Source organism: Haemaphysalis longicornis, unplaced genomic scaffold, assembly GCF_048455015.1.
Source record: "Haemaphysalis longicornis isolate Haplotype H1 unplaced genomic scaffold, Haemaphysalis longicornis Haplotype H1 scaffold_4, whole genome shotgun sequence".
In the NCBI taxonomy this organism is placed as follows: domain Eukaryota; kingdom Metazoa; phylum Arthropoda; class Arachnida; order Ixodida; family Ixodidae; genus Haemaphysalis; species Haemaphysalis longicornis.
The window spans coordinates 5,853,104-5,996,283 of NW_027526361.1; the positions used below are offsets into that span (position 1 = coordinate 5,853,104).

Sequence of the window (143,180 nt, forward strand, 5' to 3'; positions counted from 1 at the left end):
TCCGTCTCCCTCACATTACCCTTTAGAGTCGAGCTGGTCCACACCTTTGGCAGCGTGAATGCTGACACAACTGCCTGCAAATTAGCGAGAAGTCTGAATGTATACACCACCATAATCTTTTCAACAGCGAACAGCCAAATGATCTTAGTTGTCGTTACTGCTGGAGACAAGTCAACATGCTCAGTATAAACACGACTCCCACTGCATGGTGTGGGCCTGTCAAAAATTTCACCATCTTCCTGTAGGGGAACCCTGAGTAGTATGCGAAGCAGCCAAGTTCCCATTAGTTTTCAGTTCGATTGCAGCGTTGCGGGAGAATGAGGGGAGCGGAGCGCGCATCATTTATACCGCGGAGCTACAGTGGCGCCCCCAGTGGAGTATGCAGCGGCTACCGTTGCGTCTCTAAGCTGCTTTGCATTATCGCGCGCGGAGCCGCAGGTTTGCCATTCGTTGCGCAATCCCGGAGAGGAGAGGAGGAATGCCTGACATACTACTCGGAGTTCCCCTATGGGAAGATGACGACGGTGGTTGAACGCAAAGCTATCTCATGAAGGATTCTTTGGTTGGCCAATCCCTAGGGGCATCCTGCCACAATCATTGTCAGTGGTGCCTAGCCAGGCATGCGCAGGGGGGGGGGTGTGGACGCTGCACAACGGCACCCACACAACTGCAGAGGGAACAGGCTCGACCATAAGCTGCTTCGAATCTAAAAACCCCATTGCTCACCCCCTATACCAACCCTACAACCAAGCAGTGGGAGGGCCTGCTCGGCAGCTATCATGCATACCAGATCTTCCCGGAAACCCATGCCAGGGCTACAGCCAAGGTCCAAGGGTACCTGGACCGAGGCGAACTGACTCCACTGAGTGGACGCCTCAACAACCACCATTTGCTCGATTAAATGCTCTTTTCCTCCCACCGTCATCTTTGCCAATTCATGTACACTTGGCAGCATTGTATAGCGGCTACCTCATCAGCTTTGTGCATCGTGCAGGAGACACGTCAGTTCCTCATGCCTAGCTTTGTTCTGGCAACTCCCTGCAAATTCCCAGACGCTCCTGCAGCCACTCAAGTGCGAGAGCATGTGCATGCTCGATGCTGAAGTGGCTGTCGTTGCGGTGTTGGAATGGCGACTCTTCATGTACAAAGCATATGGACCAACAACCCATTCCAAGAAGCATGCTCATTGCGTGGTCATTAGTAGCAAGTGAGCAATGCTAGAAAGGTCACACTGAAAACTGGCTGCCCCTGAAAAGATCTTGAGGTCATCCTTTCGTTCGCCTAGCATCTTTCCAGAAGCAGCAGTCTTTTGTCCATCAGTCCCTTGCATGGACAAAGATGATTGCTCAGGCTGCATTACAACAAATACAGCAGTTTCCGTTTGCAATAAATTTCTTGGCTAACCTCCTGCATAGACAACCACGCTCTCAGGCAAAATAGCAACGGTTATAATCTCAGCCATAATAAACGGGCTTTGCTTTTCTGCACTGGCCCTCGCCGAATTCAATGCATGCAGGTTCAGCTTGGGTGTTCTGGCTGAATATGCAGCTGTGGGGCCAACCTTTGCCACACAATCAAAGTACTCGGTGATTTTACCCACACTTGTACGGACTAGTACATGTTCTAACCACTCAGGTTTGGCATGCAGCTATGGAGCTATGGCATTTTGCAGCCCAGCAAATCTATTTTCCATTTCCACCCAACCCCCTTTTTTAACGCTGCCACTTCGCACATACTTGTAAAGAGTAGGTGTGAGCGAACAAAAAAAAAAGGGGTAAAGTAGCCACATTTTCCAGCACATCCTCTTTCAGACAACTTATGTATAAAGTTCCAAAACTGAGGGATTAGTGTCTTGCATGTTCCAAAAAAGCCTTGCACAGCCTCAGAACCCCACCACAAGTAGACAAGGATTTCAGTCAGTGCCAGTATTAGCACCAGTGGCAGTGAAGCGCATTGCATCATGTATATGCGAAGGGATTCGCCAAAACGGGCGCAGAAAATACACACGTCAGGGATAACTTTTACCCTTTTTATTCACACTGTCCACCACGCACATTAGGCAATGCTGCTTGCATTGGAGGCAATCCTGGGCCACAAGTCTGCACACTCCTTTGCCACTGGTCCTGTGATAGCCGAGCCTGCACAAAAATACACGGACACCGTTCATTGCAGCTCTCCACTCACCAACCAAATTCATTTGTCAAGCCAGTTCACGTGCAGAAGGACTGTGTGCAACAAACTGGACTCGTTGCACATCCAAGAGCCAATGAGAGGGCGTGCGAAGCATGTATCAGACAGGTAGTTGTACAAGGTAGCCTGACCATCTGTAGCAGCAATTCCAGCCTCCTGGAAGGCGCACAAGTGACCCCTGAAAACCTGCAACTGTGGAACCAAAACGGGGAGAGGGCAGCCCTGTCCAGGTGGTGGCCCAATCCAAGCAAGAGTGCCCAGGGAGAAGTTCCAGGATGTCATTTACATCACGTGGACGTTTGTCAAGAATTGATGAACCATCATTGCACACAGCTACAAGTTTCACCTTTCTTGGTTAATTTGGCAATACCATATTCTCGTGTGCATAACCCGCACCCCCACTTTCACCTTGCGTATTGCCTGCACATTTCATACACAGGGTTCGTACAGAATATTTGACTGAAAATTCAAGGACTTTTCAAGGATAAAAATGGGCAAAATTCAAGGCGTGTTAGCAAAATTTTATTTGCTTACAAGAATTATGAAAGCAGTGCAGTTTTCGCATGGATTTCTTTTTCCACAGAAGCTGTTTGCCTTGACTAAGTAGGTGAGGTTGTTTTTCGCTTCAACTTCCTCCGCTCCGAAAAACGGTCCGCGGATTCCAGCAGGCACTTGAGAGTTTTTTGAAGCTTTGACTACCTCCCTTACATCTTATCGAGCTCTTGCTCGAGCTCTTTCCTCTTTGAAGTTGCCTGCCGTGACAGTGCTTGTTTCTTTTGTTTGTCTAGGTATGCAGCATACCTATGCCGGGCTCGGCGCACTGACGCCTTCAACACTTTTGGAATTGGAGCATTCAGCAGGCCACCATGGTTTTTCACAGCCTCGCAGATAACTCGTTGAGAAATATACGACAGCTCTGCCAAATTCTCGACCGCAACCTGCTTGTTGATGCTGAAGCCTCTTTCTACTGAGGCCTGCCCATGGCTCAGGAGGAGAAGTTTCATCACAGCCACGGAGCAAGATAAACAGGAGCGCCGACTTCGCTCTCTCCGGCGGGCTCTTAATGTCCATAACTCGCGGAGCACAATGTAGATGGCGCAGCGAAAGGGACCTTAGCCGGCGGCGGCTAAGCGGCCGGCGTTCCCCGTGCGCCGGCGGCCGAGTTGGCGGAACGCATTCCGTCGGCTCTGTCGTCTGCTTCGGCGACGGTAGTTTTGGGCACGGACTGCTTTGGGCCTGCTTTGGCGCCGCTTCGCGTTCATTGCGCGCCTCCTTCGCACAGTTGATTAACTTGTTCGACAGCACCTTCCGGGTAACCCGGACTTAAGGAATTGAGTGGCCGTACGGCAAAGATACGTTAAGGATTGGTTTCCATGGCGGGAAAACAAAATATAGAGACCACATACAAACATATGGCTGCTATACAAACACTACCTTTTGCGCGGTGCTTGCCGAAAATGTGGCTCCGTTTTGTAAATTTGGAATACCAATTTGGCTCTGTTTTAACAGGTTTTACAAAAGGCGAAAGGAGTAACTGGTTCTGATCACTGGCGATTATAAAAGTTGCCTCAGCTTTCTCGCAGTTCTGCAACTTGCGTCCAAAACAGAGTGCGCCTAGAACACGGGCCGGCACTTACACGCTCATCGGAAAAGAACAGAAATGCCATAACATCACCCGCGACTGCCCGCGACGTAGCAATCTGCTCAAGATCAAGTCCCTGACAGTGCGGTCTTTTCACAAGCCTTCATTTCGCGATAACTCGCCGAAAGAAAAGGTTTAACGAGCCGGTTGTTTTGTTGGTCAGTCGCTTAACTAAAAAAAAAAAAAAAAAACGCCGGGAACCCTGGTAGGCCAAAAAATTGCAGCCATACAAATCGCAGCATTTTATTTGGAGACCGCGGTGTTATCGACGAGATAACACGACCCTAGAGCGAGAGTGAACATCGGGCGGTAAGTTGCGGCATGAGTTAAAATGAACTATGCATTTGATATTCTTGGGTTCCTTATCAAGCTGACAGTGTTTTTGTACAGTTGATACGACAGGGCAGCCGTCCAATTCAGTCATTGGCACAGAAATGTGCCTCATTGCCGTTTGCCGATGGAGACTCCGGGCGACCCTTGTAAGCGTTGTTCGTGCGCAGAAGCAGCATAAATAATTAAGCACGCGGCCGGAGAGCGGGATAACAACAGAGGGTAACCTTTGCGCTGCATCGATTCGTCGTGAGCAGAATCACGCTAGACTATGTTGTGGCGTTCCATATTACTCTTGCTCATTCTTCGGTGCTTCTGAAGTCGTCGTCGTTCAGTTGCGTCTTACATGTGCTGGGTTAGTACAATATTTTTAGTGGATATTCATAATGTCAGACTAAACGTTCCGGGAATAAGCGATCGCCATGTATGCGGCGGCGTGCGCTTATCTGCGCCGTCTATTGCGGCCGCGCACGGGTGTTTAAATTCCGCGCGTGCACGCATGCCTCCTGCATAGTAGGACAGGCATAAGACAGACGTCGCTGCGCAAGAAAAGATGCCTCTGGGGAGAGCGAAGAAGGGAAGAGCCATGTACAGAGGCACAGTGACGAGAGGGCGAACGAAGGAGGAAGAGAGCAAAGGGAAAGCTGGGCGGCCGGCGGCGCGTGGACATTATCTGCCCGAGCAAAAGATTTTTTCTGGGCCACAGTCGGCGCTCCTCTTTATATCTTGCTCCGTGATCACAGCCCATAACTCTCGTAACTCCCGTGCTCCGTATTATTTTTGGACTGAAACTTGCACTTTCCGCCTGGCATCCTGTCAAAGTAAAGTCGGACCGAGTACCGACCGTATGGTGTCTGGAAGACACATATTATCTCTATGGAAGACACATACCGACCGACCGTTGATACAACTTGCGTTGGATTGGATTTCTGGCTCGCATTTGTTGGCAGACGACGCAGGCGCTGCCGGTTTCGAAACCGAAACTTGCTGCTATTGCTCTTCTGTCAAGGCTACTTGTTTTCGCGGTCATTCCTCAGTAAACACGTTTTTGAAATCAGTACAAATTACGGAAATACGTCGTTCATTTGCTTTATTGAAACAAAGTCCACTAAATTTTCAAGGATTACAAGGAGCTCACTTATATTTAAGGAGTTTGAAGGGCCCTTGAAATAATGTCATCAAATTCAAGGATATTCAAGGATTTCAAGGGTCTGTGCGAACCCTGCATACAGGAAAGGCTGGACCAAAGCCACTAAACAAAGACATTTGTTGACACACACACACACACAAAACTTACCTATATATTGCATACTGAATACATATTCTGCACAGCCTAAGCCACAATCACTCATTGTCACTACTCTCGCTAGAGCTATCACTTGGGCTGCAGCCATCACGGTCATACAACACAATATCACCTTCACATTTGTTGATGCTGTTTGTAATGCAGCTTTTTTTTAAGCTCTCGCAGCAACCTGGAATCACCTTCGATGCCTCGACGATCCATTCACAAAACAGCGCAACATCAGCCTACAGATGCGGCCTGTCGGCGTTATGTCTTAAGACCATCAGCCATCCATATAGCGTAAAGACGCTTGGTGTGAGCTTGGAATGGTCTATTCAATGATAGTACACCAAGAGGCGCCACCACCAACTGTTTTTGAATGAATGCAGAATACAATTATTATACAGCAAAAAGGAAAAAGATACAGTTTACATTAAATTAAGCATCTAAAAATGGACCAGTGTGGCGGTAAAAGCCACCGCCCCATTTCCAACAAAATTCAGCTCGTACGTTTCAGAGTATTGTTACACCGTGTGTGAAAAATGAGCACTGGCAGTTGGACGAGAGTGGCATAGTTGCTACTGCCGTTGTTGTAGGGGCCTCATGGCACAATGCGCATTGACGAGAAACTGTGCCGAAGAAAATACCTCGCATACAATTCACACCTCCACTGTTGAAACCCTGAAAATTTGTGCCGGTTATACGCGCAAAGATACAGTGCCCACTGCACATTCACCATAAAATTGCCAAAGGCGAAATGCTGGGAACGGGTGTACCACTCCAGTGTCATCCCCTAAGGCAGAGCAGAGGCCCCACTAGCCTACGCCCACGTAAAAGGGACACTGAGGGCGGCCACACCCTTGGCAGCTCTGGCCTGCAGTTTTCTGGCAAACAATGGAAACGTCAGCAGTTCCGTCTAATACCCCTACCACACGGGCACTTTCAATCCGGATTAAAGCGAAGTGCAAGTAGACTTTTCGAGCGCGCTCGACGCACCGCCGCTGCTACCCGGCACGTTTCAATCCCGATTGAAGTTTCACCGGTTGCACTCACGTATGCCAGATGGCGCCAAAAATGTACTTAGCGGCCAGTGTCTTGCAACTTTGCAGAACCACAGGTATACGTTACTGTATGAATGTTACGCAGGCTTATTTGGGTAAGTTATTTGATACAATCTGTGGCGTTAGTTAAAGTAACCTTCTGTGCCATTACTCAGAGGGGGCCGAGAGCATCACCGCTTTCGTCTGATAGCGCTTGGGGAACCAGGATTGGGCTGGATCGCGATTGAAACTGGAATGTAGCAGTGCCCTATATGGATTGAACTCGATCTGGATCGATGCAATCGCGATTAAAAGAGCCCGTGTGACAGGGGTATAAATGGAACCAGAACTGCCACTGGCGCTCCGAACAGATTAAGGGGGACACTGGTCTTAAAACAACTTCTTTTAATTTTCAAGTGAACTCTGCGAAACTTGTCAGTCTTGCTGCTTTTTTCCCACCGATTTCAAATATGCCAGTATTTTTTCAGTTGGTCAATTAGTTCCCAAGATAATTAGCCATTTTTGGCCCCACAATTAACAAAACAGTGTTGGTCACAAAACTGTAATCTTTATATTTTCCAATACTATGAACCCTGCTGAATGCAATAATGGTAGCAGTTTTTTGATGCACCGCTTGGAACTAATTTTACAGCTCATTAAACTTCGGTGTTTGAAATGGGCACTGAAAATGGTTCCTTGCCACTGGTGCCACCGAAGTTTAATGAGCTGTAAAATTAGTTCCAAGCGGTGCATCAAAAAACTGCTTCCATTATTGCATTCAGCAGGGTTCATAGTATTGGAAAATATAAAGATTACAGATTTGTGACCAACACTGTTTTGTTAATTGTGGGGGCAAAATGGGTAATTATCTTGGGAACTAATTGACCAACTGAAAAAATACTGGCATATTTGAAATCAGTGGGAAAAAAGCAGCAAGGCTGACAAGTTTCACAGAGTTTACTTGAAAATAAAAGAAGTTGTTTTAAGACCAGTGTCCCCCTTAAACTAAATAGGAAGATCTAGAACTGTAGCTCAGAACACCTGGGACCAAGGAGTGCATACAGTGCCCTCCAGGCAATAGTCCGCAAAAATGTCCACATTGCTCAAACGTCCTCACAAAGAAGGCCTTTGGTTAAGTCTTCACTAGCTGACACTGTAGCGGGCTCAACTGCTTACCCCTGGCACGTTCTTTTGTTGCCCCATCACTGGTGCGTACTGGGTAGCAGTCAAGAATGCTATACCATTAATTTTAGTTGGGCTAAATTGGAAAAGCAACCAATCGTGGTTCCAGTTTCACTGGTATTTTCCGGGCCAAAAATTCTTTCGTGTAGTTCGTGAAGCTTCGAACAAGCACAAAGAGTGTGGTCAGCTGTCGCTACTCCAAGATTTACTATGCACAGTGTGCTAGAGCGGCGATCAGCAATGCTAACTGGCAGCTTACGCACGTAGTCAGTTGACTGGTAAGCCCTGCTCATTAGGGGTAACTTTGTGATGCCTGGAGCAAATAAAGGGCCGCAAAGCATGTATCCACAAAACCACAAAAACGTGCAACTTTGCAGGCTCACCCTTCATTTCTCCCTTGTTGTTGACTATCACACCAGCGTTGTCCTCGAAGTAGATGAACACACCATCCTTCCTCCGGTACGGCTTTCGTTGCCGAATGACAACCGCCGGCATGACTGCAGAGAGAGCACCACCAAAGTCAGGCCGCTGACGACACTCCCCGCTCCCTCCCCTTCGACAGAGCTCGTGAACCCCACGCACCCTTCTTTCTCAGTTCAGGCTTGCCCTTCTTGACAGTGGCGACAATCATGTCGCCAGCGCCGGCGGCAGGCAGTCTGTTCAGTCGGCCCTTGATGCCATTGACGGCAATCACGTACAGGTTCTTGGCACCTGCACACACGCACAATGCGCTGTTACACAAAACAGCAGCGGCCGCGTGACACAGAACTCACTGATCAGGTGAAATTATGCGACCTTTTGTGCACAACACGCCGCAGCAGCCTCAAGTCTCCATCAAGATAATCCCTCGTAATACTCAAGATCAAATTTGCGTCTGTACGATGCAGCAACAAGACGTAAAAAACCATGCGTTGGTGCTATGTGTAAAGTGCGGCACACAACACACCTGTGACACGAAACGCCTAATAACGCCGGCGAAACACGGTTTCATGTCTGCCCAACAGACGGCTTCAGCACGAAACATCCAGTTAAAATGAAATCAAATTAGGCACCCACCTGTGTTGTCGGCGCAGTTAATGACTGCTCCAACAGGAAGACCAAGCGAAATGCGGAATTTCGCTCCTGCCGCTCCACCACGTCCTAAAAACAGCGCGCGACATCACAGGTATTTTAAGGCTTTGCAAGGACATTTACTTGTATCTAGCAAAACCACAGCTAAACAACGCACCGCGATCAAGAACACTACAATAATTTAGGCAGCCTTTATTATTTCTGAAATGTAATTTCTTGGTTCATTCATAGCAAACGGCGGCATCCCGAGAGGGACACACACTTCGCACACAAATGGCAAGTAATGCCAGCACTTAAATAAAAAATAAATTGTGAAATTAAAATCTGTACACTTTGGTGGATATTCGCCAAGAGCATAAATAAAATTCAGATCTTCTATACGCCGATTAAATCCGATAAAAAAAGCCCCAAGTGCTACATACCTCGCTTAGACATTTTGACCTGCGGGAAAAGGGCTTATCGCGCATGCGCCAGTTTACAGCAGGCAAAAGAAAACCAGAAGCAGCTCAATAACTATGTAAGTTTTTTTCTTGTTATACTTTACTATTTTACAAAAATTTTAAACTTCAGTTTAAAATTATAAACTGCAATATTTATTTTAAAATTGTTATAGTTAAAACAAACACTACATTTTTTTTCCGTTTCTTCTGTTGGCATTTTTTGGGAACCCTACAGTTTTAACCATTTTGTGTTTTCAGTCAGTTTTTTCGGTTGTGAGTGTGGTTCTGTAAGTCTGTGTTTCTGTACGTGTGTAGGCAAGTTCCAAGAACAAAATCTGGATCACTTGGCCTCTCTGTGATTTAGTACGTCTTTCCGGCGGACAATGAGCTCCAAAAAGTGTGCCCGGTGCGAAAAGACGGTGTATCCGCTCGAGGAGTTGAAATGTTTGGACAAGGTAAGCCCCCTCAACTTTTTCGATAACATCTTAAAAACTACTCCTTTAGAATCGAGGCAAGGCCGTGCATTTTATCCTTCCGCACACGGTTTGTAGCTAGTTACACAGCGGCCTTCTGACGTCCCTTTACACTAGTCCGGATTGAGCGGCTCCGTCTATGACACGACTCCGCAAGTCGTGCGAGGTAGTAGTGTCGGAACGTTTTTAACCTTACTAATCATCTTTATTTGACAGGGATTGCCCACAGGGCTAAGTAAACTATTCCATGTGTGAGGGTGCGTGTCGTGACGTTCTTTCTCTTCGATGAATATTTCCGGAAAGTTGTCACTTCTAAATTAGGGCATTATGACTGGACGCGGTTCACGTTACTGAGGCAAGGTCGATGGGCCGCATCTGACTGGATTCAGTGCGCTCTTCGGCACCCCCCTCATTCTCCCGACTGAAAACAGTTTTCACCCTTACTTGAATCGAGTTTTCGCACCATCCCTTGAAACGTTACGATTAAACTGGGTGAACTGCATCAAAATGGTCGCATGAAGCGCGGGTGTGGTCACCTCCGCCAAACGTGCGTGGTTGCTGCGTTGGTCAGGATGCGACGTGTGACGCGCCTCCGATGTTTCTTGGCAGATATGGCACAAGGGCTGCTTCAAGTGTCAAGAGTGCAACATGACGCTAAATATGAAGACATACAAGGGATTCAACAAGCTTCCGTATTGCAGCGCGTAAGTATGCAGCTATTTTTCACGTGCGACTTGAGTGTCGTTGTTTTCTCCAGCATTCGCTGTCCTATCGTGCACGTAACGCACGTGGACCTGGGAAAAGGTATGCACTTCCGGGACGACCCGCCGTGACCGTTCGGACGTGCAGCGAACGTTCCTGCTCGTTTTGTGCGGCGAACGCTGCGACGAAACTAGCTACCACACGAATTAGTTGGTGTCTGCGAAGTATTGCGGTATTGCCTGCCGTTCGCGCAAATGTTCTCTGTCTTTTGGGACTTCTGAATTCTCATCCCTGAATCAGCAAACTTTTCTCATTGCTTGGACGCTAATTTAATTTACATTCTTGAGTGGCTTTATTACTGTACAGTCCCTGTCCACCGAGGAAAATCGAACTAGTTTGAGGCGAAATGCAGTTTTGAAGGGCTGGCCACGATGGTGGGTTTCAAGACACAGTGGGCAAATTACTACATTTGTTGTGCTAGACAAGGAAAGAAGCCCGGGAACATTAGCAATGGTAGTGAAACTTTTTATTTAGAAGGGAAGTGATCGCTGCAGCCCAGAAACAAGCAAAAATATTTTGCGGCAATATTTTACGCCGTTTTATTAGCTCTAGTAAGATTTGCTAGTACTGTTGCAGAGTATATCAAACAATAAACTTTTTTGTTGTATTTCTTCAGCTGCAGAGCTTCAGTACAGCACTTACTTTGCAGTTGTGAAAGAAGTACCCCTTCATCGTGAAATAAAAGACAAATCAATGCAAATCTACTCTGGTAACGTGTAGCATGTTCTAATTAAATTTGTTTGAACTGAATCTTGACTTTTAAATTTGTGGAAACCAAACAAAACCTGAGCCTCTTATTTGTGGATGCTCATTGCACTCTGGTTTGGGTGTGATGAACATTGATTGTTCAGCAGGATATTTCGAACACATCAATATTATTCTGTAGAGACTGAATGCTCCAACTTGTTTCAGAGAATGCAAAAACTAAAACTTCTGGCCTTCTTGTTTGTCTCTTGCTCAGCTTTGAGCTGGAAATGTCGGTGTTCCTGTAGGAGGGGTAATTTTTAACAGTGAAGCTGTTTAGCAAGTAGTAATTTATAGTGTCCACAGTTAAAAATATCAGGAAATTGAGTAGTGTGTGCATGTGAGCGGGGACCTCGGGCGACCGCCCAGCGTCTTCGGCCCACGTTTCTCAACTCAAGCATACCCACTTAGGAAGATTGGCCGCTTGGCCAAGATTGCGGTGACCGCCTGGCAGTTAACATAACCAAGAAAATGCCGAGCGCTTGTGTGTGCGTGCCTCGTGACAACCACCCAGTGTCCCCGGCGCATGTTTGTCAAGCAAAGCTTATCCACTCAAGGAGATCGGCCAAGATTGTGGGGACTACCCGGTAGTTAAGAAAACCAAGAAAATGTTGAGTGCTCGTGTGTGCGTGCCTCAGGGCGACCGCCCAGCGTCTTCGGCCCATGTTTGTCAAGCAAAGCATACCCACTCGGAGAGATTGCCCTTCTCCCCCCCCCTCTCAAAAAAAAAACTGCTGCTAGAAACGAGAAAGACATAGCGTACGCCCCTCAAGGTGATGTCTGATGATTATCACTTCTAAATGAATGAAATAAGCTCACAAAAATGATGGGGAAAGGTCGTTGCGTCAGCGAAGAAGCAAATTGGCTGCAGTCGTGGACCTAAACCGTTGTGATGGTCGTAAAAGTTGCGTACAGCTTTGCTACCTCCAAATCTTGTGTTTTAGTGTGAGCTTCCTTCATTTTTTTTAATGACACCTTTAAGAGCTGTGTTTGCTGCATTGTACACTCCCCGTTAGATTGAGCATGAAAGCGATGCTTTTATGTACAGTGCATGGGACTAATGGAGACATTGAGCAGAAAATAGGGCTCTGTGGGCATCTGTGAAATCAGCCATCATCAGTCTGGAGACGTGCTGCTGTGTAAAAATATATAAACGGACAGTTACTGCGTAGTAAAAACATCTCAAGAAAAAATTAAGAGGACTATTTTAAGCAATAAATGCCATACATAAATGAAATAGAAACCTATAATTTTTGAGAGTATGCCCACCAAGTTTTTTCCAGTTCAGTTTAAGTGCAACTAGCCTTTCCAATCCTTTTTTTTTTCTCTGACAATCTGACACATCCTGTCAACAACGAATAAGTTCAATGTGAGGCAGTACCTTATCAATTTGAGCGGGCCCCAGATAAAATTGAGGTCATTGTCACAAGCTGTTGCTAGTATGGCTTATCAGGAGAATATAAGGCTCTGTGTCGACTGTGTATTTTGAGATAGCAGGGCTTGTACACTTTCTCTTTTATCACGGTTCGTTGAGGCCAGCCCTTTTGCTCATCCGTTCTCTTGGAACAGTCCTTGCTTTTTGATGGAGGCGAAAAGCAAAAGCACTCGTGTGCATGGGATTTCAGCGCCCATTAAAGATCCCCAGGTGGTCAAAATTAGTCTGGAGCCCTCCACTATGGTGTGCCTCGTCACCTGTGTTTCATCGGCGCGTGAAAACATGCAATCAATTGGAACGGTCCTTCATCATAGCCTGAGGGACGGGTAATCGGTGCAGTCAGCAGTCCTGAGCCACCATGCAGCAGCACTCTAGAATGGGGTTGCATGTTTGTATGTATGGTTTGGGATTTTTATATTTTCTCTTTGCAAGTAAAAAACAAGTAGCCATATTGTAAAAGTGCATTTCTGCAGTTAGACAAGTTTGCTGAAAAATTTCAGTTCCTTGCTTCTCAATTTTGCCATTATTTGTGCCGCCTACAGCTCCTGTGCTCTTGTTTCTTCTTTCCTTTGTGAATGTGATAGGTCAGTGCACCGTTTGAGGGATTAAATAGCATAGTGTGGGAGCACAGCTGCCCATGGAAGTTGACCGTTGCAGCATTGCTTTTGCTGTTGGAAATGCTGGACATCAATTATGGCATAATGTGTGAAACTTGCTACGTTCATTTTGCTGTTAATTTTAAAAGTAAGCCCATGGTGTCTATGTAATAAATAATTGCCAAAAACGAGAGCAAATTTGGGTTTCGAGATGAATGCCGTGAAAAATGCTCCAAATGTGAAGGACTAAAAGCACATGACTATAATCACGAGCCATGAGTGTGTGGCGGGCAGAAAGTTTACTTTCTCAGCCTTGCTCGAGCCTACAAGTAAAATTCCCACATTCATGTAAACTGGGGTGCTATTACACAAGGCCCGAGATTGAGCGAAACTCGGGAAACACGAGCTCTAGCGACGCTGGCGTAACATAATGATAATATTTTGAGGTGGAGTTCAAGCGTATTAATAATGCAATTCATGCTACTTGCCAATTATTGGGGTGACGTAACCGGTCCAGAGCAGCGTGTTCCAAGGAGGTGCGACTAGGACGTGGCGCGTTTTTCATTGCTGTCTCTCGTTCCACTGCTGCACTGGTGGCTACTGGGGGCAAGAAAATCGAACTACATTACTTTATTATGCTTTCGTTTCATTAATCATTGTATTTCACTCCTAATTTTATTAATTCTTTGAAATTCGCCGTCCTAAGAAGCAGTTTCTGCCCATTTCTGCCGTCGGTGGCATACAATGCAGCGTGAACAAAGCCGAGTGGCGAAAAAAGAAAGCGGGTAATTGAAATGCGCCACATTCAAAGTAATTGAGGCTCGGTGTTATCGAAACCCTCCGTCCGCTTTCAGATACGAAATTCCCTAGGGCAACGCCGCCTGTATAATCCTTGCCTAACGCGTGAGCGAAAAATGGCCAAACAGCCACTCTCCTGTTGCTCTCTCCTACCCTTTCCCTCTCCGTAGGCTTCCTACGTGCTTTCATGTCCGCCAGCCAGCGCCGCTTCTCGGAAAGTATGCAAAATAGTTGACAGTTTGTCTAGTGTTCCCCAGGCGGCGCTCCGACGCCTTCGAGGCTAGAGCCACTAAATAAGCTACCTTTATTTAATGACGCTGTTCGAGGCAAGCTGACAGACACACACTGTAGAAGTGGGTGCAGTGTTCGCGACTCGCGAGCAGTGACGTACCGGATGAGTGCCAGAACTAAGCATCCCCACCGCTCCCATTGGAAAGGGGGCGACGGGTTAGGCAATGTTTATACAGGTGGCGTTGCCTAGGGACACGTAAGTCTGCTTGCATGGTTTGAAGGTGAAAGCTTGGCGATTCTTAATAACAACTAATACATTGTACTTGCGATAATTCTTCACTGATGTACTGCACTTGCGTATTTTTCCTCGCTTTTGTTTCTTTGCCTTTCGGCATGAATTTTGGCATCACTTTGACTGGCTTCTTTTCTGCTATACCGTGTTTGCGTCAGTGTCTTCTCTTTCATTTCGTAGTGAACTCGTCAGCAAGAAGACTGGCACACAGCACAGCCTCCCTATAATCGGGGTTCTGCGTGGCTGATGTGCACCTGTCCTTCTCATGTGCCATCACACGGTCACGTGTCATGCATTATTCTAAAACTTTTACAATTCACAGCTTTGTGAATTTTCAAAACCGAGCCCATTCGCTCCTCAAAGCTCTCAAATGCGGTCAAATCAACCAATTGGGCATGTGCTACGAAGATTGATTGAAAAACATTTATTAAGACAGGAAGGCCAGAAGAAAGGAGTAGCAACAACCACAGCTTTACAAATTTGTTTCCTTTATTTCACTTTGCTCTTCACAGCTCTTGTTCGACGAAGCTCTCCACAGTCGGTACTTTTTTATGGACTCCATACTTTTACCCTCCTTGGGGCGTCACGCTGTTTCTTTCTGTCTCAACTCTTTCCTGCACAAGCTTTGCATGATCCGCTTCCTGCCAGACGATAAAGACGCTAGAAAACACCCGTTGAAATGCGTAAAGATCGCCTCCGATAATAGACACACGCTGTTGATTATATACTATCCTGCAAGTAAAGTTTTCGCAAGAATGATGTGACACAAAACGCCTCAATAGTCTGCCGCACTGACGATAAATGAAATGCACGGTCATGCAACGCCACATTGGAAAGTTCTGCTAGCAGACGATAACTGAAGGACTGCCACTCGGTGGAAACCTTCTTTCCTTCGAGCGGTCGCGACTGAAGCGAACACTCTGGCTGCAGACAGATAAATGCATGGTAGAACCTGCGGAAGCCATGTCCGGCTAACCACCTAAAAAAAGGCGAAAAATGTGTCTGCCGTAATCCTATTGCGCACACCCCAGCTGACTCTCGACTGTGGGCGGTCGCTACCAACGCTTCCGTGGAAGGTGTCCGTCGCGCAAAACCGCAGCGCACGCAACACTTGCTCCTCGGAAGTCACGGAGCGAAAGCTGTCGCAAAGGGAGTCGGGTGCCAGATGGCTGCACAGCCAATGCATAGTACTTTTGTGAGATGAAAAAGGGCTTGAAATTCCTCCTCCGCTAAAGAAAAAAACTGTCGTGATAGATATATGCCCACTACAGCGACCGTGAACAATAAACCACGCTGCGGCAGCCGCCAAAACGAGCGTCACGAGTTCAACTCGGCCATGCAATATCTCTCCCGAGTTTCCTCCGACTTCTCGTGCCAATCACACACACTCAGCGCATTCGTGGGCGCGGCATAGCGACCGAAGCCCCACCCATCTATGGCTGCCATGGCGTCCACATCGCCGGTGGTGTAGCGTCGCAGCCACGAAGTCACTTGCATTTGATGCATCAATAGCAAAGCTTAGGAGAAAACAATGAACAAATGAAGTCCCCAGGCCACCATCAGTCAAATGCTGCCACAGTCACAAGGGGGGGGGGTTTCGGTCCGAACGAAGTGCTTGCTCTAGTCCGGACAATAGGAGCGGCCAAGACGAGATTTTCCCACGGCAGCCGTATTCATACACAGTAAGAACACAATCGACAGATGACACACCTTCAATGGCAAAACGCACTTGTAAAAAGGTTGAAACACGCTCATGACACGCTGAATTCGGGCGATGTCTGATACTACACCCGCCGTCCAAACGTAAACAAAGCCGGTCACTTTTGACAGTCGGGTGAAGGGCGCGTTCCTTTCGCTACAGTGAACTGCTTTGCTTACTTAGTTTGGGCTTGCGCCGAGCTGCACTGGAGCTACCCTCAAACCACGTAGCAAACACATTTCAGTCGAAGAACAGAACACCGAGAAAATCGGAGCCGCCCCGCGCCGCTTTTAGAGGGCGGAGCTTTAAAAGAAGGCTGGGGCTAGGCCAGAGTTTTAAAAGGAATAGCAGGATTGTCCACTTTTCATAACGGACTGCATATTGCAACTCGATTCTAGACGGCGCTGCACACGGATGTTCGTACAAGCCGTGCTTTTTCAACGTGAGCGGCCTGAACTGGGCACGCTGATAATGCCAAGCGTGCTCCGCGCGATTGCGCCGGTGTCGCTTGAGGTTTATCGGATGCTGTACTACCACTACTTTGTTAACTCGAGCAGCTGGAAACTTGGGAACTCAAGCAGCTGGAAACTCGGGACCGAGCTATCTCGGTCCTTCTGGAATAGTGCCCCTGGATGAATAATCCCAAGATGCAGTTCTTATGGGGCCTTTTCTAATAATGTTGTACTCAGTCTAATGCTTACAATTGTGGCATGTTTGACCCAGGAGTCACAATGAAAGCTCTCAATTCATGAGCTGAAGGCAGCCCTGACCACATGTAAGCCTTCAGCTCCAGGTGCAGACAAAATGACATACACCATGATACACCTACACTCAGACACCCTTGAAACACTTCTACATCTATACAATAACATATGGCTTTCGGGGCACATTCCTCGCTCTTGGAGGGAGGCCATAGTAGTGGCTTTCCTAAAGGAAGGGGAGGACCCTTCCTCTCCCGCTAGCTATCGGCCCATCGTCCTTACAAGCTGCCTGTGCAAGACCTCGAGAAGATGATAAACAGGAGACTTGTGTACTTTCTTGAGTACAGTGGTCTTCTCGAGGGCTGCCAGGCAGGCTTCAGGGAAGGCCGATCCACGAATGACCAGTTTGTCGCCCTTGAATCATACAGCAAGGACGCTTTCATTCACAAACAGTTTTGCTCAATGGTGTTTTTTGACCTTGAGAAGGCCTATGACACCATTTGGCGTTACGGGATCCTCAGTGACCTAAAGTCATTTGGTGTCTCAGGCAACATGATGAACACTCTTGCTAGTTATTTGTCCGAAAGAACATTTCGTGTGAGAGTTGGTAGCGCACTCTCAAGGGTTCATGTGCAAGAAAACGGCGTCTCACAAGGTGGAGCTCTAAGCTGCACTCTGTTCATAGTTAAGATGAACTCCCTTGGGAAGGCATTGTCACCTACAATTTCTTATTCAATGTATGTAGACGACGTCGAGGTATCTTTTAAATCATGCAATATGTCCATCTGTGAGCGTCAAGTCCAGCTCGGTGTCAAAAAACTTGCCAGTTGGGCAGACAAGAACGGTTTTAAACGTAACCCAGAAAAAAAAATTCCCCCGCATTTCCCCGAGGGGGAGAATGTGAAAGTGCGAATGCACGGTTGTCGGCCCGCTTGCGGCGCTTGCGCTCGGCCCCCGCAGCCCACCGCCTCGCCGCCTTCTCTTCCATCTCTTCCATCGGGTTTGTAGTATCACGTGTACACCACGCAGTTATCAAGCCGCTATAACGCCGCTGAGTCGCCAACGCACGCCGCTGACGACGTAGTTTGAATGTGTTAAAGATATAAGGCGCGTCCTAACACTGATATCAGCGTCGCGTCCGTGGCTTGGTCGGTAGAGCGTCGCGCTGCGGCCGCAAAGTCCTCGGATCGAAACCTGGCGCCGGATGCTGTTTCTTTTTTAAATATAGAGGAGCACTGCGGACGCCGACGCCGCCGCCGACGCCGGCGGTGGATGGTTTGGGGTCGCTTATAAAGTGCATTCGCACTTAAAAAGTGCTTGTGTTGTCTTCTCCAGGAAGCGTGGAATCCATCCGGACCCAGACATTACCCTTAATGGCGTTTAGATTCCTGTGAGGAAGGAACACAAGTTTTTAGGTGTAGTGTTGGATGAAAAACTTACATTCATCCCTCACATTAAACAACTGAAACATAAATGTCTAAAGGCTCTCAACATTCTTAAAATCTTGTCGCACCAGTCCTATGGAACGGACAAGCAACTCCTCTTACGTATTTTCACAAGCCTAGTGGAGTCTCGATTGGACTATGGGAGTGTTGTGTATGGGTCAACCACGAAAACAGCACTTAAAATGCTCGACCCAGTGTTTCACTTGGGGCTTCGCCTCTCTTGTGGTGCATTCCGTACGAGCCCTGTACAGAGCCTTCACGCAGTGTGACAAATGTTGCTTATCACACCAGCGAACTTATGTTGACTTGTTATATGCCTTTAAAATTTCATCAATGGACAACCATCCTTTTAAACCGGTTTTAATGATACATCCACATCACAGCTCTTTTTAAATCGCCCATCCATTTCTGTTCCCTTCTCGCAGAGAGTGAGGGATGAGGTGACTATTCATGAGGTCTCCCTTTTAGACACATTCAAATCATCTCACACTGATCTTGTAGCACCATGGCATCTTCGTCCGGTGTCATGTGACTTGTCTTTCTTAAAATACAATAAGAACAGGACACAAAGAAATGGGATTTTGCAGCATTTCATGTATCTGCAGGATAAATACAGGGCTGCAGAGTTTTTCAGTGATGCATCTAAAACGTTTACTGCGGTGTCTTGTGCTGCGCATGGACCCAATTTTAAAGCAGATAGAACCATGAATGTAAAACAAGTATTTTTACGGCAGAAGCATATGGCATTCTTCTGGTTGTAAGTCACATAGTTGAACATCATATTCCTAATCCATCATCTATGCAGATTCGCTGAGCATTGTCCGTACATTGTCATCCGGAAAGTCATCGAAAAACCATGTCGTTAATCTTGTCAAGAAACTAATAATGCTGGCGTATTCTTCAAACCTTGGGGTGACTGTGTGTTGGGTGCCAGGCCACTCTGGCATCGGCGGAAATGAACTGGCGGATGAAATGGCCGCCAGTGCTGCACTCAGAAACACAATAAACACAACACTACCTTACACAGACCTCAGTCCACACATTAGACAGCAACTCCGTAAAACTTGGCAAGCAGACTGGAGCGAACAGACAGACAACAAACTACACGTAATAAAACCACACTTGGGACAATACACTACTGACTCACACAACAGGCACATTGAAGTTACCTTAGCTATGTTACGAATAGGCCATACACATGTGGCACACTCGCACCTGCTCACGGGATCTCCAAGACCCCTGTGTAGCAGGCGTGGGGAGGGCCTATCTGTGATACACATCCTCATTCAATGCAATGCACTCGACATTACACGACGCAAACACTTCAGAGAACTCTACAGACAACATATTCCATTACATCCGTCATACTTATCAGGACACGATGCCATGTTTTCTGTTCAGCGTATGTTTAAGTTTCTTTCAGAAGTTCACTTCTTACAGCTCATCTCATACCACCCATAGTTTTACACCTGGTCCTATACACCAGCTACTTTATTTACCTTTAACCACTCTTGGTCTTCATCCTGGCCCTTTACACCAGCCGTGCTCATAGTCTTTAATTGGTTTTATTCGTGTTCCCTCTAACCAATTTTAACTGTCACGTATTCATCAAAACACCTTCTTGGCGCTCTTTGCCCCAGCCGGCCTTGCGCCATTAACCTTCAAACATCATCACCACAGTGAAAGCTCATCCAACTATAGTGACTTGGCTTAAAACAAGCCTTAATGCCGTTTCCGAGGTACAGGCGTCCTTGTAACGACACCTAAGCGGTGCTTAACTGGCAATTTGCATCCTGCCAATGGTTTGCAATAATCAAAATCAGGCCTGGACTTCATGTTTTGTGCCGTGCACAGTGTTGATGTGCCCGTGTTGTGTGTCAGTCACTGTCCACAGGCCAAGCACACCGCAGTGGCAGACACACCGGAGGCCAAGCGCCTGGCAGAGAACACACGCATCCAGAGCCAGGTAAGCAGTGCAGCCACAGAAGGGTGGCCTGTTGTTCCCTTGTGTGCGTACTAATGCCTCAACCTGTCTGTCTGTTGGTCAGCTGCTCTGTGGTCGCTGAGTAAGTACAGCTTGCACATGGACGCGGCCACTGTTCAGGCATGCGATGATAGTGCCTCTGTTTTTTCCACTTTGATAAACGGCCGAGCAAAGCGACTTGCTTTACTCACCGCACTTCCTGTTCTGCTTGTTCGAGGTTCTTGCCTTCCTTGGTGTGCGATTGTGGCGTATTGGTTTTCAGTCCTTGTTGTTCTGCTTTGTCTGCCTGGCTGACCTGATTCACAGCGCTTGTCATGCTCCTCAGGCTGTCACAGCATGTGGAGGTAGCTCATCCTGCAGCCTGAGTGCCCATGCTGTGAGTGCTTTGTTTGCCCAGATGTGTTACCGACTTCCCCCATGGGCTGATAGGCAGCCGGTGGGGGGAAGTTGGGGGTGTATTATTTGACCTGGGAAGGGACGGCCTTCTTGAAACCTGCTTTTGTGGATTGTGACACTTGATGTCTTCTAAGTTTCTATCACTAGATAAGGCTGATGCAGTGCATCTTTATTGAATCTGTTATCTCTTTTCCTACCTGTGTGCACTGATGTGTCTCATGTTCTCGGCATGCACTGAGCTGGCATGAACTTTTGTTCGCTGCAGCGTATTCGCACTGTTATGAACCGAAGCCGTGCCGTTGGCCGTGATTGAAATTCAGCAGCAGTCTGTCGGTGCTTGCCCTCCTGCGAGCGCCTCGAGGGTGCGTGCAGTGTGGGGTTGTAATGTTGGTCTTGGGTCGCCCAGGTGAAGTACCACGAGGACTTTGAGAAGTTGAAGGGCAAGGTGACGCAAGTGGCGGACGACCCCGAGACGATGCGCATCCGGCAGACGTCCAAGATCATCAGTAACGTAGCCTACCACGGCGAGCTGGAGCGGAAGAATCTCATGGAGCAGCGCAGGGGCCTGCTGCCACCCGACCGCAACGGCCACAACGACTACCCGGCTGGTCAGTGCCCCCTCCCTCCGCTGCCTGTGTCGCCCAGAAGGGCCTAATTTCGCACGGCATCGGACGAGTGTCACAGTGAGGGACATAAATTTGGAGCTTTTTTGCATTCCACGAGTCAGGTGGGATGTTGCGTTATGCCTTCGCAGCACAGGGCTTCGTAATGCGTCTTGACAGTGCTGTGTTGGGAACACTGGTAGTGTAACCCATGAGGAGTTCTTGGAAAACTGGGTCCCTCACTTGCTTCTGGGATTTAGTTTTGCTAGCATTCTGTTGTTGGGTCAAAGGGGTAGCTTTCAGTCAGTGTTTAATTATCCTAACAATGTCCTTCCAGATGGCATTCTTGCATTACCGAATCGGCATTCATGGTTTTTGCAGTGCCTGCGAAGGGCCACTGGGCAACTGCTGATGGGTGCACTGATAAAATTCCCTTTATATTTTGGTTCCAGTTAGTCAGCTGTCTGATATACAGTAAAATCTCGATGACACGATTCTGGGCGATACGAATTTCGGGATGGTACGAATTTCTGATAAGTCCCGGCAAAATTGCATTGTTTGCAATGGGAAAAATTTCGTCTCTAACGAACGGACCTGCAGGGCCCGGCGGATGATTCAAACGAGCCGGCGAGGCGCCCGACTGCCGAGCGAGCAAGCGACGGAGAAGTACCGGCTCTCTCTCCCCTCTTTGTCACTCTTTTTCCAGGAACAGTCGGGCTGTTTTCTGCTCGCAAAAATGCACCGCGCACTCCACAGGCGCGCTGACGCCGCTGCAAAACCATCCGCACGCTGTGCGGGGCGCGGCCAGCCGCGGCAACATGGCGGAGGCTTCGGTCGCGAAGTGGCGCGGGGCGCTCGAGCGACCGCTTCTAACCGCTCTTTAAAATGTTGCTCAAAGCACACATGAAATTTCCTGTGCGGCAAATGAGCTAATAGGAAGTTTTAGAATAGGGGGCCCCAAGCGCCTTGGGGCGCCGCACTGCGCATGCGCAAAACCCAAGCCGCCCTTGGGGTTTTGGGTTTGCGTTTAGCGCGCACGCTATTTTGGCGAAATAGCGGGCGCCCCCAAAGGTGGAGCTTGCGTTCTTGCATCGCTCTCGCAGCCAGTGAGACTGCGCGTGACCATGGCTGAAGCAAAACCTGCGGCTCGTTTCTCGATCCACCCGATCAACTGCGACGATCGCTGCGCTGAATTGGTAGATTCCGCAAGTCGTTCGCAAGCAATGGATAAAGCAGGCAGTCGTGAAGCGTTTTCTGCCCTCGGAAACAGTCCGCGCACATGCCGGCCGCGCCTGCCCACTCAGCGGCTCAAACCGGCGCAGACCACGGTAGCAACAGCTTGTCGCCACTCTTCCAATCAATCTGATCGCAGAAAAGAAGTCCACATGCGAGAAAGTAGATGTTAGTGTGGTTAAAAGTTGGGCTAGGGATTGTCATAAGCGCTGATTTTAACAGCGGCGATCAGATATCTGCTGCGATGCTAAGCCTATGCTGACCGGCTGCGGAGGTTCGGAGGTCCGACCGGGCCGCTCGGCGCGCGGTGCGACGAGCGGTTGATGGATGGCATTACCTGCGTGGTAGCATCGAAACAGGCTACGGCAGATGTCTTTGTCCCCGATTGCTTGAACCGCTATAATAGCGGAAATAAAGTTCAACATGCGAGAAAGGGGATGATAGTGTGGTGAAAAGTTGTGTTAGGGAGTGTCATTCGCAGTTGCACAGATAGCGGCGATCAAATATCCGGAACAGTGTTAAGCCTAAAGTTCCCATCACCTGAGCTGACCCAAGCAACGCAAGCTGGTTGTGGGTTGTTGGGGTGCCCCTCTTCTAAAACTCGCCGTGCGGGTGCGTTGCGTGTGGGTTCCCCTAACTTCTTGGGGGCCCCCAACGCTGGCTTCCCCTATTCTAAAACTGTCTAATAATGTGGGGGAAAACGGTGCTATAAAACATCATCCGCGCCGCTAGTGAAAGCGCCCATGAAATATCTGCCAAGGTGCTAAGCCTAAACAGCTCTGGCGGAGACAGCCGGCTGTCTCGAGTGCTTTGAAACTGCCGCTATGAGGCGCACGCCTTCCCATTGGCGCAAGTCGTCAGTCTCCTACCAATGCCACGCGCGTCGTTCGTCATTTTCTGACCGAGGCATAGGCGGCCGCGGCCGCGGAATCGCCGACGCAGGCGTGAAACTATCGCGCGCACAACTCCGACGTGCACGAATCGCGAGCAAAAACACTCCTGTAGTGAGCTTGGGCACCGCGAGTGAGGAGACGAAAGTTAAGGAAGGACCGCTCCCGACATGGAGGTTAGAAACATAATAAGAAAATCGTCACGGTTTCTTCACACGAAAGTAAAAATGAAATAAACAAAAACTTTTTTTTTAGTGCTCAGTTATTTGGTCTGTGTTGGGTCATACGAATTTCGGATAATACGAATATATTTCGCGTTCCCGCGTGATTCGTATCATCGAGATTTTACTGTTATCAGTTCTTTATTGACTACTTTATGTAGCCCAGCTGCATTGAGGGTAAAGCCCCCAAATCGGAAATTTCTGGTTTCACTCACTCTGGTTTCAAAAGGATTCACTCTAAAACTACTGAGATTTAGACCTCATAACGTCAGTACAGTAGTGCACAATTTAAAATAATGTTTAGTAGGGTTGGCGATCTTGCATCAGGCATCCATTGTCAGTGCTAAGAATGGCAGTTTTGCAGTCTTTGCTGAGCACCTCAACTTGTTTACCTGAATACTTGTTGAGAATTACATGAGGAAATTAAAAATGACAGCAACCTAGCGCCAACAAAACCTCAAACCTCTGAATAAAATGCGCACCTAAAGTTCTAGACTAGTTTTTCACGTCCAGGCTCTGCCTATTTAGACCTTAAAGGGATCTTGTAGCGCTAATCATCGGCTATTCGGAATGCATTTTGGAGTAGTCTATTGTCCCTCAGTCTCCTTTCGCAAGAATTATATAAAAATCATTTTAGTATCACCAGAGTCCTTCAATGCTTTACTGGTCACGAAACTGCTCCGTAACTCAATGGGAGAGCTTCATATGATGCGTTTGGCCGCCGCGCGGTGGCGCCACCCTCTCATTGAGGTCACTCCTCGGGCGGCGTTGCGCTGGCTCGAACGGCAGAGCCGCGGCGAGTTGTGTTTGTTTTGCGCGGGAAAAAAATTATCGTGCATATCGCGCTCTTGTGATGCGACTTAAGTAGTGCAACGACGATGCCGAACATGTGTTCCGCTCAACTCGCAATCATGGTTGAATCACGCGCCCATACTGCGGAGCCCTTGTACATGAAAAAAGTCTTTCGAAAGTTTCATAGCAGCCTTCCGCTGTTGGCCCGCCGCGCCTAAGCCTACCACTGAATGGACGAAAAGAGGCGTAACTTCGAACGAGCACCTCGGCGGGGTGAAGTTCACGGGACATGGACGCGGGTTCAATTGACTAACAGCGGCATTTAGTAGTGACCGAAATGAAAAAAGAAAAAGTGGAAACCTAGTCTGCTATCATATTTAATGAGGCGTTGCGGAAAAAGCACCGGTTTTACGATGACACATGAACTACCGTCGGCTATCCGAATTCCATTGCCCAAGTGTTGAAACTCTTAATTCACACAATTTTCGCGGCCAGTTTTAGTACAAATTTCGCTTTAATTGGAGAGGTAACTACATAGCAGTTGTTGCCTGGCGAGGGCCAAAGTGTTAAAACCCCAATAACTGGTTAAATGAACTGTAAAATCGAAACCTCGATTTTACGAAATTCTCGATTTAACGAAATTTGCGGCCCCAAGTACGACTTCGTTATATCGAGGTTTAACTGTATTATCGATAGGCCCGCAGCAGTCTGTGACTACACAGCTACCGTATAGTATGTGGTAATTACAACTTTGCTTTAAGAAAAGAAGCAATGTAGATTTAAAAAATCCGTAAAGACGACGGCGCAGCGCTTGTGAGCACACAGAAGCCGTTGCCGTTCGCGGCCGAAGTCTACGGTAATTTACTTCGAAAACTAAAACCCCATTGAAGGCAGGTGGTATACACAATGACTGGACTATTCATCGTTAACTACTACGAAAAAAAAACACTTAATCAGCGCGCAGACACCAAAAGCAGCAAGCGTTTGCACGCCAAGAGCTGGCCAAAACGCCGCACGCGCGGCGGCTGGATGACCTTCGTGCGGTGGTGGCGCCTGTAGTGGCGCGCGCGGTCCCTATATGAACCGAGTGCCGAAGTTTCGTGACGAGTAAAGCATTGAAGGACTCTGGTATCACTGAAGCTACGTGAGATGGAAAATCATACATAATTGGTCCCTGTACACTTTTCCTTGGAATATGCCACGAAGGCTGTGTGCTAGGGAGGGCGGTGGTTGTGGCTTTCTCTTAGGTGGCCTTCAATATATCACAGGTCGACGAGTTTTGTCGTTTTTTCTGCAACGTGGAGCAGTCCATTTTCGGAGTTGGCACTGTTGCCTGCTTGAAAGCGTTGGCTGAGGCTGGTAGGGGGTTTTTAATCAATAAATGTTTGTTGTCGAGTCCTCTGGTTGAAAGGGCAGTACAGTCGAACTGTGCAAAAATGAATTCACTGGAGAAAGCCAAAAACTTCGCATTTGCGGGAATTTTGTTGCTATGTGAATGAAACATAAACAATAGAAAAATCTTTCGCAAACCAAAAATTTATTTCCGAAAGTCGGTTATAACATTTTGCGAGCTTTACTTTGCAGTAACTTCACAGCTCAGCTCTCACGCTACAAGAACTGCTCCATTGCTAGATGTGTGCGCCTAAGGACGGCCGAATCATGTCACAAGCATCCAAAACATCCCGCGGGTTCACCTTCTCCTGGTCCCCGGCACCGAGTATGTTCGAGCTTGCAAGCGAAGTCCAGCTTCTTCTGTTGACAAACTTTGCCAGACAGTGGCGCTACTTTGTTGACATCCAGAAATGCCACAGCCGTCACCGTTTTATTTTGCACATGTGCACCATTACAGAGGGGGGTCCTTGCTTTTCAAAATGGTAGAGCGAGCTCCAGGCGGTTCTTCTCTAACTTTGGCCACTGGCTTGGGCAAGGATGGCTGCCTTATCTCGTAGCGGTAAAAAATTCTGCTTTAGATAGAGAGAAAACATGCCGATTGTCGCACACACAATGAACGCATGTGCGCTGTTTAGCGGCAGCCGGCTAGCGTAGCCCAAGCCAAAGACGTGCCGTGAGTCACCATGTGTCGCCCCCTGGTGGTGTTGCTGCGAGGCTGCCTCCACGACTGCCTGTTGCACAGTCTCTTATGTAAACAAATATGGCGGTGGCCATGCAAGCGCCTTATGGCAGAAGTTTACGCAATTTAAGTCAGAAAAATGAGCACTTCTTGGGCACTGTTAGCTTCAAATAGGGAGATAAAATGTAGACCGGACTTGCAGAGAATTTCGTAAATGCAGGATTGCTTTCCAAAAACGTTTCTTTGCCGCGCGCCATGATATACATGGGCTTCTATGGACGTTCGCCGGGGATCCGAAAATATTTTGTTGCCACAGGAATTTCGTACTTGCGGGATTTCGTTATCAGAGGGTCTGACTGTATTGAGTTTGTCGCTTTATCTCCGTGTGCATTCGAAACACAAAAAAATGCCTGAACTCTACATACAGGTTCAGGCATCGAATGGGTGGGTGTACGGCGCCGACGACGGTGGGTTGTCACCGGAAATGCTAGGAATAAATTGTGACGCTGACCAGCAGCAGCCACCGCTGTAAGCATGTAATTAAAGCGGCGCGTAACGGGGAACATTGAAGAGAGTGCAGTTGGGTTTCCCGCATCTTGCACAGATATTTGCGAGCATACCGCTTCTCGTGTAGTATTTGGCTCAGGAATTCCCGGCAGTGCAATGTAAATGTCGCACAGGTTTATCTGTGCTGCTCAGAGAGTGCTGCAGGGTCCCTTTAAGGGAGAAGCAACTTCTGATTTACGTTGCAAAAGAGCCCTGATTTGTGAAGTAGGCGTGTAATGCAGCTCAAATTTTTGACAAATACAGATACATGGTTGTGGTGTATCCTATACTTCTTTTCTGCCTGTATTTGTCATAGTTCAAGCTGCTCTCCACCATTATTATTTTTTTATTTCTGGATTTAGTGGGCCATAAGAAATTGCTTACTGTCTCATTGAATAGGTCTCCTAACTTGGACTGGGTAGTCAGGGCGCGAGTGAAGGAGGGTTCAGGAGGCAGCAAGGAAGGCTGAAAAACAGGTGGCCGACTGGAGTGGAACTGGCCAATTGACTTGGTTCAAAACTCGTTCTCACCATCACGTGTGAGTGGTCCGTACTGCCAGGGGGGATGGCGGTGCGAGTCCTTGTAACTAAACAACAGGCCACATCACTGAAATGCGTATTGGCTTGTCTACAGTTGTGTGGGCTATAGAGTAACTGAGAAATTCTCTTGCCCTGAACTTTATTGAAGTCCTTTAGAAAAAAAAAGATCGCTCGTTTCATATCCAGCAGCAGCAGCTGGAGACAGTATCAAGCCTTGTGACACTTGTCACACTGTTAGCATAGCTGGTTGCTCAAATCAGCAGTGAACCAGGAATTATTGGCATTGCTGCGGCCAGAGTGTTTCACATGATGCCAAAACTATGCCTTGCCTGTGAGCTGCATCATGGTGGACAAGGCCAGGAAACGCTTTAGACTGCATGGGGACCTTTCTTCACCTGCTGCAAAGTCCCGTACGCGCCAGTGTCTCTGTCTTTTGCCTCCATCAGAAAAACGGCCACCACGGCCAGGAATTGAACCTGTGGCCTCGCCAACCCCAGCAGCGGATCATTTTGCTATTGAGCAACCGCGGCTGGTCGGAGCACATTATGGTAGCTATGAGGCCCAGTCTCTCTTTTTTTTCTCCTCTTCCCCCCCCCCCCCCCCCCCCCCCCCCGAGAGCCTTGTTTATTTTTCCCAAGTGGTTATAAACAGGCACACGAGTGTTGTGGCTAAAAGAAGCTTGCTTGGAGGGCACCTTATACTATCACATTTTTGTTCCCAGTATTGCATTTGGTGGCTGCGCGTATATTTCAAGCAGTCATGGTGTCGAGGGTTGCCATCCAATTTAATCCAGGTGCCTGCCAATTTAATACAAGCACCAGCGAATTTAATCCAGCTGCCAATCGAATTAACCAAGCTGTTTGAAGGTTGCTCAGGAGTGTTTTGTGCAAAATTAGGCGCAGCTTTGCGGATTTTGTTGTGCACAGAGTGGTGAAAGCGAGGTGTTTTTTGATCCATTATGTGCAAAATATCTTATGCGTACAGCTTAAAGGAGCCATGAAGACAAAACACAAGTTCGGTTCATTCAAAAGACGGCCTCGTTAGAATCATACTGACACCAGTTTTAACGTAAACTTCGCTCAAATAAGCTATATAATTAGGAAAAAAGGGAATGGCCGTGTGACCCACGCACTCATTTTTCGCAACAGAACCTATGATGTCATACCAGCCTGCTCTGCGATTGGCGGAGGCCGGCAAAAGCAAACACAAATTATTCTGAGCTTATAAGATTGCAGAACGAGCTACTTGTGCTTAAATTTAGGGCACATTCTGCAATAAGAATGGTGGAACAAACAGTGGAAGTTACGAAAGCACATGTAAACATAGAAGTACTGATGCGTAGTGCTGTTGGTACTGTGCGCACTATGCTTGGTTTAGCTGCTCAGCACAGCGGGGCTTTAGGGTTGTCTCAGACGGCAGTGGCCGATTGACGCAAGCAACGGTGTCTTACATGACCATATTTGTCGAGCGAGCACTATATTTTCTCCCAGAACAAGAACAAGCCAGGTTTAAATTTGATCAAAAACAAACTAAAGGCAGAAAACGGCTTGCCACGGTATGGTGGCGCCATCTAGGTTCAGTAACGTAAACAAACGCACGAGGACCACGATGCCTGGATGCCAGCCCCGCCGTATAGGGTGGAGACAACCTTCGAAACAATCCCATGCCGCTGCAATTGGGTCAATGTGCTCAACGCATTGTTCTTTTCATTTCCCACGAGACCCAGCAACGTGAAACAGATAAGACGATTCAAACTTCGCCAGTAAACTGCGTTGCGGTGATAATTTCAGCGCGGTTTTGATACGACTTGCTTTGGCAGCGAGCGAGTCACCCAAAATGGCGGCGCCAGCGTATACGTGTCTCCACCCTGTACGGCGGATGCGTGAATCAAGGTATCCTAGTGTGGTATTGTGCTAGTTGGTGATTCATCTTAATAATACAGCGCGACAGAAACAAAGACTTAAGCGAGGCACACAGGACGAGCGCTCGTCCTGTGTGCTTCGCTTAAGTCATTGTTTCTGTCGCGCTGTATTATTAAGGTATCCTAGGCTGCAGAGCAGTCGGTTCCTGTGATGTCATTACAGACCACGAAAACACACAATTTAGCGGGAAAATCAAAATTTTAACTTAAATTCATTAATTTCTCAGTGAATAAAGCATCGTTTGTATCTGGAAAAGCACTGGGGGCACTATAAAACACGAAAGCTTTCGAGTAAAACGAACTTGTATTTTGTCTTCATGGCTCCTTTAAAGGAGCCATGAAGAGAAAACACAAGTTTGGTTCATTCAAAAGATTGCCTCGTTAGAATCATACTGACACCACTTTTAACGTAAACTTCGCTGAAATAAGCTAGATATCTAGGAAAAAAGGGAATGGCCATGCGACCCACCAGCTCATTTTCCGCAACAGAACCTATGATGTCATTCGAGCCAGCTCTGCGATTGGCGGAGGCCGGCACAAGCGGACGCAAATTCGGTAGAGCTTAGAAGCTAGCCGAACGAGCGATTTGCGCTTAAATTTAGGGCACATCCTTTACAAAGCAATAAGAATAATGGGACAAACAGTGGAAGTTATGAAAGCACATGTAAGCATAGAAGTACTGATGTGTACTGCTGTTCGTACTGCGCACACCATGCTTGGTTTAGCTGCACAGCACTACGGGGCTTGGGGTTGTCTCAGACGACACTGGCCGATTGACGCAAGCAACGGTGTCTTACGTGACCATATTTGTCGAGCGAGCACTGTTTCAGGGAACGATTATTTTTTCCCAGAATAAAAACAAGCCAGGTTTAAATACAGTCAAAAACAAACCAAAGGCTTGCCACGGTATGGTGGCGCCATCTAGGTTCGGGTAACGTAAAGAAACGCGGGAACACCAGCACCGCTGTACAGGGTGGAGACACCCTTTGGACGGTCACGTGCCGTCGCAGTTGGGCCATTGTGCTCAACGCGTTGTTCTTTTCGTTTCCCACGAGACCTAGCAACGCGAAACAGATAATATGATTCAAACTTCGCCAGTACACCGCGTTGCGGCGATAATTTTAGCGCGGTTTTGACACAGTGACTTGCTTCGGCGGCGAGCGAGCGACCCAAAATGGCGGCGCCAGCGTTTTCGTGTCTCTACCCTGTACGGCGGATGCGTGATTGTAGGTACTCTAGGCTGCAGAGCGGTCGGTTCCTGTGATGTCATTGCAGACCCCGAAAACAAACGATTTGGCGGGAAAAATCAAAATTTTAACCTAAATTGATTAATTTCTCAGTGAATAAAGCACCGTTTGTATCCGGACAAGCGCTGGGGGCACTATAAAACACGAAATCTTTCGAATAAAACAAACTTGCATTTTCTCTTCATGGCTCCTTTAATGGACATCTGCTAGCACGCGCAGACCAGGAGAGTGGTCGGTGACCGTGTGCTGATTGCCAGCGGGATCGCCGGAGGTATCCTCTGGTCGTGTGCCTGCTCGCCAGCAGGCTTGCCAGCGTGTTGTTTGTTAAGCGGGCAGGCGCTATTTCTGACACCGTAGGTAAATCACGTCTGACGCGATATTTCCAAAGCATTCATTGATTGAAAATCAGAGTGCAAAAGGCATTTGAGTAATATGTTTTATCAAAGGGACTTCTGATGGCATTGTAGCGCGAGGAGCAGACGATACTTATGACGTGATTTATCGACGGCGCTCTCGCAGACGGTCAGCTTGTGCGCTCGAAAGCTGTTGGGCGGCTGAATGTGGGAACGTTAGATGCCAGACTGTGGGGTAGGGGCTATAAATGGACCTTATTACCCGACTAGCAGGCTAGAACAGGAGAACCAAAGCCGCAATGCCCACCGTGGTGTCGCGGGGACACCACTGAGGGTTCGTTTGACTTGCCGGGAGGTGCCAAGGACGCTCTCGGAGGCAGGTGATGTCTACCAACCAGGCTTTATTGCTTGGTCATAATAATATGGAGCATATACTGGACAGGCTGTCCCGAGCTTCGGCGGAGGATGGAGTCCCCACGAGCTCTTCAAGCCGTCCGTGGCCGCTGACTCGGTCCGTCTCCTGAGGGTAGACTTGCCCCATCTCGGGGTTGAGGAACACCAGCTCCTTTGTCTGACCCGCGCTGTTCCAGTCCTCCGTAGAAAAGCCCCAAGTGGAGCAATCTCGCTTTCCGATGCCACCTCGGTTTGGGAGAGAAGGGTCTCCAGAGGGGCAGGAGGGTGCCGGCGAGGAAGCTGGCCACTAGGGGGATGGTGCTGCATGTGCCGTGATTGCGGATGGAAAAGCTTTGCTGTCGAGGCAGCAACTGTGTGTCAGCGACGCCGTGCAGTTAGCTTTAACTCTTTCGTTACGGCGGAAAAATGGCCGATTTTGAGTGCTTCCACAAAAATATTTTTTTCTCTTGAGCTAGTGGACACATTTAGCATTGCTATGCATGTAATTGTAGCTTATAGATTGCTCTTACAAACACATACCAGCAGTTTTGTGAAAGGTACAATTACTTACAGTTTATTAGTCAAATAATCAGAAAAAAATGCACAAAAAAGGATACATGCAACGTATATAGGCGATTGTAATGAGCCCAAAATTATTTTAAGAATTTTAAAATATGCAAATTGTTCCTACATTTCTTGGCTATGATTCAATATATATATCAACGCTGTACACCGAGTTTTTTATTTTTGTGGGCCCGTCAACCTAGCGGAACTGACAGCTGTGCCACTCCTCAAAGCCACTCGAGCGTAAGTCGGTCATGCATCCAAGCACACTTTTTTGTGTTCTGACACAAAATCCTTTTCACTTTAGTGGTAAAAAACCAGAAAAAAAATCTAGCGCTCTTGAGAAGTGTCGCACATCGCTCCGTAGCAGTAATCTGACACGATTACCAGGCTATCATGAAGGTGATAACGCGATATGACGCGGCGCATTTGGTAAAATACCCCTACCGTACGTTGTCCAGACCCTTTACATCAATGTGTAAAGCCACAGTCGTCAGCTAGAAAGCCTGTTTTGTTTATAAATACAGCCCAAATACAGCGAATGCCGTTTTCACACAACTCGCCACTACCGCGGGTTCAAATTTCACTCTTGGCGCGGTCTCTGCTTGCGAAATATCAACAAGACATAATAAAATCGAAAAATGAGTAGTCAATAAATACGCCAGACAGCGTTAGTTGTCCACCAGGTGCCGTTTTTAGCTTTCGCGGGACGTTTGAAATCATCGGACACCGGCGTCCGATGGCCTATGGCGCCGTACTGAAAGAGTTAATGGTGCTGTGCGGCCGGCATGGGGACCCACGTGGTCCCCACATCCCCCCTTCCTCAAGACGTCGCTAGATCTTTGTGAAATGGCCAAAAAGGTCAAATACAACACACACCCTACTGGGCTAAACAGGTCCCTAGTCCAAGAAGTCCGCATGATGTTTCACACTTGATGCAGCCTTTCAACGACGCGCACACCCACACCATGGAGACGCAGTCCACAAACCTTACACGACACCGGGGTCAATGAAGGGACGAGGGGCCACCTGGTGTTCCCGCCAAGGCACAAGGGGCAGGACCGGGTCGCGGGGCAGCAGCACACCAAGCGCTGGAGCAACAGGCATGTTCTGGGTTGACCGGGACAACGCCACCAGAGTTGGCGAAAGCATGTGTGCAGTCCAGGTTGCAGAGCGTCGGCCTGGGTTGCACAGGCAGGGTGATGGGCCTGCAGGGTGGCACTGGGGTGAGAGAGCTGTGAGCGGCGGGGCATCTCAGGGAAGCGCCCCTGGTGAGGCGCCGGAGTTTTCCAGCCTGTGGCTCAGGGTGGCCCCTCTGGGGTCGCCCGCAGGTCCAGTGGTGCTGTGGCCGCATGGCAATCTCGCTTGCAACAGGAGGGGGCGTGTGGTGCGGCTGCAGGTGCTGATGAAAGCTGCACTGGGGCCGAGCCAAGGGAGTGTGCTGAAAGGGGGAAGCAACAAAGGACGAAACCCCCAACTGCTCCTGAGTGGAGAGAACAAAGATAGGGGTGCTCAAAACAGGCTGGTGTCTGAAAGGGGGACAGACGAGGCTGGGATGAGGCCGCTCACCCCTCGCCCAGCGATGCGCAAGCCAAAAGTGCCACCCTTTGTGCCACCAACCAGGCAGTGGAAGAGCACAAGACTCCCAAGCCTTTGAAACTTAGTGAGGGTGCGTAGTGCAACAGAGGTTTGGGGTCCCACTAAATCCACTGAATCTCCTTCGAGTCAATCGGTCATTACTTGAGCGTGGATAATTTCATCCGCCACTTGGTACGAGCTCGACTAGTTGGTTGGCAGGGCAGCGGAGATGACTTTTGTAACGTCTCTCAGATGTGAACGCGCCTCAGGACAAGGATACACCTCGTAGCTTGCCTCCCTGCACGGCCGGTCGAAGTGTGTCATTTGTCCATGTGCGCTTTTTCTGGTCACAGGGGGCGAAAGCGCACGTCACTCGTTGCCGGACCGCAGTTGCTCCTCCGTGTACTCAGCGGGAGCCCGTGAGGTGGTGTTTTTGTTGCCGGGGCAAAAAAGAAACGCTTCATTGGGTCAGGCAGCTTGCTCCCATTGTTGAGAAACGCGGGCGTGTACGCTGTTGAGCGGCTAGCATGAGTGCGGAGGAGGAAAAGAGTCGTCTCGCAAAGAGAAGCGTCGCCATCCCTGGATAGTGGGGCGAGGTGTCGCGCTGTCGTTGCCCAGGGCTAATGCCAACGGTGGGACGCGTTGACCGTGGGGGAACTCCGCAGGTGAGCCAGGATATACTTGCCCCCCTCTGCGCTTTCCGTATGCTTTCTCAAAGGGAAAAGCTCTGCGTACTGGCGCACGCGGCATGAGCGAGAATAGGGGAGATCGTCTCACTACATGCCTGGCCAGCTAGGTGCCCAGCTGACCACAAGTCGTGGATGTAGCACTAAGGGCCTTCCTTAGTCTGCGGAGGGTCGCCACCCGCCCCTGTGTGGGGCTCTGCTGTGCGGCCAGCATGAGGACCCACGCGGTCCCCACGAGCTCACAGCACACAGCACGAATGGATCAAACAAGACCGCTCTCCTGGTCTGCGTGTGTTTAAGCTGTGCGTATAAGGTATTTCGCACATAATGGATCAAGGAACACGTCATTTTCACCATACTATGCCCAGCAAGTTCTGCAAAGCTGCCCCTAATTTCGCACAAAACACTCCTGAACAACCTTCTGACAGCTGGATTTATTTGGTTGGCGACGGTATTAAATTTGTTGGCCCTTGGATTAAATTTGTCAGCACCTGGAATAAATTAGATGGCACTTGGATTAAATTGGCTGGTGTCTGGATTAAAATGTATGTCAATTGGATGGGACAACCTGTAGTACTGTTTCTTTGGTATGCACTCTTGTGTGCTATGCTTCAGCTATGCAAGTGCTTGCCTTTGTTTTTGATTTCAGGGCCTGACAGAAGCCAGAACATTAACCCATTGAACGCACGTAGCAGACAATGTTATTTTCTTTGGTAGTGTTGTAGAAATTAAGAGCCAAATTGTTGTTCAAATTCGGTAGGGAAGGGTGTTCAGTTTAGTTGCAGTGGTACTGGTAGACTCGAGCATTCTTTCGAGCTCTCTCATTACGAAGTTCATTTAATGTGCAGAAGAGAGAGGCCTTTTCAGTTCAAGCAAGCACGTGTTTTCCTGAAAATGCTAGAGGGACGAGTGTGGTGCCTTTCGAATGGCCTGGGAGCTGTGAAGTGTGCTCGTCCCAAGCTTTTTCAGTCGGGTGGTGGCCAAAGTGGGCCTTGCCACAGCGATGCGTCCAGCAACTGCACCTAGCCCTTTTCCTTGCTAATATTTGTCTGGTTGCACAGCGTAAGACCACAGCTCATGGAGGGCTCACAGGTCCGCTGCTACTATCAAAACACGAGGAGCGGTTGGAAGCTAAGAGCAAAACAAACTAGTGAGCAGTCTGCTTGCTGGGTTTCCAAAAAAAAAATCCTATGTTTACACTACCCAGTGCAAAGCTGTTGTGCTGTGCATGCTCGCAACCATGGTAGCTGTTTCCCAGTGGCCAAGTAAGGAGTTGTCTGAATGGGGGCACAACAGTCTAATGAGCCAACTTGTACAACTACCTGGCTTTTCTACGGTCGACCAATACAGAATGTCGCCGTTGTATAGCTCGTGCTCATTGTGAAGAACTTGCTATCATGCTGCATCTGGCATTGTCGTTACCGTAATCAGTTGAGATGCCTGTGTGTGCTTTTTTGCACTTGGTCTCGTCCCCCGTGACACTGACCATGGGATACCATTTGCAGGTGCAGACCAGGAGATTGCCTATGACAGTGCTCAATTTCGTAAGTATTGTGAACGCATTGCATTTTTCGGCAATCCTTGATTGTAAATTTTGCAAGAGTGGAGGTGTGAGATTTTTGGCTGACCAGCCTTGACACGATTAGTGAGCATGCCTGTGGACCTTTTCAACTGTGCGTGGGGAGGCACTGCTCATGCTGTGGCTGCATCTCTCACTTCCTGCCTCCTCGGTGCCACTGCATGTGGTTCCTGCTTCTGTGCACTGGGAGCCAGACCTTTTGGGAGATTTTTGCAGCCCCAGGACAGCCATGATGATTGCTGGCTTCCCTAATGGGGTGTGCTGGTTCCTTAAGGCATGCTTTGTTTTCTAATTTGGCATAGCGTTAACTGTAGAAACTTCATTTTGACCAATGCCTTTGTTGTTGTGCCCCTGTGCCAAAAAAAAAGCCAGCGTTTAGGTGCAATATACTTTGCTCTGGTGAAAAGGCAAGTGAGTGATGATGACAGCCATTGGTGCAGTTGTTATAATATCACTCCATTGTGGCCTCCCAAATTGCCAAAAATCGCGGAAGTTTTTTTCTAGCCAACTTGCGTGTCATTGGTAGGCGCAGAAGTTGCTGCTGTATGTATACTGCTGTTAGACTTTGAGAATTCATTGCCAGCGGCACTGGCAGTCGTGCTACGTCTTTGAAGCAGGCAGTTTTGAAGCAGCTTGGGGCATTTTCCTTCCAGCTATTAATTTGTGGCCAAATAAATCACCAATCAAGAGTTGATGTAAAACGCAGAGGGTTGGTACTTGCCCAGCCCAAGAATGGGTAGACCTCAATTATTGTTGATTTCAACGGGGTGGCAAGTTTGGTGCACTATGCAAGTCGCTGTAGTCCTCTGAGTGTACCAAAGCACTGAGTTGGCAGTGGTGTTCAATGCACCTTTCCCTAGGTGGTTTAGAGCAACACATTTTCGTCTGTCATGTCGTGTGTGGTAAACCAGCTGTGCCGAGCATCCTCCTCCCTGCCCCGTGTTAGTGGGTAGCACCCTTGCCTTGCTGCTCCACATGGGCGCATGTCCCGCCTTCTGGGTGCAGTGGTGCTGTCGTCTCCCCTCGTCCCAACAACCATGCACGTGTGTGTGCACCCTTGTTTTCCCTCCCCCTCAGCAGCGGCACCCCCTCCTCCTCCTCCACCCCCTAACGAGGACCGGCCTGGCCGAACACATGCCAGCCGGATGGGGACCGAGTACGATATCCCGGCCAATAACAACTCCCCTTACTCCTCCAAGCTGCAGTCCACCGTGATCTACACATCCGAGGAAGGACCAGGTAGTAGCCACCGGCCCGCCTCTCCCCTGCATGCCCGCACCCTGTGTCGCATTCCTTCCTTGTGATGTGCGGCTCGCATCCTGGGTTGCCCAAAGTTAGCTAGTGCTTGCAGTACGCCTTTTATGCTATGTCTATTGAAACACAGAAGGAGAGGATGGCAGAGTGGGCTGCTGTGCCACAGTCCATGATGTTCACAACAGCACCAGATAGACAAGGACAAAAGAATACACAACAGCGTAGTGCTGGCGTCACCGTAACTGCATGTTTTTTCTTCTCTCGCCCTTGACTCTCCTGCGCTGTTGTGAACATCGTGGGTTCACACCAGCTGGCCCAACTTGCCATTCTTAAGCTGCAGTCGTTTTGTTGGTATCGAGCTCCTGTTTCCACTCATGGTGCAGAAAGGTGCAAACGCTTCAAAAAAGGCTCTGCACACCAGTAGACAATTCATTGCCAAGTTTTACATTGGCACGTATGAGCTTGGCAATAATTATTTGGCACTGCTTTGCCAAGTCGCCCTGGAACCACAAAAATACCACCATGAGCTCCATGCCACGCCCCAATAGCAGCTATATCGCCAGGTCTCTCGCCTCTCCTTCCATCACTGACATCTTGCACTGAGGCACACGCCAAGTCTCATCATTCCAGCAGAAGGGAAAAGCATGTTAATATTGTGGGCTGCATGTTGTTTCTTTTTTCAGCCTTTTACATAGAACATGATAAGCCTGCGTCTTCACCTTCCTGAGCCTCACATTCTTGTGGAAAGCGTGCAACTGAGGGTTGCCGACCGGTCTCACTACTTCTGAGCAGAAGAACTATGCAGATTGGGGTGACACAATCACTCGAGTGGCATGCCCACAGGACACACTGGAAAATTAAGTGCACAAGTGTCAAGCAGAGCACGCTTCACCTGGCATCAGCTCATCAAAATTGTGAAGCTGTGTGCAATAGAAAGGTGGCCTGACATTGAGCATCAAGGGGATCCTTTGAAAGGCTGGGAGTCACTTTAATCTGAACCTTTTCTTTTCTCTCTCTTGCTGGTCAGTTTAGAACGTTCCTAGAATTTGATTTAGGGGAAATATTGAGTTTGCTCTCAGGCTGTGTGGAACTTTCACAAATTCCTGACAACAAAGTTCCTTATTCGGTTATAATTTTAAATTGTCTTTTAAAAACAATAATCGCAGTTTTTGCAGCCGAAGACCACTTTTGAGCTCACTCACGAGCCACGCCAAGTACCGAGGAGACGCTTCTTTGCTGTAAATTACAGCACGCTCGTCGAAGCACGGCCCATCTAAACACTAGTGCCACATTTTCCTTTAGAATATATTAGTCTGCAGCTATGATTCAGTGGCTGATGAGCTGAACCCAGTTTTGTACCAAGGCTGATAATTAATGCTTAATTTGCCTAGTCCATGCCTACGTAGTTGGTGAAAATGGGAACCCGCCAGCAATTTGGGCTAGAAACTATCTTAACGAGCGGTGTGTTGAGCCCAGCGCGTTGTCTGTGCCATGGTGGCTGGCCTGGCCGAGCTGTTATCCAGCTTGGTGCTTACACGCACCCTGTCCTGTGTTTCAGTGCAAACCCAACCAGTGCGCAAGGTTGGATCGATTGCGGACTACGATCCTCTCAATGACAACTATGGGTCGTCAGCCGTTGGTTACAACCCCCCACAGGCGCAGGCCTACTACAGGGGTGAGTAGTGCCCCCTGCCCCCTGATGGTGACTTTAAGGGGACACTAAAGGGTGGAAACAAGTTGGCCTGGGTCGATGGATTACGGTGTCGAGAATCTAAATTCACCATTCTCGCAACTAGAAGTTGTTTAACCCTTCGAGGGTCACATTTTTTTGCCAAATGGGACCCCCCAGGGTTGATTTTTTTTTACTGCTGATTTAAATTCTTCTGACGAATCTATTTCGAGAAAAAATTGTTGCAATTTCTTTAGGGTGATCATCAAGTGACAAAAAAAATCTTGTGTTGTTAACATGCACACGGTTTATTCATGAGTAACACAAGAAAAATTCTTAAAAGGGTCGTGGACGCAAGAAGTGGGAGGCGCCCGGAGGACAAAACTGAAACTAGCCACTGCGCGCCCACGCGTGACTGGATGCGCAAGGGATAGTCGGCGCCTTGCTGCAGTAAAGCATAAAGAAAAGAAGAGCCATTGGGGCAACAAAGGAATTTCACGTATTTCTGCAGTGTGGCAGCACATGCCAAGCGAGAGAAATGGTCGACAAAGGCGCGCTTTTTGAACATACAAGCAATGACGTACATGCACCTCATTTGCAAAGGACGTATACGTACAGTTAATAAGGCAGAAAACGTGAGAAACTGAAAAACGGGACGACACCCTGTCCGCATTTGGCTACTACGGTTTGTGACGTCACAAAAGTGGTGAATGACGAGAGCTCATTGGAGAAAGCATTCACAAATGTTTTCCTCAAATAAACAGTTCCTAGGTGGCTGTGTATGTGAAATAAATGTAAATCAAAGCCTTCCATGAGCTCAGTGTATCTAGAAAACACAGATTATAGCTTTTTTACGCTGCGAGTCATCATGCTTTCAGTTTCGTTTTCGAAAAGCATTGGTGTGCAATAGTGAAGTCAATAACCAACGACGGTGAGCGCCCGAGCTTCTGCAAGCCGCATACCTGGCAGGAAGCAGCTAAGGTGGCTTCATTCGAATCGGCAAAAGGAACAAGATGCACTGCAGGTGGCCAAGTGAGCAGCCCGAGCTTCCTATCTCCCGTTCTCCCAGCGCAGGGGAGGGGTACGAGGAGGAGTAACACTTTATTTAAAATGTTGCTATCGTCAAAGCGCGGCTGGTTCGGACATAATCGCCCGTGAAATGAACTTGCTGCGAGTGGTTAGCTGACCAACCTGCCCGATGCCTCAAGCCGCCGTTGATAATCCGTAAAGCATGCGTTGCTCTGCCCTTGTTATGTTTAGCCAGGGGAAGGCGAGCAACGTCTGCCGACGACACAGCTGCTGTAAAGAGTGTTTGTTTCACGCCACGTGAGAGAAGATAATATGAGATGGCTGTGATCACTGGGCGAGGTGAAGCAGAGGTGCCAGCTGATAGCCCGGAACGCCCGCTTGATATTCGAAACGGCGCTTGTTGCTTCGAGAGGCTTCGCTGGCTGCTGGATGGGGTCTGGCAATCCAGAGTAGGCGGGCACACCGGTCGCTCGAGCATTTAAGGGGACCCTGCAACACTCTTTGAGCAGTGCAAGTAAACCTGCGCGACGTTTAGATTACACTGCCAGGAATACCTGAGCCAAATATTACACGTGCATGTGAAGCGGTGAGCGTGCAAATCGATGTGAAAGACGCGGAAAAACCAACCGCTCTCTCTTCAGTTGTCCTCATTATGCAACCCCTGGCATGGCCTAAGGGACGTCACATAGGCCATGGCTGCCCGATCGGCTGTCACTGGTCAACTTCGCGGCTAGATTCTCCCATTTCCGTCGTCGTCATCGCTGTGTACGAACCTCTTCTATGCCTGAACCTCTAGGCACAGTTTTGCCGTTTCTTTTGTGTTTTGAGTGCGCGCGGAGTTTGAGTGATGACCTCAATACTTCCCTTTCAACGGGACCACTCGACTACAAACGTTTATTGCTTCAAAAACGCCCTACCAGCCCGAGCGCGCACTTGCGAGCAGGCACCCATGCATGCTTTTTTTGTGGCACCAGACCGGAAACGGCCCCTCCGCGTTGCGGAGAAAAGGAGAAAACTACCCGGCATGTGATATATCGAAGGCCACCGAAGAGAACGCCGCGAGCCGTCCCCCTCTCCGGGAGAGAGCGCGCAGCTTTCGTCGCGTTGTTCGCGGTCGAGTTGAGAGGGAACGATTATGCGCGATTTCTCATCGCGTGTAGTTTCGTTAATTGTGAACGGATTTTCATAATTCTTGCGGGAGGAGATTTCTGGAACAATAGACTTTATCCCAAAATACATTACTAGTAGTCGATGGCAAGTGTTGCAGGTTCTCTTTAAAACAGGGTGTCTACCAACCTGGAAAACCTGGAATTGTCAGGGAATCCGGGCACATCTGGAATAGTCAGGCAATTGTCAGGAAATTCTTCAAAAACGTGGCTCGGTCATGGAAACTGAGATGGTTGATTACTTCTATCTCCCAGCTCACTGCCAACAGCTGGCACATCCCTACGTGTGAGCTAGACGATGCTACAAATTCTCTGGATGCTATAAAGGACCTGTTGGCCGTAGTGCTAACATCAGGGGCGGTATGCTCGTGTTGTGGCCCTTTTGTGTCCCTTTCAAAAGTGTCCCTTTTGAGCGAGCCCTGATTGGCTAAAAGCAAACAACCGGATGTGACGTAACGCAAGCGCGGCCGACCTGCTGCGTTTGACCGCGGCTTCTTTGAACAGGCGATTTGAATTTCAAACGGACGGTTTTTGGAACCAGTCATGAATGCGCCGATTATCGCCTTGTTGTTGGTTCGCCGGCGGAACAAGCGGTCGGGAAGCAATGCAGACGCGTTCGATATGCCTCAAGAAGCATTCCGCCAGCATTTCCACCTCTCAAAGAGGACCGTGCGGTGGCTGCGACGAGCTCCGGGATGAACTTGGTCGGCGGACGCACGGGCTCAGCGTCGAGGAGCAAGTGTTATGCGCCCTTCGTTTCTTTGGTACTGGTGGATTTCAGTCAGTGGTCGGTAACGAAGAAACGATATCGCTGTCACAGCCCTCCGTGGGCCTGTGCATAAATAAGCGACTGTCTGCAATCTAGCTAACTGTCAGCAGGTGGAGTGGAATAAACGATCGTATGCGAGCTTGATAGCTGTTGAGCAGACAACCAAAATTACACAAGCACCTGGCATGACATCTATAACCTTTTATTGGTACTTTACGCATACACATATCAGCTTAACGTTCGTAGACTTCACGCGCAACAGGTACGTAATTAAAGGAGTACTGAGTCTACTGACACGAAATTTCTCGCTTTCAGTTTTTATGCTGTAAAGAATACATATTAGCCCAGTAATTACGAAAATCTAACCGAAAGCCGTCAGCCGCCAACACAGAATTAATTATGGCACGTTTATTGCAACCAGTTTCAAATTTGGTCGCCACGCGGGAAAATGGCTGTTCGAAGGCCAGCCTGCAAGCGGGCCAGCCTTACGTCACGGTTTCACCCGTGACGTCAGGGATGTTCGCCGCATCGTCTGCTACGATTGCACATGGTCCGCACTCGCCCGCGGAGTCGACATGTCGTCTGAATCGTCAGACTCGGATGAGTCGCTGCCACCCGACAGACAGAACAACTTTATTTGGCCAGGCGATTAGGCCGGCGATGTATTCGCCGTCGTCCGTTTTTTAATATCACTGCGGTTCGAACCGGCGCAGACCGTGATAGCAACAGCTTGTCACCACTCTTCTAATCAATCTGATCACGAAAAAGAAGTTCTACATGCGAGAAAGTAGATGTTAGTGTGTTGAAAAATTGTGCTAGGAGTTGTTATCAGCGCTGAATTTAAAAGCGGCGTTCAGATATTTGCCGTGATGGTAAGCCTACGCTGACCGGCAGCGGAGGTTCGGTGCTCCGACCCAGCACTGCCGGCACCGCGGTGCGGCGAGCGGCCGAAAGATGGCGCCACCTGCGTGCTAGAATCAAAACAGGCCACGACAGATGTCTTGGTCACCGATCGCTGAAACGGAAATTATCGCCAAAATAAAGCTCAGTATGCGAAAAAGGGGATGATAGTGTGGGGAAAAGTTGTGTAAGGGATGGTCATTCGCAGTTGTACAGATACCGGCGATCAAATATTCGCCATGATACTAAGCCTGAAGTTCCCAACACCCAAGCTGACGCGAGCAACGCCGAGCCCGCTGGCTTGGGCGACAGTTCTTGCGGCCGCCGCCACGCACGAACTCAGTCCACGTTTAGTGCTGCATGTCGTCGCGTGGAAAATAATGCATCTTGGCGTCGTCGTTGATTTGCTCGGACAGGCTTCCACGAGCAGTACTTCGCATTCTGCGAGCTTGCCATAGCACAACTTGGTCCAGCGCGGTGACGTGCACCGCCGCGGTGACGCGGTGCGCGTCGACATCGTGCACCGCGCGGTGCCGGCACCGCGCAGTTTTCAGCACCAGTGCAAGGGAACACCATGCGCCGGCCACGAACTGAAGAGCAAAGACGTCGAACACGCAAAGTGCGCAAAGTTTACAAGCATTGCTCACACAGCTACACCTGTACGTCTCCTGCCCAAACGAATACCACTGACAACAGGTCGCGGGTTCGATTCCCGGCCGCGGCGGCCGCTTTTCTGATGGAGGCGAAAAGCAAAAACGCCCGTGCGTACGAGATTTCGGCGCACGTTAAAGATCCCCAGGTGGTCAAAATTAATCCGGAGCCCTCCACTACGGTGCGCCTCATCGCCTGCGTTGCGTCGGCGCGTTAAACCCTACAATCAATCAAACCACTGACAACAGCAGCGCGGGATATCGTTTCTGGCTCTGAAAATGACTATATGACGTCACCCTGCCCGCAGGGGCGCCTTGCATTTCAAGGTGACGGTAGTGGCGACACCGCGGACCCCGAGCCCATGTGGGTTGGACCCACCCACGCCCTCGGCTGTGCGTGGCTTTGCCGTGTTCGGGGAAAAGGGCATCCTGGTGGTTGAGCCAAAGCCAGGGTTGTTTTGGACCTTCATGGCCCCCTGGCAGAGGCAACACACCACTTCGGCCCCCGCTTCCCGTAGACGGTGCCCCCAGTCTGACCCGACCTGGGGGGAATCAGCCAGTCGCCTTTTCCTGTCCTCTTCTTCATCCTTTTGCTTTCCTATCGTCTTTCCTAACCCTGTCCTGTCATCTCCTTCCTTCTTTGCTTCCATGCTTCTCCAGGTGGCGAGGGTTAACCCTGTGCAAAGACATCACTCTTGATTTCAAGCATAGGGTTATAGTGGCAAGGTACGGTTAGCGTGTGCTTTTCATGAAGAAGCCACGTTCCCTTGTTGGGCTCGGTGGTGGGCGACCGGCCTTGCCACCGAACACATACTTGCTGTATGGCATCTTCAAATCCCTTTTCCATGAATCGCTCTCTTAAAAGGGGGCGCACCGAGGCAACCACCTTTGAATTTTTTCTTTCAAAGAGGCAAGAGTGTTTTCCACGCTTCCACGTGATGCACTCGGAAAATGAGAACACAACAATGAGAAAGATGTCACCATTTCTTGTGTCCAAATGTCTGTCGAACCTCATTGGGGCTGGCTACAAGGCACAAAAAATGTCCAATGGCGACCTGCTGATTGAAGTTAAAGATAAGACTCAATGTGACAAGCTCCTCAAAGTTGACAAAATTGGTGACACCGCTGTTACTGTCAGTCCTCACCGCTCCATGAACACCGTGCGTGGTGTTATAAGTGAAGCAGACCTCCTAGACCTTACTGAAAATGAACTCCTTGAAGGCTTCCATGAGCAAAATGTCATCAAAGTTCAGCGGATAGTCATCCGCCGCGACAACAAAGAAATCCCCACCAAGCACATTGTTCTCACCTTTGGCACAACGGTTCTCCCGGAGACCGTAGAAGCTGGCTACGTGAAAATCCGAGTCAGACCTTACATCCCCAACCCGCGCCGGTGCTATACATGTCAGAAATTCGGGCACGGATCACAGAGTTGCAGGGGTAAGCAGACATGTGCAAAATGCAGCAAAACCGACCATGTGTCGGAAAGCTGCACTGCCCCACCACACTGTGTCAACTGCAGCGGTGACCATGCTGCATACTCACGCTCATGCCAGCAATGGAAAAAAGAAAAAGAAATCATTGCGTTGAAAGTAAAAGAAAACATCTCTTACCCCGAAGCACGCAGGCGTCTTGCTATCACGCATAAGATAGCATACGCCGACGTGGCGCGTCAGGGGGCGGCGCCACGTGCGGCAACTGTCCAATCAGGGACCTCGTTGAGAGGGCCTGAGGAGACATCTTCAGCCCCCCAGGTGCAAACAGCGACACCTGCTGCACCTCAAGGAAATGGTGGCCCGAAAACGGCCAATGTGTCAGCTGCAGCCTCGCGGTCTGCACAGCTGACTAACACCACTGAGATGGTTGTAACCTCACAGGAGAACCGGAGGCCAGCCAAGGCCTCAGGTCTCAAACCGTCAACAAAGAAGCCTTCTTTGGAGGCTATGGACACAAGTGAGCCATCCTCTGCGTCAATCACGCCGAAGGATCGCCACAAACCTCTGGAACGTACGAACTCCCAGGAACTGATCAAAAAAGCAGAGCTCCCTAAGGTGTCTCCTACTGGAAAAGGCTCTGGCAGCTAACAAGCTGAGCCTGTCTTTAGTAACAAACTTCTCAATACTAGTAATGGCTTTTTGTACTGTACTGCAGTGGAACTGCAGGGGGCTTCTGAAAAACTTGGATGATGTTAAAGAGCTGCTCTGGGAGCATGCACCTCTGGCAGTGTGTCTCCAAGAAACCCACTTAAGCAGCAAACACACAGACTTTTTACCCCAGTACATCACATACAGAAAGGACAGGCAAAACACCAGCCAACCATCGGGTGGTGTGGCTATTATCCTTCAAAGGTCAACCACAGCTAAGGAAGTTAAACTCAGGACTGAACTAGAGGCTGTAGCTGTGAGAGTTATATGGTTGCAGCGACTAATAACAATTTGCTCCATTTACATTCCCCCAGACAAGCGACTACAGAAATCTGAATTTGAAAATCTAATGGACCAGCTCCCAGAGCCGTACATAATAGCAGGAGACTACAATGCCCATCATCCTCTCTGGGGCTGTGAAAACTACGATTCAAGAGGGCGAGTGATAGAAAAATTACTAGTCTCCACTGGAGCTTGCATATTGAACAAAAAGAAGCCCACATACTTCAGTCCCACACACAAAACATCCTCATCAGTTGACTTAGCTCTCTGCACTGCTACTCTCTTCCCACTACTGGACTGGCACGTCCTGGATGACCCTTATGGAAGCGACCACTTTCCAATCGTGCTGAAAGAAAAGGTAGTGTCGACACATGGGCAGAACAGTGTACCACGATGGAGGATGGGGTCTGCTGACTGGAAAAAGTTTCGGCAGCTAACCTGTCTTCCACGTGACTATCTAGATTCACTGGACATCGACAGCGCACTTTCCTTTATCGAAAAGCACATAATTGAAGCCGCTAGTGAATGTATCCCACAAAGTTCTGGTAACCCAAAAAGAAAGCCGATTCCTTGGTGGAATGAGGACTGCCAAAGTGCTAGGAAAAAACAAAATGCAGCATGGCGCCTCTTCCGTGACTCTCCCACGACTGAAAACTACATAAACTTCAAACGCATCAAATCCCAATCGAGAAGAGTGAGACGGATAGCAAAAAGTGAGAGTTGGGAGAAGTACATAGAGGGTATTAACTCTTACACCGACCAAAATAAACTATGGAATAGGATACGCAAGTTGCAAGGGCAGCAGACTTGCCCCCGCCCTCTAGTTGATAATGCTGGTGGCACTCTGGAAGATCAGGCGGATGCACTGGGAGCATACTTTGAGTCGGTTTCAAGTGCAGCGCACTACTCAGCGAAGTTTCTTAAATTGAAACGTAGGGAAGAAAAACTGCAACTTCATCGTAAATCACCTCCAAGTGAGGCATATAATGCTGAGTTCTCTATTGCTGAGTTCGAAGCTTGCCTAAACACTCTTGGTAAAGCAGCACCTGGACCTGACAATATTCACTATGAAATGATCAAGAACTTGCACCCAGAAACTCAACTTGCATTACTATCACTTTTTAATAGGATCTGGAACAATGGATATATCCCTCCGAGGCTGAAAGAGGCCATTGTTGTTCCAGTATTGAAGGAAGGGAAGGACCCAGCAGTTGCATCTAGCTACAGACCTATAGCTCTGACTAGCTGTTTGTGCAAAGTATTTGAAAAAATGATCAACCGAAGATTAATGCATTTTCTAGAAGCAAACAGGCTCCTGGATCCATTCCAGTGTGGCTTTCGAGAACAAAGATCCACGCTTGACCAACTTGTGCGCTTGGAGTCCCAAATAAGATATGCGTTCGCGCATAAACAGTACTTTCTGTCTGTATTCTTTGACCTTGAAAAGGCCTATGATACTACTTGGCGGTTTGGTATATTGAGAGATCTATGTGCCCTTGGGATACAAGGAAATATGCTAAAAACAATTGAAAGCTACCTCTCTGATAGGACATTTCGTGTAAGGATAGGCAGTACTCTGTCTAAACCATTCACACAAGAGACAGGGGTGCCACAGGGAGGTGTGCTGAGCTGCACACTTTTCATTGTAAAAATGAATTCCCTACGCACTGTACTTCCGCCAACCATGTTTTACTCAGTGTATGTTGACGATGTGCAGATCGGCTTCAAGTCCTGCAATCTCTCCTTTTGTGAACGCCAAATTCAGCTGTCAGTGAATAAGCTGTCCAAATGGGCAGATGAGAATGGCTTCAAATTTAACCCCTCAAAAAGTGCCTGTGTACTGTTCTCGAAAAAAAGGGGCATTGCCCCTGCACCAGAAATCTACTTAAATGGACAGCCGCTTCCTGTTAAAACAGAACATAAGTTTCTCGGATTGATTTTCGACTCGAGACTCTCGTTCACCCCCCACCTGAAGCATCTGAAACTGAAGTGTTTGAAGGCAATGAATGTGCTTAAGATACTAGCACACATGAAGTGGGGCACTGACAAGAAGTGTCTACTACACTTGTACAAAAGTCTTGTTTTGTCCCGCCTAGATTATGGATGTGTAGTTTATGGGTCAGCCTCTAGCACTGCACTGAAAATGCTTGATCCTATCCACAATCTGGGCATCAGGTTGGCCACAGGGGCCTTCCGCACTAGTCCAGTACTGAGCCTCTATGCTGAATCAGGCTGTTGGTCTCTGGAGTACCAGCGAACTTTTATTGGTATTATTTATGCCCTGAAGGTTACGTCACAGCCCGAGCACCCGTGTGACTCCCTGATTAGAGATAACTCAAGAATGCTGCTCTTTTCAAATCGACCTTCCTTAGCTCAACCGTTTCCACTGCTGATCAATTCCATCTCTACAAAACTATCGATCTCGTTTGATGACACCCTCAAAATGACTCCAGATGAATGCGTGGCACCCTGGGATACAAGCATCATATCATGCGACACCTCATTTAGACAAGTAGACAGGAAAGGCTCACTATTGGAAGTCAAACAGCACTTCGCATACCTCCAAGACAAGTACAAGGCTGCTCAGTTTTTCACTGATGCATCGAAAACCAAATCGGCTGTGGCCTGTGCAGTTGTTGGACAGCATCTTTCAATAGCAAAAACAATGCATAAAAACACAACCATATTTACAGCAGAAGCACACGGAGTATATCTGGCTGTGGACCACATTATCACAAGCAAAACACAAAAGTCTGTTATCTTCACAGACTCACTCAGCGTTGTCACAGCCCTGTCCACAGGAAAGGGAACGAAGAATCCCACATTTACTGCCCTTCTTAAAGCTCTGTACAAAGCACACCAGCTAAATTTAGAAATTATAGTGTGCTGGGTTCCTGGCCATTGTGGCATAGCTGGCAACGAGGAAGCCGACCAGGCTGCTGCCAGAGCAGCTGAAAGAACCAGTATTGACATCACGCAAGTACCTTACCTCGATATGAAACCAGCAGTAAAACACATACTCCTTCAGCTCTGGCAGAAAGAATGGGACGGAGAAGTCAACAACAAGCTTCACTTGGTACAACCTATAATCGGCCGATCAGCTGCCAGGGAAAAAAACAGGGCCTCTGAGGTCTGGCGATGCAGACTACGAATAGGGCACACACATGGCACGCATTCCTACCTCCTGACTGGTGACCAGCCTCCAAACTGTGCCAGATGTGGTGAGGGTCTTTCAGTCCTCCATGTTTTGGTTGAGTGCTCGGCCATGGAACCAGAAAGGAGACGCTATTTCCCGGAAATGTACCGTAAGAATATGCCACGGCACATTGCAATGTTTTTATCAGACTGTCCTGTGTTCGAGTTCAGCAGAGTTTTGGAATACCTTGATGCTATCAGTTTTTTAAAGCAGGTTTGTTTTAGAAAGTAGCATTCTCATCCACCTTGTTCATCCGTAGGGTTCTATTTACCATGGCCCTATACACCGTTAGCTCATTCCATGCCTCATCACGCTCCTCACTCATCTTTTGGATCCGGCCCTTTACACCGAAGTAATTTTATGCACTATTTGCACTCATTTCATTAGCACATTTTTACCTCATCATAGAAATGGCGCTCTTGGCCTTAGATGCCCTTGCGCCAAAAAACCCCACCAAAGAAGATATGACGTCACCCTGAACCGGCCAGACACGCAGGCCGATGTTTCGTCACGCCGAAAGCGATTTCGCTAGTGCTGCCGATTTGTGGAAGCTCGTGGCCGGGACAATCAAAATCGATTTTAGATGTGATTCCGGCCTCGGATCGCTGCAAAAATTTCTGTGAGGCATCTGTACAAACTACTGAAGCCAATTTTATAATTTTTTAGGCGTCAAAATTTGGTGTCAGTACTCCTTTAAGAAACGAAAATCCCCCCCACCCCCTACACATTTTTCACTCGTAGAACACGCAAATGTCAATGACGTAGCGCACCATTGCAGGTTCCTGGAAAAGCTCGCGTCAGCGTGCCGAAAGTGCGTTGATGCCAAAATACGTAATGGGAGGGTTATCTTGATGCACGGGCATTGTAACCGACCTCAAAACGGAGTCCAACCATGAAAAACTGAGTCGCCGCAGCATTGTTTACACCTCACTGTCACAAAGAAACAGCTGACTGCAGCTGCCATCTTTGGACGTTCCTTTCCTTGCGGTGAAAACTTTCAACGTCGTAACAAACAAAAATTTCTTCGCATTTAGTTTTTGAAAATACGTTCAAATACAGTTAAACCTCGTTATAACGAAATTGAAGGGGCGCCGCGATTTGCTCGTTATAGCCAATATTTCGTTATAGCCATAGCCGACATTTACTGCAAATATTTGCATTGTAGTTACCTAAAACAAAAAGCGGGCGAAATAGCATCTTGCCGCACGGCGGTAGTCAGCAAAATAAACACATTCCGGAGGTAAAAAGGAAAAGTCACGAACCTACTTTATTGCAGTTCAAAACTCGTATTTCAAACAGACTTGGCTCGAAGAAGTCCGTAATTGGACGTTGATGCACCTTCCTGATGCGAGCGATGGCTCGCTCAGCTGCGGCCGCTATGTTCACGCCATCTTCGCCGCCCTCGTGCGCGCCGAAGGAGCGGCGCAGCACGTCCACCGCATCTAGTGCCTCCGACGCCGTCCTTAGTGCTTCCTTTCACGCCACGTGCAACAGCGCTGACGATGGACTCTCGGTTGCTCACGATGGTGGACAGCGTACTCGTCCACACGTCAAAGTCTCTTGCCACCTTACCACGGAGTGCACCTTACCTTCCTTCGCGCCCGATGCGACGGCTTTTATCATAGACGTCTTCTGTTCAAGCGTGATAGCCTTTAGCTTTCGCTTCCCGCCTGTCGCACTCGCGTTGTTGGAATCACGCGAGCAGTACGATAAAAGATAAGGCTGAAGACTGCGAAAACCCACGCACACGCAACTACCACAGAACAGGGAGGATTTTAGAGAAGCAAAGGTCTAGCTTTGCCTGTAGTGCCAGAAAAAGCGTAGTGGCGGCGTCGTGAACTACCCAGTACGCCCGCTTGATGGCGCTGTAAACACGGCTTTGTAAACATGGCGGATGCTTTTTGCACAGGCCGCTTGAGCTCCTTAATAACATGGCTGCCCTCGCACGGCGGCCGCCGGTTCGTTGCTCCACGGCCGGACTCGACTCTCCTCCTCCCGCGCGCGAAAGGGGCGTCGAGTCCGGCCGTGGCTGCTCCTGCTGGCTCCTGGCTGGCACGCTGGTCGCGTGTTTACTTGCGCCGCGCTAGTGAAGTGATGTTACGCCAGGTGACCAGATGGCCTCGACTGGCACAGACCACAGTGAGCAGCAAGTGAGAACAAATCGTTTATTGACATCCGCAAGTTTACAGAGGCCAGGACATCATTTCATTTCGATCGCTGCAATTGTACGTCGCTTTCGTGACAACATTTTTTTTTGCCATAACAACTCGTTCACTTGCGCTAAGATTTCGAACGAAGGGCACAAATGAAGTATTGACGGCGACAACGGTTTCCTTTGCACCGTCTTTCTAGCGGAGTGCATAACACTCACCTTCTGTTTGAAGAATCGAATATTCTGGCCTCGACAGCTGCCTTCCGATGCGGAATTTCCCACATTTGTCATTCCACAAGCACTCAATTCTCGTGTTTTGCCAGTCCTCTCAACAACTGATGGACGCAAAAGCACATAACAGCAATAACAGTCACGAAACCGGTGCTCCGCGCACATTGAAACGGTCGGCCGTTGCAGCGGTTTCAATTTGAATTGGCGGCTTTGTGGTTGCGAATTCAGAAACAAGGTGGTGCACCAGTCGGCTGTTCGTAAAAAGTTGCGTACATTTTTGCTCAACAGATGTTTGATGCGGAACTTGTTAATAGTATTTTTAAATAACACATTGTAAGCGAACTGTGTGGGCTCTTTGAGTCACGGAATGAATGTTTTGTATTCTATACCAAAAGTAACATTTTGCCTGCGCCGTCTGGTGGGCTTGATGGTCGAAAACAGCGCTTTAGGTTGGTCAAGGTTGGTCACGTGGGGCGTCGATTTTTACGCCGCCTATAGGGAAGACAGGGAACGTCCAAGCTTGCGAGCCCTGCAACTACGCAGCGACGTCGGCGATACGAACAGAGGAGGAGGGGGCAGGGGTGGGAGAGGAAGGCGACGCATTGGCGCATTGGGGCTCTTCTCGGACTCACCGCGGATAGTCCGCGGGTAGTCCGAGGATTCCCCGAAGCCACCCGAAGCCATAGGGATGCATGTGAAAATCGAACGTCGGACTGCTTCTCGGGGAGCCCGCGGTGAGTCCAAGACTGTAAATCGAAGGGCCCCATTGTCTGCATGCCGTGCGCAGCGAGAGGAGGGTGGGAATGGCTTCGCGGGCGCAGCGTCCGCATGGCGCGCCATCCAGCTTCGCGCGCGTGGCGGGAGTTTTGAACTGCTAATACAGTTGCCGCGTCGCGCACTGTCTCAAATCCGCGTTGCGCACTGTTTAAAAATTAGCTCAAAATTTGATTTCTCAACGAAATTTGTTCGTTATATCCCGTAACGGGCAAATTTTACCTCGTTAAAACGAGGTTTTAAATACATTGGTTTCTATGGGGACTTTCAAGGGGAATTACGATTTGCTCGTTATATCCATTATTTCGTTATAGCCCGTCTCGTTATAACGAGGTTTAACTGTAAACACATAAAAGGTAGTCTTATATGGTTTTAGTTCTTAAAAATGCGTTTGCAAGAGCAGTTACGGTATTTGAATCAAAGGCCCACGGCTTAACCGGAAGTACGTCACGATGAAATGAAAGGGACACAAGAGGGACGTTTTTAAAAAGGAGAGTTACGAGAATACCGCCCCAGATGGAAGAATGAATTCAGGAAGTCAGGACATGGAGGTGCTAGCCAAGATTCGGAGCAGCCATCATAGGATGGTTAGGTGCATAAGAAGACTGAATATCAAAGGAGAAAGAGGGGACACTGGCGGAGCGTGGGAAACCCACAATGGGGTCGGGTGGAGCCAGGATGCAGGAGCTGAAATAACCCTTCAGAACAAAGACAGTGTTGACACGCTAAATAACAACCTAACAACGGCAGTAGCTGTGGGAGGAGCAGCATGCAGGAAACAAACTGAAAACTAACACCGAAAACAAAGGAACTTATTGCCAAACGTACGAACATGAAATTGTGAGTATGGTGGATCAGATTGAATTAGCAGGGCTGTCAAAATTAACAGATGTAAAACAAACCACTCTTATGCGTGCAACATGGTAGTGATCGAGGAAGCACTGGAAATGGGGGGAAGCTTAAGAGCAACTAAGAGGAAGCCTGCTATCACAAAAGTCAGTGTACGCACTGTAGTACGAGCACGGTAGCATTACGCTCAACATGGACAAGATAATAAAGGTAGCGGAACGATTCTACACCAGGCTATATTCATGTGACGTTACACCAGGGGAAACAACTAAGAGTACAGGCTTAGCTGACAAAGTACCACTAATAACCACAGTCGAAGTTGAAAAGGCTCTCAAGAGCACGAAAAGAGGAAAAGCTGCAGGTGACAACGACATAACCATTTGCCTTTTAAAGGAGGGAGAATATGTAGTTGTGGAAAAGCTTGCTAAACTAATCTCAGAATGCTTAAGGACTCTAAACTGCCCATAGCCTGGAAAAACGCCAACAAAAAGGGGGACACCAAAGACCTTGAGAATTTCCGACCAAGCAGCCTGTCAGTTGTATACAAGCTGTTTACCAAAGTAATAGTTAACTGCATAAGTGACAGCCTAGATTTCCAACAACCCAGGGATCAGGCTGGGTTTAGAAAAGGATACCCTACAATGAATCGCATCATGTCATCAATCAAGTAATAGAAAAGTCCGCAGAGTATAATAAACCTGTTGACATGACATTTATATTCTAGGAAAAAGCGTTTGATTCAATAGACACCACAACAGTTTTGGAAGCATTGAAGAACCAAGGAGTGGAGGAAACCAACGTAAGGCTTCTAGACGCAATATATGAGGGATGTACAGGCAGGATAGTCCTTCACAAGCAAACCAAAACGTTCCCGAACCTAACAGGAACTGTGACTGGGAGATCCCATCTCGCCAGAATTGTTCACAGCGTGTCTGGAGGGGCTATTTATCAAGCTTGACTAAGAAAATGCAGGTCTATGGATAAATAGGGAATACTTGAGCCATTTCAGGTTTGCAGACGACGTGCTTTTGCTCAATGAATCTGCAGACCACATGCAAAAATGCTGGAAGTGTGGCCGTCGGGCTAAAAATAAATATTATGAAATCTAAAATAAGGCTGTAACAAACATGCTGAATGCGTCCTACTCAGCATAGGTAACGAAACACCTGAACAAGTTGAAGAATATAACTACCTCGGAGAGGTGGTCAGTGCTGATTCCAACCACGAGAAAGAAATCCGACGCAGAATAGGAATGGGTTGAGGTGCACTCGGCAAGCACTCACAAAAAATGAAAAGTAAGCTACCTCTATCCCTAAAAAGAAAGTTCAACGAATGAGTTTTACCGGTGATGTCAAACGGAATGCTGTCCAACGGGCCATAAAGCGAATAATGATAGGAGTAATGCTTCTTGACAGGGTAATGACAGAGTAACACTTCGCATCCTAGATCAGGGGGCAAACTCGAGTAGAAGGTATCGCTGTTAAAATAAACAAAAATAAATGGACTTGGGCAAGCCATGTAGTGAAACAAACTTACATCAGGTGGACCAAGAGGTTAACAGAATATGTACCCAGCGACGGAAGAAGGGGAAGGCCAATAACACGATGGAAGGATGAAATAAAGACATTCGGAGGCAAAGCATGGACTCGGGCAGCGCAGGACAGAAACGGGTGGAGAGGCCTTCGTCCTGCAGTAGACGTAAATAGGCTGTTGATGATTGTGATAATGGTGGCGATGAGGAAATGGTTGTATTTGTGGGACATTGAAGAAAGGAAGAAGAGAACCGCTGCTCTTGTTAGAGAACTTGCATTGAAAATGCAAAAGCTCATGAAAAATGCAGAACGTCAGACTTTTCTGCTGCAGTAAGAAATCAAGTCTCTGAAAGAGTGAAAGGTGTTTCATTTGTTATTGCACATCACTTATTGGGCCTTTTTAATGCTGTATTTTCTGCTAATGGATCCTTACAAGCAAGGGATTCTAATTTAGCAGTGTGCTCTGCAGTTAATGCAAGTGCTCTGTCCTTTTTTTTACCACTGGTTTGTTTTTTTACCACTGGTTTGTTTACCAGAGTGTTTGTTGAACAGGCATATCAGTCAAGGATTATGCTTAGAATTGTCAGGGAAAACCTGGAAAAGTTGGGGAATTTTGAAAATGTAGAATTGGTAGACACCCTGTCAAAGCATATCTCATTCCGTCGCAGAATAATCATGAATGCGAACTCTCGGCCAGAGAAACGAGCTGTAGTCCGCCATGGCTTGGATACGTAAAAGCATCTGTTACCACAGTTTATGCCCAGACCGCACCGGGGCTGCTGGTGCTTTGCTCCTACTTTGTGACGCAATGGCTACGTCACGAAAAAATGAAAGGGAAGCGGGTGAGAGAAATGCCAGCTTTGTTTGCGCATTTCTCAGCAAATAACGCATTGTTGCTCGTCGAACAAAAGAGCCGAGAGGGTTAAGGAACGCACGATCTTTCAGTTAAAGCATTCAGCCTTTGGTGTCCCTTTAATGTGCATTGCGTGGATTGGCATTCACTCAGTCGTTTGCCCTCTTGACTCCAGTTTTTTTTTTTTTTTTGAATTGTCGAAAGAGGTAGACATTATTAGCGCTGTTTTTTGTTTTGTAGCTCTTGTTGTTTTCCCACCAGAGCAAAGTTAGATCAGTTATATATTAACTGAAGAAGAGCATCGAATGTTTTTTTTCTCCTCATCAAAAGGCAGAGGCATTGTTCTTTTACTGAAGTGAATTCCAGATGTTTTCTATTTGATAACACTGAACTCAAGGAGGCATCAAGGTACCAACCTAACTTGTACTGCAGAGCGTTTTCTACATAACGCTGCAGTAAGAGTGTACGACGCTGCCATGTGTATGCTAAGCTCAGAATGTGTGAGCGGCTGAGGTTCTTATTTTATTAATTCATTACCAGCCAGCCTGCATCGTGCCTTTGAGTGACAGAATAAATTGATATTTTATGCAGGCAACAGAGCACTGTCTGTTTAAATGTGACTGCAAAATGCTGTAGACTCGGTTGTTTCTAAAAATGCAATGGGAAACAACTGCCTTGCGCCCATGGCGGGTTACCGTGCTACAGGGAACCAACACAAGCCTCAGTGTAGCCTAAACATTTTTCTTGTTCATCGTGGCTCTTGCGAATATAAAATTAGCTTTTGTGAAAGGGTGCAAACTCGCAAGTGTTATTTTTTGCTGTGCATTGACTGTATTTCTTGGTTGATGAGTCGGACGTCCTTGCTTCTGCTGTAGTGGGGATGGCAAACCTTATTCCTATAAATGCCAACAAAACCGAAAGCTTAGGGCATGGCCACTGCTAGCTGCAAAGTTATTTCCTTGTGTCTACGACAGTTTATGGCTAGGCACATATTTTCTACTGTCAATGTTGTTATTGCCTGCTGCTAAGTCCCTGGTGTGTTCTTTTGTCCGAGCTTTCCTTGCGCCTAGGCTTGTCCTACTGTTGTGCATGGCTTCTTCAGCTTGTGTGCTCTCTTGCGGCTCCACAAGAGCTGCGAGCTGGGCCTGAGGCTCGTAAACTGGAAACACGCTGCTGAATGTAGTGCGGTGTTGTTCAGTGCTTTGAGAGCGGCCTGTCTTTCCAGATGCTGCTCCTGCCATGCAGCGCGTCATGCCTTCTCAGCCTCAGATGCCAAGCGGGGTAAGCACGCTGGACATAAACGGGCAGCCTTCGAATTGGCGTGCCAGCTCCTGCAGTGAGGGGCATCATGATGCATTGCTGTACTGTGAGCGTCTGGCATGCTAGTGTGCCGCTGCCGCCCCCTGTAGAGAGCGAGGAGGCTGATCTAGGAAATGGTAAGTGCAGTGTGCAAAAGAACTGCACTGGTTGGCCGTGTGGAGGAATAGAGACTAGGAGGGAGTGTCGGGTAAGGAAGGTGAAACCCTAGCGCGCAGCAGCTTTAATGTTCTGGCAAGCAGTCTGGCACATTCTGTGTGCTCTCCGACGCGCGCTTGTTTGTCAAGTCAGGCGGGCTGAAGCAGAAGTGCAGCGTAGCAGGTGGGACAAGCTGCTTTGGTCTTGCTCTCCTCTGCTCAGTGAATTGTTTTCAATGCTGAGCATGCTCGCCCCCTCCCCCATTTTGGCCAGCACTGCCCACAATCGCCCCAGATATTGTGCACTCAGGAACCACCTCAAGTTGGCTTGGCGGTGCTGATACAGTCAAGCCCCGGGATAGCGAAATCCCGCAGCAATGAAATATTCTGGGATCCCCGTCAAACGCCCGTAGAAGCCCATGTATTTCATGTCTCGCAGCACCGAAATGTTTTCGGAAAGCGATCCCACATTAACAAAATTCGCTGCTGCTCTGGTCGACATTTTATCTACCCATTCAATGCTAACACTGTCCCAGAAGTGCTCAGGTGCATTCAAAGTGCGTAAACTTCTGCCACAGGGCGCTTGCATGGCCGCCACCATATTTGTTTACCTAAGAGACTGCAACAGGTGGCCGTCCGGGGAGGCAGCCTCGCAGCGACACCACCGGGGGGCGACACATGGCGACTCACGGTGGGCAGGGGGGGAACTGCTGCACCATTTGCGCCACGCTGTGCCAATTCAGTTTCTTGTGCCACCCTGCTTCAAAAACCGGCATTGGAGTGGGGTGCCGCAAAATGTGAGGCCACAGTGAAATGATGTTCAATGCCAGTCTTATTGTGTGGAGAGCAGTAGGGACTCGGTCGTCCCCTCGTCACAATTTCCTGCTGTCCAAGCTGTGGCGCAGTTTGACAGGAGTTGGGGTGCGGGCAGTGCGCAAAATTTAGCCCGAAACGCGGCTACACCGCACAGCGCGCTGCGTCGTGAAAGATGCGTCGTCACCAGCAGTCGTTTCAATCTTCCCGCTTACTGTCAGAAGCAGAGAATAAAATGGTTCTACTGATCAGTCGGACTCTCACTAGTATTTTGTCTTATCGGCGCTAACCATTACGTTGACAAACAGGAGATCCTGTTTAGCGATGTGCAAGTAATCAGCTCAGTAGGTGTGTAGTATGCGGCTTATTTAGATGAGCACGACACAGTTTCTCGGCATTTTTTACGTGCATAGAATAATGCATTATGGTCAATACAAACGGTTATATGCTGGGGTATTTTTTTCTCTTGTTTTGTGAATATCAGCATTTATTTTTACTTTCTCTGGAGTCTTGTCAGGTTTAGTTATGCAAGGCATATTACCGATTGTTTCCTCTTATTTTATTTTTCTGTTGTTTTGTTACTCTTAGTAATGTTATTTGCTGACAGTCTTGTTTGGGTTAGAATGAAGTTAAAATTTTATCAGCTTTGGTGCAAAAGGAACCATTTTCTTTTTCTTTATTCTTCTCAGGGCTATTTCTCATGACTGTAATGGGGTTTTATTATCATGAATATTTATTTTTCATTTGTCTAAAATCTGATTAAATGTAGTTCTCAAAGCATCGCTCATCTCCAAAGTTTTCTCTTAGTTATCGCTCTGTTGGCTGGTATGGTTTAATTATGGAAACATATATTTTCAACTTATTGGTATAGTGGTCAGCTCAGTACTGATGGAATGTTAAGTAAGAATGATTAGAATTTTCGCTTTTTTTTGTGCATGTGTGCAAAATAATTTAAAAAGTTGCAGCTAAATTGTTTGACTCAAAATCTGCTCCCAAACCGAATTGCACTGCCCCAAAAGTCACTTTTGGTGCTCCAAAGCTGCTCCAAAACATCCCTGTTATTGCTCCAAAGCTGCTCCAAGACAGCATTATTCCTGCTCCCTGAGCTGCTCCGGAAGTCTCAAGCCTGCTTCCACCCTGGGCATGCCTTTCTTTGGCTTGGGCCATGGCTGTTGTAGCCAGCCACCACTGAACAGCGCACTTGCGTTCATTGTGTGTGCGGCAATCGGCACGTTTGCTCTCAATCCAAAGTGGACGTTTTTATCACTACGAGATGAGGCAGCCATCATTGCCCTCCCTGGTCAGTGGCCCATGTGCAAGAAGGGAGAATAGCGCCGACGAGTTTGGAACCGCTTGCAGCTCGCTTCACAGTTCTGAAAGCCTTTCTGGGCGTCAACAAAGCGGTTCTCGCTCTGATTTGGGGACAGCATTGGAAGGACGGGGTGCCACTGTCGGGCAAAGTTTGGAACAGAAGCAGCTGGACTTCGCTTGCATGCTCGGACATACTCGGTGCCAAGGGCCAGGGAGAAAAATGTGCTGAGAAGGCAAACCAGTGGGATGTTCTGGATGCGTTTGACACGATTTGGTTGTTCTTAGGCGCGCACAACTAGCAATGAAGCGCTGCTTGTAGTGTGAGAGCTAAACTGTGAAGTTACTGCAAGGTAAGGCTCGCAAAATGTTATAACCGACTTTCGGAAATAAATTTTTGGTTTGCGGGTGATTTTCCTGCCGTTTATGTTTCAATCTCGCGGGAACGAAATTCCCGCCAAAGCAAATTGTTTCGCTTTTTCCGGTGGATTCGTTATTGCGGGGAATCGCTGGCAGAAAGGCTTGTTTTTGTACAAGAAGTGTGATATCGTAAAAAAAAAATATCTTTGCCGAATTATCTGGGCATTGCAAGTACCCTGCAGCAGCAGCAGTGCAGCTCTTGTCCTCTTGTTTCACCGTGTTTGCATGAGGTGGTGCCACTGCAAGATCTTTCTCAATGCACAACCCAACGCCTAGACTTTTCTTCCCAGCGGACCTTCCGGGCGATGTACGACTACGTGGCCCAGGACGTGGACGAAGTGAGCTTCCTAGATGGCGACATGATTGTCAGCTGCGTGCCCATTGACGAGGGCTGGATGACCGGCACGGTGCAACGCACGGGCAGCACGGGCATGCTGCCGGCAAACTACGTCGAGCCGGTCAACTGAACTCGCTCGTGCTGCCAGCTCCTCCTTCGTCGTGCCCCTCGCTGTCTCCCACACTGCCTGTATTTCCCCTGTCATGCTCTGTTTGTTTTCACTTGTCTACTAAAAGTCGGGGCATGCGACCATTTGAGAGAAAAAAAGCAAGGCTAAAACATTTTCCTCTCTTCTATTTCAGTGGCTACTGCATCCTTGCATAGTTCTCTTTTGGTTCTATATTCCGCCCCCCTGGCTGTAGCTGGAAGGGAGCTATGTAGTGTGTTGCCACCAGCGTGCAAGGTTATTTTTATCAAAGTGCATTGCTAGTGTCAAGTCGTAGCCAGTCATGCAAAGGGCTGCGAATGAGGCTGGCTGCCATTGTGTGCGGGGCGAGTGTTGCCTTATCTACAAACGAATTAGCTCACTGCCTTATTTTAGTATTATAAGGCGTGTGGTGTACTGGCCATTGTTATTTGGCAAGACAAGGGCTGCGGGGGTGGCCTGTACTCTAAATGCCTTGTAGAAGAGCTCTACGACAACTCTCATGGCCAGAAACGTGCAAAGCACTTCGGCAGAAAGCAGGTGGGACGATAGGAAAATGGATCCAATCCATCGTGCTATGTGGCTTCGTTTTAAAGTTGGCAGTTGTGGCTAGCCACTGAGGTGCAGTTGGACGGTGTGGAACCCTGTAGAGGTCAAATAATCCAGATGTTTACAGCATGCGTAAATTTGTTGGGGTTCGCACCCTGTGGTCATTTTTAAATCTACTTCGTTTGTGAACAGGCCGTTGGCCCTCACTGACTCAACAGGTGATGGTTCTGTTTTACCTTGCCTAAAAATTCTCACTGGGTTTTTTACACATGCGCAAAGGCGGCGTCATTTTTTTGTGCGGCAGCTCCTTTTTTTTTTTTTTTTTTTTTTGCAAATTTGGGTTTTCAATGCACATGCCGAAGTTTTTGGCCTAATTGGTCTCAAAGAGCACAAATGGACTTGTGGTTTCCGACTTGCCGTTCTTGCCGTTGTTTTATCACGAAAGTCACAATGTATTTGGGCAGCGGCTTTATTTGTGGCCCCATGTCGTGTATTGTCAGGGGTGTGCAATGTATTTGTGAAAAATCTGTTCTTGGCTCACATCGAGTATTACCTCCCAGCCTAACATGGGCGTACGGTGTGGGAGTCGTTTTAACATCTAGTGCTCAAGCGTTGATACTCCACTCTTCTTGAGGTATTGTCATGCGAGCAGATGCCTGCCACTGTCTCAGAAGGGGTGCATTTCGGGGCGTATGCCCACTACTCGGTAGAATTCACTTTGCTGGATGTAGACTCGCCGACGAGGGCTGCACAGATGCTGGACTACAGTCTGACCGCACAAAGCATGTTTGTTGCCTCAGGGTTGTTTAAGAAGCTGCAGGCTTTCTTACGGTTAAAGGTTATATGCTGCTTCCTCCTCTGTTTCCCTCTGGCTATCCTTTCTGGGTCGGTGGTTATGTGAAGGCAGTCATTGCCTGGCGTCAAAATATACGACGAACTTCTCAATGTATAAACTAGCCGAGCTCAAAGCAGTGGCTTGTACTGAAATGTTTTCAAGCATATCCTAGCAAAGGAAATAACTGGTGCGCCTTTTTTATGGCTATTTATTTTCTCGTTGCTCGAAGTGCCTTCAGTCGAAGCTGCCACATTCTAGGTGTCATATGCCATGTCTCACTAGGCCTGATGCTGAATGCCTCACTTCGAGCCTCTGCGTATTGTACCTATAACCTTTGAGTGCAAGCTTTCTTGACAGCAGCGCATGCCAGCTGTTGCATTGTTTGCTTCGAGGTTTTGTCTAGAACAAAAGCTTTGAGCTCGTGGTTTCTTGTTCTCGTGTTTATATTTACCACTCCTAGTTTAAATGATATGGTATCTGTCTGTGTGTACAAAGTGTGATTCGTATACAGTTAACAGATGTACTACTACTCAGCATTAAGTGCCTCCTTGTGGTTTGACTGTGCCAGGTGGATAATCGAGCTTTATTGATGTATCCAGTTCACATGCACTCTTTGTCTTGACACTAGAACGTTTTGTATGTTAAGTTTCTTTGGCTGGTGTAGAGCATAGTTTTTTTTTTTTTTTCGAAAATAAAGCTTTTTAATAGAAATTGCACGGCTGTTTGAAATCTTCAGGGTGAATGCACACTCAGTCAGGGATACCTTCTCTTTTCTGGGTGCGGTATTTTTCTTGCTCCACTTTTGAAAATTGGCTACTGACAATTTCGGTTAGCACTGTTGGTAACTACATTTTTCGGCCAAGTAAAAAAAAAAAAAAACATTGGTTATCTCAAGAACCACAAGAGGGGCAAAATTGACAAAACGGGCAGGAAAAGTGCGAGCAGTTTGTACAGTATTTTTAATTTTTTAGGCTGCATGCAGCTGCGTATTGGAAATGCTGTGTGAATCACTTTCTGCACCCTTGGTATACGGCCCGGTTATTCATTAAGCCGATTGTTCGAATTCATCAGTAGCCGTTTACAAGCGAGAGGTAATAGCACTTGGCTCGGCTAGCATTGGAAACCTTCCGTGTACACGGGGGGGGATTGCATCAGCGCAGGGCATGTATAATTAATTCAAAGCCATGATCTCAATCTTGCGCTTCTGCTGAACCCGCACGCGCGCGCTGACCGTGCGCCCGGTGCTTTTGTTATAATGGGGGCAATAAGGCAGCCTTGGCGCATTACACTATTTTATTTCGTGACCCCTTGCGCGCGCGTGTCTACGCGCTTTCTTGTCTGCATCAGACCGCGAAGCGCTGACATATCTGGCGATGTTTATTTCCATGCGGAACTTGGGGACGCGCAAAGGTGTGAATGAGACCGTGTCCGCAATCACACAATACCAAAACCAAAACTACGAAAGCACTTCAGAGCCAATGTGTTTGATAGTGATGATCATGATTAAAATGTAACATGGAGTGTTAGTTTTGTTCTAGGACTAGTTTAATTTGTAAATTTTATGGAAAATAATAATACATACGGACGCTAGTTTTATTCCGCATAGCATCCTAAAATAACAGAAAAAGTATTAACTCTAGCGATGGCAGTGACACAGTAATTTTGGCGGTTAGCAGCGATAGTAGAGCTGTTCAGTAAAAACAGGTGGTGCCACTAAATGAACTAAAACGTGTTTTGCAGTCGCAAGGCTTGCAAGACGCCAATTGCTTTAAATTTAAAATTTTATGTAAAAAAACAAGACACAGGGGTGGCAGTTTTCTTCCGCGTAACAGCCTGCGAACAATGTCGGATACTTTGCCAACTCTATCGATGCTAGCGACACAACAATGTTGGCGGTTAGCAGCGATATTAGGACTATTGTAGATGGGGTCACTAAATAAACTAAAACGTGCTTTGCAGTCGCAAGACTGGCAAGGCGCCGAGTCGGCTGTAACGCCGAGCGAGTTGTGAGGTTGTGTCGACCGAGCGGCTGATGGCACGACCAGATTGCGTTGCGGTGGCTTGATTTTGGGGGCGGGCGTAAGGGAGCGTAATCGATGGGGTAAAATCAGAATAGTCGAGCCCGATGAAGTCCATCGCGTACTGGGCCATCATCACGTCGTACTTCTCGTTCGTCCGGGGCTTCCGTTGCAGCTACGTCCCGCCAAAGATCGAAGACGTAAGTGCCGTGATGGCTCGTTTCTGTGCTCGCATTTCCGCGGTGCCTCCCTTTCCCCATTAATCCTTATAATCCGCGATCGAGCGCCTTCAGTTTATCAACTACGCTCGGTTCGTAATCGAAACACGAAGGACAAGTGTGTACTGGTTTTGTATCCTCGGTGGAACGCAGAACTCCACAGTCCTTGACTGACGTCGAGTTTCAGAAACGTATTTGCACCCTGGTTACAGGTGCTTAACCCGGTGCACCTAGAGCCCTCATCTCATGTAAGGAAGCGAAGTATTAGCGAACCGCTGAGAATCAAGGTATTCTACGATAAAAGCATTTTCAGGTGAGTGTTTTTAGCTTCGGCAGCTTTCTGTGGCGAAACTTCGTGTACTTTGCATGAACATTGTATTCAGCATTTGGCGTGCCAAGTTTTGTTGGTGGAATTTATCACTCTTGCCTACCGGTGCCACATTAGGGGTGTTGATCGCCGTCGACTTGATTTTCAGGTTGCCGCCCGAGAAATTTACAATAATTAATGTGAGTTCGCTCGCTGCGCTATCTTTCTCGCATCTGCTGTACGCATTGCAGCAGTACCGCGCGTGATCGTTGTGCGTAATTCTTGGCTGCGGCTTTTCTTTTGTAGGACAAGATACTGCCCCAGGCCCTGGTCTACTGGGAGAAGACGCTGATGGTCAGGCCGACGCTGGTGCCCATTAGGTTGAACAGGTGACGCTCCCGGGAAAGTATTTGAGGCAGGGCTGCGTGCTAACGTCCCGCGCACTTGCCCCCCCAAAACAGAAAATGTCCCAACAATCAAGCCTTCTCTCCGGACCAGGACCCCTACCTTTACTGCAACCAATATTGTGAGAGTGACACGACCTGTGGCGAAGTTCTTGTCCCCGAAGACCATTTAGAGGTACGCGTATGCTACGCTTGAAGTGTTACGAAGCTTCACTGGCTCTAATATCTAATATCTCATTGAACGTAACGTTTTCATAACATTCGCTGCATTAAACTAATTCAGTCAATATGAGCATTGGCTGCTTGGTGAAGGCACCAACAGGAGGCATCTTTGTGGACCTTGCCCTCGAATGCAGCCCTGCCGAGTGTGTGACAGCACGGGCCGCTACTGCCAGACCCTGGGGCGTGCTGGCCGGGGAATACCCGATGCTGACTTTGTGTTCTACGTGTCAGCCATGCAGACCGACCGCTGCTACAAAGGCCAAACCGTGGCCTATGCGGCCCACTGTCAACAGGAAGCGTCAACTGATAGGTGTGCACTTCCCTTCCCCTTAATGCCGCTGTTGTCGGCCTTGGCAGCAGTACCAGGTTGCACCCCTACTTTTAATTTTGTATCATTTTGGCTTAGGAATGTCTGAATCTATCTCCCTGAAACAGAAGCTCTTGAAGCCATTCTAGGAGTTGATGCCACTGACATTGCAAAATTAAGTGAATCATGGCTAACGGGTTTACTTAGAAATGAGGAGCCACTCGAGAGTAACACATCACATACCATGAGCACGAACTTGGCAAGGCCAGGCAGAGGGCTCTTTGCCCAAGCTACCTTGCTGGTCTTCCGCGTTAAAACTGACACCAGCCCTGAAACTTTGTGTGTAAACATACTCTTTCTTTCAAGCACATTCTTACAATGAGTTACCGAGCTTCCCTCTGAAATTAGTTTATTTATACCCTTCACTCGGTTGTGCTTATTTATCCGGTGTCGATTTCCTCGTGCCAACTGTATGCCGTAAGGGGACTTCAATTTCCATAATGTCGATTGGGATAACTCGTGTGCATAATCCCGGTCAAAAGTTTTTCTGGTACTTCATACTTGGATTTAATTTCACCAAAGCAGTCCAAATGCTCACATGTGGGGATTTGATTTGGTTCTTACCTCAAAATCTGTCTTGATTCAATCATTATCATGCATTCATGGTGTAAGAGACCACCACACAGTTTTCTTCAATATGTGCACTCCTATTCATTGCCGGTTACCCTTCATAAAGTATGTTTGCAAGTAGAACAAAGCAAACTTTACTGGCATTAACTCGGAGTATCACGTGCATTCATAAGGCACAAGAAATACTTATTCGGTTTGGCTACACTAGTGTGCTGTTTGGCCTCTCGAAAAAAAAAATCACTATTTGTGTCATGAATGTTAATCACTATTTGTATCATGAATGTTTTTCAATTAATTTTTTTCAATACACTAAAATAGCATGGCTGATTCACTCCGCCATGAGTAGAAACAAGAAAAACATACTTTTTGGTTAGCTCTTGAATTTTATACTTGTTTAGGAGCCAATTCTTTCAACTATTCTTTCAAGGGCTGAAGCATTAAAAAAGCGTTGGGTTTTTTTAATGCTCAAAAGCAACCAGCAGCATACTATTTCCTTGAATAATTTTTGCAGTTCTGAGGTAATAATGATTGATGATCTGGTGTCATGAATATCTATTTTCTGCTGGTTTTCATGCAGGAAAATGACACGAATTGTGGCTAATGCGGGTAAATATGGATCAGTATAATTGTCGAAGACCTTTCATTTGTCATCACAGGGTGCTGGTAGCAACAGTCTCCTTTCTGGCATGACTGTGGTGGTTTATTTTGGATTAATGGTTGTGACAGAAACTTGTCATTCTTACTTTTAATTTTGGTGAAATAAGGACGGGGGGCAAGTTGTGTTGTGAAGGGAAGCATTACTCTACACCCAAACTTGCACACAATGTGAAGCAAGGATGTAAATTAAAATTGTTGGTGCTTACTACTCAGTGCAGTCATTTTCAGTGGCTTTGTCGCCTCCGTGTAAAAGTCAGCCCCTGTGAGAACCATTACACCTCTCTTGCCAACATGGAATGGCAAGCAAAGTGAAAAGTGTAAAACCTCCAGTGTATATTTAGCACATCCCCTTGTGGCTCAGCAATACTTGAGTTATGGCAAAACTCACGGCTGGCACTATACAATTGATTGTACACTTTGTATTTCAGTGATTTAAACAGTATTTGATTTGATGCTGGTGCTTGCTGTACAGTACAGACACTCTCTTATGTGGCTGAGGGGAAGCTAACAGTACCCCCTGCATCATGACGTGTCGCAGGCCAATTGCCGGTCACGCCAACCTCTGCCCCGATTCCATTTCAACCAAGCCACAAGACACGGACACACTGCTGTCTACGGTGAAGCATGAAATCCTTCACGCCCTGGTATGCACTCATCATCTCCTCTCAGCCACTCTTGCACAGCTGGTGCTCCTCTCTTCGCAGGGCTTTTCGGTGAGCTTGTATGCTTACTTCCGCGACAAGAATGGAGACCCACTGACTCCTCGTGAGAAGAACGGGAAGCCGGCTGTCAACAAGGAGTGAGTCCGCTTCTTTTTGCTCACCTGTCAGAAGTGCAGGTGCCCTTGTTTCTTGCTTTAAGCAGTGCAGCACATGTGGTGCTGATCGCCAGCTCTTGGCGCTGCGCCTCAGTTTTACGTGTCCCGTTCGGCCGCCCGTTCCTGATCCCTTCCATTGTCAGCCCTTCGCTTGGCGCAATCCCCAGCCTTCATGCATCGTTCTCGTTTGCTGAAGCTGAGTACCAAACATTGCATCCTCCCTTCTCTGGGTATGATGTAAACGCATCGTTAGTAGTGACTGAGCATGCACAGTTGTGACAGCTTGACATATAATGAGCCTCTGCCCAACAAATGCTGTTCTGTTGCGAGACACCTAGGGCACACAAGCGAGCATGCAACCTGGTTTCAGGAGATATAGGTGAAGCATTTCTTGTTTCTTTCTTTTTTTTTTTTTCTCTGGCTGCACCTTGCATCGTGTTAGTTTGGTAATCCCATGGACTCGTGTCACGTTTCAATTGAATCAAGGTGGAGTGGGGGTTGATGTTTCGATCCCATTACTGCTGGGAATGTGTTGCGAGCAGGATGTCGGAACGAAACGAAAATCGGAAACGAAAAACGAAAAAACCGATATTTTTGGCTGGAACGAAAACGAAAACGTAACAATATTAATTATTTCGTTCGGGAGCGAAACCGGAAAAATTTCGTTTCGGTTTTCGGTTTGAGTGGCAATTTCAGGTATTTCAAGAATCATTTCAATTTCCATTCAGCGAGGTGGAAAATTGCGTTGACTTGTGGCATAACATCGTCCTTAGTCTTTCTTGCGCCCACTCTCCTTCGGAAGGCTTGCTGCCTGCTCCCGCACTCTCTCCGTTTGTTCCGATAGGCGCAGTGCTAAACTCCACACAGGATCGCTGTGGTCATCTGGCTGCGATGCAGACGTCACGGCCTTATTTATTTATTTATTTGGTTAGTTTAATCAAATACCTACATTAGCCCCATTGTTTAGAGGTGTGATGCATGTATAATAAACAATAATATTCTAAAACAAGACATAAAAACAATGAGGAAAAAATGCAACCTTTGGTGTGAACATACACCACTACCAGCGCGAACAGCACGTTACAGCCGCACTCAATGCAAACAGCTCCAACTCATGTTGCACTTGTATGCAAGTGCTGCGAGAGTGCAGCGGAAAACATTTCATAAGCAGCGGAAGCAACAGTTTCGGGCAGGGCAGTATTATCTCTAAGGTTTCTCGAAAAATACGCTTCCAATGCGGATGTGCGCCATTAATATTCACCAATTTTCGTGGGGGGGGGGGGGGGGGGGGGGGTTGCTGAAGGTACTGATGTTAATCCATTGCTACTAGTTTTACAGTGTTCCATGAGACAGACCATTTTAAACTTTAAGCAATAACATCACAACTGCATGAGTTCCTCTGAATTTATATTTTTCAATAACATATTAGGAATGACTTCACCTTTTTTAACTATATTTCGTAATTCTCAATCTTTTCAACAATTTCACAGATCTAAATTTTTTTCGCGCCAACCCGAACCGTTACGAACCACTATTTTTTTCGTTCCGGAGCTGAAACGGAACAGAACTTTTATTTATGGAACGAAACAGAAACCGGAACGAAAAACATTTCGTTCCGACACCCTGGTTGTGTGGGCAGCAAAGGAGCATTCTGATGGGGCATTTGTAGTGGCATGGCCACTAAATGAAGGAGAGGTCCGGCTTGCCGATTCATGCGCCGGCAGTGTGCGAGTGTGCCACAGCGGAGTTCCCATTTGCGGCTGCTACTTTCGGCAGGGGCTCCACATCGGTTAAAGCTCGTCCGGCTCCTGCTTCGGAGCACCTACGCAGTAGCAGCGATTATAGTTCATTGAAAAGGCTTTAACTAGCATCCCAATTCAAAACTAATATTGCTACAATTTACTGGAATGGTGACTGTGCAGTCTGTAAGAATTTGGTCTTGTCGAATGGAGTCAGTAATTAGTAATCGAATTTTAAAGGCGGGTGTGATGTTGCCGCTCCTTCTGCAGCCGTTCAGTGAACACAGCAGGGCAGCCTGTTGCAAAGCGAATTTGGTTTAAAAATTGCATTAGGTTTGTGCTGTAGAATGGAACTGTATGACTGCATTTGTTACGTTAAATTAATCAAAGCTATCTTCAAGTGCAATGTAAAAGCAGTTGTATATTAAACTCGACCATCATAGGTTCAGCTGCTTAGGGACTGTTGCTGTCTCTCTGTCCAAATGAACTAATATGGCTCAGAAAATTTGAACATTAGGGGTCACCAATTGTATTTACAAAATACATTGCCAGGTGGTAGTACCTTAACGACGTAGCTGGGCGGAAAACGAGAGACTGTGTTTTGTTTCAAATGTTGACGAGGGGCTTGAGTGGGTCGAGGTTGACCCTGGAAGAGGTTTTGCCGATAAATAGGTGTTCATATTTTAAGGTCAATCAATGTCCTAGTAATCACCTCCTTCAAGAGCTTTGTTAAAGCGATGAGTATTAGTGGAATTATTGCAATTCAAAATATCGCATTTTCGCCGGCACCGCGATTCTCCCTTGTTTCGTCCACCTCCGTGCACCACGCCAGCATGACTGCCCACGATGCCTCGCCTCTTGATGGCATCGGCAAGAACATCCGGTTGCGGGCGTTGTGTGCTGCTGCGATATTCTGCGCCTCAGCATCGCTCTGAGACGGGGCCGTCGGGCTTTCGGCGTTGCTTATGAATCCTGCACCCCGCTCACGGCTCGAAAAGCTGGTGGAAGGAGTGGGGCGGGACTTCTACGCTTCCACACCACACCGAAAGATAACGAGAAAAGTGAACGACCCTGTCACCGCGCGTGCGCAGCAACGTTGTGTTTTGGTACATATGGGAGTATAAAATGTGTGAGCGAATAACTAAAGAATCGCCCCAAAATTTGTAAGAGTGAGCAAGTACATGCGTTATGAACCGACGTCAGCGGCCATGGTAGTCGTATGCGCTTGGTGTATCTATTGCACTCATTACTTACTCTATGTTTAAAAAAAATTGTGTGGACATTTTCTGTTTTGGAGACATTTGCAGCCTTTCTGGCATAAAAGTTTGGTTCAGTCAAGCAATAGCCTTGGGGGAATAACATATGCCACGTTTTTGAACTATTAGGCAACGTCAGTGCTGATGTTAATTCATGGATGCTCATCGTGCTGGCTTCACTTTCTTGCTCTCGCCCATGCTCCTGGACTAGCACTGTTTGCAGCATGTGGGTGAGGGTGTGCAGATAGCTTCTCTTTCTTCATGCTGCGGTCGTTTTTGGCATTGCCGGCACAAAATCTGGTGGCTTTCCACTAACAGCTACACTGTAAAACGAGACAACAACAACAAAGGAAAACAATGACCTAGACAGAAGTACTGGTCCTCGTGTCTTCCTGGGTTTTTTTCCGTGGTGTAAACACACCTTTGAGTGCTGAAAAAGCTTGCAGAGTATAGCGTAGGCTTAAAGTAGAGACTGTACTGAAAGTAGACGAAATGAACATGGGCTGAAGAATTCTTGTGAAGCCTTCACCATTCTATTGTTGCTAGAACATATGCAGAGTGATAACTCGCTACTTGGCTGTATTTTCCCAGGGCGTTTTGCATTGCTGTGTATGTTGTTGTTATGCCTTTTGCCTTTCTTTCTTTGCTTGGGTTCTTTTGGACTGTAAGCGGCTTTTTGCTTATGTCTCATTTCTTTTGTTTCAGAGGAGCTCTTTCTGTTCTTGTAGGTAATGCACAATTTTACGTTGAACATTTTCCCTTTTGTAGCTCGCTAGTGCCACATAATGTAGTGCATGTTGGAGAGGTGCATGCTTTTTCATTTTTTCTCTTTTCATGCATGTCTGCTATCTTGTCTTCTGCTTCTCTTCAGCCTTCTTGACCATGCTGCCTCTAGGCTAGTCTTTTTCTTTTTTTTTTTTCCACCTGAAATGTGTCTTAGTTGCTTAGTTTGCTATGGTTTCAGCCGGTGTTAATACTTTCACATACGAGATGAATAGATCTGGAGCAGGGGTCTCCAAACTTCCAGCGTGGAGCTTTATTGTAAGCCTTTAACACTGCTGAGGGCCAGAATCTTCAATAAATTAATCAAACTGAATAACAAAAAAAGAAAAAAGGAAATTGTACTTAAATAAGCAAAAGGCTCAATTTTAACAAAGCGAGTTCTCTATATGTTGGGATTTATTATTGTTATTGCTTTTTTTTTTGCTGAGTGAATAATATTTAAATGTTGTTATGTGTATTTTATGCTGTTGTGATGATATCCAATGATTAGGATGTGTGGCTATTAGCAGAATGCAGGTGAGAGTGCATGGACATTCTGACATGTACACTGAAAGATGCCAGGGCCCGCTTTCACGAACACACGTTCTTATTGGCAGTCTTATTCACAGTCTAGTCTTATTCACGGACTTCAATAAGACCACGAAAAAGATTCGGACTAGTGCGCTTGCTCGAAAGCGCTCGGGCCAGGCTACAGAGTGGTCTTATTGAAGACTATAGGGACAGCGGGTACCTAGATGAGCACGAGAGAGGCTCCTAGGGAAAAGCGGGGAATACGCCGCAAAACTGCTTGTTGCAGTCGCCGGCATTGGGCAAGCGTTTATTTTGAACCATGATTGGATAAATTCAAGAAATACTGACCATCAGACGGCGTATTTTAGCCTTGTCACAAATACGTTACAATGATCCGCCATCCTTGGTCGGCCAACTCACGCGGCCGGGCCTCGGCCGCGTAAACGAAGTCATACACAAAGATCGTCTGCTCGAAGCATGGGCCCGAGAAACCCACTGGGCTGACGCAAAAAGCAGCGATGTTGTCTCACGTTGTCGCAACACGAGTCGGGCTTTTCATCTCACCGTGAACTGGAAAGTTGTGAATTGGCTTGGGGTTCATCGTCGTAGACTCAGATGCAACGAGCACTCCAGCGGCTCACGCCGCCTGGAACAGTGAAACAATTGCCACAACCCTCTGCCTAGCCGGCAGCACGCTTAGCGAGGGCTGGAGCTGTAAACAATCGCGCTGTAGAATATAGCCGAATTTTATATTATGCATGCTGCTTTTACGTGCCGCCTCTGGATCCCAATTGCTCAAGCAGAAGCAATCAAAGTACAAACCCAACCAATCAAGCTTCGTAACTGCTACTTTGGAAGAGAAGGATGAAAAGACGCGAAGTCTGCGCAGCTTCTTGTTTAAAATGCAATTTTATTTTACGCTCATGGGCAGAGGTACTGCAGGCTGGTAGCGTTTTGCTGCTGCGTGTAATTTTTTGTCACATTGCAATTCTATTGTGAATGCCTATTTGTTGTTCCTGACTAAGTTAATGGGCATGATTTTATAAAACAATACATTTGTTCTGTCCTTTCCGTGCCGCCTTTTCGTAGCTACTGTGGTGACAGCCGACATAGCAGACGATCACAAATTCACACCACTGGCTTGGCCGCCCGATGGCTGCTTGGGACAAATATCAGGCTGCAGACTATCATTCCTGTCCATCTTTGTTTGACGTGAGGGAGAAAAAAAGCCGCGCTACCCGGGAAAAACAAGCACACGCCCGTAGCGCCCGAAAGTTGAAAACGGTGGTTGGCTGCAGCCATCGGTGCCACATCAAGGTAGGTAGGCCTTGCGGCTTCCGGCACCGGCGTTGTCTGTTCGTTTCCACCCTCTTTCCCAATGGCGTTTACAACGGCGTTTACAGCAGGCATTTATTTGTTCCAAGCAGACGGTTGAACGGCCGCCGCTCGGTATCGTTCGCCACTTCTACGACTACTGCACTTGTTTTTCACGGTATGAAGGTCGATCGTTATGATGAAATGACCGACCACGTCAGCATAAGGCTGTGAATAAGACTGCTCGGAGCAGGCTTATCAACAGTCTTATTGCGTTCTTATTTAGAGTCTTATTCACTGTCTTATAAGTTTCAAGAAAGCGTCTTATAGCCTAGGGAACATAAGACCCCGAATAAGACTGCCAATAAGATTAGACTGCGAATAAAACTGTCTTATTTGGCTTCGAGCAAGCAGGCCCAGGTTGGGAAGAAATGAAACCAGTGAAACTGTGCATTGATTTGACTCGTTCTCTGAACTTGGTCTATTAGGGCTGTGCGGCAGCCTTTAGCTGGAACAGTAAAGATGTTCAAATATTGTGAATAAAGCTCTTCAGCACAAATAAAGCTGAGTAAACAGAACCAGCTGCTCTGTGCATGTTAAATCATTGGTCTACAGAGCTGTGCTGTTGTGTGGTCTCGCACTTAAAGGGACACTGAAGTGAATTTGTCAAGCTCTTGTTTTTGCTTGCACTGCATAGTCTGGCTCAAATGAACGCAGTTTTCATTGTTTATCCGGGCAATAAGGCGGTATTTATTTTATAAAGCCTGAAAGAAGAAAAACTACCATGCGCGGTTTGCGGCGGCCGCACCAACATAAATACAAGGCAAAACAAGAACTGTCTTGAAAGGAGCTAACGCAGAGCCTTTCCACAAAAAAACACGCCCTGAAGTTATACCTTACGTGCACCGGGTCGCACATAATCTAATCTAAAAAGGGCGCCACGAGGTATAAGGTCCCGGTAGTGTTTCCATTGCCGAACTTGGCACGCTATGCGCGAACCAATCCCAAAAAAGAAACGTCCCAGAACATGCGATAAGAAGCATGCTAAGCCTTTTGTAAACTGCATTGAAGGGGTTGTATATGAAATACCATTGGATTGTGGTAAAGTATGCAATGGCCAAACTGGTCGATGTGGGTATGAACGACTACGAGAGCACACCCTCTCCATTAAAAACGGGACTGGATCACACTTGCCGTCCCACCGCAAAGAATGTCACTGTACTGTGTACCCGAATTGGACAAAACCAAAATTCTGAAACAAAGTCGGGATGTCGCGGCATGTGAAGTAGCTCAACATCAAGCCAAAGGTCGGTCATCTATATCGAAGGTCGATTCTACATCAGGTCGATCAAAGGTCGATTCTACATCAAGCCAAAGGGAGATAATTGCGTGAGCGCACCATTGCCGCTAATCTACGCAAAAGAGTGTGCATTCCTTGATAATATTTTTGATGTTTGTAGACGTTTGCCTTTTTTACCAGATGCCTGTTAGTTTTTGTGCACGTGTGTGATTGCACCAAAAGTATAAATGCTTGCCGTTTTTTCAATGAAAATCTAGTTGCGAGTTAGCGCCCGTCCTATCTGTTCACCGCCCATGTCTTTTGCTGCGCTAAATATTTTTTCTGTAACACTTCAGTGTCCTTTTAACTGCAGCTGTTGTTGCACTGCGCTAGACTGCACGTTCAATTTTCGTTTGTAGTGGCCATGCTTCTCATGCAAAAAAAAAAAAAATACCTACATGCAATCAGCACAAAAGGTTGCCCCTGTGCCCCTGAATGTGTAAGCCTCAAGATTTTGGTCTCCATATGTGAATTGCTATTCAAATTTAGGATTTAATGTTCTGAAGCTGCATGTGCATTATGCAGTGTAGTGAAATGCTTAAGATTAATTTATACCACCTGGGGTTTATTTACGGGCACCAACATTGTCATGCATGTATGGTAAGGTTCTGAGAGAACGCACACCCAAACTACAGAGGTCTTAAGTAAGAAAACTCCGGTGGGTAAACTTGGGAGTTATTTGATCCAACAACTATAAAAATAAAAGGTTGTTGCATTGATACATCAGTGGCATTTTTTCCTCGCTTCTCATCGCTGAACTTATTGAAAGACTTTCGGAAGCAAATCAGAGCTGCAGCGGGTATAAACCCATTCAGTCTGCCACATTTTTCTGAGCTTCGTGTCCCATTACTGGGGTGCTGGGATGCTACCAGGTGGGGAGCAATTCCCTGTCTTCAGAGTCATCAAGATGTGGGGATGTCTGTAGGGCTTAAAGGACACCAGGATGGACGGTATGTGCTGACAGAAGCGTCCAAGCTTCGGGCAGGGACACCCAGTTCTCGGACACAAAGCTTGGGTGCCCCTGTAAATGTATACTGTCAACTTAACCCTTACTTCGTATTCTGCTCTTATCTACCCCAGTAAACTTCCCTCTGTTTTAAAACACCCAGTAACCTGTATCTCATGAATCGGTAAAATAGGGTCAGTGCGGTGGCGGTATCTTTTTTCAAAGCAATTCACCAGCAGTGTTTGTAGACTGCTCACCGAAGGTTTTTAACGGAGGGACCGAAAGATGCCTCGGTGAAGGGAGCTCCCCGAACTTGCGAAGGCATCGAAGCCAGCAAGACGTTTAGGGGATGGGCAATGCTGGTAGTCTTTTAATAAACGAGATAGTTTGCTCCAAAAGAGGGGTTAGTGAGGCTCTAGGTGGGGCACTGTCTCGGAACTTTACTGCATGCATTTCTGTGGGATCAAACCTGCAGCCTTCTGCATAGAAGTTTTTGCCTTTGTGATTGTGAAATAATGAACTGGTTCAGGTATGGCTGTGAAGTGTGGCTGCAGCTAAATATCATAACATTACTTGGAACGAAATTGTTAAATTTATGCGCTCATGTTTATATTCTCGTGTTCTGATTCTCTTTTGTGCTGTAAGTTTGCGTGTATTGCACATGCTTGGAGAAGCGTACCCTGGGGTGTAATTACTGTCGCTACACCTCGCTACTGTCACATAGTTGTTTTTTTTGTCATGACCTTGCGTTGTTCTTCAGGCTGCAGACTCACAAGTGGAGTGACCGTGTGATGAAGAAGGTCACCAGGCATGACTGGAAGATACATGGAGGATCGATGAGCAAGGTCTTCTGGATCATGGTTACACCTCGTGTCGTGGCAAGTTTCCATTCATATATTTCCCTCTATGAATTTTCACATTTTTTGGGGTAGTGCTTGGGTTGCACAAGCACGTTCACAACAGCAAACACGAACATGAGGTGTAAAGTGAACTTCATTTGGCACTGTTTTGGTACATCATACCGTTTTTGTTAACTGTCGGAGCTGTAAAGCGGTTGTATGTTTACTACGCACGTGTTCCCACTTGCCACCGGCGTAGAGCTGTTGGGACATCTGACAGGGTGGCTTTGCTATGGCAGTGGCTTTGGGGTGGTCACAGCGAAAGCACCTGGGCATGCACACCAGCGGGATGAAGCGGCAGTTTGACAGCAAAGAAGTCCAGATTGCCGGCGGTGTGACCTGGTGTGCCCTGCTGCATGCAGGAGGAAGTTCGGCGCCACTTCAACTGCAGTCGCCTCGAAGGCGCCGAGATGGAGGACCAGGGAGAGGATGGCACACGGCTGACCCACTGGGAAAAGCGCATCTTCGAGGTTGGTGCCTGCCCACCTGCTGCCTCGGATGCAGGAGTGACCATTGTTGCCATGCCAATGCTCACTGTTATGGTGCTGTTCAGCTTGTAACGGCCCCCTGTAGTGCATCTTCTCTTGCCATAATGTCAAGGGGTCCAGGAAAGCAGGAAAATGTGATGAAAAGCTTGGGCACGTGGAAGAATTAAGAAATTGCGAGGATCTTCCAAGGATGTTCTTAAAAAGTGCATCAATTGAGAAAAAAAGCTACTGGGGGCTTGTGAGTGTTCAGGCCTTTGCACTGTTATTGGATGGTGTTCCCTTTTCCACTTGATCTGTGGCACACTTTCCCTTGTCACCCTTTTCTTGTTATTTGAAAATTGCAAATAATGAATAAATTGAGGGTTTCCTTGCATTTGCTTTGCTGAACGATGCCCAAACTGAGCAAAAAATGCTGTGGGGTTTGATGGAATTAAAAAAAAAGTTTTCTTTTGCACAGATTTAAATTACATGAAAGTATGTCAAGCGTATGGATTTGACTAGTTTTAAAGGCCAAGTGCAACAAACCTACCCCAAATTATGTTTCAACGCATGGTATACACCACTAAAGTCTCTTGTAACCTAATTTTAGACTCCACATGCGCAGCATATTTTTATTAAAACTTTTTGAAAACATGCTACTTCAGGCGACACAGCACCTAGTGGAGTGTTGCCATAACTGCCGCCACTGCGGTGAACTTCCGGATGGAACGTTAGACTCAGGACTCCCGTGTTGCCTTTGTCTGTCTCTCCTCAGTAGCCCTTTTACCAGTGGCCTCATGCGAGTGGGAAACGTAACTGGGGCCCCTTGCACGAATAATTGCTTTCAAGCGCTTCCGAAATGCGAGAAGCAGCTCTGGGTTGCCGAGACGAAAAGAGCAAATTCAATGAGTGCTGGGGCCGGTCGACACGAGCCAATATGCCGTTGGCAAGCGTGTGCGGCAGTTGCACCACGGCTGATTTCGTGGTCGCAACGGCGGCAGCAGGCTCTTGGTCTACTCTACGAGCGCGCAGGCCGCGAGTACAGCCTATGCGAGACGATATGCTGTTGGCACGGCTTGTCCGGCGTGCGAATTAGCACGACGGCTGTGCGGCCCACTGCACGATCACGGCCGGTCGTCTCTACGAGAGCGCGATGCGTGAGTACGGCCGTCACAACTGGGCTGTCACAACGGCCGTCACAGTCGGGGCGAAAAGTGCAGCAGCTACGTGGCACACTGCATTGAATTGATTCAGTTCGAACAACTTAGTGAAAAAAATAAAATAAAAAAAAAGCCGCTGCGTGCAACATTTTGCTCACCGATTAGAAAAAAAGAGAAATAAGTCAGAAGGGCTAATAACGAGGTTGTCAACATCTAGTCTCGGGTAAAGTGGTTGTTTCACAACAGCAGCGAAGACAGTGCAGTGCTTTCGTTGCTGCATGACTTGTTGTACAGGTGGGCATCGTTAAGGATTTGGCATGGGCACAGGAACAAAACTGCCCGTGTAAACAAAAATGGATTGAACTTCGATGATCTGCGCTGAAACCGAATTCTTACACGCTGTCTGGCAGGTTTCGGCGCTTTTCTCCTCCCAAGGTAGCTTTCTTTTTGTTTTCTTCTCCCGCAAATGCAGGGTGGTTTGATTAGCGCTCAGTGCTGCTTTTTGTGCACTGATTTCCTAGCTCTCAGCTTCACCACGACGACTCGCAATGCCTGTGGTTACCTTTTACCAGTCGACTATGGGTGCATCTCAGCCGCTCACAGGGAAGCAATAATGGTCGCACGGACTTCCCAAACCCTTTTCGCACATGTTTCGAGTTTTTGAAGAAACGGACGACCCGAAACACATCGAATGCACACCATCTTCTCGCTGGCAGCCATGGGTGAATCTGTCGGCCACACCCACTCGATTCCTGAGTGTAACGTCACTTCCGGCCGGCCGTAATGGCTTCCCGGTTTCGATTTGGAAAGAGAAATTTTCTATCTTCGTTTGCAATGCAGCGACACGTATTTGGGTCTCCCAGATTTTGCCTGTGGCATCTTTTAAAGTAATATTACCAGAAAAGAGTGCATTGAAGGGACCGAAAATTTCGCTGCAGTTGGCCTTTGCATGACTCAAAAGGTGGAGGTCATCAAACGCTTCGTGGTGCACGTGACTTCACCTTGAATGGTGAAATGCGGCGTGCACGCTTGTGATAGCGGTTAATGAAGTGAACTTTTAGTCTGGTTTGCGATGTTTACACACTAAGTTATTGCTATGTTTGACAGTAGGCTCGCTAGCCTTGAAAAAGAAAGGTCGACGCACCAAAAGCTGTGTGTGCATGGCATAGCCGCTGTGCGTTAGAGCATCACCTGACTGCGCAACCGGTTAAGATTGAATGCCAGTAGTTGTAATTAATGCCTGTGATGTTAGATTTAACCTTAAAAGCGACCTGATGAGCCATGTCAAGGATAATTAAAGTATGACATGTTGCAGTAAATGTGCGCTTCGATGTGCGCGAGCCATATCGCCTTTCTTGTGCAATGTTTCCCGTGCACTTCTAGTAATCGTGCAAACTGTTCTGAGTTTGGAATAAAAACCTGTTCACGGCGTTAAAAATGTACCTTACTGTCGTAGCATTTAACAAATTGAATTTTTTAGGAAAATTATTAATACCAATGCATACATGTATAGTTTAATGCATATTGGCTGTGCTGTGAGGAACGTTGGATGCCCTGAATGTCAAGAGTACTAAAAAAATGTGCATGCATTGAAATTGGAGTTATTCAGAATATTATACCAAGCTTCAAAGTAGCTCATTTGTATCCTTGCGGTATGTAAACTTTTGGCAATGAACACCTGCATGTACGAGTACTAAGTTGCTGCTGTAGGCAAGGTTATAAAGAGAAACCGAAAGTCAGTTTTTAAATTTAAGTAAAAAAGAAGGGCGTTTCACTTCTTGCCGTGGTGACAACACTGCGTAGGGAAGTTGTCCAGTGCAATACAGGCAACCAGCTGACCTACTTTGCATTGAAAGCCATCTCCCGCCCCCCATTGGGTCGGCAAACTTTCCTCAAATGTACTCCACACGGGAGCTGCAAAAGGCGCTTCAATTTCAATGCAAGGTATTCCAGAAGCCCCCGTGTTCAAAAGGACACGAAAGGCTGCAACCCTAGCGGCTTTTTGTCAATGAAATCTATGTTGCAACATCAGAAGCCGTTTTCTGAAAACAGGTTTTTTTTTTGCCACCTGCGTCGCTTGTTCCAGTGACTTCTTCATGACCGCAGGTCTATTTTGATTTTGTTTTTTGCATACATGCCTTGATTGGTTTTCCAGATTTACTTTTTGTGAATTTTTTATTCAGGTGGTCATTCACAGTCTACACGCCTGTTGTACATTAACCTAAAAAAAACTGAAAACTAAGAAAGATTGCATTATGAATACAAAAAATCTAAGACTGTCATGACCTTGTTCATTCATTTGGGAAGGCAAAGCACTTCAAACAGGTTTTCTATCATGTTTTATAAGCTGCTCAAGCTTAGTACAAGGTGAGCAGAAAGAAAATTTTATAAATAAAAAGTTTTCAAATCGTTACTTCGAGATTTTTATGGTGTTATCACAGAAGCATTTCCAGTTGATGGGCCAATTTTCATCAAAATCCTCAAAGAAATAAAAAAGTTGATTTCAAAAGCCACGTCCCCCCTAATCTAAATTTTTGCTGTTTCTTTTTTTTTTTCTTCATTTTGCTTCGAGTAAAAAGGGGCGTGAAAAAAAAATTGAGGCACATTACAAGGCAATAGTAGCCCCAGTTTTGACATCTCAAGTTCTTCTCGTATCAATACTTTGGCGTAATCTTGATAATATCATTACAGTCGAACACGGATATATCGAACACGGGTATATCGAATTATTGTCTATATCGAACTCGTAAATTATCCCCTTGAAAATTCTGTGTAAAAGTATAGGAATTCGTACGTTTATATCGAACCGTATTTTTTCCGACATTGGGTATATCGAACGCCGCGTGAGCTGGAAGGTGCTCTTCGGCGGTCGCTGCACCCCCGATTGAGGTTGAGGAGGATGTGGAGGAATGCGCGGGCATGGCGAAGACTGGCTCGCGGAACTAATCCCCCCTACCGGAACGAATTTGCGCTTGCCCAGTCGGGCCCCGCTACCGGCCGCCGTAGCCTTAGCGGACGGAGCCCGGTATTCTAAATCTCTCTAGGCACACAAGCCCGAATGCTCGGAAAATGTGACAGTGCGAGGTAGGGATGCCCCGACTGCGCACGTTCTTTTTTTTTTCGGCTGCGTACGTTCCCTGGCTTGCCAAAAAAGAGTTTTTTTTTTTCTCTCTCTCTGGGTCTGTCTTCCCCCGATATCGTCTCGGGAAAGGGAAGAGGGAATGAAGGCGCTGACGGGCTCCTCCTTCTTTTGCATTTTGCTGCTGTTGCTGCTGTTTGGCGAGTTGTCCCGCACCTTTCGGAGATCACTGTTTCTCTCGGAGATGACCATCGCGAGCGCTTTGTTGGAGTCCGTTCAGAGAGCCTTGGAATTGTTACCTTCAAAGTTCTTGTGGTACGTGCGCGCTGTTCTTCTTTTGCGTGCGTGTTGTGCATGGTGTGCGAAGGCGCAGCGTACTGCTGGAATTTCCTAGTTGTGCAGCCGCGAGAAGATCGAGACCAGCGTCTTTAATTTCATTTCCTGGACGAAGAAGCAGGCCAAGATCAGCGATTTTTTTTTTTCACGAAATTAAAGCGTCCTGTTGCATCATGAGTGCGGAATTAGTTGTTATTCTTGAATGTGGCGATCGGTAAGTGATCGTCCGCCATAGGTGAGGTCTCAGAGCCCATATTTTTTATATCGAATTTTTCATATATGGAACTATTTCGCGATCCCCTTGGAGTTCGATATATCCGTGTTCGACTGTAGTCATCAGGAGTATTCATGTGGCCCCCTGCTTAAGGGGAGCCTTAAAACTATTCTTGAAATAAATATAAAAAGGACAACAGGTATGACATGCAAAAAAAGGTTAAGAACTTTCTTGAGTAAAAGAAGACACTCAACAGGGCATAGTGTGAGGCCTCTGTTCTTCAAGGAAAACTAGATTCCCCTAAAGTGTCTGCGCTGGAATTTAGTTTGTGCCATCGCAATGCATAGCTTGCACTGATGTCACTGTAGCTGCCACGTTGGTGCAGTGCGTGCAGTGTGCGAGGCTGCGAATGTGTCTGCGGCCCTTATCTCGTGTAGCTCTGGGAAAGCTGTGAGAGCAGTGCACCAGAAAGAGTGGTGGTGGCGTCATGCATAGAGTTTCTTACAATATAGCTAGAGGGGAAACTGGCGCTGCGATCGTACGCCTCAATGGGCGTGATGGGTAGTTGTGGATTTGGATTGGCGCTTGATGGCTCGTGGAACTTACTATGGATTGCAAGCAGTTTCGTTTTCGTTTTGTATTTGCATGAACGCATTTTCCTAGGCAGGGTGTTGGGAGGAGTGATCAAAAATACGTTTCTCCTTGAACTGAATGCCTCGCGTGCACTGACGCCGCCCTGAGTAGAATGTTTTACAACCAGAGTTGCGAATTGGGTGGGTTATCAATGCATTGCCACACAGCGAGCATGAAAACACAAATGACGGCGCTCTGTGCGGCGAAGTTGTCTGCTAATTAGGAGTTGCGGCGCTGCTCATTCGGCGGAGCAATGTATAAGGTGACGACGGTTGCGAATCGCTTGGAACAGCCACACCTTTCGTGCGAACGCCGGCTCCTACGGCGTAGAACAGCAGCACCGGCGGCTGATAGGAACGCAGCTTGATGGATGTCACTAATTCACGCAAGAATAACTTCTCCAAAGGTAATCGGTTTCTTTTTTCTTATGAGCACAAAAATTATCTCGCTATTACAAACCACCAGCGCCGAAACTTTTACAAGTAGTTTTTAAAGAAGTCCGCGTCGTGCTGTAGTTGGCGGAAAATGGCAAACCTGCTCCACAAACCTTCTCAACTCCGCGTCTGCTTTTTATTTAAACGCGCCATTTTATTTCGTACAAAACCGGTTTTTCGTCACTAACTTTTTTGTTCTCCATGTAATTTGTAAACGAAGAACCGAGCAATAAGAGCTTTTTTGTCAAAAAACACAATTTGCGCAGCCATAAGCTCGTTTTGATCCTACGCAATCCGGTTCCAAAACTACCCATCATTCCCATTGAAGTGTAAGCACCGCTGCCATGTTCGCGTTGACACTAGCGCCAGTTTCCCCTCTAGTTATTTGTATGAAACTCTATGGCGTCATGTGAAGGCCATGAACAGGCCAGGTCGTGTTTGAATTATCTTCTAGTTATTTGTATGAAACTCTATGGCGTCATGTGAAAGCCATGAACAGGCCATGTCGTGTTTGAATGATCTTCTAGATATTTTGCAATGCATTGGTTACTGTAATATGCCACTTTCACTGGTCAAGGACTGCGAACTAAAATGGTTAGAGAAGAAAGCCTGGAAAAGTCGAGGAATTCGAAAAGAGCTACTGTTTGCAGTGTTAAGCGCTGTTTGGGGGAATCAGTTGCGGCCATAGCTTTTGAGCACGCTTCAAGCGAAGCGCACGACCATGCCACATCCCCCAGCGCACAGTGGCAGGGTCTGTGTGCTGTGCTCTATAAAAGGCAGTGTGGAAGAATTGAGGGTGGAAGTCTTGGGTGTAATCTGTATGTGCACTTCCGAGGTAAGGAAGGTTCTGGACAAACCTAAGCTTGGGCACAAGTGTGCGTGTGCGTGCATGTGCTTTCTTGAAGTTGCAGAGTCTCTTACGAGCGGTATGCCCGTCTTCGCAGAATGAAGCAATGACTGGCACACACACACAGAACCCGGTGTACTCGAGGATCACCCTGGCACTCATGGAGGACACAGGGTAACGGCTGTGCTCAGCTTACTGTCCCCCTGTGGTGGCAGTTTGTCTTGTGCTTCGCTTCGGCCCGCACAATGAGGGCCACGTGCTATGCCGTCGGAAAATCAACATTGTTCATCGTTGTTCTCACTGAACGCCATGTTGCTTGTGGCAGCCATCTCAGAGGGAGAGATGGCCGGGAAAAAATATCGAAAGGTGTGTGAGCTGCCACGCTTGCACAGAGCTAGCGAGTTGGGCAGTGCGTAAAAACACGTTCGATAATGTGAGCTGCTGAGGCCGCATTGCTTGAAAGCGGTGCATGTGGCAGGGCAGGGGTGCTGGAAGGGTGGCGTGGGGCCTTGCGTCTGATGCGGGCTGCTCAGAGGCGTCACTTTCGGCAGGTGGTACCTTCCAAACTACAACGAAGCGCAGCCTCTCAAGTGGGGCCACAACCTTGGCTGTGACTTTGCTCTCAAGAGCTGCAAGGACTGGATTGACAGCCGTCGAGCGAGGCAAGTCACTGGCCCATTTGATGGCAACACTCGGGGGGAAAGATGTCACGTTTCAATCTTTTCTGTACCACCTTCCCGCTACTTGTTTCTCTGGGTTGTTTTTGTAGTCAGCGTTTCTTTTATAGCTTGCGTGGAGCAGCTCAAGGCAGATGTGGGTGTCCAAATAAAATTGATAATGGTCCCTTTGCATGTGGAAATACATGGGATTGCTGAAAAGGGACACTAATAATGTTAACCAGCAGTGTTGGCCCAAGGCCAGGGGCGCACCATGTCTGCTTGGCCTGACTGCATGTTTTTTGCTGTTAATCTCTCGTGACGGTTGCTAGAGTGGTGCAGCCGCTATGATGCAGGCTGTGTAGTGACATTGGTGTTTTGTTCGGCCCTGAACAGGAACATGACCATCCACCCTTTTTGTGATAAAGTGAAGAAGGACCCCTTGGAGACAGAGTGCACAGAAAGCCGAGATTCCGTTGCCTTGTGTAATCTAGTCGACCACGGTGAAGACCTGGACCAAATGTTTCAGGTTAGGGCAATCCAGTCCCAGAACACCACATGAAAGCGATTATTTTGGCATAAACTGCATGTCTTCCGCGAATATATTTCTTAGTGGCGTATTTTGTACTTAGGTCTGCTGCACAATGGTGGTAGTCATTACTCTAAAGTGCTTGCTGATTTCATTAGGGCTTACACAGGCACCCTTTTATTTCTTCATTTCAATGTGGCGAAAAGTGAAATGGTTGCCAATACACCAAGGCGCTTGCTGCAAGATTAGCGAGCACAACAGGTTATTTGCTCGTGTAGTTTAGTAAGATTTCCCCCCCTGTGCTGTGTTAGGATCGGTCGTAAGAAAGGCCTAGAATCTTGCTTGACTCTAATTTCCGCGTAATCCTCTTTATTTTTGTTTCATTTACTACAGGAGTAGCAATGTTGTAAAACCACTTTACTTTTTTTTTTCCATATCTTGTTCCTCTCTGAGCTTTCTGTTTAGTAGGTATGTACGTTCTGTGCATAACTTCTTGTGATCACCTGGGCATGTGTTCATGATGCAGGTGTGTTTGTGACACTTCTTTTGTTTCCTCACCTGCCTGTTCACTTGCTCACAGCGGGCTCTTCTCTTGGTAGCTCTGCCGAGACGCACTGCGAGGTGGGGCAGTAACCGAGCCGCTGTGTTCCGCTTTCAGAACTTCGATTACATTCCCGGTGTGCCTTCTGCCGAACTCGGTCGCTTCGGCGGCTCAGTGATACTGGCCGACTTCTGCCCTTACATCCAGGTGGGTCCCGCTGAGGAGCTTTCACTTCTTCCCTTTTGTCGTCACTGCTGTCCACATTCACACTCATGCCGGCCATTTGTTTCTCCCAGGAGTTCACGTGGAAATCAAAGAACACAGTTGTCCGTGGCTCCCAGTGTCAGTTTGAGGAGAACAACCCTCGTGAGTTTTCGTGCACCTGTATTTTGTATCGCAACCATTCACTGCTGGTGTTGTCTCCTGAGGGAGTTGTGGTGCCTTCGCCTGGCTTGCAGAGGAAGAGAAGAACTTTGCGCTGGAGTACTATGGGCCGGGCTCCAAGTGCTTCAACCACAACCGGGAGATGTGGGTGGAGCGGACCTGCAGCCAGGTGCGCCAGTGGCAGCACTGGGGCAGTGGCTGCTACAAGGTGAGCAAGGAACTGACGGCACGCAGCAACCCCCTGGCTGCCCTCCCCCCTTCGGGCTGTTGGCTTGGCTTGATGCTGGGGCTCTCTTTGTACGAGGGCTCCCAGCTTTCAATGTGGGGCACCAGGCGTGGTCAAGGAGGTTTTTGCCTCAGGTGCTTTTTCTTTTGGAGAAAGAAAACTCGTTATGATTGAATTAAGTTGGTGGTTTGCTTGGGTAGTAGCTGTGTCAATGACGCTGCTATGGGCTGCTCGATATTTCACCACAGTTGGCTCAAACAGAGAGGATTGCCCATTTGAACTGTGCGCTTTGTCCCTTGCAATGGATGTGTGAAATTGATCAAGAGTGGCTCAAGCCACAGTTGTGACAGTCAGCTGGCATTAAAAACGTTTCTGTCAGCAAAGAAACAGAAGATGCATTTTTGGGACAATAGTCTGAGCTGAGAGCCTACAGTCCAGAGTGAAAAAAAAAAAAAAACTGCAAAAAGATTTTGAAGGGAAATGGGACGAGATGGCAGACATGGGTGGAAGTGCCGACTGGGAAGCTGCCCCCCTTCCGCAGTACTCGTGCTCCGAGGGGCGGCTGCACATTGAGGTGGCCAACCACACGTACACCTGCTACCACTCCAAGCAGCAGATCCGGATCCAGCTGTTTGCCAGCGGCTGGCTCCACATTGGCACCATTGTGTGCCCCACCTGCCGGGACATCTGCCAGGTGAGCGGGCCCTTTCTGGGGGGCCACCTGTGGGCAACAGCCACTGAGTGGCACTAGGCAGCCGCTGTCCTTGTGTGCAACTTGCTTTGTCTAAGTTCGCACTGGTTCCACTCACGAATAGGCCCTGGAACCGAGGGGAATTATTGTGAACTTTTTAAAAACTACTCTGTGCAGACTAGTCATCTACAATGCTTTATGTCCGGTACTATTAAAGAGAGAGAGGGGGAGAATCCTTGTGTAAACATACAATGTGCTTGTTGCTTTGACCTTCCATTTTTAAACAATGAGGCAGAAATGTCAAGGTAACAAGCGGACGCATATGGCTTACATGTAAACACACTGTGGTCTGTGAAAGGGTTATGTGTGGTTAATTCCACCTTTTCCTTTATGCATCTTCATCTTACAATTCAGCGTAAAACTGAGAACACCGGGCTGTTCACGAGTTTATTATTTTCCTTGGCTGATCTTCTCACTGGAATAGCTTGTCTCTCCCACTTCATGTCAAGGGCGGCGAGATTGTTTGCAAGCTTGCGGCCAGACCACATTGCTTTTCAGACACAACGTTGGTACAGAGATATACCACACAAAGGTGCAGATAGCCATGGCACAGATATGACTAGACGAACTCGTGTAGTTGATTGATTGATTGATTGTATGGTTTAACGCGCCGATGCAACGCAGGCGATGAGGCGTGCCGTACTGGAGGGCTCCGAATTAATTTTGACCACCTGGGGATCTTTAACGTGCGCCAAAATCTTGTACACACGGGCATTTTTGCTTTTCGCCCTCACCAGAAAAGCGGCTGCCGCGGCCGGGAATCGAGCCCGCGACTTCATGCTCAGCAGCGCAACACCTTAGCCACTGAGCCACCGCGGCGGGTCGAACTCATGTAGTGGCTCTAGATACAACCATAGTAAGCGGCTTACTCAAATCAAGCGTTCGTGTGCCAGAATCCATGGGAAGCTCTCGGCAAAGCATGTTTCCTAAGGCATGTTGGTGCTTTTGTAATGTTGCAAGGTGGCATGCTGCAATACTGGGCAAGGTGTTGACAGCATAGCTTACCACCCTATTGACTCTCCCGGAGGCCTGCATAAAGAAGTGTGTCAAGGTTCCAAATTGCCTGGCATATCGCCACATCAAACGATGATCCATCTAAAGAAGTAAATTCTTAAGATCTGTTTGGATGAGGTAAAATATAGCTGAAGGGGTTAAATTTTATATGCTTGCAATTTATTCTTCAGCAAAATTTTGGCTGCAGCCAAATTGTGGCGGTCCTTTTCGTTCTTGTCTTGGCAGTCGGCTTGAAGTGGCTAATAGTTGACAACTTGGTTGATTGACATTATAGCTACTTAACCCTGGAGATGTCAAGCTGGTGATGTTCCTATTGGTTGCAGAAGGAAGGCATGGAGTGCGACGCAGACCTGGTGAAGGCAAGCTACGTCCTGGCCGAGAAGCAATTTCACAAGGACATGCTCCACTGCCGCGGTGCCCAGTACAGTGCCAGTGTCATTGTGTTGGGCTTTGTGCTCTTTCTGTGGGTGGTGTTTAGGTGACACATGGTTATGCCGGGCAGTGAGAGCCAGGTTTGCATGTGACACAGCTGGGACCCAACTCATCAGGCACACATTCACCACATGGGCATCGCCTTTGTCATGCAGCACGAGGTGGCACTAATGTACGAGGCCTGAAGTATTTAACAGTGGGCTTTCTTTTTTGCAGCTTTTGTAAGGGCGGCTTTTGCAGGTCATGGTTACTCTCACAACTGTCCTATGGACATGCAGCCGTGCAAAAAGATTCGTCATTGCATTTTGCAAGCATGCTCAGAATGACGCAAGCCACCTGTGGCTGCAGCACATTAACTTTTAGCAGCTCACTTTGGTTGAGATTAGTGACGGGTGCAGATCACTTGACACAAGCCCCTATGGCAGCTCATCCAGCCTTGCGCTGGCTGTACTTCTGATGGAGGCGACCCAAAAAATACCTGTGCACTCAGCATTTGGTCGATGATTGAGAACGTACAGCAAACTAAATTTGCACCCATCACAGTCCAGGTTTTTCGTATTAGGTGCTGGCATTGGACTGAGTGAAAGGGGCTCAACCAAATTTTATGTACTATTTGCAAGTGCTTTTATTGCATGGGCAATAGGTGGGGCATTTTAGGAAAAGTGTTTGCCGTCGATCCGCGGGCAGAGCCGCAGAAAAAAGCAAAGGACGACAGAGTGCGTTTGGAAGGGGAGATGTCAGCTGACGCAGCAGAAGCATTGGCTGCTGTAGGGCTTTGTTGGCACCTCTGGCCTCCTAGCTGCGAGGGAGACAAGTCGAGGCATGGCCTTCTCCGCTCAACACACCTGTGGCACAGTGCCTCGATGCGTCCCGTCGCCGCTTGTGTGCATAGCGCAGTGGAGGGCCGAACGGGTGAGGATGGGAATGACAGTGACGAAAGGCCAATGCTGGTGCACCACAAAAGGAGCACCGGGCGGCCGCTGAGGTGGTTAGAATGCAAAGCACAGTTGGCCGGGTGCGTGAGGGGCATGTGAGAAATGCCGTGTTGCGGGCTTGCAGAGCCGGGGCAAGGTGTGCACATTGGGCCGAGCCACAAGTTTGTAAGGAGGGAGAGATGATGTGCTTGTGCATTCCTAAAGATTCTCCAAGTGCCACCCAAGAACTAATACGTAACGGGCTGGAAGTGGTGCCGAATCCGCGCGCACAGGAGCAGGGCGTGCCAGTAGTGCTTCTACTCTGTCATTCAGTTCTAGTATAAAAATGTTTGCTACCATTGGCTTGGCAGCAACGCGAAATTGGCTTCAGCATAAGGTTGCACTTGTGGCCTAGAATGGAGTGTCAACATGGGGAGGACACAGCTTTGGTGCACGTTCATGATTTCTGACCTCATGGAAATGAAGGTGATCGCATGAAGACCTGGCTTTGGACGTGTGGCATTACTGGGTGGAACGGGTGATTGCAGCAGGTGAACCAGCAAGAACTGGACACTGGGCCTGTGCTTTTGTGGAAGGTTGACCGTTCTGGCTTTTCTTTCTGGTCGTGCTTGCAATGGTTGTAGCGCGTGCCTGATGGGGGCTGTGTGTAGACATTTACAAAGTGGCTCTTGCACCCGTGGCAGATTTTCAACATTCAACAATCCTCGCTGATAATTCAAAGAGGGGCAAAGTGAATGACATCGTCATTAGCGAATTGTACTAGTTTATCAAGATTGTGAATCAATGTACTTGTATTTGTATAGTTTGCTTTGCATATTGAGTTTTATCACTGCTTTGTTTAATGTAAGCCCGTGTTTATTTTTTAGTGCATGCTTTGCAGTTGACCTCGACGATATGGGAAAAAAACACGTTGTAGTGCCTATATTTTAATTTAGAGCATATTGTAGCAAATAAGGTCTGAAAAGCTGCTTGGAGAGCAGTGCTGTCTTTATTATTATTATTATTATTGTTATTATTATTATTATTATTATTATTAATGTTGCTTCTGTCATGTGCAGAACTTTCCTCTAAGCACTTACTGTGTTTGCACGGTTCCAACACACCTCAATTTTAATGCAGTGGTAAGTTTACTGAGGAAAATTTAGAAAATTATGTGACGCAGATTTTACCGCGCACATTTAAAAGACAGTAAGGTAAGGAATCGGGCTAGTTGGTTTTGCGTCCGCGTTGTCCGTTTGTTTTCTTCAAGGAGTGTGTCCCTGGTAAGCTCAAGTGCATTTGAGCAACTCGTAAAGGACATGTCACTACGTACCTGGCAGAAAACATTTTATTGGATGCATGCAAATGTGGCAGCACCAATTCCTTGTGGCTTCATAAACTTGCTCATCCAGCTCCTGCAGACGCTAAAACTGGGGAACGCCGAAATTGCTTGACATTTCAAGCGCCTTGATGTGCCACACAATCGGCTGTTGCTTCATTTGCTTCTCCTTTATGAATTCCACCCATCAAGTTCTTGAAAACGTCCGTGCTCAGGGCCGGTGAAGCCAATCGCGCACTCGTGTCTCTGGGACTCCCTCGCAGTGTGCTGTTCCCCCCGCTGTCAGCTAGTAAGGTTACCGTGTGCTTGCAGGACGCTTCCTAATGGAGCGTCTGCACTGGCATAACGACTGCTACGTGCAGGGCAGCGGTGTGTGCAACCGCTGGATAAGGTGTGCCCATCGAGAAATGGCTACGCCAAAATTAACTCGCGTGATGTGGATGTATTCTTTTGGATTGGATTGAGTTGAATTTCACAATAGGCGAGTGTCCGTGGCCATGCTGGTGGCTGCTTAGAAACAATTTCAGTTTTGAGCCAGATTGTACCACGCACACAAGTTTGAAGGCTACTTTTAGAAAAACGAAAAGGTGGGCGTTGGAATCGTGCAAATACGGTACGTCAGTTGCCTGATTGCTAGTTCCTCAAGTTGGAAGGAGTGTTTATAAATGTGTGTATGTGCGTGTGGGTACATCTCACTGGTGTTTGAACAACTGGGGTTTTAGGTTAAATGCACTGCTGCTCATTCGAAGTTAAACCCTCAGTTGGCCCTTGCTGTGCATTGTACACACACATCTGAAATATTTGGTTTTCAGAAGCAGTTCTGCACCAGTCTGCTTTGTGTTAGCATTGCCGCTGCCTCTTATTGCTGTCATTTTCTTGGCATAATTTGGCCCGTACACATTGTGCTTTCCTTTGTGCTTTCTTGCGGATATCAGCTGTGGAACACATACTGCATTCATTGTTTATACTTCATTTGAATTTTACTCCTGCTGTATTTTACATTGGTTCAATGTGAATGCGTCTTCTTTCTGTTGAAAAGCTCTTCTAGTTCTGTGACATTTGGCATTGCTGCAAAACAGTCTAGCCAGACATCCTCACATGTTGGGGTTCCTAGCCAGGAATTGTTTAGTATCCTCAAATGTCATCCATCGTGGCTAACAATGTGACTAAATTCTTAACGTAACTTTCAGCTGTAGCCACGTTCAAGTTGTTTGTTTTATATGCCTAAAGCATGGTGTGGTGCAGACCTATTGCAAGCTGAGTGATAACAAATGACCTAAATTAAGTTGTCCCATACTCTGTATGAACAACATTTTATATCTAGAAGCTAAACAATTATCCTTTTTACATCTCCATTGACTTGCTGCTGCGTTGCCCTCCTGTGTTAGAGTTGTGCATAATTGCTGCTGGTTATTCCCCAGTTGTCTTGCCAGCACTCTGGCACTTAACGCATATGTTACGTTGTTTACAGGCTGGCCCTAAATGTTCTGTAGAATTTCACTGGTGCACAGTGGGACTGAGCATTCATAGCTGTAACATCTGGGGAAGTGCAATAACCAGGAACGCATCAAGGTGCTTCTGCATAACACATATGCACTAGCAGTTTTACAGGGCTTTCCTTTGTTCTTCGCGGTGTGCAACTTTTTCACTTGCTATAAGGATTACAGAAGTACCAATCAGTCAGTGCCAGCTGTTTTGGTACATACAGTGAAAAAAAAAAAACGTTGAATTATTGTTTCTGAAATAACAAATAAAATAGGGAAAGAAATTGGTATTTATAAGGCAATGAACATTTGTGAACGTGTGCTCATTTTAGCCATTTGTATCATAACCTTTACGAGCAGGTTCCAAGTGGGCATCCCTACAGCTTTAAAAAAAAAAAGAAAAGCAGTTTGTAAAACCAGATTCAGTGTTGTATCTTTTTCAGTGTAGCTTTTGAAAATTCTGCCCCATTGAGCCTCTGCATCACAGAAAAATTGCGCTCTCCACATTGTCTCTCCGGGCCCCGTAGGTTTCGGCTTACCAATGGTGGGTCGGTCAGTTAGAATGCTGATATTTATAGCTAAGGAGAGTGAGGAACGCTATTTTAAGTAGCTTTGAGGGGGGAACAGAGTGTTTGTTAAAAATTTTCTTGCTGAGTGAGGGGTTAAGTGGCCCACTTTTGATGTGTTCACACATAAAATAGAGGGAATTTGCCCCGTGCAGGGATGTTGAAGTTGCCGTTACAGCTGCTTTTCCTAAACAGCTTATTCCGGGGAGGGGCACAATCACCTTGTGCAGGGTGGACTTGCCCAGATATAGAGTGCTACTGCAAATCTTACGGCCTAGGGTGCTTTTGTTGTCTTCCAGTGATAATTCCCTCAATGGCTCACAGAAGTTTAACGAAACTGCTGCTTGCATCATGCTATTTATTTTTACTGGAGTGTTGTGTTTCGTTCATTGTGTACCATATTAGCAGTGTGGCTGTTATTGCGTGTCTTCGCACAAAATGGCTGGTTTTCAGCTAGGTGGTCAGTATTTTGTGAACTGTGGAGGCTTTTGCATCTGCTGGAGAGAGAAAATTCTCACGATGAATAGCTACATCGAACTGTGTACAAAACCGAAAATATTCTTATGGAACTTAAGTTTGCTTATGTGCTTTGAATGTGAAAGCATGATGGCTTTTTCTGGTGGGACTTCACTGCTACACCGCATGTGTTTAATGCAGGATCCATGGAGCTACCTTAGTAGGGATTCTTAGCTTCTCAGTACGGTGTTCCAGATGGTCTTTGGTCTGGTAACCAATGAAGACGAAGAAAGGGAAACAGAGATTGCCAGGGGAAGCCGTAAGACTTTTGCATTTAAAACACGTGCCTTTTCCCTGTCTCTGCATGTCTTTCCTTTATTTTCTAACGTGCCTTTTCCCTGTCTCTGCATGTCTTTCCTTTATTTTCTAATTTTGATAGCATCACATTGATTTTTTGAGCCGTCTGATGTGGACAACGCCTGACATTTCCACTCATGAGGCATACATTGCATTAATATTTTCATTCCATTTCGCACGAGTTATTTTCGCTTTTCCACATGCTACGCTTTTTTGTGTGTGTCTTCATTGCAAGAGTCTGATGGTTTGGAATCCTGTGTTCATGTTGGCTTACTTGGGAGGAAGTTTGCTAGTCTGGAATGTTCATCTGATGTTTAGGCACATGCAATATTTGTGCAGAAATCTCTTGCAAGTGTTGCAGTTGTGCTGGATTTGGTGCCGCTTTCAAATCCATGATCACACCTGCCTGAAACGTTCATTCTTAGATTGTCATTGAGGCGACTGAGTGTCTTCGTGATGTCTATGGTTACAGTATTTATATAGCAACAAATTTTTGCTTTCCACACCCTTTACTTTCGTCCTTGTTCATTTTATGTGTCGCATTTTAAGTTACCATCATTTTTAAACTTTTTACAACCATGTATCCTTGTTTTACTTTGGGTTGTATATCATTGTCTGACAAGTGTAGTGAGGACAAACTCCCCTGTAGAGGCCCCTGCACTTATGTTACTTAGGTTTTCCGGCTGTGCTTTCTTGATGCAGGTTTTGTGTTGCTGGAGTGTTCTGTTTTGTGTACAAGGTGTTTCATGCAACCTCTAACTGAGAATCAAAATGGGAAAGGTGGAATTTTTCAGCACCAATGTGAACAATAATTCAGTGTGCAGTGGATGGTTAGCACTTTTATTAGGTAATTAAGGAATTTGTTAATGAGTGAATTTATTGTTACAAACAGTAGAAAGGAAAGTCCACCAACAGGTGGGCTTTGTGTCACCTAAGTGTGGACACAGGAAAGGGAGAAGAAAGAGTGAGAGGCAGCACATATAGTACATACATGCAGGACAGTACACACAATATATATATATATATATATATATATACAGGCGAACCTCGTTAATTTGAACTCGAAGAAGCCCGAAAATTTGTTCGAATTAACAAAAGCTATTTAAATAGACAACTTCGTTGGGACCACAGTGTCAGTTCGAATAAACCAGAAGTTTCAATTAAGCGAGTTCGAATCAGTGAGGTTCGAACTGTGTGTGTGTGTGCGTGCATGCATGCGTGTGTGTGTGTGTGTTAAAGCAGCCAGAAATCTTTCATTGTACTCTTGTAGACGCACCAAGCGGTGTCAATGAAAATATTATTGTCAAGAGACCTTTTGACGCCTTTAAGAAAACACCCCAAATTTAGCAGCGGGCCAGTGGGACACGCTGGTCAAGCATTGCTCAGCTGCTGCCAAGAAGAAACTTTTTCAATGTTTCGTTATTGAAAATTCAGCCATCAGTACTTTCCCGTTCAAGGAATTTGGCCGGAAGCTTTGGCAAGATTCATTCATTGAAAAGTTAATATTCTAGGTAAACCAGTTCTATAATAGTCAAAATATAAGTGTTGTGGAGTGATTCATGCTACCCTTAATGATTGCCTATTATTTTGTGGTTGGAAAATTCAACATTTGGGATTTTGATCTCTGGTCCAGTGTGCATGAAACACCTTGTACATCTGGCCTCAGTAAACAGTGTTTGCTTGTTTGTACCAGTGAGCAGTGCAGTTTTGGCTAAAAGCTATGCTTATGTGATCGCCATGGTGGCATTTTTTTCTGTGCGTTAGTGTACATTCCAGGTTTCACTGAGTGCTTTGTTCTGAAACTACAAGGCTTTCTAGTTCTTTTTTTTTTCCTAGCTAGATTTGAGGAAAAAAAAAAGCGAGACGACACAGCAAGGCCCACGCCTTGAAGAATACTTTGCGGTGTTTTGGTTATACCTGATAAAATCGTGTGGAATTTGATAAAAAGGTTTCAGTGAGAGTGTAAGCAATATTTTAGCTCTTCACTGCTCCTTGCATGAATTCGCTCTTTCTAAAGCATTGCGTTTATGTTGTGAAGAATAAATGTGTTCGCAAGCCCATTTAGGTTGACATGGCATATGACATCAAATCGCTATCAAGAATGGCATGAGGGAAGCAGCATTGTTGAAAACAATTTGTCCATGTTGGCCCAGCAAACTTTGAACATGGCCTGGGCATTCTACACCTTAGTTTTGCACACTAACGAGGCAATCTTTGCAGCTTCCCTCAGTGCTATTCTTGTTTCCTTCGTAGTTTGGCTGCAAGTTGGTGTCCGGAGACTTGACAAAGGGCTCAGCAGCTTTAACTGTTGCAACTGGCGTGGTGTGCAAATTTGCAGGATGGGTCTCCGCACCTGCTTTTTTTACGCTTGTACTTTGCAGAGGAGAGTTGAATACAAATAAAAGCATTCTGTGAAAAAAGCTAGTGTGGTCCTCTACTCCACTATTTTAGGAATTGTGGCATTTTTTCTTGCTGGGTGGCTGTCAGGCAGCTTGTTATTGTGTTTTATGTCCTTGATGGCATTCTTGGGGAAAAATCACCTTAAGACCTCCTTAAAAAGTGCCAGTGCATGCAGAGCCCTCATGTGGAGCCACAATACTTTCAGACGAATCATGAGCGTATACTCAATACTAAAGGGAGACTCCATAGAGCCTGTGCAATTTCAATGTGAACTTCAAAGGCAATAAAATCAGTGGTTTATTCTTCTAAGGAGAAGAGTGCAGGAAAGAAAATCTTCGTAGTTATTAAAGTAGTTTTGATGTACTTGAAGGAACCATGAAGACAAAATATGCGTGTTTTATTAGAAGTATTAGGTGTTTCATACAGTAAAGCCCGCTTATATCGAACACGGATATATCGAATTATTGCCTATATTGAACCCTTGTATACTTCTGGTAAAAATTACATGTATTTAAAACTTTTTACATCGAACCCGATTTTGCTTACAATGGATATATCGAACTCTCCCGCGCTGGATTTGTGGCTCTCCTTAGGCATGCGGCAGGCTTTCTCGCACTACATCGGTGCGCAGAGGTGGCGCGGGTGTCGGAAGCGGCACCCTGGTCGCAAGAAAACTCGCAGGTGTCGCAAGCGCGAGCCCTGGCGCGTCCGCTGCGGGCTCCGGTGTCACCGAACTTCAAGTCCGCACCACTCGCAGCCCGCACTTTCTCGGTTCGCTCGGTTCGCCATTATTCGCTTGTATCCATGCTTGTCTCCACTCTGTCGAAGATGCCGAGGACTCCGTACCGCTTCCGAGCACGAGCGAAGCCGTCGCTGCCGTGGCCCTGCTACGGCAATACTGCAGTGACATTGAGGGCAGCGACCTTGTGCTTGTCGACTGTTAATATACCATGGAGCAAGCAGTCACCAGCAACGCGTTGTGCTCTAAGAAGCAGGCTACACTCACGCAGTTCTTCCGCCCCAGTAAATTAATGTTTTCTTTTCGAGAAAGTGTGGTATCAATAGTGAACTGCAGGGTGGTGAGAGCTCAGCGTTAGCTCGTGACTCCGTCGGCAAGATTGCTCTCATATAAGTTTTTTTACTTCACTTTTTATATTGAATTTTTACTATATCAAACTATTTTCCAGTCCTCGCGCTGTTCGATATAAGCGGGCTTTACTGTAGTGCCCCCAGTGCTTATATACAGCGGCAAATCATGTTTTATTCACTGAGAAATTAAAGAAGTTAAGCCAAAATTTGAATTCTCTCACTACCCAAGTAGCACCGAAACATTAGAAGAGCCTAATTTTTTTGTTTGGTGTTAACGTTAGAGCAATGTTCTTAATGTCATTTTTTTTAAATGTTTAACTAATATTATCAAAAACGTTACAGTAATGTTTTGGCAAACATTATTTAAACGTCCACAAGACATTTTTACAACATATTATTAATGTTAGTGTTACATTTCCCTAACGCTGCAGCGAATAACCTAATAACGTTCAAAAAACGTTTAGAAACAATGTAAAACGTTTCATCACATTTCGCCAAACGTCACGCGAACAGTAAGAAAACATTTCTACAACACAAATACTTGTGGAGTTACATTTACCTAACGTTGCAGAAACACGCTAGAAAACATTTTAAGAACAACTAAAAACGTTACCGTAATATTTCGTCAAGCATTATTGCAACTGTAAAAATTTCGACAACACATTAATTATGTTGGATTTACATTACCTAACGTTGCCGAAAACACCCTTGAAACAATCTTTTAACGTTGCAAAGCCTTTTCAGAATGTGGACCAGGAACGTTACAGTGACGTTTTGCCAGACGTGTGGAATGTATATCGTGGAGCATTGTTTCTGTTATCCCCGTATGCCGGTTACGATATATTTTAAAGCATTTTCAAAATAACAAGGAAAAGTGAAATTTCAAACAAAATTTTATTTCATTTTGCATGGTTACATATTTTTTTTTATTTACACTCCATTGCTGCTGCTGTGCAGGAGAGGAGGCTCCATCCAGGGGCTGGCTGCGTCTGTGTTGATCCTACTTCAGTACACTGTGGCAGTAGGCTGTTCTTGAGTGAAAAAGTAGTTGCCGCCTAAGGATTGTTTAGTTAACGAAGGAGCGCACATACACATGCACACACGCACACACCAAATGGAGAGTAAACGAACAAGCAGCTACGCAGCAACTCGTGCTAATCATATGACCAGAAGAAAGCAAGCGCACAAAATTTTGGGTCACCTGACTCCAAACTTTGATCTCCCTAGTGACTGTTCGTCAAAGTTGATCGCTAGCGGAGTGTTGTCTTCTGCATGGTTCATGTATTTTTATTAGGCGGAGATTAGGATGAAAATCATTTAAATATAAATGCACTATTAAAATTTGAGAATATTAGTTTATTACTTACTTTGGAATATTTGGAAAGCGGAGCCAGTCACCAAAGATGTGGCCTGGGTCAAACCCGCAGCAGCTGGAAGACAGGGCGCAACTAGTTATGGGCTGCATAGCAGTTCGTAAATTGAACTACTAAAACAAATCAAAATACGCTTGTAGAATTTTTATACACTCACCAAATACCACTCGGGAACGGATAGTAAGCCTCTCGGACCTTTTAAATGCGAATGCATTTCTTAGTCGAGCCATGTCGGGCGCCGTGCTGCGTCCACTGCCTCGCAGGTGTTATCTCTCCGCTCGTACCCCCTCTCCCATAGCAACAGCTGCGAGCGCGCGCGCTCCTCCTCTCCCCTAGCAACCGGAGCAGGTGGTGCGGGCGGATCAGCGGCGAGTGAGTGGAGAGGAGGAGCGCGCTCGGGCGTGTGAGGGCGCTCGCATCGCGGGAGCTCGCCGGAGCTCCCGCGTGTGTGGGAGAGTGTAGGCGAGGGTAGGCGCGGTGCTCGCCCCACTCTCCCGTTCGCAAGTATATATAAATGGAATGTCTGCCGGCAACGGTACCTCGAGCAAGAAGTGTAATACAATCCAGTTCGAGCATTACACCTCTCGCTGGAGGTGACGTCACTGTAGTGGCTTCAACGTCATCTTCAACCGGAGGAGAAGAAAAAGCGGAAGACAAGGCTGCGAAGCGAAGAACGCGTGATGCCGAACACAAGCGCTTGAAGCGAGCTGCCGACGCCGAACTCCGTGCTCGGGAAGCCGCTGCGAAACGCCAACGCCGTGCCGAAGACCCAGAAATACGTGTTCGACATGTGCATTCGCATTTCCTCACGATTTCTTTCGGGGAGGTGGGGTGAATTTTTTTCTTTTATTCCTCTCCAACTGTTTATAGATGACAGCTACCTCAATTGAAACAACCCATCTGAAAATTTCCTTCGTTGTAGAAGCGACGTTTGCTCCTCCAGTCCAGCAGAGCTTTCACCTAAAAAAGAACACAAGGTGCTACATAGGCATTACAGATGGGTCACACAAAAGAACACACCCATTAAACTTGAATGTGTATAATGGTCCAAGTTTGCTTACATAATAAAGGGAACCAAAGTGGGTACTCATAAACGAACAAATTCGATCCTAGTCTTTATCAGCACTGAAAAGAGTTGTTTTACATGTTTTAATACATGCTTGGAACAGGCTAGGAGAAGAAAGGAAGGAAGAATTTGATCATTTTACAACAACCCGGGCATTCTTTTTTTTTTTTTTTTTTTCACGAATGCAGGAAGGTTAAGTTTTTCAGTCAAAGCCATGTGCATCATTGCAGCCACTAAATTTGTTAGCGTTCATTTTAACCGGATGGTTATTGTTTTTTCACACTCGGCGTTGTTACCTCGTCATATGAAATGCACCCTGTTATTCATCACTGCTGAGCATTTACAGGATTTTTCAAAAGTTTGGAAGTGCACCTGGAACCACGGAAGTAAAAGCCTTTGATTCAAGCTGTTCAAAACCGCACCACCGTTGGACAGTACTAAACTAGCCTTTTTGCTCGAAGCACGTCGGTTTTATTTCGGCGAACGACGGCTGTGCATGATCAATGCGGCCCCAATGAAAGCGTGTTGGTTCCAAACTTCTGATAACGTACGTGCAGTAGACAAAATTCTGTATCCAGAGTGACCTCTTTTGGGCGGAATGGCTCCCTCTAGAGGGAGTGGGTGATCGCTAGCATGACCAAGTACCTCCCACACCTCCTCCCCAATTCCCCCTTTCGGATCTTTATCGGCTTAGTTAAAGTGGCACCTGTCCTGGTCATTCCAGCTCCTGTTGTGCTGTGCGTTATTGATTTAATTCGCTTTCCTATTTTGATTTGCTTTTCTATTCCCGCTAGCCATTTACACTATTGAGCAATATTTACTTACCAATCTCTATGGTCTCGGGATCGGCATTCATCGTCGATGAACTCCTCGGCTTTCCCGCTTTGAGGGTATCTTGAAAACCATAGCCTGCAATGAAAGTGACTTCCACTCTTTACCAGCCGCTATTTACCAGCCTTTTGGGGTGCATTTCTCACAACTCAAGAACGCGCTATGCTGCCTAATGCATTTTAAAAAATATGTCTCAAATGAATGCTTGTACTCAAACAGCGCAATTTTTCCCACCCTCTGTGACACCTTCAGCCCTGAAAGCGGCCCTTTCTAACAAAGTTGGCTATGTAGTCACGCAAGTTGTCTGGTTGCTTATCGCCAGCGAAGACAGCTACGACAAAAGGCTCAGGTTTGCAGCTTTTAAGAATAGCCCAGTAGTTCGACGAACTTCTTGCGATAGGTACACCGTCATACCGTCTGCGTTAACCAGCAGCAAAATAGGCTACCAAGGGGTGCATTCTGACCTGTTCATTTGCATTATATGTCGACTATATTCCGAAGTAGCTTGCAACCCCCCCCCCCCCCCCTTTTTTTTTTTTTTCACGTTAAAGGAGCCATGAAGAGAAAATGCAAGTTGGTTTTATTCGAAAGATTTCGTGTTTTATAGTGCCCCCAGCGCTTGTCCGGATACAAACGGTGCTTTATTCACTGAGAAATTAAACAATTTAGGTTAAAATTTTGATTTTCCCGCTCATTCGTGCGTTTTCGTGGTCCCAAGTGACATCGCAGGAACCGACCGCTCTGCAGCCTAGAGTACCTTCATTCACGCATCCGCCGTACAGGGTAGAGACACGTAACGCTGGCGCCGCCATGTTCGGTTGCTCGCTCGCCGCCGAAGCAAGTCATTGTGTCAAAACCGTGCTAAAATTATCGCCGCAACGCGGTTTACTGAAGAAGTTTGAATCATATTGTCTGTTTCGCGTTGCTAGGTCTCGTGGGAAACTAAAAGAATCGCGTTGAGCCCGTTGGCCCAATTGCGGCGGCACGGGACCGTTCAAAAATTGTCTCCACCCTGTACAGCGGTGTTGGTTTGTTCCCGCGTTTCTTTACGTTCCGTAACCTAGATGGCGCCACCATACCATGGCAAGCGTTTGGTTTGTTTTTGCCCGCATTTAAACCTGGCTTGTTTTTGTTCTGGGAGAAAATATTCGTTCCCTGAAACAGTGCTCGCTCGACAAAAGGGGTCACGTAAGACACCGTTGCTTGCGTCAATCGGCCAGTGTCGTCTGCGACAACCCCAAGCCCCGTAGTGCTGTGCAGCTAAACCAAAGCATGCTGTGCGCAGTATGAACAGCAGAACGCATCAGTACTTCTATGTTTACATGTGCTTTCGTAACTTCCACTGTTTGTCCCATCATTCTTATTGCTTTGTAAAGAATGTGCCCTAAATTTAAGCGCAAATCGCTCGTTCGTTTAGTTTGTAAGCTCTACCTAATTTGCGCCTGCTTCTGCCAGCCTCCGCCAATCGCAGAGCTTAGCCCATGTGACATCACAGGTTCTGTTGCGGGAAATGAGCTGGTGGGTCGCATGACCATTCCCGTTTTTCCTAATTATGTAGCTTATTTGAGCGAAGTTTACGTTAAAAGTGGTGTCAGTATGATTCTAACGAGACAATCTTTTGAATGAACCAAACTTGTGTTTTCTCTTCATGGCTCCTTTAAAGAACCCCGGCGTTCCCAACATGATTATTGCATCGCCAGGCAATTAGGGGCAAACTTAATGCTTTTTTTTTTTTTTCAAAATTTAGCACAGCGAACTAACGTGAGACGCACATTATTTTGTTTCGCGTGCCCATGCCACTACCTCACCTGCCAGACTGAAGTGAAAATCATTCGAGTGTGCGCGAGGTTAGTTTTCCGAATTCACTTTGCACAAGGCGCGCAAAAATCATTTCTATGCAACGAACCCGTAACATCGATTTTTCTAGTATATTTCACCAAACATATAAAGTCCGTTCACACTTGCGAGGAAGTGACGCGATTTCGGAAGCTTTTGCCACCCGGTGATCAGTTTTGTCGTTTGGTTTTGGCCAATTTGTCGTTGGACAGAAATCGCGTTGCTTCGTCGCAAGTGTGCATGGGCCTATAAGCTAGAAAATACTCACGAGCTGCTCCTGCACACCTTCCGCAATTCTTGTTTTCCTTGTATGTCGCTCACATTTTCCAAACGCTGCCTCTGGCGCTTCGTTTTGAATAGCCAGCCTTTATAAACGGGTCTCGGTTGGACAGACCACAGAAAAAGATATAACTCCATCGAACAGACTACGGCTGAACAAGCATGCGCTTGCGAATATACTTATGTCTACAACTGCAGTGTGCCAGGTAAACGGTCCGGCGCTACGACTGGAGCTGGGTGCGCACGGGGTCCTCTTGGCAGTGGCGAGAAAAGGCCCCTTGAGCCCTTGCCCTTTTTTCTTTCCCTCTCGCAAGGGGCGAGAAGGCAGTGGATTTCCAAGCAACTTTCCGCAGCCGCTGTCTGCGGCTGAAACCTGTCTGAACGAACAAAAAGCCGTGGGGGGATGCTACACAAAGAAACGTTGCACAATTCATCTATTCACAGGACACTTCTCCTGGTCCAGTGATTTCCCTACACCCCCCCTAGGGGGTGTGTAGACCCCCCTAGTTTTTCTATACACCCCCCCTTGAATCCCCAAATTTCACTCTTGTCAGTCCTTGTATGGACCTTTTTCAGTATCGATCTGCACATGCGCGGGCTGCCTGTCTGCTATTCTTGGCAGTAGCCTCGGGCAAATAAACAAAAGTGCGCCCCCCGAGCTTGCTGTTAGCGTTGCACGTATTTATTTCCGTTTTTTCGACAGCTCGTGGCAAGTTCGTATGTGCACACAAAAAAGGCTTTCAAAGGAAAGGGGCAAAGTGGTTTGAGGCTGACCACGCTGCGAGCTCATTGCTACCAGCCAGGGAGTAGCGAAAAGCGCTACGGAAGCTAATCCTGGCGTTTTAATAAATCGGGAGCGTACAATCGGTGCCTGATTTATAAGTGCTGCATAATTCGTGTACTACCTAAACATTGTTTCAAGAACTCAAATTTCGTCACTGGCCCTGGTAACAAGTTCGAAAATGTCCTTATACGTTGAAAAATGGCGAGAAATTAACAAAAAACTGAATACGGACCTTTCATGGCAAAAAATGAATTTCTCTAAATTTGTTTTTTTTCTTAGATTGAATAGAAAGCACCGCTTCTCAGGTGTATATATATATATATATATATATATATATATATATATATATATATATATATATATATATATATATATATATATATATATATATATATAGAAAATGAAAAACGTACATCACGGGGATGAGCGTTTGGTTAACAGACGTCTATTATTTAACTATAAGTCAGCTAGCTCACAGTTCATCAGTCTGAGGGGCAAACGTTGCAATCGCCCAGAACCATGCATTGCGTACAGCGAAAAGCTAATTTAGCTGATGGACACCCATAGCAGCCGGACTGGGATTTGAGCAGCTGCGGTCCAACAATTTCGGAACGCGCATAACGCACAGAGAGCAGTTTCTGTTTGAAACCTGTTTTAATGCGCTGAAAAAAAAATAACTGAAAATAAGATAACGCAGAGGTTTCTATGCTATATTATGTTTTCATGATAGCGTAAACAACGCCCAATTAAACACTTATACGGTGTGGAATTCTCTGATTATGGAAGGACTCCGAAGGGGTGGTGGTTTGATTTCTCGTTCGGATTCAGAGGGTGGGTCGGGATGTCCTTCCCCCCCCCCCCCCTCCCCTCTTAATTTTTGGATTTATTTTCCCAAGTAGACGACCCCTGAGGTCGTAGAAAAAGTGTAGTTGATGATTCTTTTCCTATTGTGGTGTATTTTGGTTTCTTGAAATTTTGTCTGTACAAAAATTATTGACGCCAATATAACAATTAAATGTGTTACTTCTACCAATTATGCATTTTTGTGGAAATGGAAGGCATAACTTTTGGGTCATTCTCGCTATTTTTAATGCGTGTTCGCATCATCCTTTTTCGAGCTTTTCTAGTTCAGGCCAGAGTTCAGATGCATATTTTTCATCTGCAAATTTCCGTAAAATTTCTATTTTTTTATTTTTTGGTTTCTCAGTAATTTGTCTGTGCAATTATCTCTATTTATGCTAAATAACGATTTAGTGTGTTAGTGCCGCCAATTACGAATTTTTGTGCAAATGCAGGGCGTTACACGATCCCCTGTAGGGGGGTGGGGAGTGGGGAGGGAGGTACTCGTCAGTGCTGTGTTGTGCAGTGAGTGAGTGCCTTGTTTCACGGCCAATCGGGCTGGAAGCTTTTCGAGAACTTCTCAAGTCTTCTGGGCGCGTTCTTATTGATGTAACGCATCCAGGCCCGCCTTCACTTGCTAGTTGCGTGTACGCGTTTTATGTGTGTAATTACTTCAATCATTGTAGCAATTTCGTTCAATGGTCGTACACCGAAGTATTCTCGCGTTTGCTGTTATTGAAGATTGGAACTGCTTTTCACCATATTCCGAGGAGCCTTCAGGCACTGGACATTGCAAAAAGTATCCGTCCGAGTCTGGCTGGCACATATTTTCCGATAAGCTTGGGTAGTTTATTTCATATGCGAGCAACGAAGGCTGCTCTTCTGTGACGGACATGGCGAAACTTCTAATCCGTGAAAACTTTGAAGGTTCATTCCCAGATGTTTATGTTGCTGCTACATTTTCTTTTGTGCTTGTCGGTAACGAATTTAGAAGGTCATTCAGCCAGCTGAAATCGATCAAAAACCGCTTTGATCAGTGGTGACTGACAGCTGCCTCAGAGATTTGTCGCTGCTCAGCGTGGGGACGGAGATTCTTAAAAGCGTCAATGATGAGGATAACATCAAGAAACTAGCGAGTGAAACGGAAACGCTTGTAGAAACATGCAGAACTTTTTATCTATTCTTAAAACACGAATAAAAACAGAAAGCATGCTAATACGTACACATGCCCCATTTCGAGGTTGGATTTCGGCGAAACGCGCGTAAGGTATAGAAAATTTTATTTATTTATTTAGTATTTAAGAGAAAAAGAGCCGCATGCAATAGGAATGTATTTTTTCTGTTATAAATATATATATTGCCTGCAAAAATGTACATCTGTTACCTGTTTACTAGTGAACTATATGTCTTATTATTAAAATATTTTTGTGATGTTCGGTATCCATCTCATTTGCTGTAAGCGCCACTTTTTCTAAAAAATTTAGCTCCCCGCAGGTTCAGAATATTTCATTAATAAAACATTCAAATTAAATTTCGCACTCAGTCGGCATATACAATATACTCCCTTAGAAGAGCTTAAATTTGGGTTTCTGGATGAAATCACAAAATAGCCATGCGATTGGTAGCTTAATTACTGTAAGGATGGGCGAACAGTTTCTGAAAAAGGACTACCTGTTTACTTCGGCAGTGCTCACACGCCGCCGACCAAAGCGTGGGCTGCCGAATACGCCGCCGCGCAGAGGAGCTTGGCGGCTTTCATGCACCCTCTCGCCGAGCAGCGCCCCTTGCGGCCTCTGCGCGCAGTCATCGCCGGCGGGGCCACCCTCTCCCGTAGAGAATGCGCGCGCTCCGCACACTAGCCAGTATATTCCAGGCACTATAATTCTAGTAACGTTGGCCTGGAGTGCCTGGAGCAGCTCGGTTGGCTCGGTGGCGTCATCCCGCGGAGGCGCCGCGTACACTATGGGGAAGTTGAAATATAAAACAGCCCAATTCATGTTGTTTATTTCAAACAAGGCTGCAAGCTGTGGACTAGTTGGAACGTTCGCTGATCAGAGGGGCTATAAAAGTGACTAAATGTCACAAGGAGGGGGCAATTTAAAGAACATAACTTTGGGTTTGAATCAATTTCATGAATCAACAGTAATTACTGCGGCAATATGAAGGGAAAACATACGATTGCAATTAGCTGGCGACATGTATGGCTCGCACTCCCATGTCACGCCACTCCCAGTTTATATAGCGCGTATATAAATTTCTCCAGTAAATTAATTTTTTCGAAGAATTATGAGGATTCAGCAACAATGAAATGTTTGGGCCTTCTATCTAGATTATTTTTGTGTAAGGATATACCCAGGTAGCACAAAAGAGCTTAAAGACTTCTACTACCGCGATTTTTCAGGACGAAAGAAACGGCTTGCAAACATCCCAGACAATCCGACGCATTCGTGACGTTTTCGAAAGGTCTTAAATAACGTCTAATGTCCAGCGGGTATTACTATTTCTAGACGATTTATTTACTCTCTTTAAAACATCCTCGAAAATCGGTTTAGAAGTGGGATTTTACAAGAGCTGTATAAGTCTGTTAATGTGACTTTTCAATCCGCATTTTAGAGGGTTAGAAGACGTTCTGATAATTCTGGTCTAGAAAAGGGATTTAGAAAGATGCTAAGAATCCCTTCCTTGGGATATTTAGAGCCGCTTTTTAGACGTATTAAATACGGCTTTATGAACCCCCCTCCCATACCCCCCTCCCGCGGAGATGATGCTGGGGGCGAATGCAGCGGCTTTGCTGCATGCATTCGCAATTAAAAGCCATTTGGCTCGAGCAAACATTTTATTGAGACCAAGCCATGGGGGTAATGTACTGAGGAGAAAAATACCGTTACAATTCAGAACACAATGCGGTGAAAGCGTCCTTTCCAGCTGCCAGAAGCATATATAAAAACATTACAGTGGTCATACGAAAGAAAAAATTCTGTGCAAATAAAACACTGAACAAAAAAAGAGCAATGGAAGAAACTTGTGGCAACAAGTCCAGAACTCTACACTTTCTTATTTTCAAAGAAAGAATGGAGGGCAAACAGAACTCTGAAAACAAAAACAAAAGAAATCAATGCAAGAAACTTAATTGTAAAATCAGGTCCATAACTGTGTGAACTTGCTTATGGATATTGGAAGGTGCGAATGAAGCACAAATAAAACACTACAAAAAAGGCACACGCAAGAAACTCTCACCATCACGTCCACAACTTGTACAGTTGTGTATGATTATTTGAAAGCAAGTATGCAGCACAAAAAAACTTTCGCGAAAAAATATAAATAGAAGAAAATTGTACCACCAGGTCCACAACTTTGTACATTTGTTTTTAAACTGAAACAATATAAGATGCAAGCGCTTGTTCTACAAAAAATGATACCGACTTAGGAAAGTGAAACAATTGAACTGCGTTTATCTGATAGATCACATTGTAAAAATGTACCACGAAATTACTAGGCAGAATACCAGTGGTCGCCTGGAGCCAGCAGTGTTAAATACTTCCTTCCAAATAAAAAGCCACGTGCAGTATGACTAACAAAGCATCACCAGCGGGAGTGAATATATCTTAAATGCAAAAGCTTTTCTTCAATACACATGGTTCATACATGGTTGAAAAAAAAAAAAAGAAAACAATGCACAATTTTTCTAAACAAATAAAAAGCCATGTGCAGCACGACTTGCAAATATCACCAGTGAACCTATCTTCAAAGTGAACTTCACAGTCGGCCGTGGCAAATAAGCCGGTTGCCAAAAAACCCGACGGAAACGCTACCTTAACCGAGTGTTTATATCAGTTTCGGGCAAACGACTTATCACCTAGACATCGCTAAAGTCGCAGTTGAGAACTTATTCCCACACTTATCGCGTTCGGGCAAACGGGCCCTGTAGTAGTGAACCTATCTTAAATGCCAAAACTTTTCATCGATAGGCATGGTTCATACATGCTTGAAAAAAAATACCCTCAACAACCACAACAGATAATGGGGTCCTCTTCTCTGCACTGATGAGGGGCAAATCCTCCGTGACCTTTCTGTCGACGACGCCTTTCCCATTTCTTGCACTTTCCTTAGCTGCGCTGTACTGGTCGTACCTCCAGCTCTTCAGGTTGTCTGGATGAACTGCAGAAAAAAAAGCCAATAAAGACGCCTAGATGTGTAATCCGTTTAAAATACCGTGTTATGTGTTAGTCAATGTGGGTCTTACGTTCGCGCCTTTGCATTCTTGAGCTGGATCATGATGACTGTCTTCATTTCTGCGTCCATGGCTCCTCGTGCTTGCATATTTGCTCTCACAGCCTCCTAGAAAGAATTGTACACGCACGCATAATTCAGAGAACATCCCTTTTTTACGGCCTCTTGTACGTTACCAGATAAATTTAACTAAACTGAGCAGTTGCAATAAAATAATAAAAAGTTGAACCAGGGCAAGCTGAAGCAGCAAGCATGGTGCTATTTCATTTAACACTGCAGGCTTGACAGCCCAAACTACCTATTGACTAACCTCTGACGAGGCGGCACAAGCCTTGTTTTTCTGGCCCGAGTAGCTGAAGTTCGCCGTCAATTCGTCTACAAATAAGAACCGCAACTGAGCCCCACAGCATGGCCAACGGATATGCCACCTACGCCTGCAAGTCGCTTGATATGAAAATAAACAGCAAGTAAGGCGGGAACTTCAAACACCTTTAGAATGGCCTGCCAGGCTGCGTTCGAGGTCCTTGTTTTCCTGAAGGCTGTCCTCCAGTCTTCCTAAATCTTCAGCACACTTCAGGGGAAAGCTCCAGTCGTCCATGTTCAGCTGAGGCCTCTCGCACCATCGGTTCAGAAGATTTAAAGTTTGCTCATTTTGCTGCCGTACGTAAGCAAGCTCCTTCATGATGAGCTTCCTGTCAGCTGCATTGGTAAAACAATACAAAGACGCGCAATGCAGACCAGTTGCAGATGTATGGAGAGGGACAGCTACTTTATGTTTTATGGCCTAGGTCTCGCTCCAGTGAAACAGTCAAAGCATATCAGTATAAATGACAGCACAACTCTGCTCACGGCTACCCTAAACGGCTACCCCAGCGCGACCTAAACGTACAGTGGTGCATATTCAGTGCCACTGTAGACGTAGGGAGTTCAACTCTTAGCCGTGCAGGCTATGCCTCAGCAATGAAACAAAATTCCACTAATGGGCTTTAGCCAGCAGTAATCCTCACCACTGGCGGCAACGCATTAAAGTTTATCCTTTACTCAAGAACATGCATCCCACACTTCACTGAGGTCGATGTCTCGCTCGTTGCCAAGCCCACCAACGGGCATATGGAAAACACCATGACATCGCGTACACGGATGCAAGTTCGTACCACACTCAGTCTCGGCACCTGGAAGTGGCGACTACACAACATAAGTTCATTACTTGCGCCTCCCTTAACCCCCCCCCCCCTCCTCCTGGGTCGCCGAGGACTCACTGTTCCTCTGGCTATCACCCAAACTACGTCACCGATCATACTCACGGATTCCCAGGCTGCCTGTTGTAGCTTTTTGTTGGGTAAAGTGGTCCCAAAAGCCCTCCAGCTACTGAGCCATGATCACTCCACTCGAACATTGGTTTTCTTTGGGCTCATTCCTCACTGGTGGGCAGCGACTATGCCCACCAACAGGCCCACGGCCGTTTTTGCAAGGCTACCGAGGGCGATTTGGACACTCCACCCCTGGTCACCTTCCAAGACATCAATCAGGCAGCATTACCGCGCCCTTAGGCAATCCCTCCCCTCTTCATTCTAACCCACTCAAACACGAATAAACTACTCTCAGTAGAATTCACACAAACATTTTCCCTCACCCGACCGGGCTGCACCACCTTTATCCAACTAAATACCCCTTAGAATGTAAAATTTGTTCTCAACCAGGCACCCTAATCCACATCATCGTCATCAGATGGGCTCACAAGCCAACCCTTCCACTTCCTTCTCTCCTCACGATGACGGCACAGCCTACACTTCATTACTCTTCACAAATCGTACAGTCGTAAAGGCTGCAAACAGGCACAATGCATTAAGTTCGCTTGCAACCAGGCAGCCTTAAAGTTTTTCACATTTAGGTAAACTGGCGTTTACTCAAACTTGTGCGGGAACTAGCCTCCAGTTTTGAAATTAAAGACAAAAGCGATCCCGTGACTGATAATGATGAAAGATTTTTATCAGCTGTAAAGGGACAGTTAAGACAATAAGGAAAAGGTCAACGCTGGCATGCCTGGAAAAATTAAGGGAGTCGATATTCGGCCGCTGTCCGGTTGCGATCTCACCGGCAGTTTTCTGTCGCGAGCTGCCTAATTATTTGCCAGCTGCTTCGCTTAGCCACGGCACAGAGAGCTTCCTTCAGGTGAAGGGTGCAGGCCTTTTGCGCTAGGATAATTATTTGCCGGCAGCTTGGTTTAAGTAAAGGTCCTATTCTAGGTCCATTTTAAATGCGTTGTGAAGGCGCAAATGACCGAAATAACCCACGCGGTCGTACTGTCACGGAAGTTGTCCTTCGCGAGCAAAGAGTGCCGGCATTTCATGTCAGAATAATTATTTGCCGTGAGAGCACGGCCGGGTGGCTTATTTCGGTTATTTGCGCCGCCACAGCACATTAAAATTGGGCCTAGAATATGACCTTTAGTTAAACCAAGCTGCCGGCAAATAATTACCGGCGTAAAAGGCCTGCACCCTTCGCCTGACGGAACATTGATGCGCCGCGGCTGAGGCAAGCAGCCGGCAAATAATTAGGCAGCTCCTACAGAAAACTGCCAAGAAAGCTGCCGGCTAATAACAGCTTACAGCGCGGAAGACCGGCACTCTTCGCTCCACGGCAGCTTGCAAAAGAATGCCAGCTGTCTGCCGGCAAAGCGCGTTCTCATACAGCATGCCGGCACTAATCATGTGACCGCAGCAAGCTAATAAGGGGAGACTGCCGGCAAACTTCCGCTCGCGCAGGTAGGCCGGCTGCCGGCCGAATATCTACTCCGAAGAATTGATGTTTCAAGCTGATATATTTTAAAATTTGCTTAAAATATGCAAAACTAACCATCGCGCGACATTTTTGCACTACTTTAATTTAACATTGCCGAAAGAGCCTTATCTCTAACCAGGATTTAACATCTTGCGACGCTTACCAAGTCTATCATATCTATGGCTGGGGCGGCATGTCGCGATGGCAACAGTCGGGTCGGTTCCGAAACAGATCGCGATTTGAACCTGCGTAGATTTTAATTGCGGCAATGCGTGGATATCAATTGCTGCGAAAAAAAAAATAAACAGGCGCCAGTAAAATTGCAGTGCCGCTTCGAGCAGAGGCATCCGTGCTGGAGGCGGTTTGCAGAGCTTTATCGGCATCAAAACACAGATATCTCAGGCGCTGCGGCTGGCTAAACGTTCACCCACGACGCCCTGTCAGGTAGGCATTGCGTCATGGCATGGGACGACAGAATTCTCATAAGGAGTGAAACAAACCCACTTGTTCGTCTACGGCCCTCCTGGGTTAGTGCACAAAAGATGCCGCAAAATTTTAACGCCGCCTTTCCCAAAAATTACGGTAAAAGCGCAGCTCAGCGTTACCGACCAAGGATGCCAAGATGGAGCACAAGTTGTCGCGCAAGTAAACCAAAACATTTAATAAATGTTACAATGCGAACAAAATATTCCAGGAGCAGCTGCTTAACCAAACACTTCTCGCTTGAAACTAACCACGGTATTACGTATAAAACACTCGTGTTTGACAACATCGCGAAACTGCACACATCAAGAGAAGTGGCTGGAAATAAAGGTTTTTTTCAGAATCACTGTCACAAATGCACCAGAAACATTTACGAGTCACAGCGCGGCGGTATCAACGGGCGGAACAAAATGTGACCTATGAAAAGGGCACAAATAGCAAATACTTACAAAAATGAGGGCTACACAAATAAGCTCGAAGATCGGCGCCCAGCCGCAAACTGACCGTTGGCGCCAAAATGATTACTCTCAACCCAGCGCGCGCCCAAGCTCATGCGAACGCTGCGGAGGAGGTAGAGGCAGAGAGGAAAGCCACTGTTATCCCAGTCCATGGAGTCACATCAGGCCATACCGTTGGCGCCAAACCCGATTACTCTCAAACCAGCGCGCGCCCAAGCGCGGGACTTTACGGCCGTCTACAAGAAGGCTAGAGGAAGAACTGCTAAAAGCAGTTATCAGAAATACGTTTTAAAGACGTCATAGTCGGAGGGATATTATCCTTGCAATGATTGACTTCTAGAAGCCATCTTTTCCTGTCTGAAATCCCTTTCTGACGTTTCCTCCATAAATACGACGTTTTCTAGACATTCTGTGCTGCCTGGGTACAGGCGACAGCATAAAAACAACCCGGCCATGCATGGTTTAAAGGGGCCCTAAACAGGCTTCCGAAGTGTCACCATTTCAATCGCGCAATCGCTAGAATACCCCTCCACGGCAACGTATACCAAATATTACACCTATTACACCTAACCAGTAAAACATGAAGTAAAAATTTGGTGTCAGTACTTCTTTAAGAGAGAAAGTTAACAGTGCGAGACGCATGTGAAAACTTAGCAAAATGGAACTGGAAGTTTCCCTTGTCGGTTCACGATTACCTCTTTATAATACAGCCGTAATCTACTACCTAAGAAAGGCGCGCAGTGTTTCAACAATAGGAAAGGAAAGCTGGGAAGCCATTTCTGGGTGCTGTTTTCAGGCAGTTAGGGGGAAAAAAAGCTGTGTTAAGGTGTACGCGTATCTGCGCGAACTTCTTAAAGATACGGCCAACACGTCGAATGAAAGACACGGCGTATACCCGGTCAGTTTGTCTTTCCATATGGTGCACGTACGTTCCCCAAAAGAACATGCATTCTAAAGAGGTCGCGTTAAATTTCGGGATGCACATGGTGACGTGAGCGGCTATAAGAACGTCAAGTCGGAGCAGAGTAAACTCCATACTATTTGACGATGGCATAAAAAGTTATTTTCTTGTTGTAATTCCAGTTTATTTATTTATTCAGCAAATAATAAGTTCGAAATAACACAAAGCAATGAAAACCAAGTTCTCGTTCGTGCCTCACGCATGCATTGGCGTCGGGATGCTGCGCCGCCCGTTTCATGCGAGCGTTGGGTTAATTAGCAGGCGCTGTGTATTTGGTCAGTTTTATGCACATGGACAAAAACGCACGCGACCGGCATTTCTAAAAGACTCACGAAAACAGCCCGGTAGCTGGTCATGCGTGACAGCGCACAGTCGAGGGTGAAAGCTGCGCGCGGCTTTATCGGTGCTCAGCAGCTGTGTTTTGCTCAATGATATGTGTTAAACTCGCCATAAAATATCTGGTTTGACTGATATGAGGTTTCACGCGCCGACACCAAACAGGCGATGAGGCTCGCCGTAGTAGAGGGCTCCGGATTAATTTTGACCACCTGGTAATCTAATTAACGTGCGCCGATCGAAATTTCGAACACACAAGCATTTTCGCTTCTCGCCTCCACGCACACACACAAAAATCGGATGCCGCGGCCTGGAATCGAACCCGCGTGCTTGGGCTCAATTCTTAGGCTCACCAGCACAACACTACAGCCACCGTGGTGTGTGCCTAAAATAACTAATTCACACTATAAGATGAGACAATCGGCATACCAATTGCATGAGCGACACGCCTGCAGGGGCTGGTGCGAACCGTTGAGCCCTGACTAGTATACCGCAAGGATGTTCCAAGAGCGTATTCGCAGAATGGCGAAGTTGGTTTCGTACATCAGTGCTTAAAACACGCTATTATTTGGGTGACATTTACACGGATCTAAGTTGATTTACACTGGAGGTAGCGATTTTTCAGAGCACGTGACTCTCGTGCCTATATAATTTGATTGGCTTTCATCTAGGTGTGGCACAGCGATTCTTCATTGTACACGTTCGCAAATTTCACGGGGACTGGACTTCACGGAAACGCGTCGATAGCCAACAAAAGCGACCCCTTACAGTTATTGTAAGTACAATCTGTCCTCAAGAAACTCATGTGTCAGATGCACGCCGCCAAGAAATTTTTGCGTGTATACGTCGTACGCGTATATAACTTTAGGAAAAGTGAGTGAAAAAAAAATAGAATAAAAAGAAACCGGGTATAGAAATAAGGTGTCTCGTTGTTGAGTCATATCTTCAAATTATTGCGGGCACCTCACCGCAAAAAAAGTACACATTTGTTCAGCGAAGAAAAGTGAGTCTAGCACGATGTGTAGAGAATTCATGATTGCTCTTGAAAGTGACTGTTTTTGAGCGACATTACGAAGGCTGAAGTTTAAGTGGGACATATAAATGGAGCAGGGGTAAGCAACAAGTAGGGGGCGAGGGGGAATGCAAACTTCTCATTATTGTTTATTGCTGAAAACAGATAACGCGCTTCAACGATTAACTGAGCTTGCTATTCCTTAAAACTAAGAGGAAACAGGTAGAATACGGACATTTATTTTTATAGGACGTAATTTATACGATGGTTATAGTAATTACGCCTGCGTGGCTAACACAGGTTCGATTTCTGATTGATTTTGATTGTAGGGTTGAACGCGCCGGCGCAACGCAGGCGATGAGGCGCGCCGTTGTGGAAGGCTCCGGATTAATTTTGACCACCTAGGGATCTTTAACGTGCGCCGAAATCTCGTACACACGGGCGTTTTTGCTTTTCGCCTCCATCAGAAAAGCGGCCGCCGTGGCCGGGAATCGAACCCGCCACCTCGTGCTCAGCAGCGCAACGCCTTAGCCACTGAGCCACCGCGGCGGGTAGGTTCGATTTCTCCCACGTTGACGAAATCGGCGCGGTCCCATGCGCCCGACGCAAAGAAATGCCGCGGCCAACACGATCATTGCGGATGACGCGAGCTCATGTACGACACCGATAGCAAAGAGTATTGGATATGATCGGGAATCTGCCTGTCTGATCTGTTAAAATTCTGTTCTGCAACATAAACGAAGCCACTTTGTGTATTTTAGTTATACAGAATGATACAGCAATAAATTAGCGTTTTTGCAAGTTTTTCCTGAACAAAACATTCTTTTGTTCGCGCTCAATTTTCAATCGAAGGTCCCATATTTGCGGTATTTTTCATTAACACCAAGAACGGCGATGAGATTTACCCGTTTACTAAAAAAAAGGAAGTAAAAACGAATTTCATTTATGGGACAGCGGGCGGCCATCTTGAAAAAAAAAATGACCGTCTTAAAACGGCTCAGCACCTGGCTTTAAAGGTGTCCTGAAATACCTTCCGCCGATGCATGGGTGTACGTGTAACCAAATAAAGCAATGTATTATCAATCTCCTCCCGCAAGAATTTTGTTAAAGCGATGACTATTAGCTGAGAAATCGTAAATCAAAAACCGCACATTATCGTCGTGCCGCGTTTCCTCCTCCTTTCTACTTACTCTCCGTTGTTGACGGTGCGCGAGCCTTCCCCTCCCATGATGCTGCGCTCCTCGGCGGTGACGTACTTCCGCTATTGCGCTGCTCATACTGCCGTCTGCTACGGGCAAGCTTTGTTGACACCATGAATCCCGCACTGCGCTCAAGGCTGGAAAAGCGAACGAAAAATCTCGCCGCACTCCCCCCCACCGATGTGTCGCGAAATAGCAGTGCATTTCGCGTATAGTTGGTCCAGTGAACCCTACCTGGCTTAAGTTTCGATGAACGTCTTTAGCATGTCAGAAGCTGCACTGTTTTAGATGCAGAGCATCTGATTCACTCGCCTTGTCCCTCCGGCGTCGTCGGCGTTGTCCACCCCTCCCCCATTCTCCTCGCCGCGCCAGCTGTTCTCTCCGCCACTCACCCCCTCTCCTCTCCGATAGCGAACACTCTCTCGCGAAGGGCATTGGATTGGATTCAATTGGATTGGCTTGGATTGGATTGGATTAAAGTGGATTGTGTTGGATTGTGTTGCGTCATAGCCGCGGCAGGGGTTCACGGCATGTTTCACGCGATGGGAGAATCAACCTTTGGATTCGATTGGATTGGCTTGGATTGGATTTGGATTTGATTAAAGTGGATTGTGTTGCGTCATAGCCGCGGCAGGGGGTTCACGGCACGTTTCACGCGATGGGAGAATCAACCTAACGGAAACAACGGAACCCCCTATGCGTCGCATCTACACAGGGGTTCCCGCGAGGGGAGGTGGGAGGTTTTTTTTTTTTTTCATTTCCGTTACAGCTATTATGTTTTTTAATTCCGCACTTGCCCAACATTTATTTTTCCGTGGTTTCATTAACTTGCCTTGGTTCTGGCTATATGGCGTGGGTGGACACATATTTAACGACGCACAGGCTTGGAATATACTTAACATTTTCGCATGGTTTATATTCTTATAAAAGGCATATGTTATTGTCCGGGAATGGGTAATTCGTCTCTAGATTAAGAACCAGAATGTTTTTTCCACTCATCCGAAGTCTAAATACAACAAAAGAAATGTGGCACATTGTAAATTTTATTACCAAACATATGAGTAGTGCTCGTAGTCGGCGCATCGAGCGTGCGTACGTTGACTTAGATGTGGAAAAGAAGATCAAACATGCACCTAGATTTTCATTCACGAGCAAGACCTTACGCCCAAACAACACCAGCTGGGATTGATGGCAAAGTGGAGCGCTTACCTTGGACACTTTAGGAAAAAGACTTGTCAGCTTCAGGGATTTCGCTTGTCGCTTGCGGGACACTGAGGGGTGGCTGGAAGAGTTCCTGCTCATAATGCCTCTTCGAGGCAGCTACTGTTGTAGTAGTCGATGCTCGTATGAGGAAGGCACAGCTCGAGCACAAGGAGGCCACGCCGCACTTATAAATGCATCTATGCACTACGGCGAAGAAGTGCAAGAGCAAAAGACATCACGTGGCCACTAAACGTACGTCACGTGTGACGTCGCGTGTTTTCTTTTTTTTTTTTTTTTTTTTTTTGCTGTGGGTTCTGTTACATTTTGCTGCCTTTTTTTTCACGCACGCGCTCGTACGTTCGGCGTTGCACGCACTCTCCGCAAGTTGACGCGCTCATCTGGTACCGATTTTTCTTCTCCGCCTTTGTCCTTGCTTCAAGGCATCCAGCTTTTCTTCCGCACTTGCATTTCGGCGCTCACATGTGGTTTCAGTTCTGCTTCTCCCTTCGTGTTCTTGTGCGTGGATGGGTGGGCGCACACATGTCATTTTTTACATTCTGGGAGGCAAACAACTTCGACGGTTTTTTTTTTTTTTTCACAAGAGATGGTACAGGCGTGTCTGGCCGACAGCTTTAATTTAGACAAAAAAAAATTATATATAGCTCCTTGTGCGCAGGGGTAAACATATCTGAAGTTTTTTTTTGTGCAAAAAACTTTTTCCTTTCCTAAAAAAAAAATGTCGGCTCGGGTAACTGGCGCATTGAGCGGCTAGCGGAAAATTTGAAACTTCTACCACTGCAAAACAAAAACTACCGCAGCTCGCGCCCTAGTTATTTCTATATGAAGACTTTGCACACTCTCAAGTGATTTAACGTATATTCGTGTTTGGCGCGTGGAGCGAATGTTTTTTTAATAAAAATTTTTGAATTAGAATTTTTTTTTTTGAAAAATGGCCAAATGTGGGTTTTTTTTCCCTCTGCATCTAAAAAACTAGGTAGTTCAAATTTTTTAGAGTTATTCCTTGGTTCTTGTTCAATCTTCGGGCCAATTTTAGTTTATGTGGTCAAGACTTCAATTTTAAAAAAGCACTCTACTGCAGCTAGGTAACGCATTTTGGTTTATTTTTAAAGCCAATAAAAAAACTATCTTCGATTTTTTTCAAATTTTCACAAAATAAAGCTAAGGTTTCTCTCCATCATCTTCATCAAAAACATGTTGCAATTTTTTTTTTTTTTTTGCAGCAACAAAGCGCCAAATATGGCCTTGTTAGCAGTGCGGTGACGTAATCAAGTGGTTTGTAAGAAGCTTCTGAACGCAATGTAGGTCAATAACTGGTCGTTACAATAAGAAAATAAGAAAGCGGCTTTGTTGAAATTAAACGTGACTAAAGTACGCTGCATTTTAACAGGTTGTAGAAAGGCACCCGAAGTGGATCGTTCAAGCTAGCGCACTCGATCGCTTTTCTGGATGCGTCTCTTCATGCACTGCTCACTGTTTTTCTGTGCGCGTTGTGTAGGCCCACTCGCATATACACCGGGCCTCTCGGGAGCCACCGGGAAGCATAGACTATGCCCGAGCTGAGGCTAACTTGTAGCATCGGCGGAAGTGTTCCGGCGGAAATAAATAAGTACTGACGGAAGGCGGAACTTCCTGCCTAGTTTTAGTACAATATGATCTCATGATTCCCAGCAAAATAAAAAGTATCAAACAGAACATATAACCATGAACTTAGCCGCCGTGAGCGATAAAAGGAGGCAGCTTGAAAAAAAACGCCCCAGATCGGAACGGTTTCTGCGTGATCATCGCCTTCGGCGATTCACGCACATCGACGAGCCCCAGAAGTTCCAATAGCCCAAGAGTAGTGACGGTAGTGACGAGCACGTGCTTTGTGCTGATTATTGAAGACAGCATAAGAAAAAAAATGCGTCAAGAAGGAACTTCCGTAGCGTGAAAGATCTGGACAGTGGAACAAAAGATCCCGTTCAGCCGACTGAACGGGATCTTCGGTTGCCGCTAAGCTAACTCTTCGGTTGCCGCTAAGCTGCCCTTAGCCACTCCTGCTTCATTCTCATGTAAATGACAGCAATGACGGACAGCATTCGGTGCCAAGTGCTCAGAAGTAGCACATGGTGCCGCAGAGATCCTCGGGAACCGTTTCGTGTGGATTCAGATTTTCAGTGAACATCCCACGGGTGCTGTTTCCGAAACTGTAACGCATATAGTTCGAACAAAAGCATAATTTGCAGTCTTGGTTCATTAGAGACATTTTTGTATCACGCTATGGCTCCATTGTGTTTCATCCTAAATATTACAGCAATCATTTAAAGCACAGCGGCCTTAAATAGGCCACGTCTCCAATTGCGTGCTTCAGCCGCAACCAGTCGAGGAATATATATACCAAACATGGGCTCGGAAGTCGGAGCTTCAACATGAGATTTAGGTGCAATGTGCTTGATACACGCCCAATTTCAACAAAGCATGCTCACCGCAATGTTTTTTTTTTTAATTTTTTTTCCGTGTAACGGTCATTTCTCTCCCGACATTGCGGTCATAAGCTTCTTGCAACCACTTGAGTATGTTACCCAAATACTGCTAATAAGGCCATATTTGACGCTTTCTGCAAAAAACAAAAACGAAATTATTGCATCCTGTTTTTGATGTGGATGATAAAGAGCAACCTTGGCTTTAATTTCTGAAAGTTTCAAAAAGAAATCGAAGCTGGCCTTTTGTTTAATTGGATTTCAAAAGAAACCAAAATGCGTTGCCTAGCTGCGTGGAATGCTTTTTTGAAATTGAACAAGAGCAGAAGAATAACACCAAAAATTTCAACTACCTATACTTGTTTAGCTGCAGTGGGAAAAGGCCCTACATTTGGCAAATTAAAAAATTAAATTGGGATTATTTTAGAAAACTTGTTCTGGACGCCAAACACGAATAAGTTAAATCATTTGGGAGTGTGCAAAGTCTTCATGTAAAAATAAATAGGGCTAGAGCTGCAGTCGTTCTTGTTTTGCTGTGGTAGAAGTCTCAAATTTTCCGCGAGCCTCTCGGCCGACTTTGGCGATTTTTTTTAGGAAGATAATTTTTTTTCCACAAAATAACTTCAGATAAGTTTACCCCTGTGCACAAGGAGCTGTATATAAAATTCTCGTCAAAATTAGAGATGTCGACGCTTGTACCAATGCCAGGTACTGTGTGATTTGTGTTTTCGTTCCTGAAGACACTGTTTTGCGATGGTGTCACGGGGTTTAATCAAACTGGTTTATAATAACGTTTAGCCTAAGACACCTCCAGAATATTTTTATCGAAAAATAAATAGATTGAACATCATGCAGTTTCGTTATCACCAATGTACGTACGTCAACGAGTCACCAAAGTGCGAACGCAAGTGGGCATGTTCCGGTAGATCACAGAACACAGTAGACTGAATAGAAATATACCACTCTTATTACGTTTTCTTATTAAAAAAAGAGAACGCCAAAGCAATAAAAACGAATATAATTGCCTTATTCAATTTTCTTGCGGCATCACCAGTTGTGAGTGATGAAAAAGACTAGGTGAAGCCTGTGTGAGAATTTTTGTGAAACAAACAGTAAGGCAGGTTAATGTAAATACATGTAAATGTAAAATAAATGCACGCCAGAACTTAACTTCTGTTGAGCACGTTGTTTTTTTAAATGATAAAATTCGGTTCTGACGGACTATTGACCGATTCTGCCATTATAAATGGAAACAAAATTTGTTCTAGTTTTGATCATGGTCAAATGTATCACATTGTCATACAAGTACTGTCAGAAGCTTCATGCGGATGAAAAAAAAAACTGTTATTCTCTGTGTATAATTATATGCCAAAACTAGGGGTGGGCGATTGGTCGATTAAGCTCCCGAGTAATCAATTAATGCTTTAGTCGCGGACTCGCGAGTACTTTTTAATCAGGCAATTTATTGAAGTCTAGTGAGCCAAGAGAGATAGGCCTGCCGCCTTCAACGGTGCGTGTGAAGCGGCGTTTTTTTTTTTTTTGTTGTTGTTGTTGTTATCTGCTGTTGTTTCACGTACCACTCTTCCCCTCCTATTAGCGGCCGTCACCCTCGGCTGCCGCGTTGCTTTTGTCCAGATCGTGTTTGGACGAAGCTCCGAGCAGGGAGTGCTTTTCGGGGGTTCGTCCTCCATAGAGAAACCACATGCTCCCGCATTGCACAGCCCACACCCGAAAAAACGGTCGGCGCCGGAGGCTGTTTGCGCACTCTCAAAGTCCGTAAGCAGATTTTTCAGCCCCATTGTGTGCTGACCGAACCCTCGCCCCCAAGGTGTTTCTCAAAAGAGACCGCCTGCGTCGAACCTCGTCTCCAACCGAAAAGCTGAGATATGTTTTCCGATAACAGCGCCGGACAGTGGGGACGCACATATGTTTAGGCGTCACTGTAAGCTTCTTTGGAGCTTTCCGTGTCGCGTGTTTTTGCACCGAATGAATTGTCTGTCGATGGTCGGAAGCTTGGGCGAAGTTGGGCGGGAAAACAGCGCGAAAACACGCAAACACACTGAGAGTAAGAAGGACACAAATACAGCGCTGACTCAGAAGCGAAAGTACTTCCAAGGGTAGCTAATAACAAGCAAAGAACCTCTTTGCGGCCGGAAAATGTCAACAAGCTTGTTTGCCTGCGCAACTGGATGAATTATTATTGATAATCTAAAATGATATCTGTATTCAGAAGCATCGACAGCATGACAATGAAAACAAAAATCAAAGAGAAACTTAATCCTTAATCTTTTCAGGTATGCCTCGAAATGAACACACCCGATTAATGGGTAACTCATCAATAAAACGAAGCCGACTAATCGAAATAAAGTTTTTAATTGACACCCACTGACCCAGCCCTAGCGACACTATGAGTTGTCGATTAGCTGCGATTAGCTGCTACAACCAGCTATGTGACCTGTTAGGCTATCAGCCACCATGCTGGAAAATTGAGTGGGTATACGTCGGCTCCTCCAGAAGAACTGTCAGCAAGTACACTGGCTCAGCGCTGTCAAGAAAGAACAGGCACTTTGAAATCCCCATTTAGCTTCATAAAACCTCGCAGGGCATTTTACCATGTAATAACATTTATGCAACAAAATGGCGTAATTATGGGGTTTGTCTGGCTTCATACAGTGAAACTGGATAATGTTGAATGACTTGAGCTCACCTGTTAAACGACCTATTCAAATGACTCGAGCTCACTTGATCGAGTTCGGAGAAAAGGACGGGCCCAATGTGGCCATTTGAGCGGCGGCGTCGCCGTTGTAGGCGCCATTAAGAGATAGTGCAGCACAGGCCTCACCGCTTATAGTGGTTGCCTCCGACCCATGCTGTTTTTCCTGCATTTTTGCCCTGTGGTGATATCTTATTTCTATTATCACCTCCAAAACAACGCATTTTTTTTATTTTAAGCACAACGAGCTTGCAAGTTGCAAGCCCACAAAAACACAGTTATCTATATTTTTAGTTGCTTATTTCTCAGCACTACTTAATCACGCAAAGAAGGCTTGCATCAGTAGTCTAAATCAATCATTTGACTTTTGTTCGCGCCGGCACGAGTGTCATTCTGAAGACGCAATCTCTTGCGTGGAGCTGTCCTTCATGGTCCTCTCTAGAGTTGCAAGAACGTGCGTTATAAGAGACGGCGCCACTCTTTCTGCCACCTCGCAGTTTCTCGCTGCGGCAGGGCCCGAGCTTCAGTTCAGCCGTTGTGCGATGGAAGGAAGGAGTGAGGGCGCTGGTCCATCTGTGCCGGCTCTACCGAGCTGGTTATGTCAGCATAACCGGGCCTAGCCGAGCAAAGCCGCAGCCATTTTTTTACCTTAATTTGCAGCCTTTAAAAGGCTAGTCACCACTAAAGGAAGTAGGCTTTTAGCTGCCAAGCACTCTCACATGCAGTCCAAGGAGAAATGCATAAAACTGTCGTGTTTTGCCTTTAACCTTCTTCATTCATATGGCTAGTACAAAACTAGGGAAATATAGGGTGTCGAAATAAAACGCGAAGAGCCATTGCATAGTTAAAATAGGTCTCCTTCACATTTTCAAAAAAGAACTCTGCCCTCATGTGCCCCGCTGCAGCACCTCATGTGGGCTCCCGCTTTTCATCGATTTTCGCAGTGCTAATTATCCGGTACCTCGGATTAATTGCTACCAACGTGACCGGTACCACTTGCGGACCCGACCGATACCATTTTCGGACAAGTGGTACGTGACTTTCTCGATTTACGGGTGATTCTCTGTGCGCCAGCGTGGACTCCGGGCTAAGCCTAATTTAGGCCTAGCTCGAGTACGGCCCCCGTCCGCGCCGGCCCACGGCCGCTAGGCCTAACGCCGGACGACTCCGTCGCCACCGGGCCAGAGGACATGGCAACTGCTATGGACACGGGCTCCGAGCCCGACGAAGAAGAGAGGGAGGATCCAACTACAGCTCGACCGTTTCGCCGGCCGAACTGCCGTCGCTGTACACGGCGAGGAACTCTCGGCGGGGAACACCGCCGGCTGGGTAGTTCCGAAGAGGCGGGCGCCGCAGCAACGAGAGGCTCCGCAGCAATTAACCACCGGTGAGTCCGCCGTCAAGGCGTCCAAACCCACTACCAACCGAGCGCAATTCGCCAGACGAGTTAACGCAACCCTAACGAAGGCGGCCCGCATGCCAGCAAACATCCCGAGAAGCGAGCACAAGGTCATCGTGGGGCCACGTGGCGGCCTGCACACTGGCCGCGTCGAGGCACAAGTACTGATGGCCGCTAATGGCGGCAACGGGAACCACGAGAGAAGAGGCCATGCAAGATACCATTTGCGCAAACGTCATGCAGAACATAATAGTAGTGAGCACCCCGGACGAGCAGCGGGCGGTGAGATACGCTCAGCTTCGCGCACTCAACATCGGGGGGCAAACCCACGAGGTCAGCGCGTATCACGCGGCCCCGGACGGCACCGCGAAGGGGGTAATTCGAAACATCTCCACCGAAGATACCCCGGAGGAAATCAAGGCCAACGTAGTGAACAACCGCAACCCCACGGCAGTCGATGCGCACAGAATCGGCAATTCGACCGCGATGATCGTCCTGTTCCAGGGCACAAAGGTCCCCACAACAGTCAAATACGGTGCCGTCCTAGTGAGGTGCAGCCTCTACAGACAGCACCACGAGGTCTGCAGGCAGTGCGGCAAGATCGGCCACCGCACAGACGTTTGCCCACAGCCGAACGCGCGCGTGTGCTTCGCGTGCGGTAAGGCCAACCCGGGCGCGAATCACGACAACGAATGTACGCCACGTTGCAAGCTGTGCGGAGGGCCCCACCCGACCAGCTCGCCGGGGTGTACGAACAAGTACAAGACGCCATATTTGGTAAAGAAGCGGCAGTGGGACCGCAGAAAAGTGACGTCACCACAAAGAGAAAGAATTCCCAGAAAAGACGATGCCAGCTTCCCGCGGCTGAGCCATCAGCAACAGCGCGGGCGCAGCCGCAGCTGCTCGCGGCGGCGGCGCTCCGCCTCCAGCGGCGCGCGCTCCGCAAGGATTCGCTCCGCCAGCAGAGGCAGAAGTGGAAGAAGCGACAGCAGGAGAAGACCGGTCGCATCGCGCTCGCGAGAACGGGTAGCGTGGACCGATATCGTCAGTGCACCCGCAACTCGGGCAAGATCCAAGACCCCGCGAAGGGAACGGGAGAAATCGACACAGCGACCAGAGACGATGCAGGCTCTTCGTGAGGAAATCACGACACTCAAGGCCGAAAACGCTCGACTGAACCCCGGCTCAGCGGCCCCGAGGGACGGAGAACCGCAAGGCGATGACGGCTGCCAGGACATCGAACAGCAGGAGCCCCTCGTCGAGTATGCCGAGGTGCTGCGCTGGTATCGGCTCAAACGGCCGCAACCCCACCCGGGACTGACGAGGGCGAAGGCAGTGCTCTTCCGGCAGTTGCAGACCAGATCGGTAATCACGCCGGCGCTCGCGCGCCACGTGTGCCCAGACATTTATGAAAGTGACGTGTGCAGTGTGTGCGCGAGTGCCAGAGCAACTCTGACCCACATCCTATGGGACTGTTCTCGCTACCCAACGGAAGCGGCCGCGCCACAGGGGCGGCTGCCGGATCCCATCGCACGAGCGGTTGCACCGTCGGACCTGACGGAGCAGCTGCAAGCCGTCCAGCAGCGGCTCTCGCCAGGCAGAAGCCCGGGGAGGCGCCGACGGAGGGCTCAAGGGGACATCCCCGAAGGCCCCTCGCGCGCCGAACTGGCGGACGCCTGCGGGGCAATGCTTCGAGGACGCCCTAGCCCCAGAAACACAAGTCGTCTTGAAGACGTCTTGAAACAGCCTGAAACAGCTACAATCGTCTACCTCTACGTGAAGACATCTTGCAAACGTTTACCACCAGCAGTTCTGAGAAGTTTATTTGTAAACGTGTAAAAGATGTCTTGCTGAGAACAACACAAGCATATACTACACCAAGAGGTTTTAAAAACGTCGCTTGAGAGAGGTTTATCCGGAGACATGGTAAAGAAGTGGTACCCGAGCCTATTTGTTTTTTACGCATCTTGACACTTTGAAAACCACTCATGATAAATTTACTAGAAATGCTTTCCTTGACATTTGCGCTTAAATACGTCTGAACACGCCCCATCTCAAAACAAATTTAAGCACACACATGCTCTACACTTCTATCGTAAAAAATCCCAACATCCAACTTCCGCAAGAAATCACCTACATTTTCTATCTCTACTATGCTTTTTTAAAAACATCCAAGCCAGATTCTTTCTTTGTGATCCATTTTACCCGCCGTGGATCTTCAAATCTGCCGATTCAATGAAATCACTGCAGCTATTTTTCAGGTTAAGGCCTTGATTGTTGTAAATTGTGCTGCTAAAACCTCATTACTTTTAATTTGTGCTATCTCTGGTCCTCCTCGCAATTCATGAATTGCACCGTATGCGGTACTGTAAGGGCTGGGCGTGGAGACTGGGGCATTCAGCTGGCATGGCGAGGCGAATGGGAGTTATTTAAAGGAAAGCGGTTATTTGAACATTATACAACATGATTGACCACACCAGGGGCGGGCACAAATGAAGCACAAACAAGCCAGCGTGTCCCAGACCTCACATGGGCCTGGAGCTGCGTGGCGCAATGGCATTGAAGGTGATGCTAGTGATTACCCAATGACTACGGCACATGTGGCTGCTCGCACCCCGCCCCAGTTTGGTTGACCACGTCTCGTGGACAGTGATATCCGCACATTGTCCACAACAGGCACAACACTGATACACGTGGGGAAAACACTGCCGCACGCTTCACTCGTGCACCAAGTCATCTAGGGGGCTAGATAGCCAATAAGCGTATTGTACCGTTTAAGCTGTGGCTGCACTGACTGCAGAGGTGAGTCTACACTGTCCTGCTTCCTTGCACTGGCAGTTTCATGCACACTGAAGCGGGGTAAGGGCCTTAGCCTTAGCTTCGAGGTTCGTAAAAGACGTGCCAGTTGTCCTTGGACTGGAGGTTGCCGACACCCTCTCAAACAGTCTCATGGAGCTGCATGTGGCACACAGTATGCCACAATTGCTACGCGGGAAGTCCTCGCTCGTTTTGTAGCCAAATGCTGAATGGTCGATGCTGCTGCCAAACTTTCGGGCATGGGCTTTGTCCACCTGAAGTACATCGATGCCACTCACGAAGTGGTCAGCCAGGTGCGGCACAAGTTGTCCTTGGTCTCTTATGGTACCACAGATGGCTCGAGTTGGGCGTTGGCTGCTGCACAGGTCGCGGCTGGTTGGCGCTGTTGACGGGCTTGGAACCTGTAGGTGGCTGGCTCACGAGCGTTTTTCACTTTTTCTGTCCATGGACAAAGTTTTGGGCATGCTGGGCTTGCTGTTGGCTGGGCTGAAAGTAGTTGGCAGGTGGTTCACCGACGGTATGAACTCTTTCTGGCTGTTGAAGGAATTCTGTATGTGCTTGACTTCCTTTGTGAGAACTGGCCTGACAGAACTTGGTTTCGCCCCCTACCCGCGTCAAGCGTACGGCATCCGGGAGGCTCAGAAGGAAGCGGAGGGGGCCACAGAAGCCGTACTATTTGAATGGAAGCTCCTGGCCTTTACTCCTTCTGTATTCGCACAGAAGCTGTAGAGTTAGCGGTTGCTTGGCTCCGATGAGCAAGGCACGGATGATGGCTTTGATTGTGGCACATTACATTCTCCTTTGAAAGCCATGGTTCATTTGGGCCACTGAGTTTTTAGGAACTGCTTGCCTTCTGCATCGTACCGGTATGAGCTCCGACTGTAGAGCAACGCGCTAGCAGGTAAACGCGGAGCTTCATATCAGTGATAGCTTCATATCAGTGATACGGTCAAGATCATCGCTGTGGCAAGCACAAACAGCTCTGTGTTCGGCCAATGTACCTTTTATAACTGTGTGCTGGCTGGGAGTGGGCTGGCTGCGAAGCGGGACGATGGAATATTGGGGTGATGGCGCGCGAACACCGCGTCGGATGCGACGGTGTCATGCGACAGGGGCACTTGTTGAGGGCAATGTTTGGGCTACTAACACTTGCCATGGCGGCTGCTCTGGCAAAGGCAACGGATCATGTTGCAGGCAATCTTTGGCACTGTGTCTGGCAAGGCTAAGTAGTGTGGCTGGGTCTAGCGTCAAAGGCACCGCGGCGGTCGAGGCCTTTGCTTCAACCGGGGGGCTAGCTTCATGCTGCTTCCGAATGTCGACTTCCAGTCGCTGAATGAGCTCTTCTTTGAAACCGGCAGTGTCCAGCTGCCGCCGTGCCAATTCTTTCCGTATGAGGTCGATGAATAGGCGCGACATTGTCACTGAGACGAGCCGCTCCCACACAATTCCCGGCATGACATTCCGCCGATCCGGATACACGCAGGCGGTCACACACAAAACACAACCTTGCTGGAGCGTCCGCCAGCAAGCAAGTGCAGACGCGCACAAGGAGCCGAGCGAGTGAACGGCGCAAAACGCTTGGGCGAGGAAGACAAAAAGGCGCACTGGCTTCCTAGTGCTGTATCAGCTCAATTCAGAGGGCACTACACATCGAGTTGAAGAAGTGTTTTGAACTCTTTCATTCCACCCTCAATGTCCTTTCGCAAACAATGGAAGCACCGGTCGGGGGAGGATACAGCACTAGGAAGTCGTCAACGAAGCGGAAAATCTTAGTGACGTTAGTGCGGAGCAACGGAAGCAACTGACAAAGTTTTCTGTCGAAACGTGCGAGTAGGAGGTCACTGAATATTGGGGCAAGACACGACCCTACACATACGCCGTCCTTAGGAACATAGGAACAACCACACACCCCTTGAATTGGCTCAGCTGGTTGGGCCGCTGGCACCGTCGCAGAGTCACAACCGCCGGTTGGGCTGAATCTTTCATGCGGAGGCCCGAACCTTACGTCCACAATGTTGGGCACAGGATCAAGAAAGCTAGTGAAAAGGCGGGGGTTCGTGTTGTTTTTCTGGCACCTAACAAGCTACACAAGTTGTGTAAGCCTGTAAACTCCGAAGAAAATAGACATGCGGGGTGCCAGAAAAGACACGAGAAGCGCTTTGGTAACTGTCAAGCATGCGTCGCCTACGAAACCCCCTTGTCCTGTGGGTGATCGTACATTCGCCAAACGGGCCGATGCATTAATGATCGACTGAGGGTACACGCCGACAGCATCCGCAGTTTTACCGGCAGCAACCTGGCCACCCACTGTAAAGACTGCAAAGGCCTCGAAGCACGCGAAGTGACAAAGCGTTACAGGGGTGCGCGCAGGAGGGAGATTGTTGAAGAGTACGCGATTCTGAAAAAAAAAAGGCAATGATTGCGTCAGTTCACCACCGGTGTCTCTACTAAGCACCGAGATTGCGTTTCGTGACTGGACTCTTGGGGGTGATTTTTAGTGTCCTTGGACTACCCCGGCCCTCGCCTTGTTTGTTTATGTGCGAAGCGATTGCACATGCCTAGAGTAGGGTTCCTTGCCCCCCGTGTTGCGCTCAGTCTTTTGGCTGTGGTTTTTGGTTGTTTATCTTTGTTCTGTGCACTAGGTTATCGCAGTTTCCTTCATGATGACTTTTCACTCAAATAAAAAATCACTTGCTGCTAGTCTGTACCCTATGTGTCTATTCGTCTTCTCTTGTGTCCTCGTTTTATGCGCAGTTTTCTTGGAGCGTTTTTCAATGCACCTACCAAATTTCATTGCTCTATGTCAAAAAAATAAAAAAAGTTTGCTCCGATCCCCACTTCCCCCCTTAATATAGGTGCTAAGAGAATAAGGTCAACTGAAACTTTTACCATACAAGGAAAAATCAGGATGCATGAAGCGCTTTTTTGTGCTGGGTAAACTAGCACAGCAGTCAGCAGCATGATCACACATCTGTGAACGCTTTTCGGCTAAAGGAATGCAGTCACTAAAGGTGAGGTATTTGTGAAAATTTGAGGGACGCTTACTGCACAAGTGCTATTCAAGAAATAGCCGTCTGAGCTACTTGGAATGCCAGACCTAGATAAAAATGTGAACTGGGTATACATTATATACATTATATTTTTGCCCTTGCCAACACTGGCTTATGGCGGAGTGATCTGGAGCACTAGGTATATTGTTATGCAATTCGCAAGCTCAAATCCCACTAGCACTTTTTATTTTTTTTAAGTGGTTTATTTGTTTTTGGGCGGCCGTAGTAGAGGGTTCCAGAATAATTTTAACCACCTGGGGATCTTTCATTGCACCTACATGGGCGTTTTTGCTTTTTACCTCCATCAAAAAATCGGCCGCCGCGGCTGATAATTGAACCCGCATCCTTGTGCTCAGCAGCACAACGCCTTATCCACTGTGCCACCGCGGCAGGTAGAAGTGGTGTGCATGTGTTGGAAAGGGCGGGTAGCCGGGTAGGACACCTGAATGTTCCTTCTCGCCTACGCTCCATCACAGAGGGGCGATGGGGAGGAATATCCAGGCGCGGACACGGAAAAAAGTGAAAGAAGACTATGCTCATGCAGTATCGTGTATCATGCGTGTATCACTGCGCTCCCATGTGCGCTGATCGGTTGTCTTGGGCGAGACAGGGAGCGCAAAATATATAGGTAAATTTTGTTTCTGTAAACCTGGCAAAACTTAAGGGTGTGCAAATTATGCGAGTAAATGCAGTATTTTACAGAACCAAAACAAACTGGTTTGAATTATAATCTTGGACATCGTCCAATTACGTAGTAACTTGTATGAATGTCACTGTGGCTGTGAAAGTTGCCGTGGCTGCCTCAGTCCGCGCATGGCAGTTTTTCCCCTTTACCGCCTACCGTAGAAATACCGCCTTATCGACAGGATAAACGATGAAAGGTGTGTTTATTTGAGCCATTATACGCAGTTCAAACAAAAAAGACAGGAGCTTTAAAAAAAAATTCGGTGTCCTTTTAATACCCCACAACCCGCCGCCGTGGCTCAGTGTCTAAGGCGTTGTTCAGCTGAGCCTGAGGTCGCAGGTTCGGTTCTCAATTGTGGTGGCCGCTTTTCTGGTGGAGGTCGAAAGCAAAAACGCCCTTGTGCTCGAGATACCGTGCAGGTGGTCAAAATGTTAATCTGGGGCCCTCCACTATGGCGCACCTCGTCGCCTGTGTAGCGTCGGTGCGTAAAACACAATCAATACCCCCTTGTGCCTTTGTCTCTCCTCTCTATCTGCCTGTCATGCCCTCCTCCACTCCCCACACGAGTGGGCATACTGGTGTCCATGCCTAAGTGTGACAATTTACAGCTTGTGGGCTAACGTACGGGATAGCAGAGGATCCTGGCTAGCTTTGCTAGAGAACGCTACGCGCCGTACACTAGCCCTGCGGAATCCGAAGACTCACGCACGGGTTCGAGTACTCACATGCGGTAGACAGGCTCCGGCAATCCAAAGTGAGGCTTTATTGCCTGGCAGATACAGTGCATACACCAGACAACACGACTATCGTTCGCGGGGAGACAGTGGCTCCTGTCGCTCGCTCAAGCCGCTGGGCTCAGACCTCGATATCCGTCATCACGGCCGAGGGAGCAGGGGAGGCATCCCGAGGCGACCGATCAGGACAGAATCTCTCGGCAGAGTCCGTGGAGCCAACTCGGTTCACCGACATCGGGGCATTCGGCGTAGGCACAGCCGAGCCAACCGACTTCGACCAAATCGCCCAGTCCACCCCCCGCCGGAGCGCTCGTTCGTCCCGCAGGTCAGCTCGGAGGGGAGAGGAGATCTTCCCCAGGTCGGGGAGAGGGTGGCGCGAGGGAAGGTGGCAAACTGGTCCTCCTTCCCCCGCGCCCTCGCGCACACGTTCGGCGCGCGCACGGGGTCACGAAGAGGTCATGACTGACGTGACGCACGGGCTGCCCAAAATGGCGGCTCCCAGCTCGCGAAAACATGTGCAGGCGAGGCGTAGGGAAACAAGGGCCCCCACAATCCCCCCCTCCTCAAGACCGAGCCTGCACTGCTTGGACAACCGCTGCCGAGCAGAAGTACAACACATCCCAAAATTAACAGCACTCGCCCCCGGTCAACAAAGGTCCGCAAAGTTCCTAACACCATCTCGAAGCAGCACCACACCACACGCACAGTCCACGACACACCTTCAGTCCAGCGCGTCTTGTAGTCACCGGAGGTAGGGCAGCCCAGGAACAGCAGGCCGGGGCTGCAGATGTAAACAGCAGGCGAGAGCGACAGGTGTAAGCCGCAGGCCAAGGCAGCAGGCGTAAGCACCAGGCGTAAGCACCAGGCGGGCCGGCGTCTCCTCAGACAGGAGGGGCCTCTTAAGCCAGTTCGTCCGGCAAGGCCACCAGCGTCCGCCGCAGAGGAGGGAGCCCGCTAGGTGGCGCGAGCTCGTCACGGCCGGCAGCGTGCGGGCCAGGTCGGCGGAGCAGGCGGAGGAGTTGGCCATCGCGCTGGCCCTCTCGATCCCGGAATGCACGACAGTACTGAGCGACTCCCGAGCGGCAGTCACCAACTTTGCAAGAAATCAAGTGTGCGCGAGTGCGGTGAGGGCGTGCGGGGCCCCAGACCCAATGCGCGCGCCGATAACGGTACGGTGGTTCCCGGCCCACATGGGCGCAGTGGGACCCGAGCCCAACCGGAACGAGGACGCGGACAGGGCGGCGAAAGCGCTGACAGGACGCCCAGCCGACCCGCGACCCGCTGTGCCTCGAACGACCGAAACCGGCAACGACGGAATCGACGACGACGACGGCGAGGACGTCGACGGCGACGATACGGAGGCGGAGGAGCCCGCCCCGGTGACCACGTACGGAGGGGTCCTGGAGTGGTACCGGGAGCGTCGCAGACGCTACCCGGGGCCGCACCCCGACCTCACCAGGCAGGAGGCGGTGCTCCTCCGCCAACTGCAAGTGAGAGCAACGTGGACTCCCGTGTGGGCCGTACACGCCAGCCCGGAGCTCTACGAAACCGATGTGTGTGCGGTGTGCGGGGCCGCGAGGGCCACCCTAGCCCACATGATGTGGAACTGCGACGTCAACCCTGAGTCATCCGAGGCGCTCCCGCCTCACCTCGCCCGTGCGGTGGGCGAAAGAGATCTGGACTCACAACGGGCCGCCGCGCAGTTTGCGCTGAGGGCGGTCCAACGCCAGCAAGCGCGGGTAGTTGCCCCCTCCTAAGAGGGGGATAGCTCCTGCAGCCGAAAAGCAGGCAAATAAAGATGTTACACCCCCCCCCCCCCCCCCCCCCCCCCGCAGAGACGACCGCCATGGTTGTGAGGGCCCAAGAAGAGCCAGTCGACACTGTGCAGGCCGGGCCCGGAGGGACCAGCCCAGAAGAGCAGCTTTTGGAGTGCTTGTGTGCTGCCAGTGAAGCGCCCGTGGCAGGTGCCTCGGAGAGGCGCCCGGTGTGCCTGCTCAGGAGGCCGCATCTCGATCGTCGCTGAACCGCGTCAAGCGGGCTGCGGCCTGAGGACGGGGCCTGGGCTGCCAGCGATGGTAGGCACCAGCGGCTGCTGGAACTGGCCGCGTGTGGTGTGGCTGCGGGCGGCATGACCAGACCGGGGGCAAACGCCAGAGGAGATGCGCTGCAGAAACAAGTCGGGAGTAACAGCAAAACAACGCCCAACTTCCCTGCTGCTGCTCTCCGAGTGGGAAAGCGGAACAGGGTGCTCGGGCCAGGCTAGGGCCAAAACAGGAACCCTAACACTGGTGCAGCGGTTCGATAACTCCGAATTTCGTGTGCTCAGGGCAGAAGGCCGCCACTGGTATCACACACTACATTCGAGGTTATCAAGCCAAATCACGGAGTGGCAGAACTTAAAATGTAAGCCTAGGGCCCCACGCATGATCGGCCGCCCGCGAGTCGCATCAGACTGCGCGGGATAACGACCTTGAAGGGGTCAGAGGCCTCCTTCGATGGGATGTATATCAGCAGAAGTTCCCCTTAGGTTGAGCAGACACGTAACCTACCAGAAAAAGAACAACCAGAAAACAAACAAAGCAAAACAATCAAACAAACAAATAAACGCGCCTGCAGCAATACGAACTGCTTTGCGCTCGGCGCCGACAGCAATACGAGCTGTTAGCGGACGCCACGGCGGCCGCGCCGCTTCCCTCAGACTTTCGGCTCTTCCTGGCCTGTCAATGATTCGGGTTCACAAATATTTACAACTTGGCGCCGACAGCAATACCAGCTGTTACCGGACACCCGGTGGCCGCGCCACCTCGCTCCATCTCAGAGCGCGGCTCTTCCCTGAGCCCAACAAAGACAACAACGAAAAAAAAAAAAGAAAAAAAAACAATATATCCATATTATGTACAGGCTATTTACAAAACGGATAGTTCTGCTCACCCTTGGAACTCTTCGCTGCCGAACGCCGCTGCCGAACGCCGGCAGGGGGCTACTGCCGGCAAGGACGGTAAGGGGGGTTGCCCGGGATTCGGCGCGGGGTGGCAGCCGTCCCTTCGGGGCTCCCTTTGTTACGCTGCGCGATGGGAGGGTGCGTGGGGCGCCGCGAGATGCGGCGAGCTCCCGCGCGCGAGCTCTCGGAAGCGCAAGGCGCGCTCGTCGAGCTACCGTCGCGGCGGCGGCTGCGCGGGTGGGAGACGGCTTCCCTGCCCGCTCGCGCGGCCTCCGGAGTGCAAAGCGTCTCCAGTAGCGTCGCGTGTTTGCCGCGCGCGCGCGAGATATTCGGAGCGGAGCGCGCTTCCGATACCTCGGCCAGCTTTGCAAACGGTAGTAGGGCTGCATGAAAGCCTTGCCTACACCCTCCGTTGGCAATGTCAATCACAATGCCTGTACGAGCCAGAAAATCACGGCCGAGAATTACAGGCACTGGAGGCCCGGGAGATGTACGAATCTGTGGCGTCGCACTCGTTTCTCCCATCGGACCACCAACCTCGACGAGCCGCCTGAGTTGGCTTTCCCGCTCGCTAGGTGGAAAGTGATGTCGCAAGATGTTGCTGCCAGCTGTCAACAATTAACATGCCCAGTGGTTGCTTCCAGAACACTCAACAATGACCAGCCCTTCTCCGATTGAGTATCTTTTAAACTGCGTGCCAGTTTAAGCAAAGATATTTATTCGGAGAAGAGCGAGCAGTCGAGTCAGTGTTCCAAAAGCAGCTGCTGGGTGCGTCAATTGTGGGGACAGCTCGTAGCGATATTTCAGGCTAGCCTGTGTGTACAGAGAAAGCATTTAGTGGGTGCCACGAAGGAACCCCTGAGTAAACGTAGATAACGCAATTCCTAAAACCTCTTGAAAAGGTCTTAAAACTCCATGAAAAGAAGTTATATAGCCGTCTACAAGAAGGTGCTGAGACATCCTACAAGAAGTCCTTTAGATGTCTTGCAAGCACCCAGATAGACGGCTATAAGCGTCGCGTTAGCACATCTACAATACTTCTTCAGGACGGCTTTTATAAATAACTTCTTGGCCAAGATGTCTCTATGCAGTTCGAATCGTCTTGTGTAGATGTTTTTTAGATTTACAATAGCCCTTTTTGCGTTTCATGGGAGGCAGCGTCGAGAGACGGGCTGGCACCGCAGAACCTTTGCTCGTCCCTCCTGCAGGCGAAAGGCGAACATTCAATAAAGTCTTTCCTCTCTCTCTCTCTAGACATAGGGCATGGGGGTGGGGTGCTTATGTGGAATCTTTTTTTTTTTTTTTTTTTTTTGGGGGGGGGGGGGGGGTGTAGAAATCCCTGGGCTTAAAGTTGCACACCCGATTATGTAGCGGAGTGTTCCTACTTCTGAGCAAAATTTATGTTCAGCGTCGTAGCGATTCGGGCGTCGGGTGTGGGAAGGAGCCGGATTGTATGAGCCGTGGAGTATTTTGTTGTTCTATATGGAAAGATCAGAGTAAGGCGAAGGTAGGATCTGTCTCAGAAGGCGATAATGCTGGGTTATATGTCCCTGAGCAAGGCATTAAGCGGGTGACTGTCCTCGTGCAGCTCCATAGCACGGGGGGTAAAAGTGCAGGCTTTGTGGGCGCATGCCCTCCATGGAAGCTTGAGCGGGTGTCCAGATGAGCTGAATGGAACCATTTGGGGAGTGGTTTTTTAGCATACGCAGCGCAGGTCGGGACACCAAACCCGACTGGTGATTCCGGTAGGCTTGTTGGGAATCGGTGACTACGTTACGAACCCCTGGTTGCGTGAGAGCCAAGGCGATGGCTGCCTCTTCTGCTGCTGTTATGTCTTCGGTCTTGAGTGAGGCACAAGCAATGACGTTGGTCGTTGGACCAGACTAAATACGATGCATAGTTATCTGCAGTGTTCACTTTACCATGTGTGTATCTGTAACTATGTAAGACTGTTGCACTTCTACCCACATTCTTGGTGTTTCGACCCTGAGACTACTGTTCGCGTTTGCCAACAACTGAACTTTCTACTCTGTCTATGTTGTACCCCGCGTGGTACAAAATGTTACAACTTGTGTGTAGGCCAGCGGCAGCCACTTCTGGATTGTTGTTTTCTGTGTGTTTCCCTTTTGTAATGTATATTTGTTACCCGATGCGTAGTTCCATCGAGGCATGTTATGTATTTGCTTCGATGGACAAATAAACCTAGCTCTTCTCTCTTTTACTGAACATCCAAAATACAACCGATTTCGGACGTCGAGTATACGTACGGAAGGATTAAATCCGGACGTCCCACAAACGTACATGTACGTCCATCGGCACTAAAACTCGTGCGTCCGCTAGAGGCTGCCAGAATGGACGTACGTTGGCCGGCCGACGCATTTGGGCCGACGGACGTCCGGTGGTTGCTTGGGGCTGTACGCGCATGCACCTCATTTAACATAATTAAGTAGGTGAATAGGGCTGGTCACCGCGAAAAACATCTATGCACTGCATGCATGACCTCTTGATTTCTGCGTCATGGAAAAAAAAGAAAAAGAAAAGGGCCGCACCGAACTCGCGCCCTGCGCCCGAATAACGTACAGACCACCTGCAGCTGGATACTTCTGCTCCGTTGCCTGAATAAAGCCGCCCGTGGGCCTACAGCATCTAACAGAGAGGTTATAAAAAGTATATTAAATGTTCGTCATAAACGGGCGCAGTACTGCTGGGCCAGCATATATGAAGCCCTTCGAAATATAAAAACTTGTCTCAAAATGGCACAAGTCGTCTTCATGCTTTTTTTTAATTTCAGTTCTCTACTGTCCCTTGAGATGGCAGCACCGATCAACGTTGGTTGATTAGCCGCGCTGGTTGCGCTGCGCGGTGGCGACTCTCCGCGCGCGCGGGTCCGCGCCGTCACAAGCGCCACTGTCTGCGGGCGGCCGGATGGGCTTTAGGAGGTCACCTGCCTTTTCTCCTGGGAAAGCGGGGGGGCCCTGAGGCGCGCCAGAGCCGCCGCGCCAAGGAAAAAGCAATAAGAGCTCCGAGAATTATGAAATGCGTCTAGTCCAGCCTTCGCTGCTTCAATGGCCGCGGAAAATCTATACGCCTCGACAAGTCAGACGAGCCTGCTTCCGTTCGGACTGCGATGCTCTCAATGTGCGCGTTCTATGCGCGTGTACAAGTGAGCCCAAGGGACCACTCGATAGCCTACACATGTGCATTTCTTGCAAAAGACGTTCGGGCTTTACAGTGGTCGCGACGTGAGAACGACGCCGCAATCAGTTTTTGTCGTTCTCGGAAATTAGCTGTTGCGATTATGAGACGCTCCACTTCACGCCCAGAAACAAGAATAATCTGAACTTTTAATGAGGAAACCAACAAGTCGGCGTATGCCGTAACCTAATGCAGAGCGAAAAAAAAATCTCTCAAAATGCTGTAAGTGGTAACATTTCTCAAAATATAAGCCTCCAAAGCTCTTCTCGCATCGGTCGCCGAGAAGAACAAACGTAAATAAATACAGAAAAGCACTGTCAGCGCGCCCCAGGCGCGCGTACCTGTTTTGATTCTGTTTTGTCTGTATTTTGCCCGTTGGTTATAAACCCAAGAAGCGGCTCCAAAAGTGGTCAAGAAGGCAGAAAGTGGCCATTTCTGTGCTTCTGACGGGTCCTAATGCACCGACGGAGCGTACTAGCAGCACATTAGTGCGTATCCCGGGCGCCGCGATTAAAGAGTCTTCGAAATAACATTGTTTGAAACGGCTGGTGACGTCACGCGTCACAAACCTCATGCGTTCGTGATTCCTTCCTCTGCTCTTCTCCATTTTTGCCACTGAAACGCCGGTCCCTACACAAAGGAGCCTCATTTTATCGGCACGTATGCTGTGTTTTCTACGGGATTTTCACAAGAGTTTGCCGCCTGGACGCCGGGAATCGGTAAGTGTCACCGAAGCGTCCTTTATTGTCAGTTTGAATCAAAAAAATGTCCGAATGCATCGAGTTTGTAACACGTCGCCGTTTTAGGCTTGGCACTCCTAGGACCGAGGCTCCTCGCCGCTGCCGGAGCTCTTGATCGTTCTGGTAAACCCGTAGTTTTGACTCTGTCGTCTTCAAATAACGTCGCGGTGGTCGGAAGAACGGATGATAGCCGTTTCGGGCCGTCTTTGCGGCTGGACCGCGGGAGCGTCGGTCAGCGTCGGACCCAAGCGACTGCTGCACCTCGAAATCAAGAACTCATCGACTAAAATACTTGAGTCGAACAGCCCCGTTTATGGCGACGAATATCCTCGGCGTTAGCCCACCTAAGCATCCTAGTGCACTTGTTTGAGTTAGTAAGCCATCAGTCATGCCTGGGACAGCTGATATATCTGTGAACGGTTTTCGGGCCCCGCTCGGTTAGATTTTGTTTTTGGTGGTGCTTTCGCTATGAGCCACTCTACGAGGCCGCGGGGAGGGTGGCAATTATGGAGGATAAGCGCTCTCGTTTTCTGAACCGCTGAGGAGCGAAAGGCTTCTGTGAACTGTGCTGGCGGCGTTCGGTCGAAATGCGCTCGTTTTTGGCGTGCTCCTTGAAAGTATCTGACAGTGCCTGACGCACGGCTTCTGACGCCCGCGCCAGGTGTTTTGGGTCAGGACGGAACAGTTTATTTCACATTCAGACGTCTGCAGTTCGTTGAAATTTCGTTTATTGGGGCTCTTAAAAAGGGAACAAACGAGGCAGCGAACAGCATCTTCTGTTAACTTTGGCCGGACCAAAGGGCAGCTGTCGATTCGTGTTCGCCTAGTTATTTGAAAAGTGCGGGTTTTTGTTGGAATTTCCCTCAAAACTTGTAGAGCCTGGGCAGATTTCCGCGTCCTCAATCGTGGAGAATGCATCGCTGCGCCGGCCCCGTGCCTGTGCAAACGTTAGACACGCAGGCAGCGTTTAAATGCCGCAGCCCCATGTCGCGAAGTGTTCTGTGGACCGCATTGTAGGAGCAGTCCTGAACCTATTCTATTGTGCTCCGAAAAGCTCTGACGCACTGAGCGACACGCTACCGCCTCACAGCCCCGATAGCGCAAAGCACTTTCTCCGAACATTTCCCCGCCGCCAGATTACGGCTCGTGCGTCCCTGCCAATACTGATGCCAGTAGCATGGTGCCTCTTCTGGAACGCCCGTTGCGCGTGAAGAAAATTGGCCGTTAGTGCCTCGCACAGAATGCGCTGGTTCGGTTTGTGCGAGTGTATATCCATCATTGTGACAGCCTTTTGCGCTGTGGTTACTCGGTTTCGGCGAGAAAGCTTTCCAAGCTGGCATTTCAGCCAAGGCGACTTGTGGCCGTGTTTCAGGTGCTTTTATTTTTCGCCTTGCCTGTTTGAGTGGGTGCTCTGTGTTGCTCCACACTTGTCCTTTGCTGACATTTGCCTGTTTTTGTCGGATGAGTGCTGCCGAGGCAGGTGGTGTGAAACTGCGGTAACTTTCTGGAGTTAAGAATGGACATCGTTGTCGCTTCGAAAGGCCTTTGTATTGGAAGCTGAACTCACATGCCTGAATTTGCCTTCCACTTGTAACCTGTAAAGGAACATTGTGTTCAATTTGAAATTTTTAGTGGGAGCTTATGCATGCAATTGGTTGATGCATATTGCTTGTTCTTAGGTGAGCGAGCGACAGCTTGACTTGTGAAAAGCTTAGCTTTTGCAGGGTTGCCAAGGCTACATTGTTAATGCAGTGAAACAGGTAATGTATTTGCGCGAGGCTTGTGACCAAATCCATTTTCAAGGCAGTAATACATTGTTTGCTGGAAAGCTCATCTGTCAGGTTCTGCTTGCAGTGTACTGTGCAAGGGTCTAAATTGAGGCAGTAGCATTTCACAATGCCATACCTTCCTTGTGAGTAGCAGCTGATGTGAATTTGATTTAAACTGATACCTAAACATTGCAGTATTCTTTGACCAGTGGAGGCTTAGTTGTGTCCAACATCATCAGTGGAAGCCTTAGTGGTCTTATATTGAAGCACTAGCTGCAGTTGAGGCCACTAAACGGCGCAACACAATTGTTTGTGTCTGGATGAATCTTAGGGCGAGCAAGTGTCCTGTTACTGGAGCGCCAACCTTACACAGAATGTTATCTGACCTTCTAGGCAGCTATGGTGCTGGAGTGATCAACATGTGTGCGGGGAGGCAAGTCTACTGCTCCTGACCGTACGTCTTCGAACGGTTTGTTCTTTAAGCAATGCTAATAATGGGAACGCATAGAAAGTGCCAGGAAAATTTACTTGCATATTCCCCCCCCCAAAAAGCGAACTACAAAAGAGCAAACATAGCAGCATTGGAACAGCTCTGGTCTTTTCATTGGCAAAATTTTAAGCGTAGAACATTCCCATGCCGTCTTTTCGGTGTGCAGGTTCATTCGTACACAGATGTTTTGATACAAAGATGAATTTTCGTGTGATAGGTATTTGCTTATTTAGAAAATGGAAATTAAAAATTCAAATTTGCAGGCTTTTCATGTGGTGAGTTGTTAACGCATTTGTTTATGGTTTTGTACTTATTGGCACCACTTACCTAATCGCCCCGAGATCGGACACAGTCGGCCCCTGGTGACCGCGGGACGAACCGCTCCTAGTGTGGATGGCGCTTTCGCGTCGTCTGCTCGTTCACGCTGTGCCCGGCGCAAGACGCGGGCTGCACACGATAAAACAACCAATATGTGTACTTGTTCAGCAGTAAGCAAAGACCTGTGCTTGTGAATTTCTTCTAGAAAAGCAATAATCAGCGGCTGTTGCGGGTTAATGCGCTGGTTTGATTCCACGAAACATCTTCACCGTGGTCACCACTTGAGTGTGAGACGTGTTATAAACGTCGCTTCGACACATTGCACTTTTCTTATTGATGAGTGCAATCGTCTGCCGTTTCGGGAACGTCAAAGAGTGCTTTTTGGAGGTGGCGTGAGTATTTTTTAAAGGATAAAAGTTCTGTACGCGAAACGGGTAAGAAGCGACAAGACCTGTACATCTGCGGGCAAATTCCACACCCTTGTAAAATTGCGCTGTGTCCTTATAGAAAGAAGAAACAAGCAAAAACAATTACACTGCACATGACCCGTGCGCTATCGCCCGTACATTACCATAGACGTATTTTACACCCGCAAGCGCCTGTGTGATCGAACTCTTCCCGTACCTTTTCGAAAATAAATACCATTTTTGGATAGTTATTTATACTGTGTTGCTAATTTTACGCATTATTTAAAATACGTTTCTGTGGATGCGTAAGAGTATTTCGGGAGGATTTCTGGGTAAAATTAAGCAGTTGTGAGTTTCTTCTGTCCTGTGGCTTTACGTGTGTAATTCATTTTCAAATCCCAACATGAATCACCTTTTCCAGCAATGTGCTTCACTCAGCATAACCAAATGCTTAATATGGTCACGTCTTAACGTCTTAAGATGGACCTAAGTTTAAAGAAAGAGGAAAAATCTCGTAATGTAATGCACGTTGTTGCCCACATGTGTAGAGGGTGTGTGCCATGACTCGCTGGATTTTTTTTTTCCACAATGCTTGCAAGCTTTCAATACAATTTTGAATAAGGCGAGCCACAATTCCTGGACAATTTCGGACCGGAAGGGGGGTTAATCAGTTTTGAAAATACTGGCTTCTACTTGTTGAAGTACTGCTTTTTTACCACTGCGAAAGACAGTGCCTAGCGTACTTTCAATTGCAAGTAATACTAATAACCAATGTTTCGTTTTTCGCGTTACACGCATTCTCTTCTCACTTCTCTTAGAACGTTGAGAAAAAAAAAAAAAAAAGAAATGCACAGAAAACTTTTTCTTGCCTTTTTTAACCAATCCTCAAAAATTAAATGCCAAGACAACAGCGAGATTCAGTTTACAAAACAAAGTAGCTACCGGGAACTCGTTGCGCTGTTTCGTAACGAGAAATAAAAAGGAACATTTTACTACATCTGCGACGGCAACTCCATTTGCCATGTTTATGGTTAGTAAGCGACATTTCGCAAGCAAACACATCTCGCTGTTCTAGGCCCCTGTTAGATTTTAAAAGGAACGCAAATAGTCAACAGCGCAGCTGTAACAAAAAATCTGTGCTCGCTGTGAGGTCCCAGAAGCTTGGTTTACACACTGTAAACCTGCTTGTTTCTTTGCAAGTGAAGCATGAGATGTTGATTGTACTGCGCGCGTTAGAAATTTAATTTGCCTGTTCACTTGCGACGAAAGTCTTAAGTAAGTGATCCGACACCGTTATTCATCAAACCCGCCTTCACAGTCACTAAAATTTCATTTAATATAACTAAAGCTGCCCGCTTAGAACGAATGTTGGGGCAGTTAAGTGGTGTTACCATTTAAGGGCATCCCACAAATGCAAGAATGCGTCATACTACCAGGGAAAGCGATTGAAATTGCTGTTGAAAATTGAATTCCAGAGGTTTCATGATTTGTTTCTATTTATGCTTTTATTGAATACTCAAAGCCATAGTCTGGAAAGATCGAGCTTGCTACGAGGTACAACTTAAAGTTTCATGGTCATTATTGCGGTCGTTTTGAGATTCCCGATGGGTCGCCGCTTTTTTGTCGTAGTAATGAAAACTTATTGCCGCTTCCATGCTATACATTGAATGTTGAGGAACCGAACTACAGCATACCACTCTTGTTTGCACCTTTCGTGTGCACATACGGCGCGAAAAGGCACAAAGCGCGCCCATAGTGTGCATTCCCCCGGGCCGCTCAGCGGAGCATCCACACTAGCAGCGCAACGCTGTCACCACCTACGTGTAGATCTCGCGGTGAAGAGAACAAAGGCCCCGTCAGTTGTGTAGGCAAACATGGCACATAATGTAAGAAAAACCATTGGAGATCTATTGTCACCGGGCTTGATACACTATCTTGTGAGCCAGTTGGGATTTCTTTTGAATGCCAATTTCCAGAGAGTGTATTTTAGTGACGTATGACAGTGTGGTTTCATACATTGTATTGAACGTAGTCTTTTTTTTTAAAGCATATACTGTAGGGACTGTTTTAGCAAACTAGGCAGTCTTTATCAAAAAAAAAAAAAAAATAAGGCCAACCTGGCGCCAATCATGCCCATTATATTTTCTTTTGGCCAGAAATGTTTCTCAAGATTGTGAGTCTCAGTACAGCAACTGCTTGCTTGAAGAAACCATGTCGCAAAGCCCTGTTACATTCGTCCGCTGTTAGCACCAGCCTAGCAATACAATTCCTGTGTTCGGGGGTGGCATGGCGCCCGTCTCACTCATATTGAGTAAGCGCGCCGTTGTTTTGGGTCTGAGTGACATTTTGCCGTTACTGGCAGTCAGTGAAGTGCAGGGAGCAGAAAAAGCACATTTGGCAATCAAATGCAGCTTCAAACTGCCAGGAATAAGTAGGGCAAACAAAGTGTCACCAACCCAGGATTGGAGTTGGAATGTGAGCGTTAAGATTTAAGATCTCATTTTTGTTCGTAACAGCATCGCATTTCACTGTGTTAAAAATGCATGCCTTCTTGCTTGTCAAGGCAGGATTGATAATGACAGTTGGGGTTGTGCTAAAAGAATGGGTGAAATAAAGAAAAGGAAGCTCAGGTGCATGTTCTAAAAAACAGTAAGACTGCAGCAACACCTGCTGTAAGGTGTGTGTTTGAGTGAGCACGTCTAACATATGTGCCTTTGTCAACCTGCTAAAGAAATACAGAACTACTTGCGTGTTACTGTTGCTCGGGTGGGGAAAGCACAGACAAAAAAGAAAGTTTGATTGATTAATAGATGACTGATTGGATTTTTCACCCTTTTGTTGTCTTATTGTGTCGTCTAATGCAGTCTCTGCTCCCTGCAAAGAATTGCATCGCCAAAGTTGTGTGCATTTAATAGGCAGTAAGCATAATACTCTTAGCGAAGACAGTGTTGGTCTGTAGAAGGTGCACGTAAGATCATTGCTGACAAGTTAGCATTAGTGTTGCAGGGGTCATGAGTTTTTTTTTTCCTCTGTGCTCGTCACCAATGTGTGCAAAGGTAAACACCAAGAGACTTCAAATTGAACTGCAAGCGTTCAACTGGCATAGTCATCCTACAAAAGCTGTTCCTAGACCAGACGTTGAATGCTCACTTGTTCACTGTCAAAGGTTTGGTGTGGCACGTGTTAGTTGGCGACGCCCTCTCTTGTCACAGGAAACCAAAACATGTTCTAAAAAGTTTGCGGTCAGGTAACAGAAAGAAAGAGGGAGAATAACAGGCGTATGCCAGGTTTTTGTTAACTGATGTCTGCTGATTTGATTGCTGCTGCAAGGTGTTAAAATGTGTGCCGCGACCATTGTATAAGTTGCAAACTAAGCATAGTAGGAGCACAAAGTGTGGGTAGATGGTAGTTCTAGTTTGTTTTACTGCTTCTTGCATGTAAGGAAGGATACATACATGGGTTGCAAGTTCATTGCCTGGCTCCTTGAACATCTTGCAAACTCAAGTACTTTAAAGGAAACTGCTGTGGCAACTTGCACGCAATGAATTAGAGCAGTGCAGAAACTCGCGGAAAATGCAGCAGCAACCTTCGTGTAGATGTGAAACCTAGGCTTGAGTTTTGTGACCTGTTAAAGCACTGAATTACTCTGTCTGGACAATTTGTGCCCATCTTTCCTCAATTTTGCTTTTTTTCACAGGCGTTAGATTTGAATAGAAAGTCGGCATTGTGCATTGCTTGTCATCACTTAAATGCCCTGTAGGCACTGAAATAAACTTCATGAAAAAGTAATATCCGTACAGAAAGAAATATTTTGGGAGAATCAGAAAAGGCCCT

General features: G+C 47.5%; 4 protein-coding genes across 24 annotated transcripts in view; 3 read left to right on the forward strand and 1 right to left on the reverse strand.

The window, feature by feature from the left end:
* Positions 1–2,015: 2,015 nt before the first annotated feature.
* On the reverse strand, positions 2,016–9,236 carry Rpl23 (ribosomal protein L23). The gene is made up of 5 exons (XM_077705768.1): positions 9,163–9,236; positions 8,726–8,809; positions 8,252–8,380; positions 8,053–8,166; positions 2,016–2,138 (listed from the first exon to the last, which is right to left on the reverse strand). The coding sequence occupies exons 1-5, from the start codon at positions 9,173–9,175 to the stop codon at positions 2,056–2,058; spliced, it is 423 nt and encodes a 140-aa protein (XP_077561894.1). The 5' UTR covers positions 9,176–9,236; the 3' UTR covers positions 2,016–2,055.
* Positions 9,237–9,393: 157 nt separating this feature from the next.
* Lasp (LIM and SH3 domain protein Lasp) lies at positions 9,394–61,022 on the forward strand. Of its 7 annotated transcripts, none has more exons than XM_077705761.1 (10): positions 9,394–9,635; positions 10,263–10,357; positions 20,238–20,322; positions 21,143–21,344; positions 28,077–28,178; positions 35,878–35,916; positions 37,032–37,190; positions 38,764–38,880; positions 56,627–56,682; positions 59,687–61,022. In XM_077705761.1, exons 1-10 carry the CDS (start codon positions 9,564–9,566, stop codon positions 59,861–59,863), a joined length of 1,104 nt encoding a protein of 367 aa, XP_077561887.1. In that variant the 5' UTR covers positions 9,394–9,563; the 3' UTR covers positions 59,864–61,022. The 7 variants fall into 7 exon arrangements, with proteins under 7 accessions (XP_077561887.1, XP_077561890.1, XP_077561886.1 ...); XM_077705760.1 differs by having other exon boundaries at positions 9,395–9,635; positions 37,029–37,190; XM_077705764.1 differs by lacking the exon at positions 38,764–38,880 and having other exon boundaries at positions 37,029–37,190.
* Positions 61,023–63,189: 2,167 nt separating this feature from the next.
* Invadolysin (leishmanolysin-like peptidase, invadolysin) lies at positions 63,190–94,507 on the forward strand. Its single transcript, XM_077705769.1, has 18 exons — positions 63,190–63,480; positions 63,711–63,811; positions 63,975–64,005; positions 64,112–64,194; positions 64,267–64,384; positions 64,566–64,741; positions 66,564–66,669; positions 66,730–66,824; positions 75,490–75,607; positions 75,991–76,098; positions 82,896–82,972; positions 83,350–83,460; positions 83,851–83,983; positions 84,642–84,731; positions 84,821–84,890; positions 84,983–85,116; positions 85,676–85,828; positions 87,223–94,507. The coding sequence occupies exons 1-18, from the start codon at positions 63,388–63,390 to the stop codon at positions 87,379–87,381; spliced, it is 1,956 nt and encodes a 651-aa protein (XP_077561895.1). The 5' UTR covers positions 63,190–63,387; the 3' UTR covers positions 87,382–94,507.
* A 40,842-nt stretch (positions 94,508–135,349) lies between these two features.
* LOC144178169 (bromodomain adjacent to zinc finger domain protein 2B-like) overlaps positions 135,350–143,180 on the forward strand; it is a 121,264-nt gene continuing 113,433 nt past the window's right edge. For 7 of the 15 annotated variants that reach the window (XM_077705770.1, XM_077705774.1, XM_077705778.1 and 4 more), the window contains exons 1-2: positions 135,350–136,341; positions 138,525–138,585. The gene's annotated coding sequence lies outside the window, so the exon portion shown is untranslated. Of the gene's footprint in view, positions 136,342–138,524; positions 138,601–143,180 lie in introns of all 15 variants that reach the window. The other 8 variants (XM_077705776.1, XM_077705784.1, XM_077705775.1 and 5 more) reach the window with 5 other exon arrangements.

Coding starts and splice junctions, on each gene's coding strand:
- Rpl23 (XM_077705768.1), bottom strand. Junction 8,381..8,725: donor TAACTGCGCCGACAACACAG/GTGGGTGCCTAA, acceptor GCGTGTGTGCAG/GTGCCAAGAACCTGTACGTG. Junction 2,139..8,052: donor CAACAAGGGAGAAATGAAGG/GTGAGCCTGCAA, acceptor ATTTTTGTGCAG/GCTCGGCTATCACAGGACCA.
- Lasp (XM_077705760.1), top strand. CDS start 9,564: ATGAGCTCCAAAAAGTGTGCCCGGTGCGAAAAGACGGTGTATCCGCTC. Junction 21,345..28,076: donor CCACAACGACTACCCGGCTG/GTCAGTGCCCCC, acceptor TGCCTCCATCAG/AAAAACGGCCACCACGGCCA. Junction 38,881..56,626: donor GGCGCAGGCCTACTACAGGG/GTGAGTAGTGCC, acceptor CTGTCTTTCCAG/ATGCTGCTCCTGCCATGCAG.
- Invadolysin (XM_077705769.1), top strand. CDS start 63,388: ATGAAGTCCATCGCGTACTGGGCCATCATCACGTCGTACTTCTCGTTC. Junction 83,984..84,641: donor ACCTGGACCAAATGTTTCAG/GTTAGGGCAATC, acceptor TTCCGCTTTCAG/AACTTCGATTACATTCCCGG. Junction 84,732..84,820: donor ACTTCTGCCCTTACATCCAG/GTGGGTCCCGCT, acceptor TGTTTCTCCCAG/GAGTTCACGTGGAAATCAAA.